The 121,896-nt window shown below is 46.5% G+C and overlaps 1 protein-coding gene across 1 annotated transcript; it reads right to left on the bottom strand.

Moving 5' to 3' along the window:
• Nucleotides 1-2,100: 2,100 nt before the first annotated feature.
• Nucleotides 2,101-114,972, bottom strand: Myo31DF (Unconventional myosin ID). The gene is made up of 22 exons (XM_065425975.1): nt 114,674-114,972; nt 55,555-55,763; nt 53,160-53,253; nt 52,517-52,682; nt 47,868-48,017; nt 44,489-44,608; nt 43,066-43,263; nt 42,171-42,313; nt 37,953-38,178; nt 34,864-34,923; nt 31,941-32,086; nt 29,881-29,935; nt 29,246-29,323; nt 26,059-26,225; nt 23,564-23,771; nt 20,174-20,295; nt 18,542-18,643; nt 16,287-16,431; nt 14,949-15,050; nt 11,435-11,548; nt 10,165-10,319; nt 2,101-7,787 (listed from the first exon to the last, which is right to left on the bottom strand). Exons 1-22 carry the CDS (start codon nt 114,760-114,762, stop codon nt 7,613-7,615), a joined length of 3,024 nt encoding a protein of 1,007 aa, XP_065282047.1. The 5' UTR covers nt 114,763-114,972; the 3' UTR covers nt 2,101-7,612.
• Between the last annotated feature and the right edge of the window lie 6,924 nt (nt 114,973-121,896).

The raw sequence follows: 121,896 nt of genomic DNA, 5'->3' as shown, positions 1-121,896 counted from the left end.
GAAATACAAGTAGCAGTTTAGCCCTATTGTCACGTATGCATAAGGTGCAAGGTCATCAGAAAAAAAGAAGCAAATATACAGCCAAACTTCGATATAACGAAATTCTCGATATAACGAAGTATTTAACTTTTCATAACCTCTTGTCGATAAACGTGTTTAGAACCTCAATATAACAAAGTGTGTTTGTATGCGATTTCAACATAATGAAATTTCGCTTCCGCCGCAAAGGAAGGCCTACACAATAAATGGAGACTTTCGCAGATGCAGACAGTTAAATGAATTGCATGCGGCTGCTTGCAAACGCACCTCTCAAATCGCACACGGGCGCTTCAAGAGCGACCGCCTAAGTATGGAGCTACATTTGGTATAAAGTCCAAGTGAGATAAGATTCCATCCCGCCCCGCGCACTTTGTGCTTTAGGTGGGGGTGAAAGTGTGCGAGGATGATACAAGTTAAGATAGCTAGCTTCGCGAGTGTCCCCTTCCCGCGCGAGGAGAGGGAAAGAGGGAGAGGGGAGCGAGCTCTCCATGGAAGTGAGGGGTGGGGTAGTTAATTGGCGTGCTCGCGATTTCTGGCGCGACTCTCGGCCGTGGCATGCGCATGGCTGCAAGCGCGGCTGAGCGCATGCGCAGCCGCGCACGCTAATCAGCTGCCGCGTGCGTAGAGAGTGGGCGTGCCGAGACGGCGTACCATCATGTAAGCTGTCTTCCCGCACGTTTAGCATTGGAGTTTTGGTGACCCGTTGGAGCGAGAGGCAGACGGAGCATTCGATCCCCGCTGCCGGCGCTCTTCATGATAGCGCCGTCCCAGTGCGGGCGACGCTATCGGCCACGGGGGCGGAGTGCACGCGAAAGCGTGGCTCGCTGAATTCGCTTAATTCGTTCCGCCGATGCAAAGATATTGTCGACGTGGCACGAAGCCGTACGATTCATCGCCGACTCCCAAATTCGAAGAAATGGATTGTTTTCTCATTCATATTTGCTTTCTTCGATTGCCCGGAAAATTCTACGGCCCATTTGAGTGCAAGAAAAATCGATCGGCGACTGTACTTATTTGCATGAAAGGTCGAATTTCAATACAACGAAACTGCGATACAAGCGAGCAAATTGCCGAGTTTACCTACTTCTTTACATCGAGGTTTAAGTGTACCACTTGTTTCGATCTCTCGTGGAATTGAACTGCTTCTTGACGAGGACTCGCGATCGTCTTCACACAGTTAGAGAAACTTCCCAAAACCGAAACTGACAAGATACTTTTTTTCAACAGCATATTTTGGAGAGTAGACGCCACAATGTGCTGCAAGGATAATAGGCCACAAAGCATGTTTCTTGCATCATAAAATTCTATACGTAACATTGTCTGTAAAGCTTTTAAGACTTCAAAAATGTGCGTTTAGTTAGTAAAGGCGCATAACCACAAGTAGTGGGCAATTATAGAGAAAGGACTCATTTTGTGGAATAGGAGGAATAGAATGGATCCGATCAGCCATTCCAGCAGTGGGAATGGTCCGACTCTCACAATTCTGAGTAGTTAAGAGGAATGGAATTATGGAAGCTCTTCACTGCTGGGAATTGAGTGGGATTGGGATGGAGGGACCCACTCTGCAACTCTGGTACCTAAATATCCTCAGTGCAACAAATACACACCTTAAAAGCATAATTCCTTTATTGAAGCGAAGCTTTCTATGCCTCCTTTCCCCAGGTGTGGTTCAGTCGGATTTGCCGAGTAAGGTGGGCCGGCCCAGAAATTGCGCGTTAGTAAACTGGGCCGATCCCATAGGTGGCGTGGCCAACAATGGACCTATCCTGGAGACTGTGTATTCCGCGGTCATGTGCATAATGTGGGTCATGTGGTGGGGGTTTCTAGGTCTTGCCGATTTGCCAGGCAGACACATAATCGTTATGCTGCAAAATAAGTTGCAGAAGTTTTGTTACATTCAATTAACAGCTACACAAAAGGTTTGCTTCACATAGATTTTGAAATGTGCGTCAGATCTGTATAATTATTTTTCGTTTCAAAAGGCGATGAAACTAATATATCAAACCAACAAGTAAGAAAAATGCTACGTATCAGTGCAAGCATACTACTTCAAGTCTCCTGGCGATTGTGCAAATCATTCTTTATTTACAACAGGGCAGATAAATATTGGCTGCTGATCAACAACACGAAAACGAACAGCATCCAAATTTACGAAACATTAGTAGGCAGCATGACGGCATCACAGAGCTAGAAAAATGGTACAAGTGCATATTTGAAAAGGCACAAAGCGCTCAAAGCAGACAGATTGTTCTTCACAAAAGTTTTTTTTTTTTTCGTAACCTCGATGTAACACACTGCAGCCTTTTGCATTCTAAACTTGTCCTTTCGATAGCATCACATGATGAGCACAACTTTGGACCCAAGCTGTAACCGTTACACACAACATCAAAAAATATTTGTCTGCATAGAAACAAAAGATTTTCAAGCAAATACATGCTGAATTCAGATTTTGAGCTCTTCCAATTTTGTGTCAAGATTCAAGCAAACAATGGTACTCGAAAACGCGAGTGTCGACTATGCTAATCCATTCCAGGATTAGGAACTGTTACACAGTTGAATGTTGATATAACAAACATGGATAGAACAAATTGTCAGGAATTATGAAGTATGACATTTTCTCACCGATATCAGCATGCAATGAACATATGCTTATAACTAATATTGAATATAATGAGAGCATCCTTTGTCTAATATGAGTGTTGTAACAAGGTCCAACTCTATTTGGTCATGGGTACTGCTGTGCATAAAATTTTATTGACTGGAAAAGCTTATCACTAAAGCGCAGCTGTTCTCACGTCCATTTTTCCATAAAGAAAAGGTTTACTAAAGGTTTTCTTTGTTTAGTTAGTAGCTCAGTTTGCTCTATGCCTGCTACGAGCCTGTTTCCATGCATACTCACTCAACAGACACTTGACCCTCACTTTGCATAGCTTGAAGCATTCCTCAGCGTCACCAAAACAATACCTACAACTATGACTTGTACATGTCATCGCAGTACTTTATACCTTTATACAGCTACGTGTAGAAATACTTTGTTCAGCACAAATATGGTATACAATGCATGGTTAAAACTACAAGAAAATCTTCAAAAGAAGAAAGTATTGGTCATGAAACAGTGACAAAAATTGCGTTTCATGCTTGCATAACCCCCCCATTTAACATTGCTACCAAACTTGCATTAAAAAGCCACAAGCTCACATAGTTGACTAAGGCACGCTGCAACAGTGTGCTTAAAGGCACTCATTTGGACAGTCTCGTATATATAAAATATAAAACAAAACACTCAGCAGCACATTAAACAACAGTACTATTTACAATGTTGTGTAGGAACCCCAATATTTTCGGAATGACATTTAGCACCAAAAGTCAAGATAATAAAGATCCAGTACCAGTAACAGTTACTTGGGGTGATTACTCATTAAACTATTCTATGTGCTTCTCTATGACAGAACTGAACCTTCTGCCTTCCTCTACCTTCGCAGTGAACTAGAACACACTTCCATCTTCAGCACTCAGTCGTCTAAAATGTACACAAATAGTATGAAGCAAGCATATACTCGTCACATTGCTCTGGAATCTCGAAATGCATGTTAAAGCACAAATCTATAACAAAGACTGACATTTCCTCTGTTCAATGATAGCTATCTCATTGTACAATGCACTTGTTTCATGTATCAAATATTTTATCAATGAAGCTCAAAAGGCTCTTCGAGTAAAACTGCTTTTCTGTTAGCACCAAGGTTTTGCACAGAGGTGGCATTGCAAGGTGAATTTTGTTTAATCCGACCTTTAGATGCACTACCCGCCTGTTTTGTCTAGTATAAGCTGCAAACTCGCATCATCAGCAGCAGTGCTGAACGAAAAAAAGTAGCTTTTTCTCAGTGAAAGAAACAATGCCGCTAAACTCACAGAAGGGCATATTAACGCCCGCCATGGTTTTATCCTCTTGGCAACAGATGCACCCACTGTTTCTTGCGCCAAGAAAAGTCAGACTTTTTGTCCGGAAATGCCACATGCGCGCCTGCACTTATTCTGGATGAAACAGGAAGTAGATACCACCTACACCTAAACCTGCTGCCAGGCGAAACACCATGTCTGGGCAAAAATCTGAGCGCAATCTAGCCCAAGATTCAGCCACAAGAGCTATTTACACCAGAGCTCTCCTACAAATGCAACATCCGGTATACGCAATGTGAAGATATAGCCATTCAGGTCCTGCAAGTTTGATGCAAAAAGCTAGAAGCTGCTAGAAGCCGTATAGCGCAACTTGGGACCTCACCACAATATTCTGCCTCAGAAACAAGGTGTTGTCACAATCGAAGTGAAGCTAGCAATGCTAATTCTGTTCACACACACGACTGTCTCCGTACAGCTGTACAACATGGAACTGCCAAGGTTATAGGAGCTAATACAGGTGGCAAGGAGGGAGGCACCAACATGTTGTCAGGCTGTTATTAAAGGGCCCCTCACCAGGCCACATGGCAAATTTTAGTCGTTACATGCCCTCTAAGGAGTGCTCTAATGCAAAAAAATTTCAGAATAGTTCATTAATAGCAGATGTGGAAATATTTGAAGTGCCGCAAGCCGACGATTTCAGGAGGGGAGTGCCACTGCCCACAAAGACACCCTCTCCACTTGTCTCGTCTAGCCTCCACAATGCGAAATTCCGTCCCATCAGTTCTCGCAGACTGGAGCTTAAGATTGTGTGATGAATACGTCATAAGGCCTCGCCTTTTTATTTTTTATCTCTCTCGCATTTTTGCTGAGTGGTGCACTTCTGGGGATGGTCTTGTGCGCGAGCTGCTGTGTTTGCTCGTTTCGCGGAGCGGATGATTTTGCACGCACTGCAATAGAACACCTGATTAGCGGTATAAGTCAGTGCCACAATCACGAGGACTGAAGCAGACGCGAGAGGATGAAAGCACACGATCACGGCGCTGGAACATGGCAGAAAATGACATAGTTTTGTTCTTTGTGCACGCGACTGCATGATGTGGGAACAAGCAGACGAAACGGAAGGACAGCTCTCTTGATACGATACAAAGTAAAACAAAAACACGCAGACATTTGGTTCCTATGTTTTACTATTTCTCTAAACTTTAATTCATCTATTGAAGCAACAGATTAAGCAAATAACCGATGTTGTGTTGAATAATTCTCGAAGTCATGTTCCACTACGATTGATCTCACAGCACAGCCATGTACATAGGCAAAACCGTGCAATTGACGTCGACTCTTCTGCTGGGAAGCGCGGCACCCACGAGGAGAAGGGCAAACACCATTTGGTTTTAAATTTAAGCTCTTTCCACAGCGTGTAGGGATGTAATAATTAGCAGACACAATTATTAGCACCAATTGTACATACTGCACTTGTCAGCTCAAAATGGCCAGACCTGGTGAGGGACCCTTTAAGCATTTTGTTACCATTAGCTCATATACCATTATTTATAGTTAAATGATTGCTACAGACAAGAGAAAGAAGCCGTGACGAATGGCACGAACGATAACTTTTCCGTTCTGAAAGGAAGTATAAAGAGCCTGCAAATGGGACTACAGAGCTGGCCACGAAATCATTTTGTTAAGATGTGTTTGTCGTGGCTAAGTTTGTTCTACGATATAAAATTTACTTTCGATGGGCAGAAGAATATGTGGGATGTAGCTTGTGCCTCAATGACAGCTGGAACATTGCGGACACTGGTGACTTAGTATCCAAGACAAGAGATGACAACGTTTTTGCCGATTGCACCAGAAACCTGGAGATTGAAGTTTAGCCACCAGTAACAAGACAGTTGGCAGAGGGTTTCGGTGCCACTTATACTGCAAGTTCGTGATGGCTGGAAATACAGTACTGTCGCATTCGCCGGGTACTCGTAGTGCACTGATACAGTAGGAGAGAATATACTGGGCGCTTTTGCCCCCATTTAATAACAAGAAGGAAAGCAGAGGAGGAAATCCCAGAGTGGTAACGTTCAGCACAGTTCCACATGATCACGGTTGTTCAAATAGCAGAAAAGGAAAAAAAAAAACAAAAAATATTGCTCCACATTTGTGGTGTGTGTGGGACATACTGATCCACAGGTGCACGCTGCACTTGTTCATCTTACAAAAACAATGACAATTAAAGTACATAAAGTGGGTTTTAGACTGGTGCTGAATTAACATTCTAACATTAAAGAACTCTGCAGTTACAAAACAACCCACCAATAGCTCTATTGCTGTCTGTAGCATAAACATCGCTTACAAGCAGTGTCTGAAAAGAAACAAATATATATATCTATATAATGAGAGAGCAACAATGTATATAAACCTAGGATACAAGTTTCGCACTTTGTCAGCTTGGTCACTGTGTGCTCGGTGTCCTTTCAGTAGACAATTTACAAAATTCCACAAGTAGGATTTTTTCCACATGCTTGCAACGTCTCTAGTGTAACTGGTGCATCACTAGCGCACATTCAAAGTGGACAAAGTGCCGATTTCTAACAATGGTTTCATTTCAATGTGCCGCACACATGAAAACTGGCACTCTCTGCACAGTTGCGTTGGGACACCGCACGCATGCTATACTCGCAGACTACTTCCTGCGGCAATGAAGTGAAAGCTACCAAGGCAAAGCGCACGCAAGAGCGTTCCCGAAGAAAGTCCCACATTTTCATTTGCGTTAGCTTAAGCAGGAGAAGAGAAAGCATAAGCATTTTATTTACAACAGCAAAATAAGATAAAGTACACCCATTAGTGTTAAATTTAAACTATTTTCCTGCTTCTCACTTCTGCGTTTAGGCAAATGCGAAACCGTTGCATGTGGAAGCCACGCTGGTTCAGTATCTGTTCTAAGAAACTAAAAGCGCCGTCAAACACTGCCGGATTGCTTGGCACAGTAAACACAGGCGCAAAAGCTTCATCCCTGTGGCTTTCCCTTTACTGCCACAGTAAGTCGTCTGCAAATATAGGCATGCCGACTCACGCATATGTGCATTGCATTAAAGTAACACCTTACTTGGAAGTCGGTGCTTTGCTTTCGTTTTCGAATCCGCTGGTCCCATTAATGGAGGAAGTCAGCATGTCTTTATTAAAGATGGGGTGGTGGTTGCAGATGATACCTACCCCCTTTGTTTTTCTTTTTATGCTTACGCTTGTCATTCAAGACAGCTGAGCCTACATGACAGATTTTCAAATCCATAGTTATCTTTCTTAATGCAGTTATGTAAAACCAAAGCTGACATGTAATGAATAGCTCTGCTTGCCTCCATTCATAGTGCTGATCCTCCAACCATATTTTATGAGAATCCACAGTGATCATACTAACTTTTTCTTTTTTACCTTATGTTACATTAATTATAAGGACAGTGGCGAACTCGTAATTGATGTTGCAAAGTCCTAGCAAGGCTTATTCAAGGGTATTCCTTATTTAAATTTGGAGTACGAGTGTTGCATCATTGGTGATGGCATTGAAGGCATCTGGAGAATCCTACTTGCAGAATTATTTAGCACATGCCATGTATTGGCAGGCCCGTCTGTCGCTGAAGAAGCAAGGTGTTGTTTCCAGGAGACCAATGCTTCCCACGGGCCTAGCTCGTTAAGCAGACGCCCTGTCCTTGGGCCAGAGGAGCACAAGGGCGTTGTTGGGTGCCTTCTTGAAAGTTGGCTGTGAGACGCTGGATGTGCTCTCCACTGACACGGTGCGGGCCTTGTTACCCAGCATACACTGCAGCTGTGTGGCCACCATGACACGTAGGTCCCGTTTCTGAGACCTGCAAAGTACAGATGCCGCACAGTGTAATGGAATGAGAGATATGCCGAAGAGAAGAGAAAATACGATGGGGTCCTGACATGGACCCTTTTGGGTAGCGTATAAAGAATCTCAAATATACAGTGTGAACGGGGGACCAAAAAAAGAAAAAAAAAAAGGAAAGAGAGAGAGAGAAAAGCAGTGACAACATGTGCTTTTGTATGTTCTTTTGTCCGTGTCCCAGTTTGCACTGCATACTAAACGTCATAAGTAAAAGCAACTAACTCAATCCTTCATGCTACTGATTTAACGGAGTTTTTACCAAGCAGCGAGAATCAAATCCACATCAGCCTGCATGTGAGGACCTAGGCATATCTTTTGTTTCTTTCTTTAGTTCAAGTACTCAAGTTTAATTCATTCATTCATTCTTACAAAAAAGAAAAGTACTACAAATGCCAACATACAGGTAAAAAGCCACTTTTCCAGTGGCTTGACAAAGGCCCTTGCCTCTATTGTATTTGGCAGCAAGCATTTTGAATACGTTGTTAATACATGAACTAATATGCTGACAAACATTTATTGATACTGACATCTCAATCAAAGAATTTCCAGTGATGTCAGATGCAAATGCCAGCATACCATATTGACAAGCAAATATAGCACCACTCATACTTCATTCACATAAGAAATCACAAAAATATTCGAGTATTACTGCTTTGTAGTCTGCACCACGCTTTGAGAGCTTGGAAGTTCTATTAGGCAAGAACAGTGCTTAACACTGTTGTGCATTTGTGGCAGTAATTAGATACATCCTTGCACGAGACGTGTTGCAAAATAACTTCATGTGTTTGTGTGTGCAACATGTAGTGCTGGGCATTTATTTAAAGGGATGCAAATATGGCAAGCCTGCTTATTCAACAGTAAATAGCTTTACCTAAAACGAGAAAACCAAAGCATTCTTCTTGAATGGCTGGAAATAATTGAGCATAAGTTATCTGCCCTGTGTGTTTTTCTCAGGAATTCTGGTTCCTCTGCACAACAGCTGTGGATCTCCTGCAGCAACAGAACCGTACTTACCCGATTGTAACGCAAGTTTTCTTTTTGTGATTTTCGTTATTTCAACTCGACCCTTGCGTTACATTCTAATAATGACAAAATTGACCATTTTAAAACAAACATTCTAAATCTTGCGGTTCTTAGCGTTATGTTGGCAGTCTCTGCCTTTACGTCTCGATCAAATCCATAGACAAGTTGACTGAAGTCAAAACTAGTTTTTTTGTTGTTGTTGCAATCAACGCCACTTTCGCTGCACTTGTGACTGGTGTTGTGGTTACATTGCTGCAGTATCCTGCAGCCATTCACGCTACGGCTCCGTTCATTTGCGTTGTTATGGCAACGCGGCACGGCACGTTCGGTACGACACTCGCTTTGAGAGACGAGCAATTTTGATGGCCGAGGAGCTGGGAAACGCTGCTGCGGCTTGGTGGCTCGACCTCAACCAGTCGGCGAACCGCAGTACTAGCAGAGGGCCCTCTTTAAATGCGAGGCCAGTCGGAAGGGCTCTGTGAACCTTGTAGTGGTCTGGTACTGTACCCGAATAAAATGGTTGTGCAGTCTTTTTTAAGAAGTACTCAATCTCAAACAAGCTCGATGGCATGGAAGATGAATGGATTCTCTGGTGAGCACATTCAGAGATAGTTTTGCTTTCGCGATACTTGGCTCATCTCTGCACCAAACCCCTCTAATTATACAGACAGACGACAGCGCTCTTGGCACTGATAGCGAGCTTTCCACAGCACCAGAAACATTGTCGGGGACGCTTTCGGTGTCGATTCACGCGAAATTTCACGAGTAAGTGAAAGTATCTCCGAAAGTGATAGCTCGAGAATACCACCCAACGAAAGCTTTGGTTCCTCCTCAGATGTCCATGATAAGTGAAAACTCGTTACCGAATTGTGATTCCTTGAATAAAGGTGCCATATCTTTTCCGTCCATCTCGCATTACATTAGTGTTTTTATTTCTTTTATTTAGCGTGAATGGAAAGTTGACCCTCGCACTACATTCGATGTTGCGTCACATTCGACTAAATATGGCCGTCCTCAGATGCATCAATCTCTCTCCCTCAGGACTTGAATGCGCGTCGTTATCCCTTTGTTAGAATGGAAAGCAATAGTCAACAATACCAAATAATGACTTCTTGACAAGTCGCATATCAAATGAATATAGCAAGCACTATTTGATTCCTATAAAAAATTTCAAATATTCGCACGCTCTTACGTAGAAGCGTGCTCTAAATCAGCAGCATTTAAGTAGTCATTTAAGTAGTAAGCTGCAATTAAACTTAAGTATAGAAACCTAATGTTGTGATGCACAAAACAGAGACAAATGTCCCACCCACCTCTGCCACTGACGTACGACAGCACCGACAAGTTCCCCGACTCTGTTGCCGTCTGCAGTGTTGGATGTGACCAGACAGACGACCAAATCATTGTTGCCACGCAGGTGCAAAATGGCCAGCTGGTCTGGGCCAGAAGTGACACTGATGCCTGTGAGCTGCACAGAAAAGAAGAGTGATTAGCTACAACCGTGTCTGATTGTTTATTTCTCTCTCTCTTTTAATATATAGTACCCCAATTTGTTCAATAAGAACTGTGAAAGAAACTCCAGCTTTCCAAGAATGAGTAAGGCCTGCACCTAGTCAGTCTCTAAGGTGTGGCTTCACCAGTCATAGTGCGTTCCCTTGCCTTTTGACTGCTTCAGGAACTTGTCTGTATAAACTTCCTCGAAACAAGTACCCCACTGGTGCCCATTTAGCACTAGAAAACTCCCAATGGTAGAGTTCGAAACCAACGAGCGAAACCTTTTCGAGAACAGAATTTACTTTTCCCTAATTCATAAACTTTATGAAATATTAAGGAGGGTTGGCAGGTATGCATAGATAATTCCTTGACCAACGACCACTTGTTACATTTTCTTCACACAGCCTGCACCATTTATTAAAAAGCATCTAGGCATTTAAACCAGCTTGCATATGCCAATATGATCAGACATTGTTGCTTTCCCAACACCTTCCATTTTCCGAGTTGTAGGAAGTCTATTGTTTACTTGCTTCAGACCTTCTATGAGTGTACAGTACCTTGTCGGCGAGATTCACATAGCTCCCTACGCTTGTTCAACTTAAATTCTTGTTTCTTCCCAATGTCCTACCAAAACGGTACACTTTTTTTGCCACAGCCTCAATTTCTTTAACAATCATTTCAGGACTATTCAATATCCCTCAGTTTCATCCCCCTGAACACAAGCAGCTTGTTGTTGGATTGTATTGGATTGTAAGTCTTTGAAGTTTTCTTTTCAACTTCTGTGTCCTGTATTTATTTATTTACGAGTTCACTCTCTTCAGTTGCGTTTCATTTATACACAGTACACCATGCTCAGGATGTTCAAGTGTTAGCGGGCTGCTGTACCACTACAGAAATAAAAAGGTAAAGAAACTACAGAAGTGTTCCTTCTATGAGATTAGGAAAGATACAGTTATAGTGACCAAGTACCATATTGCTTTTTTTTCGCTTAAGTGTCTTGAAAGTGTGTGCCTAGCTGCAACTCAAATTGAGTAGGTATGTGGCAGTGAGAAAATGTAAGAAGAGAGAGAGAAAAGGGGACAGTCTCACATCACTGATGGGAACTGGTGACCGGAGGGACTTGAATTTCTTGTTGTCCATCTTGTAGATGCAGGTGTCGGTCACAACGAGTGCACGGTCAGACGCCTGGTTGTGCCTGTTCACCTGAAGAGAGGTAAAAGAAACAGGGCGTCTATTATATTACCACTTTCGAATTCCCCCAATTTTTACACGTTTTCCCAGTCTTTTTTTATTAACCTTCTCGGGCATTCTACGATGCGGGACGTTCAGGCCGCAAGGAAGCTTGCCAAGGTACTACTCCAGTCCATAATTTTCAGCCACTACAACTAGCATGCTGTAAATCAGGTGGAATACAGATTCATATTTGACTGACTCATATGTTTCATGATATTCCAGTCACATGACCAGGCTTACACTCACAAGAGCAGCAAAAGACATTGTTATTTGTGGATTGCATAGGCTGAGTTGAAAACTTCACTTCCTTCTCGCATATAAGTAGCTTCGCCACAACCACCATAGGCAGAAATTACACTAACTTAAGACAACCGGATTGAAAACCCATTTTTTTCCCCTAAATCTTCCTGAACTGACAAATCCCCCCCAAATTCTACATTTTGCAGGTTTTTCCTGAAGGTGGACACCTGAAAAGTATATATCCCACTTGGCAACTGCACAGGGTAGTAGAAAGCAGGACTTGTTGATAGGGCATGATTATATTGTGTAGCGTGGGAATGCAGAACAAAAAGGTATTGCAGAAAACACACAGTAGTGGCTCCCAAGAAATTTCACTCGGAAAAGAACGCACAATTTAAACAAGGGACCACTGTCAGCGGCGGTGAACCATCCTGTGCAATAATATGCTACAACAAACTCAAGAAAGAGGAGGTTTACCATTCATGCAAAATAATATGCGACAGGTGGTGTCCATGTCGCAGCCGCCAGCGACGACTCCTTCAGTGTAATGAAAGCCGATCTTGAATGCCATGCTTTTCGCACGCCGCAGCCACTGGGTGTGATACCAGGCGCAGGAAAAAATGCCGAAGCTGCCACATTTCGACTGCCACCTGTTCTTTCGTCAGGCAAAGTTGTCAAAAGGGTGCTGACACAGGCATTGCCTGAATGCATAACAATCTTTTTTGATTTAGCAATGTTTCTCATTAGGTGATCCCTGTGCTTACTCAATCAGGGCGTCTACCAAGTTGACATTTCTAAATTCCCTGAGTTTTCCAGGTTTTCCCTGAGTGCTTTCGCAAAATTCCCTGAGTGATGCAGAACTATGTTTTATGTCAAGACGTGCTGAAACCATATTGCCTGATGCTGTCACTCTGTAGTAAACATATAAAAAAATTTAAGAAAAAAACTATTTAATCTAATTTGAATACTAAGGAGAAGTGTTTATATCATTCAAAAAGAGAATAAAAGGGAGAGGTTAGTAAAATGTGCAGCAAATAAAATGTCTTCGAAAAAAATTGCAAATCAAGTCGGATGTTCTCAAATACGAATGAAAAGGAGATGTATACAGAAGCTAATATTTTCGAATATGAGCCATTTCTATCAACTGATAGCGAGCGCAGTGGTATGAGACCCGAACTTTTTCACAATTGAGATGCTCTCACTACAGCTCCTAAGTCAACCTCAACTGTCCTGACATACTCTCAGCCCACGCACGGCGCCTCAGTGTTGTGTTTCACTGCATTAAAGAGTTTATCTTAGTTTTGATGAGGGACACCTGCACCTTGGCATCAGCCAACACTGTTTCTTGAGCTCAAGCTCCTTCAAAACGGCGGCAGCACGCTTCCTTTCCCGTTCATTCCTCGATGTCTAGGTCGTTTCTGTTCTTGTCCTCCTCCCGCCACTCGTTCGCCCCATGGAACATTTGAAGCATCTTCTTGGTCAGGTGCACAATCCACGTGCGATTTTTCTAACACCCTAGGGGTCGCGAAAACGTCCGAAAAATCGGCCAGTTGGAAAAAATAAATGCATGTCATTTACTGCACTTAAGGGCTCAAGCCACCACAGGCACATTCAAAAACGCTCTGAAGGCGTGTAGGTACATGTATTAGGCATATCGGTTGTCGTTCTGTCACAAGCGTTTCCGGGTGCGCGCATGTATAATTAAGGAATACATACTGTGTCCCGTGGCAGTAGCCCCTTCCAACGCTTGTTATGCTTCACTGCAATACTTTTGAGCATGCTTCACCAAGTAACATTCCTGTACAGAGGCGAAGCTGACTTTCGGGAACAGGTATTATGCAACGCGCCGTGCTTTCCAAGCTTCTAAGCCAATCGTGAGGACCACAAAGGTGGAGTCGGTGCCATTGCTGACATCAGCGAATTCTTTCAAAGAAAAACACGGCACCCAACGGCAAGAAGGTAAATAGCGAACATAGAAGCAGCTAGGTCTAGCGTTGCCGCAGTGGTGCCTGGTTGCCAGCGGATCTGCGTGCGAGAGCGCAGATTCGAGGAAGCGGTGGTGCTTTGATTAAAGCCGTTTCGGACCTGCGGTCACGGCAAAAAGTCCAGAAAATCGGACGGGGAACGTTTCTTGCGTCCGAAATTTGAGCTGTTCTGATATATTGACTCTATGGGGTATGTGGTCGTGCCGTGAAGCCGTTGAAATTATCGGGCATCCGGAAAGTCGGTAGTTGACTATACACTGGCAATTCCTCCAGCCAACGACAGGGCGTCAAGGACAATTCAATACGATTCCTGTCTGTTGCTCGAGTCAGCATTACCGTGACTTTCGGCCCCTTCAATACAATCGCTGCTAATTTTCCCTCGAGGCACAAATTCCCTGAGTTTTTCCTGAGTTTTTCCAGAGTTTTTCCAGACTACCCAAAATCCCTGAAAATTCCCGGTTTTCAAGGTTTTCCTGGTTGGTAGACACCCTGTCAATGCTGTATTCTTTGAACTGGAGAGTCACTTCTTGTCTTAAAGAGAAGAGGGGCTCTGCAAAATTATGATTATGCAAAAAACAAATTTAGCAGGGCATAAATAAACGAAAAACCTCAGTAATGCCACTCATTACAGTTTGTGAAGATATCAGAAGCTCGTCTCACAGCACATAGCTTTGCGCATTAGTGGTCTAAAACTGCAAAACTGCACGTCTTCGAACACCTATCTGATTGCCCGAAAATATTTAAGTACAGTGCGGTGCAGGCGGTTTCAGTTATGAAACAGCCTCACCTCTTTCGAGAGTATGTACAGCTATCATCATCACTACATGCCCCAATGTCACTCGCGCCTGTTTATTAAACCAATAGATCTCTGGCTCAGGTACCTTATTCCAACCTTTGCATGCTGTTTCTTACTTTGTGATAAGCACTCCAGCATCGCATCGCCCTTTGTGTCAGCCTCTCCCCTTTGGTCGCTCCATCAGTTGTATTCGCTACACAACAATCAGCATCCAAATGGGAGTTCCAGTAGGTTAACTACGCCCCCATGCCGTAACTAAATGTCGCAGAGTGTTCCAGAGCCCCTTGAATGCGAGGAAGGGCTCCTTGAAAAAGGCTGTGGCCTAGGTAGCTCAAAATTCCACACTTGCCTTTTTCACAAAGCTGGAGAAGACGACCTTGCGGAACTTGTCCTTACTCCTCAGTCCTGTGACAGATGTGATGTATGGCAGGCAGGCATCATTTTCAGCCGTCTGCATAGGTAAAAATACATGAATATAAAATTTATACAATGAATAACACTACATTAAACCTCGATATAATGAAATCAGTAAAACTGTCAATTTGCTTCGTTATAGCGAAATTCTGTTGTGTTGAAATTTGACGTTTTATGAAAATAAGTACAGTCGCCAATTGATTTTTCTTACACAGAAAATGCAGCGAACTTTGCAGAATTATCAGGCAATCGAAGAAAGCCGATTCGAATGAGGAAAATAATTGTTTTGTTGAATTTGAGAGTTGGTGACGAAATATATGGCTGCATGTCATGTCAATGATATCTTCACATCGGCAGTATGAATTAAGCGAAGCCTACCATGCTTTCACATACACTCCCACCCGGCATATGAATGTTGTCAGCAGTGGGATGACACTATCATGAAAAGCGCTGGCAGTAGGGAGCAAATGCTTCGTCTGCCTCTCGTTTCAACGCATCTCTGAAACTCGAGATTATGCAACGTCCAGTACTAAATGCGCAGGAAGACAGCCCACCATGTCACAACATCTCAGCTCACCCAGTCTTTGCACGCGAGGCAGGTTACCTCAAGAACAGGGCACACAGACCGCATATGCTCAGCCATGCTAGCAGCCATGCGCGGCCCGGGCCGCGCTAGAAAGGGAGACATGCGCCCCAAATTGCCCCCTACTCCCTTTCCCATCCCACTCTCGCTTGCACTTGATTGTTACCACAAACTCGCTTCTCTCACCTCTTTTTCTCCTTGCTCGTCCAGGAAGACTGTGCTCATCAAGCTACCATCATTCTTGGCTCATCCTCGCATGCTTTCACTTGCACCTAAAGCATATGGTGCGTGGGGCACGATAGGATCTTATTGCACTTACGCTTTACATGGAACATGATGGTGATCATGGTGCGTGATCATGGGCCCCAAGCAGCCTCATGCAATTCAACTATTTGAGCATCTGCGTCTGTGGAAGTTTCCCTTTATTGTCCTGGTATTCCTTTGCGGCATCGGTGAAATTTCATTATATTGAAATCGTGCATAAGTGCACTACATGATATTGATGCTCTAAATACATGGAGTTCCATGAACAAAAAATTCTTTGAGTGTGCACTGCTTCTGGTTGGGCTCCTGCCTCACATGTAAAACACCTCACATGTAAAATGGGGCTTAGCAATGAGAAGCAATCAGCGGCGAGACGCATCTGTGCAGCTGTATTATGCAAAGTGGCCACGGGAACCCATCTCTCACCAAGGAGAGGTAGTTGCCATGCCACTTGCGCGACTGTCCCCAGTCACGACGTCTGCCAGCCAGCACGTCTGCAGCTGTGACCTTGAGGTGCAATTGTGGCCACTGCTCCCGTGGAACCTTCCGGAGGATCATGCTGCCACGCCAGCTGCAAAGGCATGCATCGAGCATCAACACATTGTACTACATCAATTCAGTGGCATTCACATCTGGCATCATTCAAATACATATTTCCTAGGAAGAGCACAGCCGTTGAAGACAGCATAACACAGATTACCAGAATACAGGAGAGAAAAGGCCCCATATGAGGTTTTCTTTAGTGCTAAATTATGCGTATAGGTACCTTCGAACTTCACATACCAGATATACTGCAGTCTGCCGACGCTGCTAAAATTCAGGCATTTTGTGTTATCCTCAGCAGTAAGATTTACTATGAGTTACATTTTGTGTTACACTGTACTACTTTGCTTTAACATCAATGAATTTGATGTGTACATGACAGATGGCAACCAATATTTTTGCTTTGTATTTATGTTCTTGTCCATCTGCTCCAAGTTAAAAGGACCGTGGGCCTCATCAAGCCATTTTTTGGCTTTTGGTCCCCGGCATCTCAACATCTTTATTTTTCAGATGGTGATGCTGGAATAAAGTGATTTGATTTGATTATGTGTGAAGCATGTATGCAACACTGAAACCTTGACTCAACCTGCGACACACAAAAAAAATTTGAAATTTTACATTTTTCTAAAGCAAGGTTCCCTGGTAAGCTGACATGGAGGAAAATGTTGAAATAAATATTTTGTTTGACAATTTAAGAGATCACAGTGTTACATGTCTGTCAGCTAGAACTCGCCTAAAGACATACGCTTCTCAAGAACTACAAAAAGAGAGGGATGTCTAGACATAGCCCATTTTTTTTTTCATCCAGTTTTGGAAGTAAGTGCAATGCAATTTTATTTTGCTGTGATAAAATTCAGACTTGGGATACAGATTAAGAAGTTAATGGCACAGAAACGGCAACAGTGACAACTGCAATGACAATGACTGCATAAGGACAAAGACAGTGAAGTGAGGACAGCAATAGCTTGGAAGTGATGATGACGTGATTTGACTGCCAACAAGATGACGACGACTCCACTATGAACACGAGACGATGATGAAAATGTGACATGGCGACAATGACACCATGTCAGAGACACAACGATGAGGATGACGGAAGCAACGATGACGACAGTTGTGCCATGACAGGGGTGACTCTAACACATCTTTTACTGACATCTAATGCAGTGTCAGTACTGTACTAACTCAATTCCAGCCCCTACATTTTTTCCTTGAAAATTCACTATAACATGACACGCACATTGCAACAGAAACTGAAACTGCAGTAAGTTGCACCCACATCCAACCTCACGATTGCAAATCCTGTCTGCCACGGTCTACAAAGCATTTAAGCGATGTGTTATCTTAAGTGCCATGGATGGAACCAAAGATGATATGCTCTGGGCAGCTGGCAGCAATAGAGAAGTCTCGGAAGGCGATGACGAGTGATGCCTGGCTAAGAGCGGCTCGGATGCAATAAATTTTATTTCTTAAAGTGTGAACGAACTGCCGTTTCTTTCTCTTACCATGAAAACCTGGTGCGGGAGCAATTAAGGGCATTGCATTTTTTATTCCTGGCCACGAAAAATTGGGTGTGCATTGCCATTGAGGGCATGCTACAGTAGAGTGAATATGGTACTATACAAGTCTGCTGCTGTATGCACACCGCATATGCATTTTCAGAATGTGGGGACATTTCCTCCCTAGAGTCGTTCAGGAGTTTTCAGCTCGCACTGAAGTTCTTTCAGTTTCGCAGCTGCACCAGGAGGGCAGTTCATTTGACGCTCAAGTAGGAGTCTAAATGTATCTAGGAGCTGGGGGCTCATAATGATGTTTGCAGTTCTTGAGACACAGGAATAAAAAAGCCACTGAAGCCTCTGGGTATATTTTTAAGAGCTGGAAAGCTGAATAAAAGTCAGATTGATCTGCAAGAGTATCAAATTAAATAAACATGCCAAAAAAAGAAAGAAGTTTGATTCTTTTTCAGCAATTCCCACATTAATCATTATCAGTTATCAGATATAATAACACCTATTTGATGCAAAGCCTGAATCGAGTAGCAGAGTATCTGGCTGCTCACAGGCAGAAAATATAAACTGCACCACGAACGGGTACACTCTCTGAAAGTGTACATGTTCGCAAAGGAGCACCACACCCACCGTGAAAAGATGGCCTTGAGTCCTGGCACAGCTTCCCGGACGCAACATGGTGGTGGAGGCCAAGCAATGTTCTTGCCATAGTCCTTGGTCTGGTGTACGTTCCTGAGGAAGGGAATAAACGGAAGAGTCAAACGGAAACCCAGAGAAACAAGACTCCTCACGAAAAGACAGGCACCACTAGAATGTGCAAAAGCACGTTTTTCTTGAATTGCTCGAACCTACCTCACTAAGAACACAACAATTTTAAAGCTTAGCTCCTAGTTGCTTAATTAGATGTCTGCATATCAATGAACTGCTTTTTACCAATTGAGGTCTGTGGAAAAGGTGAACGATTCGAGACGCTAGAATTTGTTTTGCTTTTAATGCAGAACGATGAAGTACCTACTGGTATACAAAGTCAAAGACTTACCATTGAAAAAAGGGACACTTTAATTTTTTTTTAATCAGATTTAATAACTACCTCCTCTAGCTTCGTCTTTCTTTTTGCACAGAAGGCTGAATTATTGGCAGAGAAAGAAATGAAGGCTGAAATTTCAGCTTTGACAACTTCATGCCAACACTATGGCTCTGTTGACTTAAGTGCTATAGACAATAAGTGTCACAGTGATTTAACTATTCATTTATTTTGGCAGCTTTTACATAGAAAAGTTTGCATAAGTTACCAGTTTTATTCCTTACTTTTCCATGCAATGTAATCTTTTTTTTTTTTTACTGACAAGCAATTAATTATAGTCCCCAAGCAGATGCTGTCAAAGTCTTTGATGTCATTGGAAGCCTAGTGTGGGAATTTCATGGCGGTGTTGCCATCTGTCTTCCAATTTTGACATCTTTTTTGGCTTACTAGGTCTCCACCAAGGGTGATATTAACCTACTTAGCATTCTAAATGTGCTGGCCAACTTCTAATTTCTTTATATCCTCCCTTTAAGACAAAGGGTGTGTGAATACTGAATAGTAGATCTTGAATTGAATCGAGAAATAAAAGAAGACTATGGAATCCAATATCAGAAAACTGTCACCGGTATGTTTGTACAGGTGTCTCATTAGTGGTCGACGGCTGTTGAAGCGACATGAAGTTCGTCGCTGCATATCCAACACAATCTGTGTGCCTATTCAGCGGCTAATAGGCCCGGTTGTCGCACTTTACGGAATATGAACGACTCGTCACATAACCAGATCCTATGTTCATGCAAATGGATAGGGCAGGACTGGAAATATTCATCCCGTTAAAACAAGAGTAAAGCTGCTTCAATAAGGCCCAATTTATGCTCTCTCAGTGGTTCTCCCTTACTATAAATAACTAGAGTATCTCTCAGCCTAACTTATTTTTCCTAAATTTGGTTTGAACCTTAGGCAGCACATAACTAAGCCAAGTAGGGGGACAGCAGTTAACAACAGCTGTCACAAGAAGTGAACCATTGCTAGATGTTAGTAACCAAGCACCTGAAAGAAAATTGTGTGTCACTTTCTCTCAGTCACAAGCCAAAAGTGCTCATGTTGCAAGAAATATGACTCAAACTACAAATTATCTATCTAATTCTTTTGTTGTTTTCAAGTAAGCAGCACTTTTAATTGCATGGAGGTAAGTACAGCCGAAGGTGTCCACTGCAACGATAACCTGAGAGTTCATTTACCTGAAGGCCGTCCTCAGGTCAGAGATGTACTTCCGAGCGGCATACTTGCGGTAGTGAGCAAGGATTTTGATGGCAGCTCTTGTCTTGCGGTAGTGCATTCGTGCGATGGCACCACGCCACATCTAAAACCAATCAGAGAAATAGGGCCACTGTTTAAAATCACGCAATTCCTTTTTGTCATGCCCGTTGTGAAGTCTGGCAACATTTAGGAGCCACAGCTACATTTTCATGCCCTGTCATAATAAACACATCCCGATGTCATTGTGGTGTAAGAGAGATTGAAAGAGGACCATTGTGTATTAGATTATTGATGGCCATCACTTAATAAAGCAATATTTCAATACTGTACAATCTGGGCAAAATAAGCCCCGTAAACTGAGACCATACCTTTGGTTCTAAAAGAAATACTAAATTCCGACTCTCAGTTACCACCGAGAGCACATTCATAAGATGCCAAATAATGTGCATTGTGTTTTAACACAAGTTTTCTTCTTATATCTATATCTGAAATGCCAACCAGTTTTCACCGAGTCAATCTGGCACAAGCAAATTAGTGCCTTGTCTTGCAACAGCAAGTGGCCATACCTTTTGACTGAAATAAATTTCAATGAGCAGATGAACAATCGGCCGAGTAGCCTCTGAAGCGAACAGGTGGTACCGAACCACTTGTTCAAGAGCAATCCAGAGCATCCAGAGAGCAATCAAATGCAAGAAAGCGGGGGCGAGTTGTACGCATATACAAACAAACTGCAGTGAACCAAGTGACATAAATTGTTAGAATGCTTGTGTAACTGAATTTCCTCACTATGCCACTTGGCATATCTTTCTGTGCCAATTATTGCTAGGCAAAAAAGACAAAGGAGCACCAGACTAATTCCTATTTAACATATTTTTATTTCCTTTGCTTGTTTGTATGCATAGGGAGCCACGCTTGTGCACATGCTGTCTGAAGCATTGGAGCTTACTAGAAGGCACCAATTTCCTTGTGCCTCTAAGGGCTGTAAGGTTGATAGTTTGAGGCAATAAGGAAACTATGAGGAACTCAAGAGAATGCTAGCATGTGCTTATAAGTAAGCATGCAGATGTGAGCCAACATTCTGCAGTCACCTTGCCACCTTGTACGTACAAGGGTGACATTCTTGAGTGATCACCTTTGGGGATACCATCACTTTCACGAAATTTCGCGTGACTCAGCCCCAAACGTATATGGCCAACAGTGTTTCTGGTACTCTGCCAACCTTGCTACCTTCGCGCAGTGCCAGGAACGCTATTGACTATACTGTAACGTTGTTCACCCACAGATCAGATTTCAACGACTGACCACTGTGTTCACCTCGCGACTATCGTGCTTGGAGTGTCACTTGTTTTTCTGGGCACAAGTTCGCCCCATAAAAAGTTAAATTCGTGACTCCCACTGACCCACAGTTTTATTACTGTCTGGTTCTTTACTGTCACAATCGGCGTCAACATTCAGGAACGTTCCAATACAACTAGGCATGTCATGTGCCGAGTGGTAACTTTTGTAAGAGTGGTTAAACAGTATTCGTGTTTCAATATACTTAGATGCATCTGGTACCAAGTCCCGTGAAACCTTATGAAAATGATTGCTTGAGAATGCCACTCCAGGTATTACTGACATCTCCTGCCAGTCTTTCCTATCCTAAGTGCTCTTTCATCCTCTAGTTTCTCTTTGCCCAATGGCAACTACAAATTTGATCAATTTATTGTGTGATTGAATGCTGAATCAATTGCTTACGAGACAGAAACAATCTCATGGGTGCAGCTTAGCAATTTAGCGAATAAGTGATTTTGTCAGGCTCAGTCCTGTTGACAAAAGCACCAATTTCTTCTTAAACAAAAGGTATGCAAATGCAGTAAACATTGGTTAATCATATTTTATGCGCATCTAATAATTTGAATGTTATTTACAGTACCAGAGAATTCAAATTAATGAGCTTTCACCATATTTTGTGTGTTAGTAACCATAAGCCTATTTCATTATTATCAGTCATCATTCCCAGCAAAAACACTAACAGAATTTTCTGTTGGTTCACTAGAGCAGTCCTGTAGTTTCTATTAGAAGTGTATCGGAATTCTATGGATTCTATTTGGATTTTATTTGTACCAGTAGAATCCAATAGGTTTTGAGGCCTGTTGTACCAATAGGTCTGTATTGGTACTAATAGGGTCCGACAGGTGGAATGTATTTGTCACCTATAGTAGGACCAATAGATTGTATCGGCACCAGTAGGGTTTAATAAGTGGCAGCTATTTGACCAATAAGTTTGCATTGGCACCAATATGGTTCAATAAGCCAGAGCTGTTTGCTGCCCAATTGCTTCCTGTTGGACCGATAGGGACTGCAAACATGAATGATGGAGCTGGAAATGCACACGTCAGTTAAGTTTCCGAAGTTGCTTCATTGTACAACTCTAAAAAAGATACAATACAGCAGTGGTAGTCATAGACCTTGCACGCCGAGAATGAGTGGTTTTGCATAAGGTTAGCTTGATTCCCTGTTATGCCCCTCCACTTCACTGTGGACGGAACTACCCACAAACCGTGTAGCATCAATGGCATTTCAATAACACGATTCCGCTATGCTAAATCATGCAAATTGGTGCGCGAGTGCAATTGGGTGGACAAGGCTACAAAGCTCGGTGTGCTTGTCCCCCGTATCCCCAACACCGCAAATCGCAACACAATCGCAAATCCACGACCCAAATCCCAGGAAACATATTGAAAATCCAAGGCAAAAAAACCTAAAATACAGGAGCTGAAGTGTCCACTGCCAGCACTTGTCGATTGCGTGTCTCCTGCCATGGTGCAATGCTGACATCCGCACAGAGTTTCGTAGCCTCATCTGCGCAGTCACATTCAAGCACCAATTAGATTGACTTACCATAGTTGAACCATGTTATTGGAATGCCATCCATGCTAATGCACATACTAGGCTCCGCCAGCACGTCAAAGTGGAGGGGACTACCAGTGAATCCTATAGGAAACTGATAATTCTCAGCACATGAGTTCTCTGACCACTACCGTTCTGTCGTATGCTTTTCCAGTTTGCTCAATGAAGTGGTTTGGGAAATTGTGCTGATGGGTGCATTTTCAGCTCTATGTTTCCAGTCATATCAGTATAAGAGGAAGCAAACAGGCAACAAATAGCTCCTGCTTGTTGAACCATATTGGTACCAATACAAACTCTATTGGTACGAATATAATTCTATTGATGCCAATATACTTCCTATAATGCCCATGGAGTTCTAATACATTTCCTATAGAACCTATAGGACCTCTGTTAGACCAACAGAAAGCTCTATTGGTATTTTTATGTGCACAGGTGAGTGAACAAAAGTGTCGGTGAGCAAAAATAATGCTCATGCCTACCTTTTGGAGGAACACAACAATGCGAGGGATGATGGAGAGGCGCTCATTCTCCAAACGTGACAGTGTCTGCGGTGACCGGATGAAAATCTTGGTGCGGCCGTACTTGACATCTTCCGAAAATCCCATCTTGTCGATGATGGCTTTGCAGCCGTCACGATCCGAGCCCCCGCGGTAATTGGGCCATGTGTATTCTGTTATCATTTTGTACCTGCATGGAGAGGTCGCAGTGATTGTGACTACACTTCCTTCGAGAAGCCCCATCAATGTCTAGCCGTGGGTCTCAAGCTTAGACTACATATCGTGTCATCTCAGATAGATATACCACATCTCCTGCTTCTATATTAAATTTAGATGACCTTTCAGTGACTTTTCTAGGGTCCAAACAAGTTAAATAAAGCTTGTAAACTGTACAACAGCTGTGTACACAAGTGCTCACTATTGCAAACATTTGCTGTTTCCTTTACAAATTAAATATCTCCTTTCACCAATTAATATTTCCTTTCACCAAAAAATAATTCCTTTGCACAAATCTGGCAGCAAAACATCACCTACAAATTATCGCCCGATATCATTAACCAGTACCTGCTGCAAACTGCTAGAACACGTTATTTTTACTAAAATTGCGGATTTTCTTGAATCTAATTCATTTTTTTCGTCATCACAACATGGTTTTCGAAAATCATTCTCATGTGAATCACAATTATTAACATTTACTCACAAACTACACCAAATACTTGACTGTTCTTCTCTTGCCGATTGCATCTTTTTAGATTTTTCGAAAGCCTTCGACAAAGTGTGTCATAAACTTTTACTTTATAAACTAAGCAAATTAAACCTCGATCATAACGTTCTCAAATGGATTGAGTCATTTCTCGCTAACCGTTCTCAGTTCGTAACAGCTAATGGCCATGACTCACCTCATAGCGACGTTCAGTCCGGTGTGCCCCAAGGTTCCGTCCTGGGACCTTTATTATTCCTTATCTACATTAATGACTTACCTTCAGCAATAACCTCTGACATACATTTATTTGCAGATGACTGTGTAATCCTTAGAGAAATAACTAACGAACACGACATCTCCCTGCTTCAGGCCGATCTCAATAACGTCAGCAAATGGTGCCGATTGTGGCGAATGGAACTCAACATTAACAAATGCAAATTTCTGAGAGTATCCAGATCTAACGATAATCTGTCTGTGTACTACTTGAATAATGTTGCTTTAGAATCTACTAACTCATATAAGTATTTAGGCCTACATATAACATCTAAATTAACATGGAATAATCACGTCGAATACATAATTAATCAAGCTAACCGCTTGATGGGATACTTACGCCGTAACTTTTCTCATGCTCCCACTCCTTTAAAATTACTACTTTATAAAACCCTGTTACGGCCAAAATTAGAGTACGCTGCAGCTATATGGGACCCTTACCACGAAAACCTAATACATTCCCTTGAACTCATCCAAAACAACGCCACTCGTTTTATTCTATGGAATTACTACCGTGGTGCGAGTGTTTCTTCAATGAAATCGAATCTGGGTCTTCAACCACTAGCAACACGTCGAAAAATTTCCCGCCTTTCATTTTTTCATAAGCTGTATCACCACCCTACACTTCACCCAAAATTCATATCGCTACCATACTACTTATCTCACCGTACAGATCATCATCATAAAGTTAGAATTGGTACATGTAACACGACACACTTTTTACACTCATTTTTGCCACGTACGTCGAAAGATTGGAATGAACTTCCTTCTGACATTGTTTCCATTAATAACAATGATCATTTTCGAAAAGCACTAGCTAACAATATACAATAGCAAACATTTGTACGAACTGCTCCTGGTGTTTTCCTTTTTCTTGTTTAATGTTACTTTTATATGTCAAGTTCTATTACTGCATTTTTCATACTTATAGCTAACATTGTATAATTAGCAAATATTGTGTATAAGCTCATGATTTATTTCCTCCTTATTTGTTGTATAACCCACTCCCCTCTCTAATGCCGAAAGGCCCTGAGGGTAAATAAATAAAAAAAAATAAATGTTGTCTGAAACATTGTCTATGTTGGGCTATGAAAGCTATGTGCACCTGTCCGATAAAGTGTAATCAGGAGTTGTATATATAAAATACGTGGAGTGCCTTAATTTTTACTGTGTGGGCTGGAAAGCAGTGGCTCACTACCACCCATTTGAAGGCTTTCCATTTTTTATCTGTGCAAACTCATCCTAATGCAAAGGAGCTCTGTGTGCACTGAATTAACAGCCCTGACATGATTATCTGTGTCATTTTCTTTTCATTTCTGCACAGCCAAAAATAAAGCCTTGTGTTCGTTTTATAGTATCCCAGACAAAAACTGAATGCTGGGGTTGTGTCACCTCTGGAAAGAAACGACACTGAAGGTGGTAAACTGTGTAAGTAATCCTTCCAGACATTTTTCACCCTGTGGCCCACCATGTATCTCTAACAGACAAAACATCTTCTCACCTTCGAAGAAAGCGGGTGAAGTCCTGCCTGTAGGCAAATCCTGCTCGTCGTACACGGACATTTTCAAGCAGTCCCAAGTAGTTCACTTGGTGCCTAACTCTCTGCTCGTCAAACAGGATCGGTGACTTGTGCTCATTAGGCTTGATGCATCGAACATAGAAAGGCTCCTGTCAAAAGGCAGAGAGAAGGCAAGGAGGGGCAATGTGAGCTAAGAATGAGTGAAAGCTATTAAGCATCCAAGTGCATGCATACGTGAATCTGATGAGTTTATTTAACACACGAAATGTGCAATGGCAGGCTTTTTTTTTTTTTCACAGCCAGCATTATGCATAAAGCAAGGCCCACTTACTATAACAGTGATGCCTCAATTAGGAAGGAACCGAACTGTCATATGCACTGGAAGTTTTGAATGCGAAGCATCCTTTCCAAACTTCAGGCACTTTGAGTCTGCCCGTCCGTTTGTCCGTCTGTCTGTCTGTCTATCTATTTATCTATCCTCCTGAACTGGTGGGACTGGAGGTGCCTACCAACTTGAACTGCTGGGTATATGCTCATGTTTGGGCTGCTGGCGTGGTTGTGGCATCGTCGTTATTCGGGCTCAGTTGTCCTACTCTTGCCTCTGATTATTGCGTACTATCTGTGATGAGCCAGATGGTGCGTATAAGAAGATCCGGATATGTTGGCTGTGGAGCACCGGTTCGTGGTTGCCTCCACATGAACCGCGATTCAATAGCAAGCTTTCCACCCCGTGCATGCCAACCGGCTCCTGACGCTCACAAAGAAGCTTTTGGAAGACTGCAGCTTTATTGAGAAATGCGTCAACTCAGACATCGCGTTCCTCAGAGGTTTACTTGAGCAGCTGGAAGATGGCGTACTACTGGGTACTACTTGGCGCAGAGGAAGGAGAATGCATATGCAGTGATCGAGCAGCTAGGCAAGCCCACAATCTTTCTGATCCTCGGCATGTCCAAACTCCACAATCAGCACCTGCTCGAAGTCATTGAGAGAGTCAAAGAGCCGGTCGAGGTGCGCCGCCGCAGGGTAGGTGCCATACCTGCAGAATGCTTCGCACAACTTCGATTCCCACAGTACATGGGACCTGCATAACTTTTTATGCCTGTGCTTACATCCGCAAACAGTTCAATATGCTTGCATTCCAGCCATTGCCAGGTAATGCGATAGCATCAACGTACGCGCACTCTACAGATACTAAGCTGTAAATTTAAATTCCATGACAGTGCATGTGCATTGAAAATCTGCGACGATTGGGCTGTGAAGCTGAGACAGACGAATAAGTAGATACCATAATCTCCAAGACATCACATATTCAAGCTATAAAAGGTTACCGCTGAGGCGAGTTATTTTTTTTTTTAGATATGCTGTACCTATATTTGCAGGCAGAAATGGCATGCTCTATCTTGCCTCGGCAAGTAAAAGCTAGTCACTTACATTTCTTGTTTCCATCGTGGAAGTAATAGGTGAGTTTGGTTAATTCAACTTTTCACTTAATTTGAATGTATTGGAAAGTCTTGCGAAGAAAGCATACATTAGTAGGGAAGGAGAACTTGACTGGTTAGAACAAAAAAGCATTCTGCTTCAGTTTATTTGGCTCCCATCAACCCCCACTGGCGCCCCCTCGTGTGCGGCAGTTACTGAAAGCTTGAAAACGAAAAAATTTAGCAGACGGCACTAATGCTTCCCTACGTGATGCCAGTGAGGGCAGCAATTTATTCTGCAGTGAGGATGACTTGCACTGTGCCATAGGCAATGTTTCTTTTGTGGATTTGGTCACTGCAGCCAAAAAAGTGTTGAGGTGACGACAACATGTGCAGTTATTGTAATATATCTTGAACTAGTCTGTGGACAACAACAGACAACTTCAAGGTACAAAAAACATTTCAATCCATTCATTTTGCTGCCACTCTTTCTATCAACCTTTCTGATAATTCGGCCAAAACTTGCAGTCCAGCAAGTGTCGAATTAATGAGAGCCGATTGTACGTGGAAATGGCAGTACAGTAAACTTCCAATAACTTGAAGCTGTAAAAACTGGAAAAACTAAGCAGAGTTTAGAGATAAGCGAAATCGTGAAAATAAAAGCTCTCTGGTCACGCAAGGACCACATGGAGACTTTCTAAAATACCACTAGTAATATGTTCGGTCACTTTCTCATGCATGATCTTAATGATATCATTTGAAGCGAGTCTGAGCACAACTGTTTTCAGACATACAGACAGCTGACACTGCTACTTTCTGCATCGTAATGAATTACGGCCAATTTAACTTCGAAAATGGAAACTGCAGAAGAGCGCAATTGTCATACTTTTAGCAGACGCCCACAAGTAACATAGCATTTATGCCTCCCCGTCGCGAGAGCATGAAAATGAGCATTCTTATCAAACCACAATCTTGCTGAAATGGTGTAGGTTCACATACTGGCTCCTCTTGGGCACAGCGCATGGGCTGATCATGCTTACTCAAAAGTGATGATCATTTTGCCCAAGATCACGGTTAATACACTGTGAGCTCATTAATGCATCACTGACAGTGTCTTAAATGAGAGAGAGAGAGAGAGAGAGAGAGAGAGATAGAGAGAGAGAAGACTGACTCCCAGCTCACCCCTGCTGTGTGAGGCTATGACAAGTGGCCACGAGCAGCTGAGCAAGTGCAAATGAGCGGTGAGAGATAGAAAGAAGGAAGACAATAAGTGGAGAGCATGGCCTGTTGCAGCATCTGGCTCGGTTAGCGAGATGCGGCCGAGTAAGAAGTAAGTGCAAGTGACGCTGCTGACACTGCCCTGCTGCCTTTTTACCTGGTATTTTCGAAGTCGAGATTTCAAGTTATCTGGACCTCGGCATGCACTTTTCCAGGTAAGAGGTGAACAACATAGGGATTGAAACCTTGGCCGGAAAGAAATCTTAACTTAACCAATGTTTCAATGCATCAGAGTTTGAGTTAACGAGGGTTTACTGTAATTTGCCCAGCTCATACTGTACACAAATAAATAAAGAAAGATAACGAAAAGTACTGGAATGGGCTTCTCTTCCAGACCCCTTTTAAAATATAGTTTGTTTACCACTACTGTTCCACCTCAAGGTGGAACACCCCCCCTCCCCCCCTCTTTTTTCTTGTTATATGGTATTCAGACTGGCACTTTGCGATGCAAATGCATGCATGGCTGGCATTACCTTGGAGGCTAGGTTCTGCACAAGCGCCACCATGGAATTCTTGAACAGTGTGCCTGCTGTGAGGGGGCGCTTGGTGACCTTCAAAAGGAAAAAAAAAGGACAATATTACCAACACCGTGAGGCACCATAGCAACCCCTAGTGCAGGCCACAGCAAAGATGTGGCCTGAAGCCATGTCTGCTGCCACACTTGGCAATGCCCCGACTGCAAATTATTGGAGGCTATGCAGATCACAGCTAACGCCAAACATGCCACAATTAAACGAGCTGTGCTAATCAACACTGCAAGCGTAATACAAAGCAGAAAGAAAATTAGCCACGGTATACGGATATAGAGTTTACAAACATAGAATAGTATACAAATAATTATATAAGATCCACTCATTTTCTTCTCGCGGAACAACGTGCCTTGGCACATTGCACTTGTTTTGAATTGGGGTTTCTATTTAAAAGCTGCTCACGCTGAATCATAAAATGAAAATTACTGCTATCCCACATTCAGCAGTAGCTCTATCAGAGTAATTATAAATAATTTGTTGAGGCCATTTTGTTGTTTTCTTTTGAAGCGACCAGTAATAACACCAGGTGCTATTCAGTGTGAGCTGAATAACCGAACTACTAGCATACGCTGACTCACCTGATGCACATTCTTTGCACCCTCAGGCCACATGGACTTGATGAGTGGGTCAGAGCTGAAAAATAGGTGTGATGCAGAAAAAGTCTATCTATGATACCTATGAGGGGCAACATACATCGTAATTGTACTTAATGTAGAAGGCTACGCTCTTGGGCTAGTTGGTAATGCATATGTCAAGACAGCGCTCTGAGGAATGACATGATCCTATTGTATGTTGAGTCAAATGAAAGAGTCGGGTATAGACAGCTTTTCCATCTCACTCGAAGGCTTGATTTGTGCTTATACTGCTTGTAAAAGTTTGTATAGAGTTTTGTTTAAAGGCCAACTGCAACGAAATTTTATACTATGTTTTAAAAAGCGTTGTTCCTGACACTGTACATACAGAGCAGCCCTCGCGCAAAATTGCACATCATAAGTATGAGTCTACGAGTTGCAGAAAGCTTGCTAAAATAGACGTTTTTGATAAAAAAAATGAAAAAGAAGTGCATTACAGCTTGACAGAAACGACACACAATTAAGAATGTTAAGATCCAGTGCACCCTCGAAATGACCTACCACATAAGGTGATGCCTGTGTCACATTGAAAATCTCTAAGGCCATGGTCTTGGGTTCGTGTCATATTCACTAACCTCCATATATATACATTATCTGCTTAGGTGCCATTTAAAGGCTCTTATTTTAAAAAATGAGACAATTACCAGCCCTGCAGCTCTGGCAAGATAGTTTCAATTGTATATACTACTTACACTTATAACCAATATAGCCAAAGTAAAATTTCATTGCCATTGGCCTTCAATACAATGCTTGCATACAGAACTTCTGTTTCATGCTAAACATTGAATAAACAAGAACTACTTATGTCATATAGCAGTGACACCTAACAAAAAGCGATTTTCTCAGCGAAAGGAACAGAGCTGTCAACTGTCCTAGAAAGGCATAATGTCACCCAGAGGTGACATAGTGCAGTACAGTGTTGCTGCCGAGTTGACAATGAAGTGCCACTGTTATGCTCACTGAGAAGATCAATATTTTTGCCTAGAATTACTTAATTATCAACATGTGCTTTTGACTTTATTGTGGATGAAACAGGCAGGTAGTACACTGCATACAAGCATAGTGTTGCACGGAACTGACAGCAAAACTGAACTTTTGTCCAAAATTCTGGCACAAATTAACTATCAGTTTAGCTGAAAAAGCTGTTCATACTGGTTCCCTTATCACACGATGCAACACTCTTTGTGTGGATCATACTTGACAAATGTGTGGTGACACTAGTCCTTGACTAAAACTAAATGCAAACCGCTGCCTTGTCTTGCAATTCTATTCACCACATTAGGTCAGATCGATTAACATTATGCCCCGAGCTACATACCAAGGAGTGGCAGCCATTCCGTCACTGCACAGAACTTGACATGAAGTGCTGATAAACCATCTGTGAATTGCAATCTTAGCATCCATTGAAAAAAAAAAAAAAACAGAGAAAAACGTGCAAACATAAATTTCATGTACATCAGTTTCAAATCCAATACGTATAATAAATGATCGAGCCAATTGAACATATTTGCACAAAAAAATGCAGTTATGTTAGCTTCAAGTGAGAGTTAAAGTAAGGATTAAATTGATTGATTGATTGAAGGACATTTATTTTAAAAGGCCTTTGCAGGGGTGGCAAATATCATCAGACAGCACTTAATTCTCTCGATTTCAGGATGATATCTTGGAGAAGGTCCGAGTCAATAACATGGCCTTACTTGGTTGTTTAATATCCACAATTTGGAAAGTTACAATCAGATAAAGCTATCTGGCTTAGAGTGCTTAGTTGAGATGTTCAATGAATTCAAATGGAAAGGCATTTATAACACAGTAGGCTTCCTTTTTCTCAACTCGAAAGAGGCAGGAACTGTACATACCAACAAGGAACTGCCTTATAGATTCTATAATGTAACTGGTCTACCATGTTTGAAACATTGCTGCAAGACATTGACAGCATCATAGTTTGACAGCATCGCAGTGAAGCAATACCTTAGGAACACTTGAAAGAGGCTAACATTGTCACCTACCTGTTGTACAGGAGGCGTTTGAAGTCCTGGAACAGGGTGTCCTTGTTCTTGTCGAGGAAGCCTGTGATGGAGTAAGTCACTTCGCCTGCGTAGTGGAGAACGCGGAAGTGCTTCTGGTGCTCCAGTGACTTGTCTGTTGGTGTGAGCTGGGTATGCGGAAGGTGAGAAGTTATTGTTCCTTTCTAGTGCAGAGTAACGCAAAGTTCTGCGCAGATTATTGTGAAGCGCACTTACAAGCAGCATTTTGCCTTTGTCTTTTCTTTAACTGGAGATGTGGCAATTACTAACACTAGAAACACACAGAAACACAGAAAGTGGCTCCAAGTGCTTCAGTGCGGGAATCACTATCCTTACAAGAGCACATAGATTTTTAGGAGAGAGGTGTTTTGCCTCCTCCTGAAGTTTCTTTTCCTTAAGGACACTGACAAATTCAATGAGTGGTGAAATTTAACAAGCATTGCTAAATCTCTTCAGTTGTTTGTGATGCAGTAGTGTTACTGGGCATGGGTGAGCTTGGTTGAGTGGTAACCTTCTACTTCTGTATGCTGCGATTAATTCTCTGTCCACTCCATGCACGTCTATCTCCGTACATTAAAAGGACAAGCTCGGGCAGAGTAATCGCTGGCATGCCTCTGCAAGCCTAGATCTGCCTGTAACTAGCACCATCCTCCACACTAAAGTTGTGTGGCAACACACACAGAGTAAGATTCACAATGTCGCACAATCTTTCCGCACCTTTCATGTTTTAAAAGAGTATTGCAAAAGCCCAACTATATTTGAGGTTTCTTTTCCCTATTCAAACATATCAAATTTGCACTTCATGTTATATGTACAACCAAATAATCTTCAGTCCAAACCTGCAGTTCCGGTTTCATTACCATGGTTACTAGCTATCACGCCACTTGCCTTGTCAGAATCAGCACAATTGCACATTTTTTGTTTATGTTGTAGGTCTCTTTCCTTTAAAATTCTCCACACTTGTGTTATAGGCCAGTTGAAAAATTTTTTTTTCAGATTTTTTCTGAGAACAGCCCCAGCCTGGCTCACACCCACGAAACCAGCAAAAGGCACCATAATTTGCAGATTGCATGGGTTTGGTTGAAACCATTGCTTTCTCTGCCATACCACTACATTTGACATAACCCCTGTAGGTACCAATTTTGTCGATTCAAAGCAACTGAGGCGAAAATTCCAGGTTTTTCCAGATTGTAGACATCTTGTTTGTACGAGCGGCTCATCTGTGATTGGACCTGACATCACAAGCATGGGCCAGGCTGAGGGCCGTAGAGGTAGCATTCAGGTCAGCGAGCGACCAGCCAACTATAGAAAAAAAAAATTAAATTATGGGGTTTTACGTGCCAAAACCACTTTGATTATGAGGCACGCCGTAGTGGAGGACTCTGGAAATTTTGACCACCTGGGGTTCTTTAACGTGCACCTAAATCTAAGTACACGGGTGTTTTCGCATTTCGCCCCCATCGAAATGCGGCCGCCGTGGTCGGAATTCGATCCCGCGACCTCGTGCTCTGCAGCCTAACCAACTATAGAAAGCCAACTATACAGTGCCTATAGTAAGTTCGTCGGTACACTTTCTGAAGACAGCGAGTTAAGCTTGATCGTGTATAAGAGTGGAAAACACCTAGCTGAATTAGCATAACACAGCCTAAACTTCTGACGCCGCAAAGTTAAGGCTGCATGCAATGCGTGCACTTCACGGCATAGCCGGTATTGTGACACGCAGTACGCATTGAGATGTGCAATGATGATGATGACGACAACGACAATGACGTTAAAATCTTCTCTCTACGAGAGGAAAATGCAAATCTCCCACATCCTCCACTGTCATACAATTTCAAGTAGAAACACAACACAGAGCAAGAGCCTAAGCGAATTTTCTATATACAGAACCGGCAGTGACTATGTAGAACTTGCATTTTTGCTTAAAGATATCTGTATAATCGCATTCTGAAAATGAACTATACTCTGAAATGAAGCTGTTTTCATCTCTGTAAGTAGAGGCCGCATTAAAAAAATATATATTTGCTGACTTTTGCTGAACATTTGCTGAAATGGCTGTTGCTTTAAGAAAATTCTAGAAGACCATTGGGTTAGAAATTATTTGAGGCTAATTACTACACACTTTGAACTTGGTGTGAACAAAAAATATTACTATAAGCACAGGCCTAGTGTAATACATTGTTGGGGACATATGTCCATAGACTATGCCAGTGTGTGCCAAAATGCACCACTATGTCACCCTGAAATCCAATACTCTGGTTTTTGGACAGCACTTGGCCCATCAGTTTCATATCTGCAAAAATGCGCTTCGATTGCCTACAACAAAATACAGTTTTTTTTTTCAGCTCAGAGAGCTGGCAATTAACAAACCTTATTATACCTAAAGCAGCGCAGAACTCTTTCACCTCATTGGACAATGCACATCAGCAGTCTGCTAGCTGCTCACACAATCCTGACATGGACACAATAAGCATAGCTTCGAGCCAAAGTGCAGATTGGGTCAGGTTACTCAGAAATGTGCTTTGGTTAATGCTCACACGGTCTACGAGCGTCCATCTTCGATAGCACCTTTCTTGTGCAGCGATATGTTGCACAATCTAAATTCCACAACCTATTCCAACATTATTTGTCTCATTTAGCTCCATCACACTGCCAGCACTTTTTGTTGCTAATAAAAGTGCGAGATCTTTGCAAGCTACTCATCTGAGGCTGATAGACTCCTTAATCACATTGCACCTAATCTGCCTCCTCATTCACTCGACTAGCTTGATTTTGTGGTGGCTCAGGCCCACAGCTGTTTCAAGTTCCTGCACATCACAATATGGTTGCCACATGAAACATCTGCGGTCCAAGAAAAAACAGCACATGAGCTAGGGAAGTTTATATCTGCAAAAGTATGACTCACTCTTCTACTGGTGTAGTGCTTATGGTTCGCAAGCTTCTTGTCCAGTGTCTCCAGAAGCATCTGTAAATGAAAAGACAGCAGATAGTGCATGGTTATTCAGGATTTCGGAGTACTGAATAATCAGTTGCAAATAGCAAAAGCAATTGAATATAGCAAGAAATAGCAAAAAGCAAGGCATGGCCAACATACTGTTCTAACTATGTACTTTCTTTTTTGTCCAATAAGTTTGCTCCAGAGCACCATGTGATATCTTTACAAGATGTCTGAATCCAACTTGCTCATTTATATATCATCAATGGGGCAAGTCAGCAAACTCAATGGACAAATCCACACTTTAAAGCTTCCATAATAATTGCTCACTACATGAATTATGTACAATTCATCAGCTGCAACTGTCTAGCAACCATCCCTCCATTGTTGATTACGACAAAGAAAGGGAGATTGTGCCCAATTGAACAGAGATGACAATCGCGTAAGAAGTGTGGCCAGCATAGTCAATATAAAAATAGGCTGAGACAAGCAACGTGCACTTCAATACCCACCTCTAAAACATTACACAGGCGCATTCGTAAAAAGAAAGCAAGGATCATCTGGCCACATCAGGACACAGCCGATTGGCCTTTACTTTTCAGCAATAGAATGTACCTATTGCCTGTCATTATCTTGAACAAGTTTTTAAAAGCTTCCCTCACTTTTGTCTCTTCAAGTGAATTAAATGCAAAGGCAAACATTATTTTCATGGTAAAACTATAGGTGCAACTGCCCTGTTGATGCAGTTCTAGTTATTAACTTTTTATTTAATTACTTCGAGACATACACTGCAATTGTAGAATTGAAGGTGGTCACTGCTAAAGATGTGCCCATTCAGTTGGAATCAAACGAATTGTGCAAGCTTTCAGAAATAGTACATAAAATTTACATAAGACTGCCCAATGCACTAGGAACAAAATTAAGTGGAATCTCATATTTTATTGCCCATTTTGAAGGCATAAATCTTGAAACACTTGTTTCGGAATTCTCAACAAAAGCGTATGCTTATAGTGCTAGCTGGCTTCAACAGTACAGTTGCAGCAAGTGTGCTCAAGTAATTAAATAAAAGCTTAACTAGAGCAACAATAATTAGCCAATTCCGTACTGTGATTTTCTACTTATCTTCCACAAGGATCTTTTTTTCATTAATTGGTCTTAAAATGTACATATGCACACAAATATGAGGCGCTATTTCAGGCCCACTCACTAGCATTATCATGCTCACCTGCTCAGCAACCACTAATTATACTAACTTGATTGTACCATTGTTGAAGGATGGCGTGCTGATTGATCTAGAAAAACTGGCCACCCTGTATACGCAATGCCTCATGACCTCGAGCATACCAGAATCTTGGAAGAACGCTACCATAATCCTAATCCATAAGAAAGGGGACGCCAAAGACCTGAAAAATTATAGACCGATCAGCTTACTGTCCATTACCTACAAAGTATTTACTAAGGGAATCGCAAATAGAATCAGGAACACCTCAGACGTCTATCAACCAAAGGACCAGGCAGCATTCCGTAAAGGCTACTCAACAATATACCATAATCACACTATCAATCGGGTGATAGAGAAATGTGCGGAATATAACCAACCCTTATATATAGCTTTCATTGATTACAAAAAATAGTTTGATTCAGTCGAAACCTCAGCAGTCATGGAGGCATTGCGGAATCAGGGTGTAGACGAGCCATATGTAAAAATACTGAAAGATATCTATAGCAGCTCCACAGCCACCGCAGTCCTCCATAAAGAAAGCAACAAAATCCCAATAAAGAAAGGAGTCAGGCAGGGAGATACGATCTCTCCAATGTTATTCACAGCATGTTTACAGGAGGTATTCAGAGACCTAAATTGGGAAGAATTGGGGATAAGAGTTAGTGGAGAATACCTTAGTAACTTGCAACTCGCTGATGATATTGCCTTGCTTAGTAACTCAGGGGACCAATTGCAATGCATGCTCACTGACCTGGAGAGACCAAGCAAAAGGGTGGGTCTAAAAGTTAATCTGCAGAAAACTAAAGTAATGTTTAACAGCCTCGATAGAGAACAACAGCTTACGATAGGTAGCGAGGCACTGGAAGTGGTAAGGGAATACATCTACTTACTGCAGGTAGTGACGGCGGATCTGGATCATGAGACTTAAAAAATCAGAACAATAAGAATGGGCTGGGGTGCGTTTGGCAGGCATTCTCAGATCATGAACAGCAGGTTGCCATTATCCCTCAAGAGAAAAGTGTATAACAGCTGCATCTTACCAGTACTCATGTACGCGGCAGAAACCTGGAGGCTTACGATAAGGGTTCTACTTAAATTGAGGACGACGCAACGAGCTATGGAAAGAAGAATGATGGGTGTAAAGTTAAGGGATAAGAAAAGAGCAGATTGGGTGAGGGAACAAACACGAGTTAATGACACCTTAGTTGAAATCAAGAAAAAGAAATGGGCATGGGCAGGACATGTAACGATAACCGATGGACATTAAGGGTTACGGACTGGATTCCAAGGGAACGGAAGCGTAACAGGGTGCGGCAGAAAGTTAGGTGGGCAGATGAGATTAAGAAGTTTGCAGGGACGACATGGCCACAATTAGTACATGACCAGGGTAGTTGGAGAAGTATGGGAGAGGCCTTTGCCCTGCAGTGGGCGTCGTAACCAGGCTGCTGCTGATGATGATTGTACCATCGACAACCATTTAACATGCCAAGGAGTTGGTGAGAGAGTGTGAGAAGGTACCACACTTGCATTGCATCAGCCACGCGTACAACTAAGAAGTTTCACCTTTCTTACTGTTTTCATCCGTGCTACAGAACAATGTATACACACAACGTTATCACCAGCCACAATTCCCCGTGCAAACTGAACGCAAAAAAATATTTTGGATTAAGAAAGCCAATCGGCAAGCACTCTTGATGACGAGACGTGTTAGCAAAAGTGCTCAAGAATCTTGGTTCCTCAGAAGTTTTTTTTTTTACATTACTGTATTTGTTTCATCAACGTGAGCTATCCTCAGTCTGAATGGTGAATGCAAGAAATTTTCTCCTCGGACACTTGCCTCATCAGTAACCTTGCCAACGTTGAGGCACGCCTCGTCAGCTAAGGCAATGATTCCACGGTGTGGCTCCTCAACGAGGTCGCAGATGATCTTGTTGTTGAAGTAGGGAACATCCTGCCACTGAATTCCTTCTCGTAGATACTCTTCCTGCTCTTGCTTGAGAACCAGCTCGATGAACAGCTGCTGCAGCTTCTCGTTGCAGTAGTTGATGCAGAACTGTTCAAAACTGCAAATGCATGAAGGCAACGAAACATCAAGAAAAGCTGTGACAGTATATGAGGATAAAGTGCGGTATACAGAATACACGAGTCCATGAACTAAAATATTTCACTGCAAAATGGGTAAGACGTGTAACGACAAGACGTAGAGAAATGTATGAACTACTCATCGCTAGAAGAAAATGTCAAGATATGCCACAGCAGCAACTTGAGAAATTTACATTTGTGAATTTTAAGAATGCAGTCGAGTTGTTGCAATGACATTGCATCTGATATGGAAATAGCATTGTTAAGTCCGATATTAAGTCTGGCAAAGGCTCGCAAGGCCAGGATGGATACCGGCAGTCTTGGTTTCTCTGGAGAAAACGCAGGGCCCATCTTCATTAACGAACACCTTACTGCTGACAACAAGAGGCTGTTTGCTCAGGCCTTAGCACTCAAGAAAGAAAAAGGATGGCGCTTCCTATGGACTAAGAATTGCCGTATTAACGCACGCAAGTCCGAAGACAGCCGAGTTCACCGCATTAACTGTGAAGCGGACCTTTCTGTTATCTCTTAACCTGAATCACGTGCATAATGTCAATCCGTCCCCAACAGACCTCTTATGGCTTCATACTTCACACCGTCCGAACTAGATTCTTACCTTAAGCCTCCTTGCCGATCCCTCGTACATTTTAATGCACGCAGCTTACGGAAAAATTTTGATGACATTTATCATTTCCTATCATCTATTCAGCACCACTTCTCGATCATATGTGTTAGTGAAACCTGGCTCAGCGAAGCCGATAACAACTTGTACTCTTTTTCATCTTATACGCCAGAATACTGTCACCGGAGTGACAGCTGTCATGGCGGCGCAGCTGTCTTCATTTCTTCAGAGTTAGAATATTCCAGGCGTCGGGACTTAACAATTAATCAAGTAAATTGTGAATCAGTGTGGATTGAGCTGAACGCATCATTTCTCGATATTGACGCCAAAAATTTAGTAGTTGGTTCTATTTATCGATCACCGTCGTCATCCTTGAATGATTTTTGTTTAGAACTAAACCATGTTTTGCACACGCTATCGCTAGAATGTAAAAACATCATTATTATGGGTGACATCAATATTAATCTTCTAGATGTTCACACTTCATCATACACTGCTTATACAGATACATTGAATGGACATGGCCTCGAATCACTTGTAATTGTACCTACTTGGCGGAATATAAATGGTCCGGATACACTAATTGACCATGCATTGTCGAATCTCATGGTTACACCTGGATCTGGTGTCATTGAAGTTTCACTAACTGATCATTATCCAATATTCGTGCGTATAAATTCTAATATCAATATTCCAGATATGCATGTTAAAAGAAAAATTCTCGACAAAACTTCATTTGTTAGGAAAATCGCCGAAGTTAATTGGTACCCCGTTACGTCGCAAAATAATCCAGAAATCGCCTTCGAATTGTTTTGCAATATAATTTCTAACGCTACTTCCGAATCAACCACAATAACCACGAGTAAGAAAAGGTTCGCTTTTCCTCGTTGTCCGTGGATGACTGATAATCTTCTGAAATGCGTGCGCAGAAAAGATAATCTTTATAAAAAAACAAAAAAGAAGCCATTTAATTTAACCCTGCTCACTCGTTACAAGTGCTACTCGAATATTTTGAGCAGGCTTCTTAAAAACGCTAAAAAAGAGCATTATGAAAAGGAAATTGACCGTGCTGGCAACGATTCTAAAAAGCAGTGGAATATTATCAATGAATTTTTAAATAGAACATCGCCAAATCCCGCCATAACTGCTATTCAAGTTGGGGAACAAACCCTTAATAATCCTTCAGCCATCGCTAACGCCTTTGCCGATTCTTTTTGCCCCGACCAGCCACGTCTCTCAGTTCACATCGACAAGGCTTATCATCGTTTGCCACACAGTTTTTTTCTCGGTCCAGTTTCCCCAGAAGAAGTGCGCATGACCATTCTGAGCTTAAAGAACACTGGAGCTGGTTTAGATAACCTCAACTCATCTCATGTAAAGCTTATAGCTCATCTTATCAGTGACACACTCTCACACATAATAAATCTAATATTCAAAACTGGCGTCTTTCCTAGCTGCTTAAAAATCGCCAAAGTTATTCCTGTTTTCAAAAAGGGTAGCAAGAACTCGTTATTAAACTACCGCCCTATATCTATTTTATCATTTTTCAGCAAGATAATTGAAAAGTTATTCGTAGTACGTTTAACTAGCTATTTCACAAAGTTCAGTATTTTGTCCTCTTATCAATTTGGCTTTCGATCTGGTTATTCAACTGAATTAGCGCTCATTACTTTAACCGATCATCTTAAAACAGCCATTGACACAGGTAAATTGGCTGGTACCTTGTTTATTGATTTTTCTAAAGCATTCGATTCATTAAATCATGACATACTTTTTGCTAAACTAAACGCTGTTGGCGTGTGTGGTCCAGCACTTTCCCTAATTCGCAGTTATTTACATGATCGAAAACATATCGTCTCTATTTCTGATACACATTCGCGTGCCAAAATAACTAACATAGGGGTTCCACAAGGCTCAATACTAGGACCAATTTTATTCCTCGTGTACATCAATGACCTTCCAGAATACATTACACATTCCAGTTGTATTTTATACGCTGATGACACAACAATTTATTCTTCTAACACTTCCTTGGTATCGCTAATATCTCACCTTAATGCCGACGTGGTTAAAATCGTTAATTGGTGCCGAGATAATATGCTCAGTATTAATGCTACTAAATCGCAATTTGTAATTTTTTCATCCGCGCAAAAAAGTGTACAGGAGAAGCCATGCATTAACATTGGTTCGACTTCGCTTCAGGCTGTTGACCATGCAACATTTCTTGGAGTTGAACTGGACAGTCATTTAAAATTTACAAATCACATATCATTATTAACGCGTAAAACAGCATATGGTATCAGAATACTAATCAAAGTCCGCCCATATTTTCCTATACGTATATTAATTTCACTCTACTACGCATTTATTCACAGCCACATCTCTTACTGCATTTCTTCTTGGGGTAATACTTACGCAACTCACTTGGCACCCCTGCAACACACACAAAACCAAGCTCTGAGAATAATAAGTTACAGCCATTTTTCATGTAGTGCTCTGCCATTACTCCGCACATATAATATTATGTCCGTAGTGGATTTAAATAAATGTTGTCTTAGTGTCCTGACTTATAAATTTTGTCGAGGTGAACTACCAATTTTGTTGATATCAAAAGACCAAACCCCCCATTTCACTGGCACTCGATTTTCACACCATAATAACTACCTCCTACCGCAACCAAGGACTAACTACGGCAAACTTACCGCGAACTTTTTAGCAACATCAATATGGAATTCACTACCACCCTCCATTAAATCATCTCCTTCCATTCATTTATTTAAGAGAAAAATTCGTCGCCACTTCTTGGGAAAGTGATTGTGTTGTATAATTTTTACGCTTCTGTATGTCAAATAATACTCCTTGGATCTGCTTTTCGTGTTTATCCTTTGTTGTTGTTACTATGACTCGACTTTGTTTGTTAATACTTACTGTGCCTAGGATTGCTACTGCTGTTGTTAACCGCATTAAGTAAACTTTTTCTAGGTATTTTTTGTTGGAGGTCCCTCCTCAGTCTTTGACTATGGGACCTCCTAGAGTTACTTCTGTAAAACATTTCAAATGCTCAATAAACTGAAACTGAAACTGAATTAGTTATACTAATCATATATTTCTTACACGCTGCTATTGGCAAAAGACACATTCGATTTACTTTGTTATATCTGATAACTTGCTATATACGCGTTCATGATATCAACGTTTGACTACAAATACACCTAGGGTCCAAACTACATTTAGAGGGTTGTGCAGCTGAATCACAAAAATTCAGTTTTAACGCGCATAATATCCGTCACTAAATAAAATGCATGGAGTTGTGAGACCAGTTATAGATGGCACAGCGGCCCATTGTCGCACCTGTTGTTGTCGAAGATCTCAAATCCGTAGATGTCGAGAACTCCAATGACTGTGTTCTTGCGACCAAGTATACCGTTGGTGCGTACCTCAATAGCCTCGTTCACTCGGCCCACAATCCAGGAGAACATGCGCTCGTAGATGGCCTGGTTTTGATCAATCAATCAATCAATCAATCAATCAATCAATCAATCAATCAATCAATCAATCAATCAATCAATCAATCAATCAATCAAATGTGGGATTATAATCAAAAACAGTAGAGGTCACACAGAGAAGCTTTATCACAATACCCTTCCAGGCCTTTTCAAACTTTGACACACCAAAAGCAAGAGAGGTTACTCCTCAATAGAGCTTTACGCCTGAAAACTTCAGACTTGTTTGTCAAAATATGTGTCACCACTTGAAGCGGTTCAGTACACAACATGCCAAGTAAGGATGTTCGAATTCGTCTATTAACCAAGTGCAGAGCAGTGCATAAATTCTTATCTCCTGGCACCCATTGATATGCACCCGAATCCGACAAAAGCACAGCTGCAAATATGGTAGCATTATTTGGTAGTATTATGTTTTATTTGATGTATTATGAGCTGGTCCACTAAACATGCTGATAACAAAGTGCAAACTTGAGCCAGTTGGTACATACTTACGTGAACAAACAGCACTTTTGAACTGGAAGTGTTTGTCACCTCCCTTTTTATCCTATCCAAAAACACTGTTTCTTCACATATGCTGCTCTAACCCAAGCGTTCCATATTGAAGCCTGAACCACGGTATATACAACATGCATTGACAAATACGTGGAAAAGCAGAAACCTTCTGTATTTATTTTCAGTCATTTGCATTTCTATTTGTGCTAGTAACATTCGAAGCTGACACCGAAGAGTGGAAGGCTCACCTTGGCAAAGGCGTCCCGCCCATAGACGGCCTCTGTGACCGTGTGCCCCTTCTGCATGACCTCACCGCCAGCTGCAATGACCCGGAGGCACAGTGCCTGGCTCAGGTCCTTCTCGGACACAGAGAGGAGCTGACCGAGTTGCTTGAGGCTGCCCTTGGTCTTGGCCTGGTCCTCCTCGACCACAAAGCTCACTTCCCCCTGGGAAAGAAGTTTTAGTAATACTACACATTTCGCTTACAGCTGGCTTGTGCTGCATTACTGAGGTAAGGGAAAGCATCCATCCAAGTGTAGCACGATGCTGCAGAGGAAACTCAATACAGGTTTCTTGGATAGCTACCTTCACAGTTGAAGAAAAATTCCTCCTGGTTCACAGATGAGAACCTAGGACTGCCTTTCTGGGTGTTTTCCATTTTCAGTCCATTCTTATTCAGACAGTCCACTGTATTGCACTTATAGATTCAAGTTTTTACAGTGATTATCAGGCATGGGAATGTTGCATCATGAGAAATAACATTCCAGCAAATATTAAATATTAGCCAACAATTAATCACTTATTCCCAGATACACAGCTATTTGACATTTCCTGGTCACTGACCAGGTGGCACACAGACACTCAAGAGTTTTACAGTGAATTATAGCAATAGCACAAGCTTTTGGGCCAGTTGATGCATGATGAACTTGAAAAAGGGGGTACCAGCAAAATATAAAGGACGCACACACAAGGAGCGAATTATAGTAGCTGCTCATCATCGAGTGTTTAGGCTTAGTCAGTGTGTGAGGAGTAGGACATTCCTAATAAATATGATGGGAAGCGATAAAAATCTTGCCACAACATTCCCAGAACAATGCCTTTGTTAATTTTTTACTAGACGTAGTCTGTTGAAACAAAATCACAACCCACTAATACAGTCAATAACAAGGTTGCATATAACCTGAAAACCTACCTTAATCATATATATTTGGCATTCATTATATAAACATATATTTGTTACCTGTTGGTATAGGGAAGACAATTTTCGGATTCACTTCTTTATATTTGTTCACTTATCATGTCCAGGATCAATATACTATTGAGATTTGACTGCAGTAGATGAGGTGTATTACTCTCAACAAATATGACATAAGAATAAGGGTGAGAAGGAGGCCTTTCAAGTGAGCAGTAGCAACGCATCAGCTTGAAACTTGGTATGAGAGGAGAGTCCTTTTGATATCAGTCATGAACTCCAGAGACAGAATAAATATGTGGGTGTGAAAAAGCACAAAAATAATACCCCCCCCCCCCCCCCCCAAAAAAAAAGGTTGGAAAAAATTGAAAGCTTAGTATCTAGAAGCTAACTAAGGTACCATATTGCTATTCTGACTTCCTTCAAGTATACGTTACTGGGCATTGCTGCATCACGGCAGGAGCTAAACAGAGACGTACCAGGTGCACGATGGCAGCCACAATCTTCCACAGTGTGTCGCACTCGGCCTGTGAAAATCCAAGCAGCTTCAATGCCGAGCAGACTTGCTTGAAGTCGGCCCGGTCGTTGATAGTCTCCACCTTTAATTACATGGAGCAAGGGTGCAACATTAGCAGGCCTCTGAACTTCAAGATACAAACTACATATGAGTAAGTACACAAGTCTTGCAAGTCAATTCATATTTGTTAGAAATTAGCCTAAAAAAGTGCACTTATACCCTCCACCACAGCGCGAGTTAAAACCAGAGATGTCAGTCCTGCATATGCCAGTTAGGTATTCTTTCCCGTATGAACTAGGATTACGTGAGCTTAATCAGTACTAGCTAATTTCTTTAGTCCTAGTGGCCACCAACTAAGAGAGATGATGCAATTCTGTAAATGTGATAGCCTTTGCCATATCCCTTAAGTTAACCACCAGTATAAGAAAGAAAGAAAGAAAGAAAGAAAGGAAGAATTCGACAGGATGTCAGTGTCACATCAAGTATAGCATTTTGACCACCCCAACAAACGGAGAATGCTATCATGACTAGTTGGCTACTCATCACTAACAGCATGAAAAAGGGGAAGCCAAAGACAAGGCATCAACACTAGTGCCGACTCGCAAACTTAGTTTTCATAGATGTATGACAATTTAAAGAGAGAAACAGCAAAGGAGCACGACAACAAGCAAACTACTGCATGTATGCATATATGGCATGAACAGTGAAGAATGCTTCGAAAAGGTGCTCTTATCACTGACGGGAGAAAAGTTCCACAGTGTATCACACGTGAGCTATGGCCAAAACTTCCAGACAAGGACAAGTCCTGAAACGTATGTGAACAGTGAATTTAAGGCTCACCACTGTTTTGAAGTACAGGGCAGAGGACCTACCATTAGCAGAGTGTGACAAACTATGTCAATCTGGAGTTCGACAAAATCACTCAACATGGTACAAGGGTCATTCAAGTAAAATTCTCTCTAAAGTGCCACAGTTATCACAGTAGGGATTGGAGGTTTGCCCTGTATGACAAAGATAACTGTTTGTGAATGCTACATTTAATCGATGGTAGTATATTCTTCTGACTGAAGAGGAAGTAGCCACAGAACTCTTGACCTTGCTCTGGTGTCAACTGACTGCCGGCAACTGTTTGCTTCTTGGTGAAGCAGCAGACTCTAGAGGCGACCATTTTCTTCATAAGCATATTCTTTTGTTTCATGATACAGAAAGGCCTGAACTTTTTGCCATCTGTCATTGTGAGGTTTAGTTGTGTTTTTTGCACTCATTGTCAGGTTTAGTTGTACACTCTCCCCTGGAATCTCTTCGTCGCCTTCCCCCCTCCCTACGCAAAACAGCATGTTAGCAGTCATATGCATAGTGGCAAAAATCTCTGCTTTCCAACAAAAGGTTTCTCTATCTCGACTGTATAAGCCTAACATCTAGAACACCTTCGTTAAAAATGTTCTGGCTTGTTGCATGCATTTTCTCCCTTTTAAATTCTTGTGAATAGAAGTAATGGAAGTAATAAAGGTGCACTTTGTCCTTTCAGCCAGTCTTTTGTGCCGTTCGCTGCACCAGCTTTGTGAATTCAACATCCCTGTACCATCCAAAGCTTCCCACTAAAATTACTGGAGGGAAACATGGCATTAACATTGTTTAACCACCTTAGGATTGATGGGTAATACATGCATCATTCCTTTATTAGGCATGGCTTTGTTAAGAAAGCACTCTGCAAGTTTCTTTTATTGTTATTTTCTATTCTTAACATTTTTAGAGCAATGGAATCTTTTACTTTGACACTGCAGCTACTTCATTCCATTACATATTTTCAGCTGCATCTTGACACTTCTGAACATATGTGTCGTCAGATTTGAATGGCTTCTGGTCAGTAAATGAATGAATATTTCAGATATTTTGAAGAGTTCTCCTTATTTTTATTGTTCTGAGAACAATACTGAAGAAAATTTAGAGGATAAATTAAGCCAATCAAAAGCATTGCGACATAGCAAACCTGAGATGGCAATACAGTCGACTTCCTTTAATTCAATCCTGACGGGACCAACGAAGCTGGTCAAATTATCCGGCGGGTCTAATTAAATAGAAAGCATAAAAAAACGACGAAACATGCCGTTTGTTTACTTGGCAGCAGTTGCCTTTAAAGTTCGTTTCGCCACAATACAGTCCTGTTATGCGTCGAAGTATACTAAGCGGTGGGGGGGGGGGGGTAGGTGACACTGTTTCGGGACATAACACGTGTTCCTTAATTTACACGCGCACATGTGCAGCTTCTGGTCACAGTACAGGCGCCGAGACACCTGATAAGTTTGCTGGCCGGTCTTCAAAATTTTAGACAGACCCCCGCACTTTTGCTGGCTTTAAACGTACGCTCGACTTTCGAAGCTTTTTCATCTCGCCACCTTCGTTTTCGCCAACTTTCCCAAAACACAGATGGTTTTTCTCTGCTTGCCGGGGCACGTCGAGCGCGCGCATGTGAAGTTAAGGAACGCGCACAGGACCCCATTAACGGTCTCACATACGAGACACGTATGGGGGGGGGGGCGCAAACGAGGACTCAAATTGCCCCCGCAAGGTTACAAATAGCTCTGAATGGTTGACAGTATGCGGAATAGGCGTCTAGGTGCTTGCACAGGAGAGGGCACGTGTGCGCCTATATAATTAGGTTAGAAAGGCGTACATGTTTCGTGAAAGTCACCCCTTTGCATTCTTGGTACGCTACACTGCATAACACCACTGTATTGCGGAGAAGATGATTGGTCACGTTCAAATTATTAGGCGAAGACCAATTTTAAGATCAAGATAACGAAAGCTTGGGCCTATAAAGATGCATGGTTGCCGACCGGGACCTTCGGTCTGGATCGAATTAACTGTATCGTACTAACGGAGATCTATTGTTAACGTAAACAGAAGGTCGATCGAAGCCAGGACAAAGTTTAAAAAATCCGTCATCCCAACAACCCATCGTTAAACAAGTAACATAATTCTGCATTGTGACAAATAAGTTATCCCATTAGCCCATCGTTAGACAAAAAACGTAATTCCCACGCGGAACGAAGGGCTGTTCCGGCGGCGCATGTAGACAGATGTGCCAGAATGCCTCTTAGGCTAACCATTGCCACATAGCAAATTTGAGATGATAATATTAGGTTAAAGCAAGCTACCAGATGGTTGTTCAAAGCTAGAAGGAAAAAGTTTAGACAAATCTATCATATATCCCATCTATCCATCATTCCCACGCTGGATGAAGTGCGCTACCAGCAGCTCAAGTACACATACATAGTGCCAGATTCCACATAGTATAATTTCAGTACGAAACTCAATACTATCAACCTGTAGCTACGTACCTTGGGCGAGCCTCCCTGCCGGGTGTAAAAGTACAGCTGGGGCTCGTGCTTGAGGCCATAGGAAGACAGCTGTGCATCAGGTGCTCCATACAGCAGCTCATAGAAGGCATGGAAGTTTCGCTCACCAGGCTGCTGGTAGATCACACGGGACTACACAGACATCAAAGAAAAAAACCAGAAAAAGAGTAATGAATTAAATCTAATTCCACTGCACTCTGTTACAAGCTTTTGATACCGTAATAGTTCCTTCGTTGTTGGCTTAGTGCAACACACAGCATAGTTAGGCAACATACAAAACAAAAAGGCAGCATGTGACTGCCAACTAGGCACTACATTAAAAGGCAATTGGCTTGTTTCTTTGTTTTGTGAAAGGCTCTTACATAAGTAAGCTGCCTTGGGAAAAAAAAAGATATATATGTATATATATATATATATATATATAGGATTGTAGAACACCTTCAGACACCCCCGATCGAGTTGTTTCCTTTACTATACATCTCACATAGTCCTTTTTTCTGGATTGCAAAGCAAGCCTGCGAAATATGAAGAAAGCTAGTTAGTTAGTTAGTTAGTTTGGGTTTAGTGGCACAAAGGCAACTAAGGCCATGCTGCGCCAGTCACAAGACAGAATAAAAAGGACCGTTAGGGCAGGTAAACCTGCATTACATTATAGCTGGTGTAAATAGCCAGTTTTTTCTAAAAAGTCGAAGAGGTTAGGAAATGGCACTAGGGGGTCATCTGCTAGTAATAGGGTAGGGTGTAATGGGATGTGAAATTTATACAGGCTGTGTAAAAACCTCCTTCTCAGTGTATCGATGTGTGGACATGTTATTAAGATGTGCATGACTGTAAGAGCTTCATTACATTTTTCGCAAGTTGGCGGGTTTTCTTTTCGGAGAAGGAAATTGTGCGTCAGATGTGTGTGTCCAATTCGAAGTCGACACAAGATCACCTCGTAGAATCGTTGCTGGTGACTGCATGATTTCCACTCTCCAATGACAGGTTTAATTAGATGAAGCTTGTTGCTTAAACAGGTGTCCCAATCGCGTTGCCATTTTGACGTCAAGGCCTTCCGAATCGCATTGACATTGTCTTTATATGGAAGTGCTGTATTTTGAATGTTTTTGTACGCTGCCATTGATGCGCATCTATCTGCCGCTTCGTTACCCAATATACCAACATGGCTTGGTACCCAGCATAACTTAATTGATCTGCCATATTTGTTTGACGTTAATGCATTCAAAATATCGCCTAACAAGGGTTCACTTTGGGATTTCATGTGTAGAGCCTTCAGTACGCTTAATGAATCTGTGTATATGACAGTGTTTTCAAGTTTGTCAGCAATGATCTTTTGAACTGCCGTCCATATCGCGTACACTTCGGCTGTGTAGACAGATGCATGCTGAGGTAATCGAATACATGTTTCCCAATTTTCTGTTACAGCCCCTACACCCACGTGTTTTTCCGTTTTGGAGCCATCAGTATAAAATTCTATGTAGTTTATGTACTTGTCTTGAAGAGATCGGAATTCTTGTATAATGTGTTGATGTGGTGTGTCTCTTTTCTTTAGATGTGTTAGTGTCCAATCACATAACGCTGTGAAATCACACCACGGGGGTAAACGTTCTGGCTTTCTGGCAACCTGGAGGACTTCCCGAGGGATGTCATAATCCCGACAGTATTCCTCGTATCACAAGATAAGCGGCCTAATCATGTTTGGTTTATTTGTGTAATGTAAGCGTGAGCTGCACTTTGTGGCGATGTTATAGCATATGTGTTGTGGTGAGGATCGGATTCTGAGTATGTAGGAAAAAGTTAGTAGCGCTCTGCGATGCTGTAAAGGAGGTTCATTACATTCAACATGTAAGCTCTGTATAGGTGATGTTCTGTAAGCACCGCATGCTAGTCGTAGTCCTAAGTTGTGGACTGGATCAAGTCGTCGGACGTAAGATAGTCTGGCTGAACCATATGTAATGCTACCATAGTCTAATATGCTACGCACCAAAGTGCGGTAGATGTGTAGCAGGCATTTACGGTCAGAGCCCCACCGTTTCCGGGAGAGGATTTTTAGAATGTTAAGTGCATTGTTCGCTTTGATTTTAATACTATTGATGTGTGCGAGAAAGTTCAACTTTTTATCAAACAGAACACCCAGAAACTTGTGTTCTTGTTTCACGGGTAGTGTGGCATCCTGTAGTTTGAGGATGGGATCTGGTTGTAGGCCTCTTTTTTGTGTGAAGACAACACTAATCGTTTTTTCACTTGAGAAGCGAAAGCCGTTTTCAGATATGAAGAAAGCCATGTGAAGGAGTGTTTGCACAGTGGTATTGTGCTGCTCTCAAGCGTACGTTCGGTGGACAAGGTCGGCTGCATCGTGACTGGCGACGAAGTGGCAGGGCGTTCTTAAACTCGTCGGCAGCGCTCGGCCAACAGCATGCATTTTCGATGTCATCCGACGGCTCGCGCACCACCATTCCAGTACGATTTCTAACTTTTCATGCCATTCCTGTCAAACTCCTGAAAATTATTAATCAAATAGTCCTAATTAATTAAGTCAATTAAATGACAGGTGGAAAGTGATGAATATTAATTGTTTTGTGGGATACTTTTAATCAATCAATCATTCATCGATATTACCAACCATACTGTAGTCCCGAGTTTCAAGGGGTACCTCCATAACTGTGGCTAGCATGTTTACCGAGTACCTTTGTTTAGTACCAAGAAAAACTAGAATAGAAGATGAGTGCCCCTATTTCCGGACCATACTGTAAAAGCACATAATTCTACAGCACTAATTCTTGGTGAATTGGGGACTTCGTGCATATTCACAGGTGCTAAACTTTGCAATTTTGGGTTTGTGCTTTACGGCTCACATGAGCTCCTTTGCATTTATTTTAATACTTCTTTTACCGAATTTGCAATTCTATTTTTACAAAACTGATGTGGTCTGCCAACATAATCACGACGCAGCAGAAGCTGGGCAAAGATGACTAAGTGCTTCTAACGGCCTGCCTCACTGATGAAAGCACTGCATGCTGTCTGACTCATTGAAGTTATTAAAGTATGGCGCTCTCTTTGTGAGGCTGGAAATTCGCTATACAAAATTTGGCAGGACTGGTCTAGTGCAGGCTCGCGTAGACAAGTAAACCAATTGCGCTACGTTTGAGGCGGTAAAGCCTGCAGTACTAGCCAGCAAAATAAGTATTTAGCTTATAGGACAGTGTTCATGTTTTCTCCCTGAATACTTTGCGACCTTAAATATTGTGACATTTTCCAAATGTGAAAGTCACATAAATGAAGGACACACGAAAACAAACAGGTTTACAGTATATGGGACTCTGATAACCTGTATATATGGTCACATTACAAACTTGCTTTCACAGTACATATGTACAAGACAGGAAAGTGCAAAATATTTGCTGTGTTATTTAACATGTGCTCTTTCATATAAATATTTCAAGAACTCGCATTGCTTTCTTTAGATCCTTGAGTGATCCCGACAAATTTTATTGAAGTGTTTGCTGGATTTATTGCCCCGTATTGTATTCCTTGCTTTTATGTTTTGCAATTGCTTCGCTATCTCCAACAAGTTACAATGCCATTTCCTCTTATCGTTCCTCCCCCATGCCTTATTGGGCCTTTTGAGTAAGTGAATAAAAAAATATCAACATCATGGATATTTTTACCTCAGATCAACAAAAGAAAAGATTGTCATTCACGGTAATTGTAGTTGAATGCTGCCACAAGAAAGTGAATGTGCCTCCCTCAGTGAGGGCAAACTTGAGTGTTGATAAAAATATTCCTGACCCAGGAATCAATTTCAGCCCAAAAGCCTCACTGGGGAAGTCAAGCACCATATGTGAGCAAACCAGAAAGCTAGAAGAAAGCGATGTGATGTACTGCTTGCACGCCCTGCTAAGATGGTGGTCTGGGGGTTTGATTCCTGAAACAGGCACAATACTTATAAACTCAAAAGTTTGCTCTTTATTAAGACCACCTGGTTTCATTTGCAACACTCGGGAACAATGAGATAAGTCGAACCACCAAACACAGAGTGTAATAAATCCACGTTTCTATTTGGAGGCAATGTTAATTTCCAAATCATTTTTATATAAAGATATTCAAAGGCTATTGTGTTCTGTTCCAGTGAACTTGTGTTACAAGTCAAACCTCGATTGTTTATACAACATGGATATAATGAATAATCCGATGCAACAAAATAAATATAAAAATGTTCCGGTCAATATCAACACACAACGATCATAATGTTTATAACGGAGGTATGTTATGCCAGATGTGACTGTTATATGAAGGTGCAACTGTTCTATTTGCTTTGCACTTGAAAGGTTCATGTTCACTTCACTACATATCTGACAAGCAGTAGCGCTAAATAGACGTGGATGAAGAAAAGAGGATCACAACACAAGCACTGAACTCACCCAAGCTTCCCTACTATTGCGAATGTCTGTAATTTGAGAACCACTTGCATAGTGTCTACCTAGTAGACTACTTTGTAAATGCATGTGTCTGGAGAACAGAATATCACGTGACTTAATACACTGTCCCGAATTTGCTGAATACTATCGTTCTGTGCGAAAAATTGAAAATAAAGGAATAAAGGTAACCACAGAAGCATCGTCCTACCATACCTTCTCCAGAAGGTAGTTGTTGATGTGTCCTCCCAAAGGGTCTCCCTTGAAGTCAAAGTTGATGTCCATGTACTTTCCAAATCGACTTGAGTTGTCATTGCGGTTAGTTTTGGCATTGCCAAATGCCTCAAGGATGCAGTTGGACTGTAGTAGGATGTTCTTGACCCTGTCAAAAAATTGAGTCAGGTCACAGTGAGTATCAGCAGCCAAGACAAACATGCCGTATGATGCAAGTAGGTGCTACACTGTGTAGTGTTTTGGGTATCAGCAATAGGCAAAAGTTTTTGCTAAATTGGTGGCTTTTCCTGCTCATATTAAGAACAGGGGTGGCCTTGAGTGGCGCATCCTGTCAAATGTAATGGGTGGTTACAGTGCCTTTCTATAGCAAATACGTCAATATGCCAATGTGTTGTTTGCCAATGAAAACGGGAGAAAGGACAGCTGCCACTGAAAGCAAACCATCTGCCACAAGAATGCACTACAAACGAACTTTCTTCAGCAAGAGAAGCAACACTAATATACTGCAAAAAACTGATGACACATTTGCTGTTAAACAAGTGCATGATGCTACGCACATCAAAACAAGAGTTCAAAATCATGCTTACAGTGTAAAGTCTCTTAAATTATGGAAACAAGCACTCACCTTTCAATTTCCTGCTGGCCTGTGACATTTGTGATGGCCGCTAAATACCTCATAATAATCTTGGAGGCTTCAGTCTTTCCGGAGCCACTCTCGCCTATATAAGAAAAGATGAATATGTACACTTAGATGGCTTAGGGCTTACAAAGTTGCCTGAAGAAGAGACTGAAGTAGAAAGACAAGTGGAAGCAGAAATGGCAAAAGCAAGAAGAGGAGAAAACAGGGTAAGCACAACTTGTAAACAAATGTAGGGAGCTCGAGACAAAAAGGGATCGGATTGGATTATGGGGTTTAATGTGAAAAACCCATGATTTAAATTGATTATGAGGCACGCCATAGTGGGGGACTCCGGATTAATTTTGACCACTAGGGGATCTTTTAACATGCCCCCAATGCACCAGACACAGGCGTTTTTGCATTACACCCCATCGAAATGCAGCGGCCGCCACCGGGATTTGATCTCGCCACTGTGCTCAGCAGTGCAACACCATAGCCGCTAAGCCACCATGGTGGGTAAGATACAAAGAGGGTCATGCATGTTGAGAAAGAACAAAGAAATGAGGCATCCAGTAAAGAAAGCTAGAAGTAAAAATATAAGAAGAGCAAAATTTTTTCAAAAATATGTTGCGCTCATCAATTTTGTACACAGCACAAGTTCTACCTTTCTTTTACACAAGCAAACAGAAAAAGATTCATCAATGATTACGATACTCCCTAATGCAAAATTTAAGTGCAGCTCTATACGTGTTTTCCCTTCGCAATATATTGGCTGGCATAGACAGTGTCTCGTGCGGCACATTGCAAACGTAGCAAAGTGTGGTGCGATGGCCTTGCTAATCAGGAGATCGCGATAGGCAGCTCGTGGGTGATGCTTGGGTGACGCATGGACGCAATTCGTAGCAGCTGCTGCAGACAGACCTCCACTCATGCAGTGCTTTGTTTCCATATACGGTATCGGTGGGTGCACTCGCCGCATGCCTTATCGATGGCGCGTCATTGGTGAACAAACAGCGGCGCGCTACTCTGGCGCCATCTTGCAGCGGTCGTTGCCGCAGAGCTCGTCTTGCACGGCACTACGCTTTTCTTCTCATGGCTTCGCCATACCCTCCTCCTCTGCTTTCTTCCTCGTGCTCTCTTCCCTATCGCCGTCTTTCATCCCCCACTGTACTCAGCGTTTGCTTTTCCATCCTTCGCTGTGCTCATTTGCTCAGTCACGCCGAAGCTCAACACAGGAACGGGCGCCTAAAAGCTGCGCTCTAAAAAGAAGCAGGGTTGAAAGTGGGACACATTTTAAGTAGAAATGGGTGTGACCAGCAGGAAGGATTATCTGTGTTACTGCAGCGGTGGTGAAATGGTTGAGTGTTCACCTTGTAGCGGGCGGGTCCTGGGCTCCACTCCCGGTGCCACCGGAAACAAATCAGTTTTTCTAATGGATGGAGGTGTATCACAACTCGGTGCTCAGTTGTTTATATAGGTTCTCATCTCGAAAGGGAGCCCTATATAGAGTTACGAAGGTCTCGGGCGCCGATTGTCCTATCACAGCTTTGGTGAAATAGCTGAGCATCCGACACTGCTGTGGGATACATACGAGTGTCGCTGCCAGGTATGGTCGACCACAAAAGTATACGGACCACGAGGTCTTGGAAAACGTTAAATTTCCGAGCAGCCTGTAACAGTAGTCAGTAAACCCAAACATCACAATGCTGTTAACATATACCAGCGGAGGCTGTAAATGCAAATACTAGGCCGCATTGTGAGGCTGTGTGGATATTTGGCTCTTTCTCAGATCTCGTGTTAGGCTAAATTTTGTGGTTGGCTGTGCCTGCCGGTAAAATAGGTACAAGCGTGCTCCTGGCCTTGTGCTCAGCAGAGTTTCAGACGTTTGGAAGGACAGCTGCTGATGGCAAGTTGGCGGCATGGGACTGCCAGACTCCTTTAAAGATTTGTGTGGCGTTTTGTTTGTCTTAGTTCTCCCACAGCAAGCATGCTGTGAGAGAATTTCTCTGTGTGAACCTCTCTAAAGCAATGCACTTTTGGAAAGCCGGCCACCTCGCCGGGTGGCCACTTGTACCCATCTTGTAAAATGATAGGTGTCCGACAGTGGGGATTGAACCACGCACCTCCCGCAGCGCAATATATAATGCAATTAAGAGCTTAAAAACAAGACAAATTAAGAGAAAGATAGGAATGTATATTAGTTTCTATACAATTCAATGAGCAGCAAGGAAAATTGAAACGAATGACGGAGAAAGGAAACTACAGACAAGCAGGCAGACATAAAGAAAAAAAAAAAGCTTGTGTATGATTAAGGCAACTAGCGCACAGCACACTAGCACATGCACAAATCTTTCTTTAAGCTCTTGAGCACAGTGCGAGCGTTCGTGGTACGAGGACACACCAGAGATGACAATGCAGGTGTCGCGGGCCTTGCGTTTCATCTCCTTGTAAGCGGCGTCTGCGATGGCGAACACATGCGGGGGCCGCTCAAAGATCTCGCGGCCCTTGTAGTCAGCCACCTGGTCAGGGCCATAGATGTTGAGCGTCCGGTACGGGTTGACCGAGACGCACACCTCACCGATGTACGTGTACACACGGCCTGCATTGAACCTGCACATGCGAGATAAATAAGGGTGCTGATGAGTTTCGTGCACGAACACTTCGCAAAGAATCAGAAGAGCAAGAACACAACTGCAGATTCATGGACTACATCCTTGTTGGACTCCATGAGGAAAACAGGGCTTTGTGATCATGCATTTTTTGGTGTCAAATGGTAAAGTAACGCAAAGAGAAAAAAAAAAGGGAGAGAGCCTTCCTCAAAAGTTGGCTATGGATCAGCAGGTGACCACGTGACCAGTCTCACATTTTGAATTGTAGAAATTTAACTGCAAAGTTTTCAAGTGATTGCTGCATTCTGCAGTGTAGCAGTGGGGCTGGGCCTCCATTCTACATAAAAAAAAAACCTGAATCTTACTGTGACTTTCGCATATTCCAAAAGCTTTTGTGGGCTGCTTGCATATTCCAAGAAGCCAAATTGTAATAAGGGGGAGTGTTAGGATTTTGCAGTTTTGTAGAGCCAATGGGAAACCAACTACTGCATGACTTGGACATGCCATAAAGCAATGAGTGGGCCGTGTATTTAATTTTTCACAAAGGCTCTACGTCAGTCATGCATGCTGCCAACGGCCTGAGCAACGTGAAGCACGAGCACTGGGTTTCTTTGTTACTCTGGTAGACTGGTTTCGATCAAGTTAAAAAGTCCTTGTGATATGTTCAAAATGCGGTTATGATATGAAGTTTCAACATATGACTGGCTAAAATAAAATTGGCAGTGGCTGTCCGACGTCCCTATTCTGTCCCTGTGAGCAGGTGTGCCATTAGCCACCGCCACAAGCACTCGTAGAACTGTAGCAAAAATAACTGTACTGTGCTCGACCATGCTATGACTTGATATTCCCAAATGTGACCCAAATGCGGACTGTTGCCATCGTGGCTCAGTGTGCTGCTTTGAAATATATGCCCCTATACAACTACACTGCTTTCTGTTTCTGCCGGTGTCATTGACATCCCTTTATTTGGCTCTTTTCTCATGTATAAAACAATTGACAACTTGTTCTGTGTTTGTCTGGTTACCAGTGGTGGAACAGCCATTTCACCTTTCACCACAGCTCCTGACGCAGGCAAAAAGCCGATTTGGCACAGCAGCAAGCACTTTGGCACAGGGTCCAATGCATGTGTGTTTATTATATACCAAGCAAATGTTAACTGATATAGTCAATATGTTGCGGAGACGATCTGCGCCAGGCTTACCTTGCAAGCGCTGCAAACGCGACGCTACTCCACACCGCAACGCACAGAGGGCGCTACGGCCGGGTTCACCATAGAGTCACTCTAGTTCGCCGATACGGTGCATAGAAGGCACCACTCGTCAACAAACGCGTCTTTATTAACCCAGGATGTAACAGAGTGCGACAGTTACGGCTTGTGCGCGAAGGCTCACCGCAAGACCGATGACTACGAGCGCCTGCACTGAACTGTGCAGGCTGCCCGTCGCGCAATATACTCGTGTCATGTCATGCACATTAGGGAGTTTAAGAATAGGAGCCGCAAAGGTATTGCGGCTGCAAAAAGAAAGAAAAGCGTCCTAATATATGCGCGAGACACAAACAGGGCTTTGCAGTTACGTCAGCGACTATTTCACCGAAATAACGCAGCGCCCCAAGTTCGACGACAGCATTGCTAAGGGTTTTGCCTTTTTTTCCGTTTTTTTTTTCGTTTTTCCTCTTTTGTTATCACTTTTAACAGTGCACAGGGGCAGAGGTGTATGTATTTCCGACGACGCCCCCTTGGCTCGAAGAAGGCACCCTCTTATGTCGCGCAACCCACGAACCGCACGCAGTTGCGAGTGCGAAATAGCGCGCGCTGCACATACTGCGTAAGCGCTGGCTGACGTTACTGCGGCACGAGTTGCGAATGTGTGTCACCATCATTCGGCAAGCCAAACTGCGCAGCTACGCGTCAATTGCGATAAAAGCAAGACTACAGAAAGCATAAGACGAGAAAAAGTAACTGGCAGCCAACACGCTTCATTAAACGCTTCGTCTGCCCGCGTGTGCAGACGATCGAGGCAGACGCATTGTGATATCACGATTTTCCAAACGTGCGCCGCGGCCAGAGGCACTCATTCGTCTGTACAACTTACTCATGGCTAACGGCTTTAAAGTATTGCGCGATAAGTGCACGTGATCGAGTGATGGCGGCGGAGGCGGCATTTGGCGGGAGGTTCTGTCGCCCGGCCGTTATGAAAATGGCTACCGCTGCAGACGTTGGCCATTACGCTACGATGGCTGTAAAGTGCCCATTGCCACCCAGCCCCGTCGTTACAACATATCTCTCTCTTTCCCGTCATCCTCCTACTTTTTACGACACCCGTGGAGGTGCGCAAGAGTTAAGAACTGGTTGCGAAGGAATATGGGGCACATGGCATCGCTGAGCACGTTACGTCTTCGTAGCAGCATTCACAACCGACAAGTACATTATAATGTACGGTGCTGGCTTATCCACCTCCCCGGTATACGTAATATATGCCTTTCTTTTTTTTACAGAATACTTAAATATAGTCTGGGGCAGATGAGATAATTCTAACCCTTGAGCTAAATTACTCGACGAGTCGGCCATAAGTTCTGCAAGAAACCAAAATGCTTAAGTGAATATCTAAGGATTACGCTAATTAACTTGTTAATTAAATATTTTGCGGTACATATTTCAATTTTCGAATTTTAGCTAAGTGAGTATGCAAGGCGTATCCACTTGAAACGAATTCTCAGGACAACACCAGTTTCGAGCTATAAATTTTCAAAGTGGCCAACGAAATGCATTGGCGTTCAAATTGCTCTTGTGCTTCAATGCATAAAACGGCGTATTAAAAAAAAAAATTAGTGGAACAACAGCGCATTTTTACCGCCGCTTCGACGCCGCATATATTGAAACCGGTGCTATCCTCAGAATTCGTTACAAGTGGACATATGCTTTGCGACTGACTAGCCATAATTCGTAGACATCAATACAAGGCGTGAAGTAATTAAGACGTTAATCAGTGTAATTAAGTAAATTTTTGAGTTAGGCATTTTGATTTCTCGTGTAATTAATGGCCACCTGATCGAGTAATATAACTCAAGGGTTAGAAGTGTCCTATCTGCCGCAGGTAACTTTAAAAAAAGAATGGTGCAGTTATATAAACTATATATAGTAAAAACACATATAGCAGCCAATACGTTACTTTTGGACATCGAAACCCCATTATTTGACACAGTGTGCAATTCTATCGATAGCCGACTACATACACAACGAGAACTGAACACTCCATTTTCAGAAAACAATAAAGAAGCAAGAAAAAGCTGAGTGGAGGAAAAAAAGTGCAACGTTTACGAAGCGTTGCGGATACACCGTCCCCATGTTAGCGTTCTCGAGACGAAGCCTTGAAACCGCCCCCACAGGTGCGCTCAACTCGCCGCCGCATACACGAGCGCACTCGGCGCAGCGCATGAATCCTTCTTTCAATGGCGCCGCGCTATTAAACCGTCGTTATCACGCTCATTGTTGATTATGATGTACGCTGATTGCTTGGCAGCGCCTGCATAATAGCCTCACGCCAATAAGGACCGGAAATTAGCGGGTGGGGAACGTCTGCGGCGCCCGCCCGCGGTGACGGCATTGAGCACCTCCGCACAAGAGACCGCTGCCTCTTCCACTATAACGCAATTATGCGTAAAAGAAAGAAAGAAAGAACGTCAGTCGGCTGTAGTATCATTTTTATGAAGGAGTCCTGCCACCGGCTGTCGTTTTTCACCGGAGTGTGGGCTATAAATTACAAGCAAGGCCTGCACGAGCGACACGTATACACACACATCCGCTCGAAAGCGTCTACGCTTATGCACATATGGCGGGATACGCCTTTATTAACGAAATGCGCGATACAAAGAGGGCAAATAAACGCAAGCCACTTAAGAGAGGCAGAGGCCGCGCATACACGCCTGTATGCCCTGCCAGCATCGCAGCCCAAAGAAATTAGCTTTCTTTGGGCCGGGGTGCCTTCGTTTTGTTTTTCGTCTCCCCGTCCCAGCTTTCCCTTTACACGGGAGTGTAATTCATTCGCGTCACTCGGAGATTCATAAAAAACTCGCAGGCCCCGCCGGCATGAGAATGTGAAGCCACTTTCCTACGACTTAACGTGGCGTACACACAAACAGCCTTCTCTATCTACCGCATTGGCCTACCTATACAAGGCACCCCTTGCTAGCAGTGTGCCTCTGTGAAATCGATCGAACACATTGTGACTGTAGAGCGTGCAGTGATGTAGGGCCATATACAAGAAAAATATGGCAACGATATATCAAGGCGCTTTCGAGACTCAGGTGCATATTAGGTTCTCCGCCGCTCTCCATCAATGTAAACGCCAAGCACTCGGTTTTCTTGTTCGATTAACCTGAATCAATTGGGTGCATCTCATAACTCTGGCTTCGGTTATTCAGACTCTTACGTAGAGTCGCGTACAATATGACCTGCAACATCGTCGTCCGTCGTCGAAGGGATCGCAAGACGTGGGCACGGCTGCGCCGACATACGAAAAATTGCAGACCTAGACAAAGTTCCAATTGCTGGCACTTATTAAACCAATATATCGCATAATTATTACACACAGCGCGCACTAAAAACGAAGAATAGAGACGAAACACGAGCGCTGTATAATAATTATGCAGATGTACCGACTCGCCCAGCTAGCTACCGTACTCCGATATATCGTATGTCAGCGCAGCCGCGCAGCCTTGGAGCCTCTTCGATCACGGGTAAAGGTGTCGCAGGTCATATTGCACGGACTGTACATCGAGTTTTGTACATATATTTTTTTCACTTTCTTCTGCCCTCCTTCTTCTAAGGACTTTTCTGGCACTCTCTTGCGTAGTGGCGTGTAGGCGAATACCTTTACGTCAGCAAACCTCCCTGCTTTTCAATAAAGATCTCTCTCTCTCTCTCTCAAGCAGCGATCCGCGTCGGCTACCGATGACACACAAACAGGAAGCGATAAGAGCCCCGGTCCGAAGCCGCTATCTATCGCTTCTGACGCGAAACACTCAAAGGAATTGCGGAGACTAATGATCGACATCGCCGTCGTCTCTCTCACGGCCACAAAATCCGACACACCCAAGCACGCCAATTTAAACTTGTCGGCTTTTATAACAGTGCTTACTGTTCGTGCCATTCGTCAGGGCTCCCTTATTCTCTCCCTGCCTCCTCCTCCTCTTTCAGTAACTTGACGTACGAAGCCTGTTTACACAAGCCTGTTTACACCACGTTTACAGAGACACCATTAAAGATAAGCCGAAAGGTGTTTCATGAGCCGGCCTATACAGTCAAACCCGTTTATGACGAAGGCTTGTGCGCTAAACATAGTTAGATACACTCAAACTTGTCGCATAACGAACTTCAAACGAAGTTTTCTGGTGCGTTCGTTATATGTGAATTCGTTATCTCCGGATCAGGAACAAAAAGGGAAAGTCCACTTGTTGAAAACAGAATGCACGTGCCTGCCAAACTGAGAAAATAAGAATTAAAACTGCGAGCGGGGAGTGGGGGATAGCAAGCACTATTTTTTAAAGTTTACCGAGCAGATGCCTCTTCTACGATGCACACGCACTTAATTAACGGCGATTTACCTTTGGAAGAAGCACACAATTAAGCAACCGTATAAGTTAAAACAGCGGGCCATGAGAAGCACTACCAAATCTTTATAGTATAGAAAATAACACTGACTTATTAAGCGACTTTGCTGCTGCCGATTTCGCCTGCTTCAGGAACTTACCTGTATAAGCTTCCTCTAAGAGCAAGTGCTCCTCTGGTGTCTTTTTCAGCATCGAAAGACTTCAAACGGCAGCCTTTGCGGCGGACGAGCAAGACATTTTAGCGAACAGAGCTCACTTTCCGTAAAACTAGAGCGCAAACGTTCGTGAAATTGTAGAACGAGCCCTAATTTGTAAACTTTGCGGACAATTCATAGTTGGCAGGTACGAACGCGTAATATAGGTAGCATATTTCGTTGTTCTTGATTTCTCGAAGTCATTGATAGAGAATGGCGTTCTTCATGATCGAGACTGTATATACCTAGCTACTCCCGCCAACTTCTCTCAATATTGGTACAGTAATACCCAGTGGCGTAGCTAGGCCGTCTGGCACCCGGGGCCCATAGGTCTTCTGTCACCCCCCTCCTCGGGCGTAGCCGGCGGAAAGAGGGGTGTCTTCAGACGTATATGACACCCCCCCCCCCCCGCCCCACTGTTGCTACGCCACTGGTAATGCCTGTGCACAGCATCCACCGCGCAAAGGGAATCCCGATGCGTCGAGCGACGACCCGATGCTGCGACGGAATGCCCCGAGTTCGATTATATCCAACGTGAGGCGGTCCTTTTACGCTATAGCATCGGTCACTAAGTTTCGCCCGCTCGAGATAGAGGACAATTCGCTTAAATCCGGGCTCGCAATATTTGGGTGTCTCGACAGTATATAAGAGCGGCGAATACGGGAGATGGTGGAGGACAAAAGACGGGCGGGCGACGCAGCTCCGATACGCGAGGTCCGACGGCATGTGCGTTTCGCCCGACTCATGGTCTCGGCTCTGGGTCTGCGAGTTGAAATAACGTCGAGACGAGCACATGTATGCACGAGAGACCGCGAGATTCAAGAGACATCGGTTACTGCGCCTGGCTCGCCCGCTGTTCTGCAGCGACAATATTTGAGCCGTTTTCTGTCACGTTGGAAGGGGAGGCTACGTCCTTAATTGACTTCAGTCAAGGACCCGTGTGAAATTTTGGGTACGCGAATTGTTTCTCCAGCTTTGTCCAAAGGAAAAAAAAAAGAAGAAAGGAAGCCACGGAACTGTATGCGTGTATATTGAACCACCTGCATGGTTCACTGTAGCCAGGGAAGAGGGCGTCAACCCCTATATATTTCATACTGTGCCCCCCTTCCTATAGTACCAACCATCGAATTCCAAGTGGGTCTATACTCAGCTGTTGTAAGCAACTGCTTACAACATTCCTCCTCATTATTATTTTTTATTTTTTAATCCCAGATCTGCACTCATGGGCTTCAAAAAAGCTGTACAGCGCAATGATGCGTAGAAGTTTCGCCGACTCCGCTACAGAGATTCCCGAACCTGCGCCAAAATCCGGGCGCCCTCTTCTCACGGCACAGGGATGCGGTCGCCCGTATGCGAGACGGTAATCGTACCCGCGACCTCGTGCCCAGCGGAACACCATATACCAGCTCAGACAATGAGAGGTTCTACATAATTGCGAGAAACGCCATCAAAACGATCACGATCACAGACAGTAACAATGTGAATATTGCGCCATGCATGCGTTTATATGACCGACCCAAGTAATAACCCATGGCCCTGCGGTTAAGGGTTGCGGAATAAGGAGGGCGTTCAGTAACGAAATAGGACATCGCTGATGGATATGCGTGCCGACAGCGTCAGCAGCTCGGTAGACTGACTATTCGTCGTGGCTTCAAAGCAAAGGCATTCAAACAGAGTTACCAAGTGGAACTGTTAGCTAGTCGCAAGCGTTACGATAACCGGAAGATGAGAGAGAGAGAGAGAGAGAGAGAGAGAGAGGGGATCTTAACCGGCACAACTTGGCGACTACATCTCAGCAAAACATGAAGATGCACTTTAAAGCATACTGACTTGAGGTTTTCGACTTCAGTTATGTCCTGGAACTGAAACCCTAGAAAAAATACTGACAAGCCTTAGAGCACATTAAATAATTTACCATAATAAACTGTTCCTACGAACCAGTTTCGGTTTCGTTTCTCTCTCCCTTTCCCAGGATGTGCACGTCATCACACGTCACGACCCAGAAAGTGGTCCAGTGGGAGCGAGACATCGCGTCGTTTCGGCACTCTCTCTCCGGCTCACCATGGCCTCCGAGATCGGAGGCCACGGGCTCACTCGGTCGTCCGCTATGCTGATACTCGGTGCGCGGCCCTGTATGCAGCAGCGTAGCGAATGGCTCTCCAGATTAGTTTTGGACCACCTGGAGTTCTTCTCTTCAACGTGCACACAATGCGTAATACCCGATTGTTTGCATTCCAGCCCCGCAGGAACACCGGCTAGCTGCGACCGGGAATCGAACTCCCGCCCCCTGCAAACCACTGAGCCACTGCAGTGGGTTACGAACAATTAAATTTCGGGGTTTCTGCGAGCCAAAACTACGATACGGTAATGGGGGACGTCCTATGATGTAAGAGTCCGGATCAATTTTCACCACCTGGAGTTCTCTCTTCAACGTGCACCCAATACACGTAGAGTGACTCTAATACACGAGCGCTGTTGCTCTTCGCCCCCGTCGAAATGCGGCTGCCGCGGGCGAGAATTCGAACCTGCGACCTCGCGCTCCACCACGTCGGGCGCCTGCACTGGGTGTGAGAGAATACGCGCTCCGACCTTCAGACCGGCCTTGCACGACGCATCAGGTGCATACCGCGACGGTCGCGTCCGCAGGAAGGAGGCCTCCAAGCGAGGAAGCGTCGCCCACTTTCCGCATGACGTAGCGCACGTTACGAAATCCGGCAGAAAAAAGCCGGAAGCTCGGCGAAGACGGGAAGTTTCTAGAGAAACCCATACGGGTCGACTGATGCCTTGGCCCCCGTGAACGCGCGCGGTAGCGCGCTGCAAAAGCCGTCAGGTTATTGTATTCCTCGCCGTACCACGGGTGTAGATGACTGCAAATAAACGTCCCCTCGAAGCCGACCGCAAGTAAGCGCAGCTATACACAGCCAGACTTCCGCCCCAGCAGCTTCCGGTCATTTACGAAATGCTTACACGCCTTTTCACTCTTTCTTTTCTTTTTTCCAGGTTATGCATATGCGCGCACGGCTGCATCTATTATACCTTGGGTGCGCTATCAAAGGCTTTTCGAGATCCCTCGAAGAAATCCCGGGCCGCCGATTAGCGAAACGATTCCTGCAGTGCGTGCAGACGCTGGAGCGGCCCTTCCGCGTGCTGGTGCTGCTTCGTACGCTCGGAAGGAAAAGGAAAAAAGAAAGAAAGCACTTCCGTATTGTGCAGGGCGTGATTTGTATATAGTATAGTCACGCACAGACGATTACTCGGCGACTTGTGCCCCGTCGATCGCAGTAACGTGGTGCACCGAAGACCAGACGAGGCTAGCGGAGCAGAAGCTTTTTATACGCACGCCAGTGTTAGGTAGCTGCCTGCAGGGGGCTCGCGTATGCACGTATCCACCTGTTATCCTTTCAGCACGGCAAGAAGAGACTTCCCACTTATTGGAAACAAAGAACACGGTTACTACCCATAAAATGAACGACCTCAACGGAAATTCCCGACGAGGAAACAACGTGCGCGGACACACCTAAAACGTATACAGCCGCATAAGTATTCGCTCCGTTGTGTGATGTTTATTATAGTTGCTACCGCGTACGCCAGCTGCAAGCTATATACTCTGGAGGCGCTCTGTCCCAACGCGTGACCACGGACCGCCTGACCAGAGCCAAAGCCACCTAGAATTTTTTTTTTCTAGGTGGCGTTGCCAGAGCAGACACAAATCTGGGAGCAGTGCGTGGATCTCGTTGTGCCCACCAGCTTGTAGTCTTGAGAAGCTACACTGCAGTTATTTTACACACTTGTACATTAGTTACGTACTATATATTCTCAGTCATCATCGTTACCGTGCCTATTTCACGTACACTGCAGAACGCAGGCCCTTCCTTTCAGTATGCCCCAGGTCTCGCGCCAGTTGACATTAGCCTACACATGCAGATTTCCTAAATTTCCCCATACTACCAGGAGCGTAGCCAGGGGGGGGGGGGAGGGGTTGCTTATGGGGGTTCAGCACCCCCCCCCCCGAATTTTTTTTTTTTTTCGTGCTGTCATGTGCCGCCGACCAAAACAGCCCCCGGCGCCGGAAATTATGCAGGATTTTGGCTATAATGTCCTTTTCACGCTCGAAAAGAGATTTCAGCGCGCATGTGGTGAAATCGGGCGGGAGCCAGTCCCAGCGATGGCGTCGCGTACGTACAAAATCTGTGGCTTTGCAGGATTGGTTCAGCGGTACATATAATACCACTTGATGACAATGCAGCCGAATTTCGTTGCAGTTGACCTGCAACTTTTTCTCAAGCTATAGACTCCATAATATTTTTTTCTCAAGTTTCTGCCCCGTACGCTAGTGCCAGTGTGCAATGCTGCCGGTCATGAGTTGGCAATGCCTTGCGTATGCGCTGCAACTCATTTTTAATAATCTGTAAATTTCATTTCGCGGCTTACGATGTTCTGGGATAATTGGGCTGGATGAAGGTACTGTTGCACCGATTCCAAGGGCTGATCACCAGTCAAGAATACTCGTTCTTGTGCCAGACTGTTGAACACTACTTTGGATTCCGCCTAATAATTTTCATCCCTATAAGACTGTCGACGACTGCCCTCAATCATTTGTTTCAAGTCGTTTCCAGAGTTGCCGAACAGGACACTGTCGTCTGCAAACCGCAGGATGCCAGAGTATAAAATGGCCTACTTAGCGCAGTAACTGGCGACTATATACCACCCTCGGGATCTTGCCATACCGTTGTCCCTGCCATATTATACTATACCTTTTACGTGAACGTTATTTTTTCTCCCTGTTACGTCAAACTCTACTGTGATTGCATGATGTTCAGTTGTCAACCTCCGCGAAAAGTTATTGTGAAGCTAATAGCGTTATCTTTCTGCCTCCGGCTTCCTTGTCGACCCGTGAAAAAAATTCACAGTTCCGCCCTAAAGGCGAAACCCCGATTGCGATAGCAAATTGATAGCTGTATGAAGTAAGCACAGCAGTCGTATCGGCCGTATGAACTTGCAAATTTTCGCTTACTAACTAAATTAACAATGACACAATATGTAAGCGTGACTCAACGAGGACGTAGAGAGAAACAGATACACAGAGCCAGCGCTGTCCTTGTGTGTCTGCTTCTTTCTACGCCGTTGTTCGGTCGCACTTACACATTCTATCATGCATTCGAACCAACTAGCCCGTCAACGTGTTTTTACTAAATTAACCCGCACGGTGTCACGCGCGCATAGGTAAACATGAACACATCTCGCTCGATGACAGCGAAAACTGTCTGTGAAAACACTGGAGTTAGGAAGCGCGGCAGGAACCGCGAGCCAACTGACCTTCGTGCATCTGTCGCTTCAACGCGAACGAAACGTCGCAAGCACAGCGCATACGAAGCCACCGGCCCTACGCGCACTGTGGCCACGTCGCAGGTTGTTCGCAAGACACACGAGCGCCGGCGACGCGTCCCTACGGCGTCCGCCAAAGGCGTCTGCTACGGCGTCCGCGATTCGCATGCCCAACGCCGCAGTAGGCGCCGCGGTTGTCTCCGCTCTGTACGGAGGGCCGGGCGAGGAGGGCATCGAGAAGAACGCCCTCATCCCTCGCCTGACCCCCCTGCCTCGCACGCCACAGGAGGAGGCACGCATCTGGGCGGCGTTCCTTGCGAGATTGAACCGCCGTTCGCCGGCTCACCATATTCTCTATGGGCTCACCCTCACACACATTCACTCATACAGAACCTCGGGCGACGGCGACAACAGAAATGCGCCTGGAGTGTCCATATAATTGCCATCGCAATAATAATGAGAACGAAGCCGCGGATACGAAGTGCACAGAACTGCGCTGAAGGACAGTCATACACTTAATCGCAAACGCTGATCGTCTGCGCGGCACGCAGCAAAGCGGAGCGGGCTGCAGCGTCTGAAATAATCGCCTGTACTTCGCCACGCTTCTCCGTGCTTCGCATGTGTGAAAGTATACGTGACCTGCACGCCTTGGTAAGGAATAAATGCAACGCTTGTTTACGTATCGCTCAAAGGAAACAGTCACTGCACGGTACGACTCGATTAAGCATATGCTCGAGGATGTCTACCAACCGTCACCCGACGATAGCACTGTGCACCAGCGCGTTGCTCTAGGCTGGAAAATGAAGTAAAATAAACACACGAGAAAACGAGACATGTACCAGATAAGGAAAGACAGGGCGCAGCTCTCTTTGTACGTTCGCTTAAATTTTGCTATTAAGCGCATAGGGGTATGCGATGATTTGCAATGAAAAACGAAGGTCCCCGCAGAGACCTGCGTTTTTTTCACTGAATATATTAGAACGTATCGCGCTTACCAGTGCTCTGTTCTTGATTTAATATAGCAGAAAGGTTGCATTTTATGATACGGATCTTTCAATATATAACATTTGGCCCTGTTGCTTCTTGGCTTTCAAGAAAAGTAATAATTCCCGTCGTTCAACTAGGCCTTCCTCCTCAAGTGCCGTCGCAAACATGGCGGCTGTGACACTGACACCAGCTATAGTTGCTTTCGTCATTTGATGTACAGCAAAGAACATGGCAAAACATGACATTCGAGATTTATTTCCACTATACTCGCTGGCAGGTACGATATGGACAACACTAGGTGTGCAGACGAGGGTAACTTCGTGTATATTTTATTATCACCATTATTATTACTATTTTCCTTAGAAACGGCCGGGGCAAGTAACACGTCAGGTATTTAGTGAACGATCCGGATGGGAGGCACGAAATTTTGCTGCGAAATCTGAGCACGAACAAAACAGCGATAAGCGCGATTTTCTTTGATTCTTTCTTTTTTGAATGACCTGCGGGAAAAGACTCAGGTTACCTGTACCAGGATGTTCACGACTGCTGGCGGGACGGGAAAGTCTGCGGTTGCGTTAGCGCTAACGGATGACCGCACACACAGGAATGCAATCGTATTTTAATCGTCGGATAATTACTTAACACGCTGGCAGTAATGAGGAGCTTGCGTTTTAAGGCCCGCCGGCCGCTTCAACGTCGGACGCCGGTAAATTAGCGTCACCTATATATGCGCAAAACAAGAGAAATCAGCACGCGTCGTCGTCTACCGTTCCACGAGCGGCGCCCCTGCGCTAAATGCATAAGTTATTTGCACAGCTAGCTCCTTACTGGAGCTCGGGCGATCCAGATTACGGGGCCAACGAGACGTACTACACGCCCGCAATGCGGGCCGTGGCACGCGGAAGCGACGGTGATATCCCCACAACCCTTCACGCTGCAGCTCTGGGAGGGCGTGGCTGAATTCGAGCAGACGACAGTTGCCAAAGACCGGAAATGCAAAACAGAAGTCCCTTTATTGTGCATTTTGGAGACGACGAACACACGCGATTTTCGTTTAGCAAAGTGTCATAGGTCGTATTCTGAAACGATCCACTTCGGCGATAGCTCGCCGTCCGGTACGCGCTGATTGGCTGGTTGAGCAAATTTGGGTGATGTAACTCATCCGAGTTTGCTAAAACAACCAATCAGAGCGCGCTTGACGGCGAACTATCGCCTAGACGATAGTATCGCCGAAGTGGATCGTTTCAGAATACGGCCCCTGAACACATGTAGCACTGCTGATGGCACTCTTCCTCTTGTAGGAGGCACTCATATAGTACAGTGAGGTTTAAAGAAATCCGGTCGACAGCTATCGTGCTTCTCAGGCACGTACCCAGGATTTTTTTTCGGGGGGGGGCCCACCACTTCCATCACCATCATCATCATCATCATCATTAGCCTGTTTTATGTCCACTGCAGGACGAAGGCCTCTTCCTGCGATCTCCAATTACCCCTGTCCTGCGCCAACCGATTCCAACTAGCGCCCGCGAATTTCCTAATTTCATCGCTCTGCCTAGTGTTTTGTCGTCCTCGATTGCGTTTCCCTTCTCTTGGTACCCATTCTGTAACCCTAATGGTCCAACGGTTATCTAACCAGCGCATTACATGACCTGCCCAACTACATTTTTTCCTCTTGATGTCAATTAGAATATCGGTTATACCCGTTCGTTCTTTGATCCAAACCACTCTCTTTCTCTCTTAACGTTATGCCTAGCAATCTTCGTTAGATCGCTCTTTGCGTGGTCCTTAACTTGCTCTCAAGTCTCTGCCCCATATGCACTGGCAAAATGATCTGGGAAATGCACTGGAAAATGCATTGGCACTGGACATATTGCACTGGCAAAATGCACTGATTGCACACTTTACTTTTCAATAATAATGGTAAGCTTCCAGTCAGGAGCTGGCTTTGTCTGCCGTATGCGATCCATCCTATTTTTATTCTTCTGTGAATTTCCTTCTCATGATCAGGGTTCCCTCTGATTATTTGACCTAGGTAAACGTACTCCTTCACAGTCTCTAGTGGCCGACTGGCCATCCTGATCTCTTGTTCCTTTGCCCGGCTATTTATAATTATCTTCATCATCTGCATAACAATATTCAACCCCACTCTTACACTCTCTCTGTTAAGGTCTACAATCATTTGTTGTAACTCGTCTGCATTGTTGTTGAATAGAACAATGTCATCGGTAAACCGAAGGTTGCTGAGATATTTGCCGTCGATCTTTACTCCTAAGCCTTCCCAGTTTATTAGCTTGAATTCTTCTAAGCACGCAGAAAATAGCTTTGGAGAAATTGTGTCTCCCTGTCTGACCCCTTTCTCTATAGGTGTCTCCCTGCTTTTCTTGTGTAGAATTAAGGTAGCTGTAGAACCTCATAGATATTCTAACGCGAAATTAAGACGAGTCAGTAAGACGACAAACTATGTACAGATTATATTTACAACAACGGTTGCAGCGCTGACCAGTTAGATTCACAGCGCAAGCCCAGTTCGTTCTTCCTCCTTTTTTCTGGAGTGATGGCGCCTACGTGCCTCGTTCAAACAAATTCCTCACGCATGTAGCAATATTTTCCAAGCTTTTTACATAAGCGTTCTGTACTCCTTGATTACGTAGTGCCTCTACGATTGCTGGTATCTCTACTGAATCAAATGCCTTTTCGTAATCTATATAAGCCACATAGAGAGGCTTATTGTACTCTGCAGATTTCGCGATAACCTGGTTGATGAAATGGATGGGATCCATTGTAAAGTATCTCTTCCTGAAGCCAGCCTGTTCCCTTGGTTGACAAAATCCAGTGTTAACCTCATTCTGTTGAAGATTATTTTGGTAAATATTTTATATAATACTGGGAGCAAGCTAATGGTCCCATAATTGTTCAATTCTTTAACGTCTCCTTTTTTTTGTGGATTGGTATAATGTCTGCATTCGTCCAGTTTCCTGGGACCCTTGCAGTCGATATATGCACTTCGTATAAAGAGCCGCCAGTTTTCGAAGCATTATGTCTCCTCCATCTTTGATTAAATCGACTGTTATTCCACCTTATCCTCCCGCTCTTCATCGTTTCATGTCTTGCAGGGCCCTTCTGACCTCATCGCTAGTTAGAGGGTTTGTGTATCCTGTTCATTACTGTTTCTAAGTGAACTATCGTGACTCCTCTGGGTACTGTATACAGGTCAGCTTAGAATGTTTCCGCTGCTTTTACTATGTCTTCGAGATTGCTGATGATATTATCCTTCTTATCTTTTAGTGCATACGTCATGGTTTATCCTACGCCAGGTTTCTTTTTTACTGATTTCAGGCTGCGTTCATTTTTTACGGCTTCTTCAGTCTTTCTCATGTTATAGTTTCGAATATCAGTTATTTTCGCCTTGTTGACCAGTTTTGACAGTTCCGCGAATTGCGGAACGCTGTGCGGCCGCCAGTCCCATACAACCGCGTAGAGCGCAGGACTCTGCGATTCTAGACGTACTGCGCTCACTGCGAAAGGTTAGAAAAACACCCACATAAGCACAGCAGAGAAGTGGCTACGTGAGGCGGTTCGACCGATAACTGTAGAAGCGTCATTCAAAACAAGTAATTGTTCTCCACTTCCGGCGGCGTTTTCTCTACTTCCTTTTTAAATAAAAAGATGTTGATCCATAAATATTCTCATAAACAACGGTTAACTTTTCTATTATTCGCTTTTGCTTGCAGTTTGGTTGTTGCCTTGGCTCTCTCCCTTAGTAGATCGATTAATTTCTCAACTCCTTGCGATTTTTGTTTCCAGTTGCCAATTTTGCACGAAAAGTGCTATACAGTTAGGGAAAAACAGACCAGGTAACGGGCGACAGTCATCTTGCTTATGGGTTTAAGGGTTATTGCAGGGTTTCATGATGGACGCTCTTTCACATTATTTTATTTCCCACCTTATCTAACCCATATCACGTGTATATGGTTCCGGGCATCTGTCAGCGTCGCGGCGAGCCGTAACTCAAGGAAACAATGAAGCAAAGGAATGAGTTAAACGCAATTGGCATTTTCTCCGGCCGCAACTCATTCCATGAGAGTACAGACCAGCTGAGTAGCAGCCGCATCCCTCTCCTGGTTCCAGGATCAGCCTAAACAAAGAAGGTTGAACTAACAAAAGCAACAGCTATGCGCGTGCCGGTTGAATAGATGGTCACAACTGAACGCATCTCGAGTTAATCGCGCGGGTGCGGAATCTACGAGAAAACTGTCCTTCACATTACAAGAGATGCCGATAACTACCGCCATCTTAAAGGAGGGAAAAGGCAGCATAATGCTGACCGATGAACAGCTGCGAAATCTCAATATTGATCTGGCGGCGCTTTAGGAATGTGTGAGGAGTGGTGGCGTGGGTGGGGAGGGGGGGGGGGGGGGTATGCCACTTGATTTCGGGGGGGGCCCGGGCCCCCCCGGGCCCCCCCCTGGGTACGTGCCTGGTGCTTCTCTATATCGACAAACCGAGAACGAGAAATGGCTTGGGTTTCAAGACGTTACCGAGGAATGTGTCGTGTGTACCTGTGTGTGCAAGGTAAGTATACCTGGTAGCGAAGCTTCCAGAGAAGCCCATACGTTCAAAACATGGCGGTTCATCGGCAGTTCATGAGGCTTAGCGCCATCTGTGTGACGATGGAACACGTCCGCCGGGGCAAAAAAAAAAAAAAAATGTGACGCCATATCCGTTAAAAACTGAAACGACGTAATTTTGTCCTCAAAGGCACAAAATTTGTTTTGGTGGCCTGTAATTAGAATTGTATATTCAAATGCCCCGCCATTCGACTTGATGGGCGTTTCGAGCTTTCAGCGCGGAAAGCGATGCAGGAAAAGGTCAGCCCCACGGGTGTCGAAATCGCACCCCTGCACAGAACGTACTTTCTTTGGATTATTAAATTATGGGGTTTTACGTGCCAAAACCACTTCCCGATTATGAGGCACGCCGTAGCGGAGGACTCCGGAAATTTTGACCGCCTGGGGTTCTTTAACGTGCACCTAAGTACCACGAGTCTTTTAGCATTTCGCCTCCATCGAAATGCGGCCGCCGTGGCCGGGATTCGATCCCGCGACCTCGTGCTCAGCAGCTCAACAGTATACTTTCTTTGGAGGCCGACGAAAGCTTTATAGGTGTAGAGTGCAGGTCCCATCTTCGGACGCCGAGACCGTCGGCCTACGCAATCGCACGAAGACAACTAAAGCAACAATTATCTGGCGGTCGTAACTCACTACTTTTGACTGAACAGGTTAAGAAACGATGAAGCTACTGCGTCACCAAATTCACATAAACGCTGGCAAGCAAAACAGCACAACGTGCGAGGGGGGCGTACAGTAACAAGTGAACTTTACGAGCGCGCCTTTCTGCACATTTCAAGAGCTGCATTGCATTATAAGTGATAGCGACGTTGGACGATGTGCGCTGAAAAAAGGTATTTATGGATAATGACAAAATAAAATAGGGTTATCTTTTCTTTACTCGTCACGCATATATAAAATTGATCATTGTAGGATACAACATTAAAAAAAAAAGAAAACAGCAGTTGGCAACGGAGGCACACGGACCGGGCGGCATTGTGCTACTCCGCTAGCCAATCACAGAAGCAAACAAAGTCGTCGTCGTGCGACGTTTTCAAAATAGCGTAGTACTTGATATCTCCATGGTAAACAGATACCCAAGTTAGTGGCAGGTTCGATAGCCGCCACCACAGCACAATTGGTCGTGCAAAGCACGCGTAATGCGGAGGTTGTGAATACGGCTTCCACCGGCGGCAAGTAACCATTTTCGTCCACTTTTATGTCTCTTTACTATACCTCCTACGCTTCAATTTCAGCCACAGCTAATTTCAAAGAAAGCTTAGCTTTAAAATTACGATATGATGACATTCCTCAATTCTCGCGAGGAGGCCAGAAGGTCCCAGACTTCAGTCGAGTTACACGTGACTTCATCAACATCGAAAGCTGAGACCCCACGCAAGGCACGAACGATAGGAACAAAGGTTCCGATCCCGTTGAGAAGGCGTACCAATGGTATTCAAAACTGCGATTAACTATATATACGTTTACACGATCGCGATAAAGTCGCGTCAAGTCGGTTTGTCGAGTCGTAAAACCGGTTGTCGAGTTCATGTGAGCGCTAACTAGTTTGGTCGAGACAGCGTCAAGTTCTCTGAACCCGCCTGCGACCGGTGGGGTGACTCAGCCTAGGGTTACTGCATATGGCTTCTAATGGCTTCCCTAAAGGTAGCCATATATACTAACTCTAACTCAGCCAACTCGATTGGCGAGATGGATCCAAACGCGGTCGGATTGGGATAGGTCTGCTCGATATCTGACTCGAGCCGCTAGTGTTTATTGGTGCCCGGATAGGGAGATAAAAATAGGCTTGCCTTGAAAACAATTCGCTGCGCTATCGCAGATTCCTGTGTGCCGGAGACCGTGTCTGGACACCGGAGTGGAGACAGCTGTTTCTTTTATAGACGGTGACGTCTCAACGTCAGTATTCCATCCTCCCTCCCTCCTATCCGTTACCCGCTCGTGGGTGGAGTATAGAGCACTCCAGCCGTACACCTGCACCAAATATAGGATTTCTTGTGCACCACGTGAGAAAATGGCATACCGGCGCCAACAGCTCGGACGAAGATCCATTCGTAAAAAAGCTGATCTCTCTCTCTATCTCTCCCTCCCTCCCTCCTCCCTCCCTCCCTCCCTCCCTCTCTATCTCTCGAAATGTGGTTTTTCTCATTCCGTATGCGTCATATATCGGCAAGAGACGCCTACTTCTCGTTCCAGTAGAGTAGATCATATATTGTACTGGGGTTGTGATCTACGAACTTTATTCCGGAGAAATAAAAGCTCACAACAATATGCAGATTCTCGGCGCTTACCATCTGGGAAGCTTTCGGTGAGTTTTCGGCGCACCATAGGTGGCGAAAATTAAAACGCGAGAATTGTCTAACTTGCGTTTCTGCAAAGAAATACGTCGTGTTATCTCGTCACCCAAAAAAGGTTAGCCAGAGAGGGACCTTTAATCATTAAGGTGGCTTGCTGACTTAAGCCCCAAAATGGAGAACAAATGGAAGCAGTCTTTCTTCGTGCTTCGGCAACACGTGTAATCCATACGGGCGTGCACTTCCTCCTTGCTCTTATCTATGGCGTTGCAGCGTCGCCAAACACCCTTTGTTCTCATATCTCTGAGGCTTCGCTTCGCGCACGGTGTTTCGTGTTGTCAAATGACGGAAAGGTCAAGTTGCAGACGAACCTGGGCGCGTGCGGCTCCGGTGAATTGTGTTTCCGAAAAATACGCCGTTATCACGGTGCCAAAGAAAAGTCACAGTTCCGTCCGAAAGGCGAAGCACCGATTGCGACAGCAATTAGTGGACGGCTAGCTATACGAAGTAAGGAAGGATAGTAGTTTTATCGGCCGTATGAACTTGTGAACATAGACATACTAACTGAATTAGGAACCATGGTGTCACGCGCACACAAGCAAACCTGAACATATCTCACTTGATGACCGCGGAAACTCGCTGTCAAAACGCTGGAGCGAGGAAGCGCGGCAGCAGCAGCGAGCGAATCGGCCTGCGCGCTGCGTCTCGCATCAACACGATCTAAGCCACGAAAACACAGCGCGCGGCCGGACTCTGTCCCCGTCGCAGATGGCTTTCAAGATGCAGCGGCCCGGGCGGGCGCGGGCGGCCGCCCGGGCCTCCCTGTGTATAGAACGCGCCCCTCTTCCTACCCTCCCCCAGGAACCATGCGCGCGACAGAAGACGGCGCGCTTCCTCCCCGCTTCCCACGCTTGCGTGCGCGAGCGTGTGTGTGCGAAGTGATTTTTGGAAAGGAAACGGAAGAGATGAGTGCAGCGCCGTAACTGTCTCTCACAGGAGGACACCTCAACAGCACTGCACGGGGAAGGGGGAATGGGAAGAAAAGGATGAAGGAGAGAAAGACTGGACGAACGTGGCAAGGGGGAAAAAAAGAATGTGAGTGCGGGGCTCACAGCCGCGCTCTCAAGTGCGTCGCATTGCAGTAGTCAGCAGTGAAGCGTGCGCGAGATTGAGCGCCGATCGCCGGCTTACCCTCGCACGCTTTCGCTCGCGCATATAGCGCACGGCGACTATTTTATCGCCCGTGGACATTACACGGAACCTCACGGCGACGGCAGAAATGCGCCTGGAGTGTTCATATATATTTGCTATCGCAATAAAATATACAGCACGGTGCAAGCAGCATGCCCGGCAGGCGTGAATTTCTTCCCGGTTGTTATCCTCTGACGTTACATGGTCGCCAGCAATCCACTCTGCCGCGCATGCACACATGCACGGTGCTCCGTTTCCAGATAGCAAAAGAGCGGCGTGTGCGTCACACAGCGTGTGCACTCAGGCGCATACATACACATCGCGACCCTGAACCGCACCTTATCTCGACGCATTCGCAGCGAAACGGGAGCGCCGCGCGCACCTTCGTTAAACAGATGCGACGAATTCCGCGTCTCCAGAGATGAAAACGCTTATCGTTACAGCTCGAGGTATTGTGTGTATTGCATGGCGCGAGGGCTATATATGACGGCCACGGTACATCAACACCTCGCTATCTTTCCTTTATAATTTGCTCTCTCTCTCTCTCTGCGACAGTCAACGCTCCCGCTGGTATATAGCACAGATTTTCATTACGGGACGCAAGCGACTTGCGTACACAATGACTCAGATAGGGTTCAGGTTTTGCTGTAACCCGAAGTGATTGCGCACACAAGCGGAACATACGCTTCTTGCGTCCCCTGACCTAAAACGCTGTAATATTTGCACCTCAAAGGCGAGCACTGTTGACCCCCGCTCGCTCTACGAGCGGTATGCACTGACGTCATGGGGGTCGCCATGATGTGCAACCAGCTCTCTAAAAAGCTATGGGTGAAACCTGGAAGTATGACATCATGCATGTTGTATAGAACCTTCAGTCACGAATTACGATGGGCAATCACGTTTATCGATTTATTGCAAGCAGGAGCCGTGGCACAACAGTTGCACGTATGTCTGAATTGAAGAAATAAAGAAAGGAAGAAGGAAAGAATTCTTTGCTAGCTGACTATAGAAGAAACAAAAGATGCCGACCGAGGGCGAAACCCGAGACAATGGTTCTAGAAAAAGGAACTAGGTTTAGTAACAAAGTATCAAACGTTTATGTCTTTTGAGAATTAGACGCATTAGGACTCATTTTTTTAACACATTACAATGGCAGGAAACAATACACGAAACAGAGCCCAAGGACGGAATAAAGCATTTCCGTACTAGCTCTTATTAGAGGCTTTGTTGAATCTCGTTAAGATGGATGGATGGAAAAAAATATTGATCAATCGAGGGAGGGGGAAATGGGAATACGGGGAAGGGGAGGGAGGGAGCGGGTGGGTAGGTACCTATTCCAGGACACCAGTGATCCTGGCTAAGCGACCCACCTGGTCCAATAGGGCTTCTTGGCCCCCCGCCCCTCGTCACGGGCGGGCGAGCAGGACGGCTCCCGACTGTAGGTACCTCAGGGGAGTGTGCGTCCTGGTCTTTTCGTGTATTTCCACGTCACATGTGGCAGTGACGGCCAGAAACCGCACCATGGACAAGCGCCGGCATGTAGCGAGGGATTTATGTGGTGTGCTCTTCCCAAGTGGGGATAGGTGTGTATTTGTATTATTTTATATATGCAGGCTTCTTGTACCCCCAGTTACCAGGGGGGGGGGGGGGAGCAAGGCGCTTTCTTGTGCGACGTTGGTGTTTGAGGACGTCTCGGGCAGTATGTGGACTATCTCGGCAGTGGCTCTGGTTCCCTCCTTGGTTTGTGTAGTTAGGACACGTTGTTGCTCAGGCGTTTCTCTGTAGAAGCTCGTGATCTCCAATAAAAGTAATTCTTCATTTAATCTGATTGTCGCCATCGCCGTAAGTAAGGGTCTGCGCACGGCTGGATCCAAGGTGTACGCTAATAGCTTCCTTCCCCCGCTTTCGTCCGAGCTTCCACACTGTCTCTTATGGTGAAACACCGGAGCAAATATCTTAGGAATATGGTTTGTTCGGCTAGTTGGTCAAAAAAATACAGCTATTAGAAGATGAGCAAAATTTTACAAAGCACACTGGTCTTGCCAACCGCCCAAAAATTATAAACTTTGGGTTCTTGCGTGTCGAAACCACGATCTTTATTATGAGGCAACGTCGGTAGTGACAGGCTCCGGATCAATTTGATCACCTGGCGTTGTTTAACGTGCACCGCAATGAACGGTACACGAGCGTTTGTTTGAATTCCGACCCCAACTGATCGAACCCGCGATCTCGTTCTCGGCCGCGCGACGTCACAGCCACTGAGCTACAGCGGCGGGTATTGTCTAAACTTCTGTGTATATCCGTCAATTCGTGCCTCTCTATCAATGGCAAGACAGACAGCAAAGGTGCACGAGCATAAAAAAAATGGCTGTGGCTTATAGGGGTATTACTCAGGCTCGCGCGTGCGCACCTGACCCTTCTCTGGATCGCACAGCGCCGGCGGAGCGGCAGTCGCTCCCTAGCACTTTCGCAGCAGCCCTAGCAGTCAGAGCTGTGACCCCTAACCCGCGGTTCGCAGTGAGTTGCGACCACGGCGGGTTCAGGCCAGTGGGGGACAGGGTGAGTCTCGACCTAAGGTGTTTATTCACCTTAGAGTACAATGATTCCAACAGACAGCAACAGCCACAACACATACAAATACAACACAAAACACAACCGCAGCGGCGGAGAATTCCGCACGTCTGGGGTGAAACAAACCGCACAATGTGGGAGCCACAAAAGAGGCTGATAAGAGTTCAGCTCACCCAAAAGTGGATCCGCGCTCGGGCCCTGGGGCGGTGAGTCGCACACAAAGGCCGGGCGCAACACAGGGGGACGGCGTGCGGCGGTCTCAGCGGCTGATTTGAGATGCGGCCTTTCGCTAGCTCTTCCGCCGTGAGACAAACGGGCCTCGGGGGAATAGCGCTTCTCCCGAGCGGCGGAGAGAGACTCCCCGGTTCCAAGAAAGGGAAAGGAGGGAACGGGGTGCCTTGGCTGCAGCGTCGCGGGCCAGGCGCGAAGAGCAGCGGGAGTGGCGAAGGTGCCCTCTCCTCGCTACCCTCCGCGAGCGAGCACGTGATTATCGCGTGATAACCGCGTGGCCGCTCCGGAGATATCGGGATGCGCGTGCGATCCCCACATCCCCCCCTCCTTAAAATAACCCTTTAGCCGCTAAGAGGCCGCCGTCACCTGAGGCTTTCCTGCGAGAGGGACATGCTACTCCGACAGCAACACGGTTTGAGTCCATCCATGTTGGTGAGGGAGCAGCTCTAGCTGCAGACCGTCGTTGTCGCCGTGTAGGTGGTCGCGAGCCAGGCCGGAACGTTGAAGGATGGTACGGAGCAGCTTGACAGCAGCGGGATGCAGTGGGAGGCAAGAAGGGCGCTGGGTCCGGGTCATCTTGCGTCTCGGCGGCGTCACCTGCCCAGTCGGACGTGCCGGGTCCGTGGTGGCGAAAGGGTCCCTGGATTTTTCTTGGCTGCCTCGATTACGCTGACGCGATCCCCGAACCAGCCTCGAGATGGCGCAGGACAGCTCTTTTGATGTTCTCGGAGGTCGTTGCCCTCTGGCATTGGCGCACCCTCGCGGGTTTCGGCAGGCAAGATCGGCAAAGGCGCGCCGACCCACCCCTGACGATGGCTTGCACCTCGCTGCGCAGCAGGGGTCCACTCTGTCCTTGCGGGCGAAGTCTTTCGTTCGACCTTGAGGCTGGGTGCTTGGTTGCGGGGCTCGCAACTCGGTGGCGGGGTTCTGCGGCGTGGTTCGGCGAATTCTGCGCCGCTGCGACCATTCCGGACCGGAAGTCGCCCGCTGCACCTCTCACCTCGCTGTTAGCCGCCGGAGGATGTTTTCTCGCCGCCTGTTGCCTGCACTGGGCTGCTGACTGCTTACGGCCTGCTCGTCCCCACCGGCAGTGGAGATGGTCTTTCCTTTTTGCTTGGTGGTTGTTTCACGGCTCCCGACGGGCGGTCTGCTGCTGCGACAATTCTGTTAGCCCCTCTCGCTTCTTCCAAAGAGAAAGCGCGTGCTCGCTCTGGAAGCCTGCATGCTAGACATCGGAGGAGCATTCCGTCCGATATCGCGCACAATAAAATAGCCTCCGCGAACCGGACAGAGTTAGTTCTGCCGAGATCGCAAGTTATAATGCCGCACCGGGCTCGAACCTCGAGCCGTGCCACCCGATGCCGCTGCCTGCGGGCGCGGGAGAGCATTCTCCTCGGGCCACTCGTTCCCTCTGTCATAGTAGGGTTTGAGATCGCAGACATGCACCGGTCGGCTGATCGGTCTTAGCTTCAAGTCCGCCAGCCTGTACACGAGCGAAGAGACAGTCTCTCGCACCCGGTACGGTCCTGTCCATTTCGGCGCCAGAGAAGCTGAGAATTTCTTACTGGCGTCGCTCAGGACGTGATTCCGTCTCAACACCAGGTCGCCCACTTTGTAGTGAACTTCCCGATGAGAGAGGTCGTACTGCGCTTTCTGCTCGGCACGTGCAGTGCTCAGGTTCCGTCGCGCTTTTCGTAAAGCCTCCGTTACCTTCGCGCGCAGCCCAGTCGCATAATCGGCGCGTGCCGACGAAACAACCAGTTCCGTGCTGCATCGTTCCTGTAGAGTAAGTTCTACCGGATTCAACAGCTCCCTCCCAAGGTTGAGGGTGGCGGGTGTATACCCAGTCGATCGATTCACTGTCGACCTGATCGCAAATCCAATTTCAGGAAGACAAGCGTCCCACTCATTGTGCGTCCCCGCAAATGCAACTAGCATGTGCTTGATGTTGCGGTTCACACGCTCAGTGGGATTCGCCTGGGCATGGTACGTGGTTGTTCTCCTGTGCTTAATGCCGAGAGCTGCACAAGAGTCCACGAAGAGTTTGGCAGTGAAGTAGGACGCATTGTCCGTTATCAGCTGCTCAGGATAGCCGAATCGTGTAAACACCTCGATCAGCTTTCCCATGATTACGCGTGCCGTCAGCTTCCGTAGGGGGAACAGTTCCACCCACTTGCTGAAATGGTCTGTGACTACGAGAAGGAATCGGTTCCCGCTCGGTGTCCTGGGGTAAGGCCCCATGACGTCACATGCCGCAATTTGCCACGGTGTTCGGCTATTGATCGGCTGCATGAGTCCGGGTGGGCGTCCACCACGCGGCTTCACGCATTGGCACACGTTGCACGAGCGGGCGTAGCGCATCACCTCCCGCTTCATTCCAGGCCAGGTAGCAAAGCGGCACAACTTTAGATAAGTCTTAGGGCCACTTGCATGCCCGGCGATGCACGTATCATGAAAGTAGCGTAAAAGTGCTCCTCTCAGCGTGCGTGGAATCACCGCTTTGAAGGACTCGTGTGTATCCTTCTCCGCGGGAATGTATCTCAGCAGGACGCCGTCAGAGTCTAGCAGGTAGGAATCCAACGCGCTCACAGCATTACCAGCTGTTTCGGAGCGCCGCGCACCCACAGCAATACCAGCTGCGTCCATGTGCGCCGCGGCCGCGCCGCCGGGCTCCCGGAGCCCCTCAAACACTTTCTTACAAAATGGATCCTCCCGCTGTGCCTCTAACAGCTCCTTTCTGCCGAACACGCTCCCCACTGAACTGACGCAGTCCAAGTGGTTCACGCTTTCGTCCTGAGAAGGGGGTTCATCCGCCCTTCCTTCGGGACCAGCGCCGTCGAGCATTGTAGCAGTTACTCTGCTCTTAGGCTGAGTCACTGAGGGGTCACGATGGGTATTAATATTACCCCTCCTGACAACCTCAGTCGTCGCAGCGGTTAGACCGCTCTCAAGCTCAGTTTCGGGCGAGGTGAGTTGAGTAGTAATATCACTCTTCTCACAGTCAACGGGCGCGCGCGAAAGTGCGTCCGCCACAACGTTGTTCTTTCCTCTCCTGTAGCGCACGGTAAAATCGTATCGCTGCAGGAGAAGTGCCCATCGCGCGAGCCGGCCGCTCGGCTCTCCTAAGCGCCTAAGCCAAGTTAATGCCATATGATCGGTCTCAATTATGAATGGGACTCCATCAATATAGTAATCAAACTTTTTGAGAGCGAAAATGATCGCCAGACATTCCTTTTCGGTCACGGAGTAATTTTTCTCTGCGGCAGTCAAAGAGCGGCTGGAAAAAGCTACCGGGCGCAAACTACCTTCGTGCTGTTGGAGCAAAACCGCTCCTAGGCCAAGGTCGCTGGCGTCCGTATGAATGACAAATTCTTTGTTCAAATCTGGTAGCCTTAACTCGGTGGTTTCCACGAGCGCGTTTACGAGGTTGCGCAGTGCCTCCTCTTGCTCGGGACCCCACCTCCACTGCTCACCTTTCCTCAACAGCATTGTCAAGGGGGCTTGCAGTGCAGCGCAGTTTGGGATGAACTGTCGATAGAAATTCGCCAGCCCCAAAAAGCGTCTCAGTCCGCCTATGTCTTCCGGTGACGGGTAGTTCAATAATGCCTGAACCTTGTCATCACACGGTAGAAGGCGTCCGTTATCCAGTTTAAACCCCAGTAGCGTTACTCGGGTTGCCGCAATCTGGGTCTTGGTCGGGTTTAGCGTTATCCCCGCAGACCTCAGACGCTCCAACACGTCCCTGAGATGGCGTAAGTGCCCATCAAAGGTACGCGAGTACACCACAACATCGTCCAGGTAAGCAAGAGCGTGGTGCCACCTTGCATCACCCAAGACACGGTCCATCAGGCGCTGGTAAGTCGCAGGCGCACCGACAAGTCCGAATGGCATACGGGTAAACTGGAAAAGTCCCCTGTGACACGTGAAGGCAGTCTTCTCTCGGTCACAGGGATCTACCTCCACCTGAAAGTATCCTCTGCTTGCATCGAGCGTAGTGAAGTACTTCGCTCCGCCAACGTTGGATACGATCGAGGGAATGCTAGGAAGCGGATATGCGTCCTTGCGTGTCACCTCGTTCAGGCGGCGATAGTCAACACAAAGGCGGGGCGTCCCATCCTTTTTAGGAACCAACACCACAGGAAAACCCCATGGGCTGTCCGATCTTTCAACAACGCCTGTATCGAGCAGTTCGTCCAGAGCGCTGTCTAGTGCTTTCCTCTTAGCCAAACTCACCGGCCGAGGATTACACTTCCACGGAGAGGCGTCGCCAGTCTCAATTTTGTGCCTGTATAGCGTAGTGCAACCAGGCCGCTCTGTGAATACGGCATCATATTCAGTCAGAAGCGCTGAGAGGCGAGCCTTTTCTTCCCCCGACAAACTGCTTGAGTCCTCCAGCAGCGGGTGGTATCGTTCGCCCCTCACTGCGGCACAGTCTGCCACCGCAGCGGGGGTTATGGGCTGTGCGGGAGGGGAGCAGTTCCCCTCCGCGCCTCTTTTCTCAGCGCGGTTGGCCGGACGGCATTTCGACCCGGCCGCAACCGTTCTGAGGGACCTTTTCGGGCAATCGTTTGTTCGGTCTGCGCGCGAAGCATCATCGAACGAAGTTGTCTCTGACGCTTTTTGAAATGAAACGAAAGGTTTCAGGGTGCCACATGCTCGCTCCCTATATCCTCCGTTGCAGACGTCAATAACAATGCCCGTCTTGGCGAGGAAATCTCTACCAAGAATTATAGGAACCGACAGGCCGGGAAGGTGAGCTAGGCGCTGTCGCCTCACTCGTTTCTCCCACCGCACCACAAGCCTAGCAGCACAGCTCGCGTGTGCCGTGCCGCTGGCCAGTCGGAAGGTCACATTACTCTCTCTCAGTCGGATAGTGCTCCGACGGAGATGTTCACACACCTCGTCGCCAAATAGTGAAGCGCTTGCTCCTGTGTCTAACAGCGCAAAAAACCTGCGCCGGGCGACTGTAACCTCTATGAGCGGGACTGGCGTGTCGCTGGGCAATCCAAAACGACAAGCCAGCGGGGCAAGGAGTTCGTGTGTCTCACTTCGCACCGCTGTAACCGCCGCCGGCCATGCAGCACTGCTCAGCGGCGGCCCCGCTCGTTTCCCGAAAGCGCGTGCTCTCGGTTCGCAGGCTGTCTGCAATCCCGGGCGAAGTGCCCCGGCTGGTTGCACCGATAACAGAGGAGAGCCGGCCTTTGACGGGCTTGGCGTCCAGTGCCTCGCGCCGTTTGACCGTTATTCCTCTGTATCGACTGCTCCCTTGCAGGCACGCTCTGCTCTCGCATCATCGAGCCGGCATATCGACCGCGATTCTGCATACCTCGGCCATCGGCAGCGCATGCTGCACGCATGGCATAAGTGTACGGATCGAGAGCCCGGTCAGATAAGCCCCAACCGTTTCTCAGTTGTCCGTCACTGAAAGCAACCACACCATCTCCACCGGAACGAGTGCGAAAAGTGTCCCCGTTCCACGCGCATCGCGGCTCAAGTGCCCTCGACGCTGGGGGTGGAGGTCGGTATGAGCGCAAGGCGAGTATGTCCGCCTGTATGCGCTTTGCCTCCGAGGCCAGCTCATCCAAATCCCTGAACTTGCTGCCTCTTAGGTACGCTGCGAAGGTGGGATGAGCTTGTCGTGTGACTCTCTCCACCTTATCGCAGTTCGGAGCGGTAGGGTCAGCGGTACGATAAAGTTCGTCCATCGCCCTGACGTACTCGAGCAAGGATTCGTCCGGATGCTGAGTACGTAGCTCCAACTCGCGCCGCAGACGACGCTCGTAATCTGCGGGCAGGAATTCCTCGCGTAATCCCGCTCGGAACTCAGCCAGCGTGCTAGACCGGTAGCCAGTAAGCCGGAACCAGCGGGCAGCGTGATCAGTTAACGACACTGGTACGACGCGTTCCAGTATCTCGCCATCGGACAGCCCCGTTGCGCGCTGGTAAGTCAGCACGCGATCGAGGTATTCGTTGACGCTAACTGAATCATGATACCCGCTGTAGGTGGGTAAGTCCACCCTCACTCTCGGTCTAGCAGCGGCGGCAGATGTCAGCAGAGTGTTCTGCACGGCACCTGTCAACCTCTCAATCAAGCGCATCGCATCCTGCAACAGCGCCTGTTGAGGCTCGCTCTGGCCAGTAATGCCTGGCACAGGAGCAGAACGCGTCGAGCAAGTATGCCGCAGTGGCTCCATGCTCTCCGCAAACACTGGCGAAGGGTTCGGCGTAATGTGCCTCACGCCTTCAAGGGTACGAGACTCGCTCTGGCCAGTAATGCCTGGCACAGGAGCAGAACGCGTCGAGCAAGTATGCCGCAGTGGCTCCATGCTCTCCGCAAACACTGGCGAAGGGTTCGGCGTAATGTGCCTCACGCCTTCAAGGGTACATCCTGCCGGAGAGAGCGCCTCGTGTGTAGCGCTACCCTCTTCGAAGCTTATCAAATTCCCAGGGCTAATGTTCGCCGCAGGGCATGACTGAGCGGTAGCAGTTACCGCCGCTTCGAATTGTTGCCTGTTGGTAGCAACCTGCGACAGCGTATACAACGGCTGTAAATCAGCCCCGTATGCTGCCATGGTTCGTTCGTGTCGTGGCAATCACTTACACAAACAGACTCAACCTGTCACACCTCTGGCCCCACGTTGGGCGCCAAATATAGGGGTATTACTCAGGCTCGCGCGTGCGCACCTGACCCTTCTCTGGATCGCACAGCGCCGGCGGAGCGGCAGTCGCTCCCTAGCACTTTCGCAGCAGCCCTAGCAGTCAGAGCTGTGACCCCTAACCCGCGGTTCACAGTGAGTTGCGACCACGGCGGGTTCAGGCCAGTGGGGGACAGGGTGAGTCTCGACCTAAGGTGTTTATTCACCTTAGAGTACAATGATTCCAACAGACAGCAACAGCCACAACACATACAAATACAACACAAAACACAACCGCAGCGGCGGAGAATTCCGCACGTCTGGGGTGAAACAAACCGCACAATGTGGGAGCCACAAAAGAGGCTGATAAGAGTTCAGCTCACCCAAAAGTGGATCCGCGCTCGGGCCCTGGGGCGGTGAGTCGCACACAAAGGCCGGGCGCAACACAGGGGGACGGCGTGCGGCGGTCTCAGCGGCTGATTTGAGATGCGGCCTTTCGCTAGCTCTTCCGCCGTGAGACAAACGGGCCTCGGGGGAATAGCGCTTCTCCCGAGCGGCGGAGAGAGACTCCCCGGTTCCAAGAAAGGGAAAGGAGGGAACGGGGTGCCTTGGCTGCAGCGTCGCGGCCAGGCGCGAAGAGCAGCGGGAGTGGCGAAGGTGCCCTCTCCTCGCTACCCTCCGCGAGCGAGCACGTGATTATCGCGTGATAACCGCGTGGCCGCTCCGGAGATATCGGGATGCGCGTGCGATCCCCACAGGCTTAGCTAAGGTTAAGCCCAGGATGCGAAGCCTACTAGCCTTTATTTTAGTTGTTGAACCACTATTTAGCCTGGTGAACTGCTGTTGCTTGGCTATATTTGGTTCGGCTAGACGAAGAAGCAACTCATGCAGGCGAGCGCACGAGTTGAGCCTCCGCTTTTGCAGCTGTTATGACGTCATATGGTAGCTACGCGGCCGCGCGCGGCACAGCAAGGTAGAGCGTGGTTGTGCGGCTAGTATGCTTCACATAAAAAAAAAAGAAGAGATAGTCACGCGTGCGAACTGTCCTTCTAGCGTTGAGTCTCGCAGACGCAAGATGCGAACGGATACGCCGCAGACGCCCGGAGAGTGTCGCGGTCGACGAGAGGTGATGGCCCGTTCCGGCTTATCTCGCAGTGGGAGATGGTGGGTAACGATCGGGAACGTCGCGGGGAAAAGCGCTCAACGCACGGCAACCTTCGCTGCAGGGCTCAACTCGGCGAAGCGTTTCCGACAGTGTCTCGTTCGCCAGGGTCAGCGACGACGAACCCCGAACAATGCAAGAAGGCACTTCGATGCCTTCGCGATCGAAGGCTCCATCGCTCGCCTCGCAAGTCGCATGCATATCGCCCTTCGCGCATGCGCAGAGCGTCGCGGCGCTCGCGGGAGAGCGCAAGGCCAGTCGGCGACACACAAACCTTGACACACTCGTCGCCGCCGGCAAGCACCCCCCCCCCCTCCCTCTCCCCCTCAATGCCACCGCACCTGTACATCAGGTATGCACTTAGAGACAGTGTGCGCAGGATCGAGCTCGCTCTCTCTCTCTCCCTCCTCTTCTGCCTGGTTTTATACGCCCACGGTGCGTACAACGGGTGTTGTTATTCGCGTCTGCCCTCGCATCCGACGCGCGCCATTGCCTCGGCCCGCGGACGACAACGGCGAACCGCCACGCACTCCGCGTGCATTTGCATACGCGTGTTTGCTGTGGCGCCGCCGTCCCTGTCATCCGGCGAGTTCTTGCAGTGTCGCAAACATTCGCGGGGTAACCGTGAACGTACACGTGGTGTCGCTGATCGGATGCAGCACGTAGAGTTACTGTATATGCTACCACGGGTAGCAGAGTTGCGCGTTTGTTTTATCCCGCCGCTAGCGCCTCTATTGGCAGAGCGTCATCACGTGGTAGTCAAGCAACCGTGCATTGCGGAGAAGCAGATGCTCGGGCCAATTTTTGTATTTCCCGACGCCGCCGCTGCAGCGAACTGGATTGACACAAGTTATCGCCAGTCAAATTCAAAGCGAATACGGCGGACCTTGGCGTTCGCTGTTCGCGTGCGGGCTAGCTGCGGAGAGCTAGCTAAATAGCTATGTCAATATATGTCAATCCTGTGAGAGAAAAACCTTCACTACACTCCTGCAGAAAGTTACTTTCGGAATCCCTGCAGTGAAAAGGCACATAATGAAGTGGTACTTGCAGGTGTGGCTGATATCCAGTGTGGCTGATATCCAGTGCCTGCTAGTAGGTGGGTACGTTTCTACAGCAAGTCAAATGGGGTACCAGTGTCGAAATACTAATGCTTGGTCATTGATTCACCAGTAATGTTTTAGACTGCCTGCACGTTGAGAGCTTTGGCACATAAGCAGGTATCTCTAATGCAAAACCGAGTACCCATTATCCAGTGTTCTGTGCAGCGCCGGATTATGGGCCCAGTGCCGCGCGGTGGATGCTGGGCAGGCGCGGCGTACTCAGAGGCACTGGGTACTGGTGCGAAAAATAACTCTAGCGCGTTAAATATGCGGTGCCTGGACACCGTATATATTTTGTTGGAATACAAAAAGCAACAGAGAGCGATTTGGTGCAGTAAAAAAATAAAAAAAAGCTACGACCGGGATTCGAACGTCGGACCTACAGATCCCAAGCCCGGTACTTTACCGCTGCGCCACGCCAAGAGGGAAACATTAGTGTTTAATATGCTATGTCAATGATCGAGCAGCAGTTTTAGTTTTACAGATATGTCTAGCTCAGTCATGGTAGATGCGCTATCGCCCTGCATATAAAACTCACGCCTGTACCACAAAGAAAATTTTGCTGTCCGTATTCAGTAGCACGCTCGGAAGTGCCACAACATCGATTTTCACTTGCGACTGGCACTTTAACGTTGAAAAAAGTCCTAAATGAACCGCCGACCCGGGACGCTGTATGGGCTGTTACTACTGATTTGGATAGCTGTTTCTTGTTCTTCACGCGAAGGATATGCAACGTTTTCTTAGTTCAGTGATGCCTTTCAGTCGACACGTCTGTCTAGTCATATATCTTCGTCAGAGAAGCGCACGCTAGTGCCGGGAGCCTTCCGCGACAGCACATATATGTGTTTATGACGCGTCACATCGGCGCTCATCGCTACTTGTGCTGGCACTGTAAACATGAAAAAAATGGTTTATTTAAGAACTCCGATGCGAAAGCTGAAATATAGAGTGATTTATGCGTGTTAGACTTCTTGATTCCTGAGCCTAGGCGCGCCGAGAGCGTGCAGACGGACTCGGCTGATACGCTAGGCCGAAGCTTCGGTGGGGACCGATCTCGGCGCTTTTTTCTTGACGATCTTATGTAGTCAGCTGTTTCGATGCGCTTTGTTTGCGATTAGGCGGACAAGCAGTCCAAAAGCGATGCAAAACCACCAACGGTCGATCGACGATACGGTAGGCATGCCGCCTGCGAAAACGGAGTGCGGCTTCGCCGCATACATTTGGTTGCTTCCCAGGCAAGATGGCGGACCTACGCGCAACTCTGCTACCTGTGGTAGCATATACAGTAACTCTAGCAGCACGTATCCGTTACAGGCAGCGCTGACGACGGTCAGTGCGACCATGTATGACCGCGACCTCTAACAACTCGGTAGAACGGAAATCTAGGCGAGTTAGCACGGATTCTATTTTTCTTTCTTTTTTTTTTTCATGTTTCAGCACGCGAAATTTACGAGAACACAAAAGGAACGAACGCACGGACAGTTGCTTCTTTTAAAAAACTCGGGACGAGAAACAGAATCACATCAACCTGAATGAACCATTTTACTTAGTATGTAGCCAGTCATTATATACCTATCGTTTTCACTGGTTTGTGAAGCCTCTTTGTTGCGTGTCACATGCGTGCCTCTGAAATGCGTAATCACGCAACATTCTATTTGCGATCACAAGCGTTCACGCTAGTTCGTGCACCGTATACCTCGTCTGAAGCCGTTTGTGCGTAACGTGCCTAATCTCACAAACAGAAAAGAAAACTACAGAGAACAAGGAGGGCGAAAAAGACGCAAAGGTGCGCGCCAAATCTAGGAGGCAGCCCCCTGTTATTCGACGAGCGCCACAATAGTAATAATAATATTTGGGGTTTTACGTGCCAAAACCACTTTCTGATTATGAGGCACGCCGTAGTGGGGGGACTCCGGAAATTTTGACCACCTGGGGTTCTTTAACGTGCACCTAAATCTAAGCACACGGGTGTTTTCGCATTTCGCCCCCATCGAAATGCGGCCGCCGTGGCCGGGATTCGGGAAAATTTAGCGACACTTACCCGATCGAGTGCACTTCGCCTTCAGTGTCACTCGCAGGCTGGCATGGCAGAAAGGCCTAGTGGCACTTGCTGTGGAGCGCACAGCGAGTGTGTTCGAAGAACTCACTTCGCTGTGCTGAAGTGTGTATAGCCTCGAGAGCAGCGCTTCAATAACGAATAAGTCCAGGGTCGCAGACCAGAGCCGGCACTATTTCTAAGACCGCTTTCTTGTCATTTCGGATGTTTGAACGACTTTACGACATCAGAGAAGCCAAAATAAGCTTGAGATGCTCATTTTCGGCGGATTCCGCCATTTTGACTGTGGATTTTAGATACGTTGCGTGCTTGTATTGACTCACAGTATAAATAGATGCGTTAGCGACATTATGATTATTCTTTATTGCTATTCTTCTTTTAAGTAAGCATTTCTTTTTTACAAAGAACAGTAACCATTTATAAAGCTTAAAATGCTAAGAATCATTAAGTTCTACAATTCTAGATCGTCATTGTCATCAGCGCCAAATGACACTTCGCTTGGCAGTCTAGCAGCACGTCGCTGAATTGACACTCATTAGTGTCAATGGAGCGAGTGAGTACACTCACTCGAAGTGTCACTAAATTTGCCTGTCTGACTTGGCTATTATCCTTGGTCGAGTACTGATATGGTGATCTTTGGAAAAAATTGTCAAGACGTTCAAGGTTTGATGCTGAAACCAGCGACACAAAGATATGCACTGAGTTGGCTCTCAAGGCGACATCAGCCACCTTGGGCATGCCGAAAGTGGGAAGCGCGTCCTATCACACACACACACACACACACACACACACACACACACACACACACACACACACACACACACACACACACACACACACACACGCACGCACGCACGCACGCACGCACGCACACACACGCACGCACACACACACACACACACACACGCACACACACACGCACACACGCACACACACACACACGCACACACACACATAGTGCCCCGAGAAAGATGGCGGTGAGCTGTCTTGACTTTCGGGGCATCATCTCCATTCAACTCCTTGACTTCACCAAAGTGTGTAGTATTTGTGTATCGCCAGCGATAATTTATCAAAGTGCATTTGAAACGGCGATTGATGAGCAAAAAAATATATATATAGAAGAAAGAAAAAACGCGCTCCGGCAGCACCACGTTATAGAAAGACCTGCAGTTGCTATATCAAAACCTTTAAGTTGCAGTTCTATGAGATGAGTATCACGGGTTTTCTTTCTCTTTTTTTCATTCTTTTTTAACCGGTCACAGCGTTAGGGCACTGCGCACTCGTCAGTATATAGTTCATCAAGTCACCTCAGTGAAGTAACTCCACTTTTGCTAAACAACAAACGGACGGACAAACGAAAAGCGATCATCGGAGCACAGCGAACGTGCCGCTCGAAAACGTGAGGCTGAACGACGACGCAGACGTTCGAAAAGAAGCGTGTACCGGGAGGAACGGCGAGTAAGCCACTTCGTAACTGCTGTTCACGGCTAGTAATCAGAGTCGGTGTAGTCAGCCAGACTATTTTTCCTTTGGCTTTAGGCTTACACGCTGAGAGCACTTTTGTAAGCAGCCGCTTACAGCACTTTGTTGTTGTCTCAATAATGGCGTAATCATCTGGCCCGTAACTTAGAAGCTCTGGGATGCGAAACTACGGGAAAAGTTACGCTAACGAGTACAATTGCACTTAATTAGAAGTGAAAAGGCACGTTTGAAGCGTCACACATGCGAGCGCGAGTTGAAAAACCGTGCAGTGTGTCGTGTGTACATCTCCGAGAAACGCGTACTACGGGACGGACGTCGCTCCCAAGCGTAATGCGTCGATAAGATAACGAGTCCATGGCCTCGGGCGCCGTGTGGCAGTAACGGCTCCGACAACGCTGTGCTTGGCCTCGCGTCCACTGCGAGAACTGCAACGAAGTCTGTTAATGCGCGTTTCTCTAGGTGGCCATACTTTGCGCTCTGGGGAGGGAACGATAGAAAGGGAACTATACGATTGGGTGACCGTTTGATTTTAAAACTACGAGCCAAAACAACGATACGATTATGAGGCACGCTGCCGTGGGGGAACATCGAACTAATTTTGACCACCTGGGTTCCCCCCCCTCCCCCCCCCCCTTTTTAAAAGTTTATGCGCCCAATGCACCGTACACAGACGTTTTTCCCTCACGGCGAAAAAAAAAAAAGAGAAAAGTACACACTGTTTCAGTATTTTCAGTTTTTCCACCTGCGAACATATTAGAAACACAATTTGACTCACACTATATGCATAGGAAAGCCTTACTACATTTTGGTGTGCGCAGACGAATTTCCCGTCAAGTTTCCAAGCGTCCTGTTCAGCCTCCATCTTGTTTTGGACAGGAAAGTAGCCTCCATGGTTCATTTCGATGCTGTCTTCGCGAAGCTGTCTACTTTGACGTTTTCACGAGAATTGGGACGAGACTTATTATGGCTGCTGTCTACCTTGCCGTCTACGACAAGTATTGGAACACAGTCTAAACCAACACGGCGAGCATGGGTGACGGTGATGATGATAATGTATTGGCATCCCCTTCGGGACGGGACAGCTAGCCTACTTGAGCTAACCAGGTAATCTATACATCCTTATCGGTTTAACGCCTTGCCTCTATATCCTTAGTATTTATATCCTCCTTAAAACCTTTCATCTATCTTGTACAGTTATCTGTGCCTGTGTGCATTTTTTTCCTTATCTTTCAGCCTCTCTTTACCCGCCGTGGCTGCTCAGTGGCTATGGTGCTGGGCTGCTGAGCACGAGGTCGCGGGATCGAATCCCGGCCACGGCGGCCGCATTTCGATGGGGGCGAAATGCGAAAACACCCGGGTACTTAGATTTAGATGCACGTTAAAGAAACCGGAGTCCTCCACTACGGCGTGCCTCATAATCAGAAAGTGGTTTTGGCACGTAAAACGCCATAATTTATTTAAGCCTCTCATTACCCCTTCCCCAGTGCAGGGTAGCAAACTGGATATCCATCTTCCGGTTAAGTTCCTTGCTATTCACATCTGCCTCTCTGTCTAACTATGCGTGTAACTGATCTGGTTCTATCAATCTCTTCCCTGCTTTCCTTTCTTTTTTATGCACCAACACATGCGGCAACCAGCGGCTACTTTCCGAAACCACCGACAGGCGGCGACACAAGTGAATGCTAAGGCCGCCTTCGCAGCAGCTATATCTCCCCTATGGACTAGAAGACTGCGCATTTTTTTTTTAATTAATAAAAACCAGGCAACTGTGCCATGTCTTATATTGAACGATGCAGACCATAAAATGCGATTGTTCTGCAAAATTTCTGCATGACTAAAGCAGCGGTAAGCGCAAAATCAATTTTCTACGCTTTTAAGATAGAATACGCACGTCGCTATACTTTACCTGGTAGCGAACTCTCGTGTCTTTAAACAATGATGAGTACTACCGCACATTGTAAATTGAAACAGGGTAAATTGTTTGAGGCCAAGAGATGAAACGCAGGACGTTTTTGCAATCTTGGGGATTTTAGTTTCGACAAAAGGTCTGGACGTACACCGTCACTTGGGACGTCAAGATCTTTTGTCGAAACTAACGTCGTTTTCCGTCGCATAGAGATACTCAGATTATTTCTTTTTTGCATTCCGCTTAATCACATAAATAAAATTATGGGGTTTTGCGTGCCAAAACTACTTTCTGATTAGGAGGCACGCCGTAGTGGGGGACTCCGGAAGTTTAGACCAACTGGGGTTCTTTAACATGCACCTGAATCTAAGTACACGGATGTTTTCGCATTTCGCCCCCATCGAAATGCGGCCGCCGTGGCCGGGATTCGATCCTGCGTCCTTGTTCTTAGCAGCCCAACACCATAGCCACTAAGCTTAATTACATAACTAGTGTTAATTAATTATTCAACTTCTCAAATATTATAGTTAGATTGAAAGCGTCAATGAGAAATTTGTAGAGCAACACGAAAAAGCTCCCGACACAAATTTATGTTGCTCAACACGTGCTACATTAAAGTGTTTTTTCTTTTTTTTTCGACCGAGCGTTTAAGAAGCCCGCCGTGGATCACACGGCGGGCCTCGCAAGAAACGCGTTGTTCGGCTTCGTCATTGTCGACCGAATCTAATGGTCGCTGGTCTCCATACGCGTCTCCTATTGGTATACGCTAGACATGGCTCGACGCCGAACACATGACGTTCCTTCACATATCCAGACCCTGTACACATGGCGGCGAAGGCGCGCGCGCCGCTGCGTTGACACTGGATCGGTGGCACGGGCTGGACTGCGGCTGGAGCACTAGACTCAGCACACGTGAGCGAGCCACGGGTCTTCTTACTCGCTCGTCGTGTTTAGGCTCGTTCAAACCCGGCGTACACATATATGTATACGTTCCTTGTTGCTGGTGGACTGCTCTAACTAAACCTCGCCTATACCTTCTTTCCTTCCGTTTAGTTATAGTGAAGTTAAGTTAATGAAGTTATAAAATTCGAATACCAATAATACAAATTCCGAAAAGTGAGCTCGAAATCCGTGCGAGAGAAAAATGCGCCGACGCGTTTTTTGCGTGATCGGCATATATGTATGGCCGCTCGTTTCCTGGAACCGTTCGCGGGCTTCCATTGGGCCCTCGCCAGAATCACCAATGACATAGTTTCCGGATGACAGCTCGCTAATTTAGTTTCCACAGAATTGAGTGATCGCCCGAGGCTGCATGGCTGCGGGTCACCGTCGGTGGCCTTGAAGCGAGCGACCGCGCAGTTCCTCGGCGATTAAAGAACAGCGGCTGCACCTTTCGCAATAGAACGGCAAATGGAGGGAAGTGAGAAATAGGACGTCAATTTGTACTAGCAAGGAAACGCGTGAAAGAATGGAGTTCTCCAAAAAATCACTGTCGCAGCCTTTAGGGCCCTATCTTGCCCCAAATAATAATTTAATGATCTACCTCACGTACATTTCTTTACTTTACCACTCCGAATTCGCTACCTGCCGTCAGAAACGCCGTGCCACGCCGATGTGCACATGTCATTCGTGACGTGAAATTACCCGGAGCAATGCGCTAAAGGGCAAAAAAGATCAGTGGCGATTTAGAGGTGAATGCGAGAGAAATGCGTGAGCATTATACGTCGCACCTCTTTGAGGTCCCGGATCCTTCCTAAAGCTTGCTAAACATGTTTCTGGCGCGCAATACGGAACATGAAAAAAAAAAGGGGGGGGGGGGCGGGGGGACAGATAAGAGACGATCTCTGTCTCGTACCTCTCGTCCCCCCCCTTTTTTTTTGTTCCAAACTTTGCGCCAGAGACAACGTGTTGTTCAGGAACTCGCCCGACGCACGTCCTACCTCTTGTCCTGCCAAAAAATATGATATTTGGGTCGCGTAAGGTAAACTGCTCAAAAGGTTGGTGCCGCGTTACGGCCGACCGCTATAGCCTAGGGCAATAATGTCTTGAACACGCATTGTCACCGCACGTTATTCACGCCGCAAAATAGTCCACCCACCGCGTACATATTTTGCGTATTCCATGAATGTATCGCAAGAAAAGCGTAATATCAACCAGTAGTGAAAGGACGTGCTCGCCGGGCAGAGAGATTTTGGTGATAGGTGGAGAGGTTAGGTGAACAAAAAGGCTTGAATTGCCAGTACATGTTTGACATATAACCAGAGGTGAAAGGACAAGATAAAACAAGAAAAACGCGCGCACATCCACTCGCACAAAAAAACTAGAATATAGGAAGCACTGTCGGCACCATGAAATGAACAAAATGGAAAGTGGAGCGTTAATATGCAGCAGTAAATACAATGTTATACGTCGCTTTCTTTTTGGCTGCACCACAGAAGCGGATCAAAGTTTGGTTAGTGACGGTGCCGTGAAGCTGTATTAAGGTATCTAGCATAGAGTATATCGGATCCCGCAACATATCTACAACTTACGTGGTCTTAATTGCTCGCGACGTTTTTGGTTCACAGTCGATGCCGTGAGTTTCCACCGATGCAGTCGTACAAACTCCTATCTGACCTCCAACGTCTGAGAACGTGACCTCCAAACGCAACGTGAGAAAAAAAAATTACTGGCTAGAAAAATCGCGCAGCGAAGTTGTCTATTCGAGCTAGGTATACGCAAAGTAGGCAAATTTTATTTTAGAACAATTGACAATTACGTTTGAAAGCAAACATTCAGCACTGTAACGCAGGTTGCATTGCTGACTGATACCTATTGCTGATACCGAGTACCCCGTCGCACGCCGGACTTTTATCGCCGCCCGAAAACAGGTGCGAAACTGGCGCTTCGACGTAGAAGCTTTTGCGATAACGAATCAGAAAACCTGGCTTGTCAACATGCGTTGAATCCTGTGGAGGGCAGTGGTGCCGCCAACATGTTACGGTTTTTTTTTTTTTTTGTAAAGCAACAAACACGCCGTCGGGGACGCTTAAATTCATCCGTTGTACGCGCAAATTCGTTGTAGTGGACTTCGTAGTACAGATGCTCACAATGCACGTGAAACATGAGAATTCGGCCGGGACGTAAGCAATTATTCGCTATACAGGCAATTTCGTTGTAGAGGCGTTCAACTGCATATGCAGGGCGAGTCGATAGGCAAGTTTCTTCCGCTGATGCCCCTTTAGGCCGAGCGAGCGCGTGCACGAAACGGACGCACCGTTCTCGTAGTTTTTTTTTATCTTCTATCTTTCTTTATCTTAATTCTGTCATACTAAAAGAAACAATGCGTAGAAAACGGCAGATTACAGAGAAACAACCGCGCGCGCGACAAAGCGTGACCGCAACGCATCGCACTCGGACACGGAACACGACGGAAGGACAACAAAGAATGACGGGCTTGCGTGTAAACGAGCGCGTTCGCAAGACACAGAGACACCAGACGGCCGCGGCAATCACGGCGAGAGAGGGGCGCGCCAAGAGAAAGTGCAGAGAGAGAGAGAGAAAGGATAGCCTCTGACTCGGAAAGAGAAAGAGCGGCGGAAGGGAGAGGGCACGGCGTGGCAGACGATGAAAGGGTGATCTCGCAAACGAGAGCGGAGACAACAGCCGTGGCCTGAATAACGACAGCCAGACAAGTCGGCTAGCCAGCCAGCAGGCCAGCCGCGGCGGGGATTACAGAAGTGGAGGGAGCCGTTGCCGCAGGCGCCGCCGCCAAAATGAAGTGTGCCAACTCCTTTCAATTGGCCGTGCGGGACTTGCGCAACGGCGGTGGTCCGCTTGCGCCGGCAGCACTTTGTCCGCGTACTGTGCGCAGTGATCGGAAGGGCGATCGACCCAGATCGGCCGCGCCCTTCGACAGCAACACACTACACCGTGACGAGAGGGTGCGAGAGGGAGAGAAGCGTTTGTCGATGGCCCGAGGCCTCGCGTGTTTGCCTGCGCTTTCCAAAGAAGGCGGTTCCAGGTGTAGAAAAAAAAAAGTGGGTATCACCTTGCTGTCTTAATTTGCAGAAGTGTCGGGGTTCAAGGGAAATTCAAGATCCCTATACTCTGATCTTTCTAGTAACATGGATTACGAGACACTTGCGTCGCAGGGCACTTCAGTGGCCCATTCCTTCGATGTGTGCGTAATGTCGTAGGTTTAGTAAAAAAAAATGAAGCTGGCCGCGGCCTGCCCCCCTCGCCGGGAGTTGTGACTGCTGCACTGACGTCACCGGTGCGCCACCTGCGACAGAGTACACCCGAATTCGATCTCTTCGCTCCAGTTTACGTATGAATTAGCGTTCGCGGTCACGCTGATCACAGCCACGAAAGAACGCAGCAATAGTATATTCGCACACTCTGCGATAAAAAAAAATGAAAACGCCATAAAGCTGGCACAACGAAAAGAAAGCGCTGTGAAGAATGCATGCTATTACAGGGCGAATTCGAACTCATCAACAACTCGAAGCCAAGGCAAGAGTTTGACATAATAGTTCTGCAAAAACACGCAAGCTGGAAGGAGAGGAGTAATTAATAAAGGGAAAATGAAACGTCCACCCAGTCGTAGCAATTGCTACAAAGGAAACCCATAAGTCAATATCTGGCTCCTCAACATTTTTCTTTTTCTTTCTTCTTTTGCACGCACGACTTCCTCTTTTTTCTTTCCGTTTTCTTTCAATGCAGTTCAACTGCAGTGCCCTCCCTGCGTTTATCTGCTAACTGCAACACCTGTAGGATGCAGCACGTATAGCATACGTCTACCCAATCCAGCGCCGCGTTACGTTCAGTTCGTGCAACCACGCTACGCGGCATTTCACCGCCTTTCGCCGGCGGCGACGCTAAATCCCTATCACCTGCGCACACTGCGACGGAGCCGGCAAACAGCGACAAACAAGCGCCACAAGTACATATCCTCATGTCGCGCTAGCGAGCGTGTATCTATAGGGAGAAACGGCTGCTTGTTGGTTCGGATAAAAAGAGAGGCCGACCACCTCGACGAACGTACTTCGGGCAAGGCTGAGACCTGAACTTTGTTTAGGCGTGCTGTAAAAAAAGATGATGACCAGATGGACGAAGCGAATGTTAAAGAGGCAGCAATGGGAGTAATGAGAGAGTCAAACTGATGGGGAGGCGAAGACAAGCAGCGTGTTTTAGAAAAAAGAAAAGCTATACAAGCGAGCCCCTTTCGTGCTGTTAAATTACGACGCACGCACACACAGGTCGTACGTGGATTGCTTACCGATATCGATATCCGCGCAAGAATGCGAAGAATGAGACGAGCGACGAGGTGTTTTCGCTATCGAACTGCTTCACCGCTGAAGCTAGCGGCGCATGTCCCGGCCGTTGAACTGTGTGTCGGGTCACCGCATACTGGTGAGTGACGAACCTTTGCGACACAGCAGGACATATCATGACGTCTGACAGAAGAAGGATAATATTAAGATGAAAGAAAGACAGGAGGCCGGTACACGGAGACAGCGATAACCACACCGGAGCTGTGTACAACTATCGAAGCAACTACAGCGATAGGTAAGGGTACCCTTAGGTAAAACAGAGAGAAAGCTTTTTTTTTTTATTGAAAAGCAGAACGGTTAGCCAGCACAACAGCGAAGTTCTGGAACAGTGGCCAACACAGCTCACATGGTTTCGGGCGAAACTTGCGTTACATTGAATTTCGCTCGAAACCATGCGAGATGTATTTGGCCCCTATTACAGAACTTAGCTGCATGCGAACAGTGACCACAATGCGCTGACCGTCAACCAACCCTTGCTGTTCCTGTGCGCACTACGCGGTGAGTGCCACTTAGGTTCCAGGTATAATTGGAGAATTTTTGCAAATATTTTTTTAAATCAACCTGAGCGGAATGGCGTTCTGTATATTTGAACCTCTTACCTTTTGAGTACAGCTATTAGTACCTAACTATGACATTGTTCCAGTGAAATAGATTCCGTCATCTAAAAACAGCTATTTATCCACTATTATCCGATATGGCCATTGTTATCGTGAAACTGTTCGGGATAACAACAGTGGATATTTCACTGGCAGAGCGGTATGAAAATGGCCGGTGGCGGAACGCAAGCGTCATGCCTTGACTTAGCCATGACTCTAATGCACCAATTAAGCGCCCCTGTTCTTCCCTTTTCTTCGAGCAGTTATAATCTGCACGAGTACAGGCATCAGTAGGACGTACCATGTTACTACTCTATTTTTCTTCCCTACGTTTGTCTTACTTCCAATACTATAGGTATGCATTTTCTTCCTTCTTTCTAAATCGAAAGGCCCACCTTTCAAGCGCACACTTCACGGTTCCAAAAATTGTGTTGCACCGCTGATATATGCCATATACGGAGTAACGATGAACTTGAGCCTCGCAGTTTTGTTGCGTCGATTGAGATGAACAGGAGCAAACGAGGGATGAATTAAACGCCGTTGCTGATACATGTTTATACAAGTCAGCCGTTAACCAAAGACACTCACAGATGCAAAACTCATCCTAATTAGCAACAATCTCCACCTCCCTTTGGAGACTAGCTCTTACAATTAGCAACCAAACATCGCGACATACACGAATGAAAACGATATACTTGGCTGGCCGATCGTGTTTTACAAAACGTGTGACACAGTAGTCAGCTTTCGCATGAACATTAATTCTAGGCATGTATGTTGCCTCAAAGGACTCACTGCAATGCAGTCATAAACAATGGTCGAGCTAGGGAAGCATCAATCATGTAGCCAACGTTTCGACAAGAGCACTTGTCTTCGTCAAAATCGTCCCGTAGTCAAACTGTCCTGCTGTGTCCTTATCCCGTCGTGCCACAGCTCCGTCGCCTCACTGTTGCGTCGCCTCACTGTTCCATAGTGTCACTGTTCCATCGTGTCACTGTTCCGTCGCCTCACTGTTCCATCGTGTCACTGTTCCGTCGCCTCACTGTTGCGTCGCCTCACTGTTCCATCGTGTCACTGTTCCGTCGCCTCACTGTTGCGTCGCCTCACTGTTCCATCGCCTCACTGTTCCGTCGTGTCACTGTTCCGTCGCCTCACTGTTCCATCGTGTCACTGTTCCATCGTGTCACTGTTCCATCGCCTCACTGTCGCGTCGCCCCACTGTTCCATCGTGTCACTGTTCCATCGTGTCACTGTTCCGTCGCCTCACTGTTGCCTCGCCTCACTGTTCCATCGTGTCACTGTTCCGTCGCTTCACTGTTCCATCGCGTCACTGTTCCGTCGCCTCACTGTTCCGTCGCCTCACTGTTCCGTCGCCTCACTGTTGCGTCGCCTCACTGTTGCGTCGCCTCACTGTCGCGTCGCCCCACTCTTCCATCGTGTCACTGTTCCGTCGCCTCACTGTTCCATCGTGTCACTGTTCCATCGTGTCACTGTTCCGTCGCCTCACTGTTCCATCGTGTCACTGTTGCCTCGCCTCACTGTTCCATCGTGTCACTGTTCCGTCGTGTCACTGTTCCGTCGTGTCACTGTTCCATCGCGTCACTGTTCCGTCGCCTCACTGTTCCGTCGCCTCACTGTTGCGTCGCCTCACTGTTGCGTCGCCTCACTGTCGCGTCGCCCCACTCTTCCATCGTGTCACTGTTCCGTCGCCTCACTGTTCCATCGTGTCACTGTTCCATCGTGTCACTGTTCCGTCGCCTCACTGTTCCATCGTGTCACTGTTGCGTCGCCTCACTGTTCCATCGTGTCACTGTTCCATCGTGTCACTGTTCCATCGTGTCACTGTTCCGTCGCCTCACTGTTGCGTCGCCTCACTGTTCCGTCGCCTCACTGTTCCGTCGTGTCACTGTTCCGTCGCCTCACTGTTCCGTCGCCACACTGTTGCGTCGCCTCACTGTTCCATCGTCACTGTTCCGTCGCTTCACGTTCCGTCGTGTCACTGTTCCATCGTGTCACTGTTCCATCGCCTCACTGTTCCGCCGCCTCACTGTTCCATCGTGTCACTCTTCGATCGTGTCACTGTTCATCGTGTCACTGTTCCATCGTGTCACTGTTCCATCGTGTCACTGTTCCATCGTGTCACTGTTGCGTCGCCTCACTGTTCCATCGTGTCACTGTTCCATCGTGTCACTGTTCCATCGTGTCACTGTTCCGTCGCCTCACTGTTGCGTCGCCTCACTGTTCCATCGTGTCACTGTTCCATCGTGTCACTGTTCCATCGTGTCACTGTTCCGTCGCCTCACTGTTCCGTCGCCTCACTGTTTCGTCGGGTCACTGTTTCGTCGGGTCACTGTCCCTTCAAACCGTCCCGTAGTAAGGCTGTTCCGTTGTCAAGCTCCTATTATCCAATCGTTGGCGCCAAGCGAATATTTTTTTTATCGTTTGGACCCCTGCGATGCAGTCTTTATTCCCGGTGGTATCAAGTTCACACGCTCTGCGAATATGATTATACACTCGGCTATTGTTCAGGACATGCAGAACGCGAAACCCTATTTTCATTCGTCGGGAGGTGGGCCACGTTCTCGCTGCTGCGACAGCAGACTGATCACCAGCCTCATTAAGATCCTGTACGCTCAAGACTTTTTGGTTTACTGCGCTCCATCCTCGGTCCAAAAGACGTCAGACTGTGTTGACGTAATGAAGGGCTCCGGATTAACTTTGATCATCCGGGGTGCCCTTAAGGCACATCCAAACTGCGATACACGAGCCTTCTTGTCAACTGCCCATATCGGAATGTGGCCGCCGCGGCGGGGAATTTTGAGCCTTCTACCTGGGGCTGTGCGGCAGAACACCACAGCCATTGAGTCACCGTGGCGAGTTTCAATTCGATCCACGCGTTCAGTTACACCCATTTTTTTGCACACTCCGATTTAGAGCGGAGATATTCAGGCGTTTTAAATCTAATCCCCCGCAGGATTAAATGGCAGTCAGCGTTTCTTTCTGTCCACGACGGACGCCGAAGCTACGCGGCTTGCTCGGTCGTTAGAAGTGGAAGAAAACATCGTGTCACTGTTCCGTCGCCTCACTGTTGCGTCGCCTCACTGTTCCATCGTGTCACTGTTCCGTCGCCTCACTGTTCCATCGTATCACTGTTCCGTCGCCTCACAGTTCCGTCGTGTCACTGTTCCGTCTCCTCACTGTTCCATCGTGTCACTGTTCCATCGTGTCACTGTTCCATCGTGTCACTGTTCCATCGCCTCACTGTCGCGTCGCCCCACTGTTCCATCGTGTCACTGTTCCGTCGCCTCACTGTTCCATCGTGTCACTGTTGCGTCGCCTCACTGTTCCACCGTGTCACTGTTCCGTCGCCTCACTGTTCCGTCGCCTCACTGTTCCATCGTGTCACTGTTCCGTCGCCTCACTGTTGCGTCGCCCCACTCTTCCATCGTGTCACTGTTCCGTCGCCTCACTGTTCCATCGTGTCACTGTTCCGTCGCCTCACTGTTGCGTCGCCTCACTGTTGCGTCGCCTCACTGTTGCGTCGCCTCACTGTTGCGTCGCCTCACTGTTCCGTCGCCTCACTGTTGCATCGTGTCACTGTTGCATCGCCTCACTGTTGCATCGCCTCACTGTTCCATCGCCTCACTGTTCCGCCGCCTCACTGTTCCATCGTGTCACTGTTCCATCGTGTCACTGTTGCGTCGCCTCACTGTTCCGTCGCCTCACTGTTGCGTCGCCTCACTGTTGCGTCGCCTCACTGTTGCGTCGCCTCACTGTTCCATCGTGTCACTGCTCCATCGTGTCACTGTTCCATCGTGTCACTGTTCCGTCGCCTCACTGTTTCGTCGGGTCACTGTCCCTTCAAACCGTCCCGTAGTAAGGCTGTTCCGTTGTCAAGCTCCTATTAACGCGATAGCGTTAAGGAGCTCGTGTCGCAGAAAAGCCGGTGTCGTCGGCGTCGGTGTTTGCGGCGTTGACCGTGAGCGATAAATCATGGCAGGCGTTTCATAAATAAAAAGCAACTTCCAAGATTGGCCCGGTGGGAATCGAACCAGGGTCTCCGGAGTGTGAGACGGAGACGCTACCACTCAGCCACGAGTTCGATGCTTCCAAGCGGTGCAAACGCGCCTCTAGTGAATGCGGTGTTGCCTTCGAAACGAGCCGTGGAAAGTTATACTGCGGTGTATATCGGTAATTATGAACATGTAACGTACAGAAGTCACAATTACACGAGTTGCGAAGTGCGTTTCCGCTGCATTTCTTCTGCGCTTTCCGCACACGCAGAGCCATCTTGCGGCAAACACAGAAGACCCCCTCCTCTCAATGTACGGCGCTGCCCCGACAGGAGGCGCGCCGCGCGCGCATTGGGACCGCTGCCAGGCGCGTCGCGGGACTCCCTCTCCCCTGACTACGCTTCGCCGTGCTCCCGGTTTAGATTACTATCTATCTCTCTGCCCGTGCCGATCACGACGTTTGGCTGGCGTAGATCGTTTCCCCCTCCAAGACACCGAGTTCTTTGGTTCGTTCCGTTCGCTCAGGCGCACGTTTCGTTGCCGCGCCGAACGCTGCGTTGCTCGATGCTCACCGCGTGATAGGTGGGCGCTAAGTCCAATGCGGGGCGCATCGTAAGTGATCGCTGTGCCGTAGCGCATTGTCTTATACCCCTTGGCGGGTCGACGGGAACGCTGTCGCGTCCCACTCTTGAAGGCGAAGCTTAAGCGTCCTCCAATTTTTTTTATCCAATCGTTGGCGCCAAGCGAATATTTTTTTTATCGTTTGGACCCCTGCGATGCAGTCTTTATTCCCGGTGGTATCAAGTTCACACGCTCTGCGAATATGATTATACACTCGGCTATTGTTCAAGACATGCAGAACGCGAAACCCTATTTTCATTCGTCGGGAGGTGGGCCACGTTCTCGCTGCTGCGACAGCAGACTGATCACCAGCCTCATTAAGATCCTGTACGCTCAAGACTTTTTGGTTTACTGCGCTCCATCCTCGGTCCAAAAGACGTCAGACTGTGTTGACGTAATGAAGGGCTCCGGATTAACTTTGATCATCCGGGGTGCCCTTAAGGCACACCCAAACTGCGATACACGAGCCTTCTTGTCAACTGCCCATATCGGAATGTGGCCGCCGCGGCGGGGAATTTTGAGCCTTCTACCTGGGGCTGTGCGGCAGAACACCACAGCCATTGAGTCACCGTGGCGAGTTTCAATTCGATCCACGCGTTCAGTTACACCCATTTTTTTTTTGCACACTCCGATTTAGAGCGGAGATATTCAGGCGTTTTAAATCTAATCCCCCGCAGGATTAAATGACGGTCAGCGTTTCTTTCAGTCCACGACAGACGCCGAAGCTACGCGGCTTGCTCGGGCGTTAGAAGTGGAAGAAAACATCGGAAAGAGAATAAACAAACAAAAGCGAGAAGGATATCAAAACCGGATGCGCTCTCGCCCGCCAATATACAGGTCTACCGGAAGCTTATTGCGTGTGCCAATAGAGAGCGTTTACGCGAGGCATTCGGCCGGAACAAAATAGGACAAAGGCTTTTTTTTTTTCTTTCTCGAACTAGGATAAATTTCACATCCAGCAGCGTTTCTTTCTCGTTTTTTTCTTATTTCGTAGAGCAGTATAGGACACAACGCGTGTATGGAATAACGGCGATCGCCTCCAATTGCAGCTAAGGTTGTTAATTGAACGTTTGCCACGTGTCAAACCACCGCACCTCCTATAACCAGACGTCAGCGCGGCGTGGACAACGACTAAAAACGCTCACCCCCCATTACCTGGAAACCGGAGAAAAGGATGAACGGGAGGGAACGCGTCAACGAATGGATAAGCGCAGTCATTTGACGAGTCAAATCACCTGGCGGCTGAGCGAAGAAGTAAGACAGAGTGCAAATCGGCTGCTGCAGGATTCCACGAAAGGCCCTCAGCCCGACTTTCACCTTGCAAACTGTGCAAAGAAAGCGGTGGGCCACGACGAACCAGCCAGGTGTCGCCGGATGACTTCTTTTTGCCACAAATTCCAAACCAGTTTTTTCGAGGCGGAGTTACTGCCGATTAATGGATGGCCTGGGCGTGGTACCGCAACGGAGTCGACGATGGTTATTTGCTGCTGGACAGTCTTGAGATTCCCTAGTCGACTCACCTAGGGAAGGCGACGGAATTAAAAGCAGATACTTTTGGAGAGTGAGGAGACTGATGGAGACTGATGGATTTGGAGTCTGATGTGAGCTGAGACGGTAAACTTGCTCCTGCATGGAGTGGGCTGCCGTACTGGAGCCGTGTAACTAAGCTTAATAAACCCTTTTTCCTTCATTTTCTACAACTTGACGTCGTAGTCGATGGGCTTGGTGGATTCCATGCCCAGAACGCTCCCCTAGCCGCGACAGTCATGAAAGGTGAACGTAATAAGGCTGTCCCGTACGATGCAGTTTGCGTAAAGAACGGCTCGAGCTTAGCGCAAGGGAATGCGAACTTTTTGTTTTCTGTTTTCGAAACGTTCTGTCAATAAATTCATCATCTTTTTATTTTTCAGAGAATGTCTTCGCAGAACTTCGCCATAAGAAATTAACGTCTCGCAAGACCAAGATTTACAACATATACGTAATATCTGTTATACGGCAATAAAACAAAAAAATGTAGCAAGGAAAAATAAAAAAAAAGTGTTCACAGACGGAGTAATTTGTAGGCGCTTGCTACAATAGTTCCACAAGAAAAATATCGATAAGAGGTGCTTATCATTTTGATGCGCACAAAACAACGGCAATAACATTTGTTAAAACATACAAAGGAGAATATCGTATCCCCGTAGTAACATCATGCTTTACGAAACCAGATTCACGTGTTCGTTTTAGTGTTCTCCCGAATAATTTTGCGCAGAAAGACCGACCATTTTACGAGCCTTTATATACACTGAGAATGTACAGCTTCGCCTATAAATTCTCGGATAATAAGAACATAATAAGATAATAAGATAATAATATAAGATAATAATAATAATATAAGATAATAAGAACATACAGTGCTCCCTATACGATTGAGCAGTAAGTTTTTCTTTTTCTTGTTTTTTAATAAGAAGGTTTTAGTTGCTCGCCGAGTATAAGAGCTTAAATCTGTTCAAAGTTTTCAAAGGCCCAAGCCAAAGGGCTTTCTGAAGGACCTCCGATGTCCGTGTTCAATAAACCCACACAGTACAACAGGCGGGCGCACGTCCCGAATATGTTACACCGTGCTTGCGATTTCTTCGTTTCAGCGATGTCAACAATGAAGTATATTCACAATGTATACTCGATATTTATTTCCGTCCGGAAAAGTAGTCTCGGCATATGCGTCTCTCTTCCATTACACATGTCTCGTTGCTGTCTCATTTGAACAGAAATCAGTGCTTATGCGCATGCGTACGGTGGTGTGTGTTACCTACACATATGTGTACCGCTTCGTGGAATAAAACAATTGTTGGAAGTTAGCGCTGTGTCCGCGTCTTGCCACTGTCTTTCGTCCCTTTTCGTGCGCTAAAAAAACCTCAGTTATGGAATACCGACACGCCCTAACCTACGCTCTTTCACATCTCTCTCCGCCGTTCATCCGTGGCCAATTCCCGCGGCCGTGCAAACAGTGTTTCTGGCTCGAGACTGCTACGCGATCCCTCGCTCATTGAGCTCGTGAATGCGAGTCATCCGTTCGGCGACAAACCTACGTAATTGCGTTACCCTCACCAAGCACTCGAGGGGGCGAGAAGGAAGCTTCGCGTAATGGGAGTACCGGCATTACTGACGATATTTGAGACTTCTCATATTTGTTCGCGCTAAATGAAAGTGTCGCGGACCTGGAAGCTCCAGAATATAGATACTGGCAAGTCTCAGAGCGCCCTAAATTGGCGTTTAAAGGTTACTTATTTGCCCATTCAGCACGTGGGGAAAATACTGCATAAGAAACTTGGCAAGGCCATCGGCAGCAGTCGGCTATTTATCCTAGTAACTATAAAGAAATCATCGCAATTTTCTTTTTTTTAATGGGGAAAGGGCGAGGCGGGAGGGCTGAGCGTGCAGCAGCGCAGCTGCAGACAGACACACCGCATCCGGCCCAGGGCGGAAGCGGGGTCACATCAGACGCGACTCGTTCAGCCAAACACGGCCTCCCTCTACAGTGGCTGTACTCCCCCCTCCCACGCTGGGACGGCGGGCGACACGGCGGCCGATAGAGCGCCGCAATCGGCTCCGTCGCAGCCCGCGGGTCCGTTTTTTTTTTTTTTTTTTTGACGGAAGCCCCGCCAGAGGCCGCCGCGTGCCTAGCATTCCTCCTCGTCGCGCCAACCGCGACGAAGCGGCGAAAAAAAAAAAAAAATGCAGGTAAGCCCCGCCCGAAGCCGCTGGAGCGTTCACGCAAAAAAAGTAGTGAGGCGGGATGGGCAAAGGGAGTTGATTCTCCTGCGCGCAGTCTGGTCTCGCCACTATGTTTGTTTCGAAGCCAGCGTGACACGTATTTTGTAAGTTCGAGAAACCACCACCCCGCTTCCCTGACACGTAAAGGAAAGACATCTTGCCAGTGTGCAGAGATTGGGAAAGACTTATAGGATGTTTTAATGATACTAAATTTTTGGCCTCTAAACGGGGAATATAGCGTCACCGAAGTGTACGCTGACGTGCGCCAATATTTTGATGACCTTGCGTAAAAATAAAGACAGGCATGATTGCGTTGCTAATTAAAAAAATTAATGAAAACCGCTGGGCGCGTTTCTACCGGGACATGCGTTATCGAGCAGCGATCGAAGGAATGCAACCAGCCAGTGTATCACGACGTCATGACGTAGTGCGTTCCACGTACTGGAACAGAAACTAGTTAGTATAAACGAGTGCTAAAGTAAATTATATATAGCGCTCTGATACTTGCCAATATTCTTTCTAAGGTTTAAAGGGTTTAAAGCTTTTCTTCACGCAACGAAAACGGCAAGTCGTATATGTCACGCCATTACTCTTAACGCGACCAAGGCAGGGAGATTGATGGAACATGGCGGCGCTGACGTGTTTCCGGGTCTCGAATCGCTTACCTGCGCCCGCAGCCAGCAAAAGCATAGCCTTAGAGATCAGCTTCTGTTGTACAGGGACAAATCACTGGGGTGTGCATTCGGACGCCGCTTGCTGGCGTCTTGTTCGTTTTCCCGGTCTCGTATTGAAAACTTTAGCCCATCAGATTTGTGGATGCACAGTGAAGTGCAATACTGCCAAGGTGCAGGTTGCCCGGGGAAAGCTTAACCGCTGCATAGTTTGCGAAAGCAGTCCGCGAATGGCTGCTGCACGCGAGGATTTGCCAATCGATCAGATTCGCGAGAATGCTAGATTACCACGATGCCCGGTCACACAGGATGGAATTGTGACACGCAGTGCTGAACGGTATCCGTGAACAACACGGGGGAGTGATTTCTCGAGCAATCTATTTAATTTGCGTTAGTTTCTTGTAAATTTCGTCGAGGCCCCGCCCATACACGCAACAGCGGTAGTGTAGCTGACGGTTAGTTCACTGCTGTTCATCGGAAAAGTAAAAAAATGGCGGCGTTCTGTTCTACCTCATGCGACAAAAAAAAAAAAAACATGAAGAGCGGGCAGCAGCTAACTGGACTATGGGAATATTGACGTCCACGTTAGGTGCGAGCGTTCGGAGCTATACAGCGACTAATTGAGTCGGGTTTTGCATAAGAGAAGCGGACATGGCAGCGCTAATTGCACGTTACCAGTTGTTACGCTCTTCCCTGTTCTCACGCGGGCGCAAACCGGTCTTCATTAATCATTCCCGTGCTCTTTTGTTTCGTTCTGCGCCACCTTGTGCTGGCATCTTTACTGCGACAGCAGTTAAGAGGTCGGAACTGTGTGGCTTTTTACTGTGTCCGTCCCTCACACCACGTCGTCGAGGCCATGCACCTATTCATCCTTATGGCAGAGCTAACCAAAAAAAAAATTGGCGCACCACCACTACACATGCGATGGCGCATGTAGCGGTGTTCAACGAAACTCGCTCACGTGCAGCGGCAAAAAAAAAAAAAAAAAGAAACGAGAAAGAAAGGAAGAAAAAAAAAGGAGACAGTGGCGTGTATCGCATTGCTCGGCGCATCGGGGTAATTAACCACGCGAAAGCAGCATTTACGTGTTGCGCATCTCCCTTCGTCCGAAATAAGCGGGAAAACTCGTTTCCGGCGATATTAGCGCTGCGCCGGCAAGTGCGCATGCGTGCACTGCGGCGGACGTGCCTCATTGCGGATTACGTCAGCGTTTACGCGCATGCGCCAGAGACCACTTCCCGTCGCGAACTATTATATATCCTCTCTCCCTTTATAGCATCAATGCGATTCGTCTTTCAAGCGCATTAATTACCACCGATTATGCACCCCTTTTGTCGCATGCACGCAAGTGGCCAAATGTGTATCGCCACAATCAGCACATATCGCGCAACACACACGCGCTCTCTCTTTCCATTGCATTTGTGACGGTTTACGGCAATTCATCACGATGACGTACCGCGAACCACGAAGAGGAAGCGCGCGCGTAAAGAAATAAACCGCGTGTTTCAGTCAACGCCATGCATAACCATTGTTCCTTTTTTTTTTGAGTCACACATTTATTACAATTAGAGATAAAGAAATTGCGCGGTTTATTCTTTAAAATAAAGTGATACCGAATTATGTCTTCGTACCGCACGAGCATGTGTCACGAAGCTTGTAGATAACTTATATTAACCTAGCATTCGTTGCATTGGCGATTTCCCGCTTCGGATGTGGCGCAATTGACGTTCAGAGGTCACTGATAAAAAACGTTATCGGTTGTAGCAATGCTCCAGCGAACGCCTAACATACCGGACATATCGCTCATTGAACTCTTATAACTTGCGGTGTTTGCGATGCTGTACAACGTGCGCCGCGCAGGTAGTATTTTTCGCTATGTAAGTGTACGAGAAAAGAAAAAGAAAAGCGTAGAGCGAATGCAAGGGAACTAGCTCAGAGACGAATATCTTTACATTGATTTTCGCATACAGCAAAACTCCATCTTCAGCGAACGCAAGAAGCCATGAGTGCCGGTTAAATTTCAAGGTTCAATACAGAGCTTTTTAGAGTAGCGTTTGCAGCTAAACGTAAACGCACTGCGTAAATACGTAAAGAAATAGCGCCCTCCTCACTGCGCACTCCCTGCAGCTTCTGTGGTCCATGCGTACTTACAAAACAACAACGAACGTGAGTCACCGCACAAAATCATCCCTGGTATTATTTTCAGCAGACGACCCTATTTATAAACCACACCGAAAGCTGCCTTTTCGAGGCCACTAACCAAGTGGCCATGGTCCAAGTATCCTCCCACGTGACAATGGATTCATGATTTGCTGAGAGTGTACACCAAGCTTGTACAGCGCACCTGTTGCACTTGTGCTTAGGGCGGAGCTGCACACGCTGCCGTCAAGGTGTCTCATCACGCGTTGGCGTAACAAAGCGGACGTTTGGGCCCTTCTGCACAGAACAAAATATTGCGCTGCACTGTGTTCACGGAAAGACAACCGAGTCATTCACCGACGGATCAGTGAAAGTTGCGCTTAAGCTCCTCCGATCCCTACGCGAATGGTCCTGCGTGTCCTTTCCTCGAGTGCCCAGCGACGCAACACGTTTGCGTCTGTAAGCAGCTTAGCTTAGCCTTCGAACGCAGGCAGTCTCGCATACAATCGTGTACTACAGTGGCTCGTGCGAGGAAAAGCGCAGCAGGCGGGCAGCGTTCAGCGAACGCCTGGGATGTACGAGAATGCGTCTTCCTATAGCACGGTTCGAAGACGGGGCATATACAAAGTAAACAAACATACACCTGATAGCGAATCTTCCATATAGAAGCCCATAGTAGGTTCATAACGTGGCGGTTCGTGGGGCTTAGCACCTTCTGTTTGACGAGCTATAGCACTTCCGGCAGAAAAATAAACAAGTGGCGTCATTTTAATTCTCAAATGCGCGTAGTTTATTTTGGTGGCCCGACATATTTGCTCGTTATTTTCGCGGGCGGTATCTTCCTGAGCCCCGCGATTTGACGCGATGGCCGTTTTGAGCTTCGCGAAACGCCAACCTTATGTGGCTATTACACTCGTGCACGGCGCATTGTTTCTTTGCGGGCTGGCTGAAAAAGAAAAAAAGCTTTAGGTGTTGAACGATGGTCGCATCGTCGAACGCCAAGCCCTTCGTTAGCCAGCGCAGCCACACGAAGGCAGCTAAGAGAAAAAAATGTGGCGGTCGTTAACTCCCTACTTTTGGCTGGACGACACCTACGACGAAACACACCTCGCAAGCGCACAACGCCACCAGAACTTCGACAAACGTTGACGAGCAAGACAACATGTGAAGGGTACGTGGGGTAGGAGGTGGACTTTACGAGGGATCGCCGGCTTCCCTCGTGAGCTTTCGTGCGCACACAAGGCATACGACACGCGGCGCTGGTGTTATCGCCCTGAAAACTTTATACCGAACGTCACCGCGGCGGCAAAAATGAGCCCGGAGTGTCCGTACAATCGCTATCGCAATAAAATGCGTATGGAGTGCCTATATAATTGCTATCGCAATAAAAAGGTTTTTCTTTAAAACTGTTTGTTCCCGTCTCGCCTAGTCGCGCTTGAATCGCTGCTCCAATAACCACCCTGCTGCTGGTGTCGGTGACAGCTGGCTCTGGACCGCTTGTCGGGCGAAGCTTCGCGACTCATTTGAACCGGCCTTGTAGAGTACGCCACATTCAAAACTATGGGGTTTTACGTGCCAAAACCGCTTCCCGATTATGAGGCACGCCTTAGTGGAGGACTCCGGAAATTTCGACCTCCTGGGGTTCTTTAAACGTGCACCTAAATCTAAGTACACGGGTGTTTTCGCATTTCGCCCCCATCGAAATGCGGCCGCCGTGGCCGGGATTCGATCCCGCGACCTCGTGCTCAGCAGCCTAACACCATAGCCACTGAGCAACCACGGCGGGTGTAGGCCACATTCAGTCGCAGGCGATTCTCAAGGGTAATATATGCTACGGTGAATTTAAAGGTTTCCCGAAGAGAAGGAGCTATGTCAACGTCAAGCTAATGTATATACATATATAGTCCCAGCCGAACCTATAGAAACATGTCACCATTTGTGTTTCTTTCACACATGGAAGACCTACATGAAGTCTGTCTGTAGCATACGAGCGCTGCATAGCAATGAAAAGTATAACGCTACCGCTGCTAGGTTCGAAATGCCGGACTGAATACGAATGCCACTAAATGCGCGCTGTTCGCAAGCATTTTGACTCAAACCAGCCAGAAGTCTGGAAGACCTGTACGAGCGCGTCTCTCTCTCACTCTCTTGGGCAGCCGGCAATGGAAATAAGCCCTAACATGGGCCAACATTATACTTAGCGAGCGCAGGAACACATGGAACTTGATTACGTGCCGCTCCCTGCCAGTTATATTGAACAACTGCCAGAACTTGAACAATGCGATACAGCCTGTTCTCTGAGAACTTGTCTTTGGCGATAAATAATGACGCAGGTGTCAATTAAGTGTCACTCGTTTCCTGAGGTCGCGCAATGCCGGCAACGCACCAATTTGCACGTATACCTTGGACATACAAGTACGCCACTTACCAATTTTATACGATATTACGCGGCGCTGCATCGGAAGTACTAACGATAAGATACCGTTACCGCTGCGCGAACGTTGTGGAAAACAGGATGTGTAAGCAAGTGAGAACAAGCAGAGTGAAACACACTATGCAGTCTAATCTGTGTAACGTTTGCAACAACATTTCAAGCCCTGATAATGACCGATGATCAACTGACTCAAAACGTGCCTGCAGAGATAAACATGTATTGCAGCAGAGCACCGCTAACGTCAGGCAAAATATCTGCAAAAAAGGGACGAGTGAAGATTATAACCATGAAAACAATGGATCCCAGTTAGACGAGTGTCACATTTCTCTGTCGCTATTGGCTCCTGTGAACAAGGTGCGGGATGCAGCCAATCACGGTTGAGAATTTCGATCCGGATATCTCTCCGGATCGGGCTCCATCGCGATCGACAGTGGCCGTGTGATTCCGATATAAAACGGACAACCTGCCAGTTAAAGTTAAAGACAAGTGCCAGTTAAAGCAGCGCAATGCGTTAGTGAAGCAATAATTCATCGCATGACAGGTATAGTACAACTTCAATTTAGGAAGGTATCAAAGTGCCCAAAGAAAGCGCCGTCGCTTGAATGCCAAAAGCTTCGAGCTACTCGGCAATGACGAACAAGGCCAGCAACGGCCGCATTTAACCAGCTTCACTTCGCAAGAGCGGCTGCGAACAAGCGCTTGTCATAAAAGTCGTCTCAAAAACGAGTGAAAAACGTATTTCACCTGAAGCGTATGCTATACATAGTACGTCACCGCAGAAAGACGTGTCGCTGCCAGTTTTAGATGCTACAAGCAGACACGGCAACTGCACAGATGTGAAGGCTTTTTCAACAGCAGCACCTTCTAGCGACAAAAGCAGTTCGCAGCGAAGCAGGCTTTGAATATTGGACGAGTATGCAAACATGGTTCAAAACTGTATAAGTGCGACAAACAGGTGAAGCGGAACGGCAGGTAATACCGCACGTCAAAGCGTTTCCTCCCGTCAAAAGTTCACAGAACTTCCTCAGCATCCTGAATATGGCTGGGAAGAAAAAAAAACGAATACTAAAACGGGTATCTAAAGTATAGCGGACGTTTCTGATCCGTTTTTGCACTCGCAGTGAATTATCAATCACTGGTATTCAGCGGCGCGCTTCCTTTGAGTAAAAATGAACACGCATTGAACTTCCCATTGACGTGAATGCGTAGCTGGGCGGCGCCGACGTAGGGGATACGACCCGTCTGCAGCGGCTAAGTTGAACTCCTTATATGGGAATGCTTTTTTAAACCAGCGACACCTCCCCCAAACGCTGTTGCGGGTCGAGTAGACCGCGATGATAAAAAAAAAAAAGCGATTGCAGACAGCTGCCGTCAGCGACGCGAGAGCGTAAATATAGCACGCGCCAGCAGATACACCTAGTAAACTCCCCGCCGCTTAGTCGAACCCGGCTGGAGTGAGTCAGAGGGCAACGGGCGGGGTTATTACACAACGCGATTCATCTGCCGACGAGTGCGCCACATATTGATGACGAAGCGAAAGCTTCGCCGCGCAAATGACTCACAATCGCAACAGCCCGAGACGGATCGTTACAAACATCGACAGAGAAGCAGCCAAGGAAAAAAAAAAGCTCGACAGCAGTTCTAAAACACACTGGCAACAAGTATTTGTTAGCAAGAACAGGAGCAACTGCAGTACGAACGTTAGACGTCAGCTGCAGCTGACGCCGTTTGATTCCAAAGAAAACCGATCAACCGAAGAACTCTAGGCTGTACTACACCAGGAACCCATTTCACACGTTTCACAAAACACAAAACAAAACTAGCGTGTGAAGTCCGAAGCGCGCGACGAGACAAGACGGCACGCACACGCCCAACTTTCCCGCTCACGGCGTGCCGGTAGAACGGCGAGCTACCGGCCGATTTGAAAACGGGGCGCGGGACTCTTGTTGGTCCGCGAAGAGAGCGCGCGCGCGGTTTTGCCGTTGGTCGTCCGTGCTCACCTGACTTTGAGGTTATCCAAAAACGCATCCGTGGTGATGTTCTCGAGGAGCACAAAGTCCCCGATCCCGACGTCGTCGAAACCGGCCATTGCGCATTTCACGCGGGCCGCACACTCACGAGGAAGCACAAACACGCTGTTTTTGAATTCAACGCCGCCGGTGCACAACCGCAAAATTGAACACGCGCAGCCTGCGATCACGCTGCGCCGACCTGAACCTAGTGAACCCGCTCAGCTCAGCAGAGCGGCCAGCACAGCAAGCGACGTCAGGCGGCGCCGCGAACGACAGCAGCACCACCCATCGACGAACGGGCAAACGAGAAGGGGAAGAATGAAACTGAACGTGTGAGTGCGTACGACCGGGGGGCTCGGCGCGTTGTGCGTTTAGAATTTTGTTTTGCTTTCCTTCCCCCTGGTTCGTCCTTGTGCTTTCTCCCGTTCGCTTCTCCTTGAGAGGAAAGGGCAGGCTCTCTCTGGTCGCCTTCAAGGGGCTTCAACAACCCCGTCCCGCCGCCGCTCCGTCTGTTGACTGCTGATACTCGCTAGTGTGTTGGCGCGGCGGGTCTAGCGATCGGCGGGGTTCTCGCAGCTTCCTCGCCCTCTAACAAGTGCGACTCTCAACCACAATGCCACAACTCCTTATTTGATGCCGCAACGCTACTAAGCGGCCGTTACGACTTTTCGCCGAAACCGTCGCGCGGCGGATAGGGGGGCTTTCAGCCGACGGCGCAACGCAAACCGTCGCGCCATCCGCAGCTTCGGTCACATACCCGCGTAGGTTGATTTGTTTGGTGTTATTTCTAGTTGTTTCAAAGCGGCGTTCTCTCGAAACGAGCGACCGAGTCAGCAACTGGCGCCGTGCGAGTGCCCGCTGACGTTTCGTCTGTCAGCGCGCGGTTCGCAGTTTTTATTGCGCGTCCTGTGTCGACCGCTTCAACGGTCTGTGACAGCACTTTGTCGGCGAAATTGGAACGAACTGGGACGCGCATGACTGTACTGCCCATCGCCGCAGGCCCCTCGCATGCTGTGGTAGATACGGGCTTCCTCATTTAGTCCCTGGTTCCTGCCGCAACAGATCGTAATTCCGCTTCAGACACCGAAGGAAGAACGCTTATTTCTTTCTATTCATTTTGCGGCCAACGCTATTATCAAAGCAGAGGCTGTTTTGTTTCTATCTTTAACGGGAATTTAACACGATCTCATGTATCGCATGCTGCATTATCGCTCTCACACTCTTATCAGTGTCAAAGAATGAATGAAAATAAGGTAAAACCGTTTTAATTGGATACGGATCTGAGATGCTTGAAAACCACTCAATAACTTAGACGCTTACATCTGTTGCCTTACATTTTCCAGCATAAACACATTGCTTTGTAGACGCCTTGACGCGCGCACATGGATGGCAGTAATCACGTTTAGGAGGCATAGTGTAAAATATGCACAGCCAGCCACGAAAATTTATGGGACATGGATTGCAAGGCAAACGTATGCGAATTCCTGCCCTGTTTTGGCATGCTTCTGATTTAACAGATCCCTTTCTAAGCCCCGAAAGCTACTACAGGCTGAAATTTTGAATTTGAGGCTTTGTGGCCATTCCGTGTCGCATACAGACTTCCTTATAATTATTTTTTCGGGGCCAAGTTTACGCTGATAACGTTCAAATACTTAAAGTGCTTACGCGAAATGAAGGCCCAACTTTCGTTTTTCGGATTTCCTCCCGCAGACTCGGCAACGAAGCCTCAGTGCAACGGCGCACATTTCGAGGTATTCTTTTTTGTGTATATTCGGACCGTGCGGTACAGCAAATGTTGTCAAAGCATGCTATGCAGAGTCTTTGGTTCCGTTAGAGTGCATTAAAGTTTTTTTATTAGGTAACCAACTAACTGTGTAGACGCTGTCACAATCCACGGCGTCATTCGTGCTGTGCGTTTTGAGTCATTTAATATAACGCATTCACGATAGAATCGGTAATATCAATGAATGATTAAACGTATACCGCAACACGATTAACTTTGATCGATGTCCACCTCCCATTTAATCGACTTAATCGATCAGGTCTGTTCGATTAATAGTTTTCGAGAGTTTGACAGGAGTGGCGCGAAAACGTTTTGAAATCGTGCTATAATGGCGGCGCGCGAGCAGCGACTGTGCGGCTGCCGTCTGCTAGTCACAGTGATGCCGAGCCGAGTAAGGGGCTTTAGAGCCGAGCGCTTCCCCTCTCTCCCTTGAAATGGTCGCGCAATTCAAAGCACACTATAATAGCAACCCAGTCGTTCATCGTCGTGCCACTTCCAGTCCACTAAAGACATAGCACAGCATGCGAGCCGGTTTGTAGCATGTGTCTGACATAGCGATGCAGTTGATGTCGATTCGAGCAAACGTACAGCGTCCGAGCGTCCATTCTCCCATGCTGGTTGCGTAGCCATTCAAAGAATGTGCCGGTTTCAACCAGACGTCACATCCAGTTGACACGTTCCTTCGCTCTTTAGAAAACAGCATGTGATTTGAAAGCCTAAACCAGCAATTTTCTTTTCCCCTGTGCGCATAGCAATTTCTTGCGTATTTCAGTTGGACTTCGCCTTTCACTTTTGCCATGTAATTTTCTTATTTCTTGTTTAACTTTACTGTACAGGGATTCGCTAGTGTCACGTATATTATTTAATTCTGCGCTAAGTGCAATTTTATAACATATTGTTTATCTTTTCGAAAGCCACTAGTGCCAACTACATTTAGTGTTTAACCAGTTAAATATCGTCCTTTATCAAACGTTTATACACTTGTGTGTCAAACTTAGTTCGCCCTGTAAAACATGAAGATAGGGCCCTACAGAAGCAGATAACGGTGTTTCAAGCTTTTCAAATGTGCTGGCAAGAACTTGTATGCATCACTTAATCGATGAAAAACCCTGCATCGAAAGCGATTGACCGATTAAAGGCTAAATTGATGAATGATTAATCGTTAATCGAATAAAAAATATAATCGACTATCCCTTATTTACGACATGAAACCTATACTCCATCTCACAAGTTGCTTGCATGCCCTGTGGAAGCTGTAACACTCCTTAGACAATAGGAAGGTCGACTGCCCCTCGATATGTGTTCATGTGCACGCTAGCCATGCATGATCGAGTAATGGCTTCTTTCCTCTACACAACGATACGAAAGTAAGGCACGTGAGTATTACGATTGCAAATATATAAGCGACAATAAGATTACTAGCTTTCGTTATACGCGGTTTCAGCAAGCGATCAAATTGAAAACAGCGTTGCTTGTCAAAAAAGAAAGAAAAAAGAAGAAAATAAAGAAAGAAAAAGAGCGACATCTAGGGCAATTTTCTCATTCCTTCTGTTTATCCGGACACCACACGTAGAGTGTACTAGATTGTTAGAGTGGGTCAAACGAGGGCTCCGCGCTGAAGCATTTATTATTGAAACTCCAGACGGCGCCACCGTCGCCTTCTTCTGAACGCCACCGCCGCGCGCGCCGGAGGCTTCGGAGCGTGCCGAACGGCCGCGCTTGAAGGGCTTGAACGCAGCGTTGCAGTTGCGCTCGAGCATGACCGCAATCAGACGCATCGCGTCTGTAGTTTGCTTGCCTTTTTTGAACCTTATGTGTGTGTTTTCACTGTGTCGTGAGGGGAACGAAATTCAGAGATCACATTGGGAAGAAATATGGGGTTCATCTAGAGGAACGGGATGAACCCCATACAGGACAGGACAGGAACCATACATTTATTCCTGTACCATACAGGTACAGGAATAAATGAACTGTGTGGCTTAATTAGGTGTTAAATAAAAATTAGTAAACCACCGTTTTCTGCCTTTCTCAGGGTGCCATATTGAATGCTAACAAAATTTCCCCGATGCCCTAATAACGGCAGCAATTTGACATATAGGGAGAACGTAGGCCACGTTCTCCCTGACGTAGCCTAGAAATGTGACGTGCATCACATTTCTTATGTAGGTTAATTGTGTGTTTTGAAAATATTTACGGAATAGCCGTTTTTCCCCCTATTAAAGGGAAGCTGAAAGGTTTTCCAGAAAAAATGAGTGAACATCTGTACATAATGGTTTTCAACCCTCCGAATTCGAATATCGTATCCAAATTGAGCGAAAGAAAGCGCAAATATATTTTATTTTGACGAAAAGTGCAGCAGCGGACACGCCCAGCTCGTGCGTCTCGTTTCCGCCTGTGACGTCAACTCTGCGTCGTGACGTCAACTCTGCCGCTGCCGACCGCTGCCGCTACACATGAAGCGCGGTGCCAGGTAGTTTGGTGCTGTTTTCTGAGACGGTAATGGAAAATTTAGAGAGACTGCGTCTTTCTGAGGAGTTCGGCGTTACTCCCTACATGTACGAGCCGATTGCGAAGAGCCGGCCTCTCGAAGAAGCAAACGATGCTGGTGCGAGCAGTGCTTTAGACGCGAACGAAAGCAAAGCCTTGTGATCTCCTCGTGTTGGAAATGCTCTTTAGTGAGTGTGTTTTTTCCAAAGCGATCTAGTGATCTCGGCGATCTTTCGGTGATCTAGTGAGCTAGTTTCCGGTCAAACAACTGTAGTGTTGTTTTCCTGCATGCCTCCTCGTGGAACGTAAGCGGGGATGCGATCGTCGGCATTTGTGCGCTGTCCAAAGCTGTCGGCAATCTACAAAGACGGTTTAAACGCGCGAAAAGCTTCCCGGTTCATGCGGTACGTGTAGCGACCTTCATCTGTTGACTACCACTCACGTTGACTACCACTCACGTTGACTACCACTCACGTTGATTACCACTCACGTTGACTACCACGCACGTTGACTACCACTCTACATACACGCAGACGCACCAACAAAGGAATGCAGGGTCGATCGAAGCAGATACACGATGGCACGCACGCAGAAACAAGCGCGGTCAGGCACGGTCGCGGACGCTGCGAAGGAACGAAGCAGAGTTGACGTCACAACACCGCGGTTTCCGGTCTCCGCTCCGCTCGCTCACTCAAAGGGGGGCGGAGCTACAGCGCAATTTCAACCGACGATTACGTCGCTCCTAATTGAAAAAAAAAAACCAAATTTTACCGACATGGTTTATAAGGTTCCCGCATCCGTATATGAGCGTCTTATTGAATTCGACAGACTCTTCAGCTTCCCTTTAAGCCTCATACACCTGAGACGTAGTTGATTTTCAAGATCCTCTGGGTGAATAATTCAAAACACATTGTTTATATTTGCTTGAATTGGGAAGCATGTTATCAGCTGTCTATGTTTTCGAACTCGCGCAGGTTTCCATCGTCACATGCCTCCAATGTCTATGACGGTACAACTGAGGGTGGGGGCGTCCTCTTTGATGACCGGCCTTCATCTGTTGCATGTGGGGCCGTTCTCTTTTGTGTCGGCTGTTCGCGTGTTGGCTGCTCGTAGAGATATTCAGGAAGATACGGCAAAAGATTGTGGGTGCTGCATCAAACCGAAGCGCAGCCTTTCCACGCTGTGTAGTTACTTCCTGACCTTCGATGATATGCACATAATGCCTCAGTATGTACTTTGCATCAAAGTGCAGCTCACAAATGGAGTCGGTGACTTCCAAAGGGCCGATCGGTGCGGTGCATATTGAGTTCCCACACCCGGCGCCTTGCTTCATCTTTAAGGACTCCGAAGAGCGAGAGCTTGGCCTGACCTTTCAATTTGCTGTATACGGCTTTGTAAACCACTACACAACAGTAGTTCTTTCACCTAGGTGTGCTCATCCTCTCATCCTTCGAACACTGTGCCAAGTCGCCGAGTTACCAGACAAACTACAGTTGCTATAGCCATATGGGAGGGCCGTCTGCGCGCGTATTTGGCGCGAGTTCCACCACTGGAAAAGCTGGCGCCACCGTCGGCATGACGTCGCATGAGGGATCACGTGGACACCGAAGCTAGCTGAAAACGAAAGTTTAAAGTCTCAGGTGCACCGCGGCTCTGATTAAGTGGTGAGGTTTTACTGCCTTGGGTGTCTGCTTGACAACATTTGAAAGTACTATAATAGGTCGTGGCTGCCTTTAGAGGCATGCAGCATTGTAGACCACTGCTCGGTGCCGCAGTGCCGGACGTACGCAACGGAACCCGGTGTCAGCCTCATTCACACGTAGCCACAGGACAAGGAGCTGCGTGAAGCTGGGCTCGCGAAACTTATAACTGGTTGACAGCCATCGGCTACAACTCGGGTATGCAGCTAGCACAGACGCGAGGAAGATTTCTGCAACGGTGCCGGCGCTGCGCGATGTTCGGTGAGTAGCAGAAAACGCGCACTCAGACGCTCGCCCACGCCCGCAGCCCGGCTAATGTCACGACGGTTTGGTCTATGAACTTGTTGATGCTAGATACTGGCAAGTTCACTGGAACGGAAAGGGAGCGGCAAGATTAACATTAAAAAAAAAAAGGCATGGCATGGCATATGGTCATATTTGTGTTATGAATTAATGCACTGGATTACGAAAAAGAAGCAGAGGGAAATCGCACGCTGAGAAGACCGATAAACACACAGTGTGACGAAACTTAAGAAATAATATTGAAATGTCCAAGAACTTAGAAGACAAAGAAAAAAAAAAGAATCGTCGCGACAGTCCATCACAGTCGCCGCAGGCGTCGACGTCTCTATAGGGAAATTATTTTTGAACAGTTCTGGTAGCGTCCACGCAACAATGGTTGCTGGTGTACTGTCGACTGCACATATGCTGCGGCCTAAAGCTCAAGGCACGGTGCGAAGACGCGCTCACAACGAAAGCAAAACATTGTGCGCGAACACGCATGCAGATGCGCAGTCGGTCGCTGCCAACCCGTGCGATCGCCGCATTGAGGCTTCATTCTGTTATGCTCTATTTGGTTACACAGACAGCTCACTATAGGAACATATTTGGCATAGTTTACTCTCAGCGTTTGCCTACCTTTCACGCAAGAAGCCGGTTCGGGAGACTCCATCGCGGCGACCGCGCGCAGTGGCGTTCACTGTACGTATTCGGTAAAGAGATAGCGTCTGTAAACGATTCTGTGCTTTCAGTTTGCCCAAGATTATTATATCGACAGTCAAAAACTTCTCTCGTTTTGAGAGTACTTACATACATGTCCAGGAGGGCTGCTGTGTGGTGTTTTTACTGTGCGCCGTAGGCGAAACGTACGAGGAGCGCGCCGCGTGATCCCTCATACTACGCAAGGGAGAAGCTTCTGACAGATGGCGTCTCCGCTAGTCCTCGCCTCCATAGAGTTTCCA

This window comes from Dermacentor albipictus, chromosome 1 (assembly GCF_038994185.2).
Source record: "Dermacentor albipictus isolate Rhodes 1998 colony chromosome 1, USDA_Dalb.pri_finalv2, whole genome shotgun sequence".
In the NCBI taxonomy this organism is placed as follows: Eukaryota; Metazoa; Arthropoda; class Arachnida; order Ixodida; family Ixodidae; genus Dermacentor; species Dermacentor albipictus.
This window is presented reverse-complemented; position numbering and strand designations above follow the sequence as displayed.

Excerpts from the sequence above, each read along its gene's own strand:
- Myo31DF (XM_065425975.1), bottom strand. The coding sequence starts at position 114,762 with ATGGCCGGTTTCGACGACGTCGGGATCGGGGACTTTGTGCTCCTCGAG. Across the intron at positions 52,683-53,159 it reads GGCCAGCAGGAAATTGAAAG|GGTCAAGAACATCCTACTAC; the intron begins GTGAGTGCTTGT and ends ATTTTTTGACAG. Across the intron at positions 16,432-18,541 it reads CTCAAGGCCATCTTTTCACG|CTGGCGTGGCAGCATGATCC; the intron begins GTGGGTGTGGTG and ends ATGCCTTTGCAG.